Below are 144,179 nucleotides of genomic sequence, written 5' to 3'. Positions count from 1 at the left end.
CTGATCCTTTACCCACTCCCACATGGTCTTAGTCTACCATGCTTTTTGGGAATGAAGAAGTAACATGAACCCAGCCCACTAATCTTCTGCTTCACCACCCTGATGGCCTTTTGCCAGGAGAATGTAGATCTCCGCAGCCAGAACAACCCTGTATTGAGGGTCTACTACCAATGAAAAAGTGGCTGACTTTGTCAGTGGGAGTTAGCACAGACAAACAACCGAGTCATGGTGAAAACAACCCAGGGGACCCGCCGTAGGGTTTCTTGGGAAAGACGCTGTGGAAGTGGGGGGTCTGAGTTCTTTCTTCCAACCACGGTTAGCTCTCAACTGAAGCCACTGAAGCCAGCTGGTGTGGCCAGTCTGTGGAGCTGTCAATACAAACTGTTCACAGCCTTGCCAGAGCCTTCCCAACATCTCTTATGCACACCAACAGTATGTTGGGCCTGCTGGAGCATCTCATTTGCATATGTCCCCGACAAGGCAGATGCCACCACAGGCAGCATAAGCAGACAAGTCTTGTCTTCCCTTTTCAACCGTGACTGAGACAGCCAGAGGTGGCACCTCAACATCCTGCTCCAGCTTAGCTAGGGGCAAGGATACCTGCAGCACCTTAAGAGATGATTTTAGATGATCGAAACTTTCTGCACCATTTGAAAGGCATTGTTTGCCAAACTGGCCAGTCTCCCCGTTATCAAAATGGAAGGTCCCATTGCCCCGCTCAGCTGCAATTTAAATGTAATAGTAATATAGTAATAAACCGGTGATAGAGTGGAGGTGGTTGCTTCTTCTCTTCCTCTACCAGCTTTGCAACAACACAAACCTGACCTAGGGGGTGGTCTTCACCCTCTGAGTCAGAACACATCAATTTCCTCACAATCAGACAAATCCGACATGGGGCCTACCAGATCCAGCACCTCCACCCCTAATAGGGCAGAAGTGGGTCCTGGGTAGTGGATGAGGTTGTCCCTTGCCCCACGGAGGGCCATTGCAAACCATTTCCTGACAGCCACACCCAGGGTATGAAAGGATTCCAAACCACTACCCTTAGCAGCTCAGCCTGCTGTAGCTGCCCAATGAGACTGGGTGTTAACGAGAAAATGTCAGAGGCCTAGCCTCCCTCAATCTAGTTTATGGGTCTTGACTGGCCATGTGTGCATGGCCCAGACCTATGCAATGCACACAGTGATCATGACTATCATCCATTGGCATCCTTATCCCACAGCCCAAACACGTATGGCTCACTGGGCGTGCCATTTTCTCAAAACATATATAACAGAACAAACAACACATAAATATTACATCATATCACGTAAAATAAATGTGTGGCATCTCACCAACGGTATAGACTGCCCTGAAACCAGCCCGGCTGACTGAGCTGTCGGACTTGAAACGGATCCACAGGAAGTTGGTGGACGAGTGAATGGGCGCTGGCAGGGAGCTCCCACAGTACTTCCCTATCAGAGGATCAGTCTCCATTCTGCCATCACGAACCTGGAATGAAAGGGGATAGAAGCAGAGGTAGGAGAAGTGGGTTAAAGGCAGTGTACATTTTGTCAACTAAAACTATGCCAAACAATATTTGTTGACAACCTATTTTTCACGATGAAAACAATACGGAACCTAAATGAAAAGAAACCTTTGAAAATTTGAATTATGACAAAATCTAAAGTAACAAAAAATGTAAGAATAATGTTAAAGATTGACGCATGTAACTGCAGAATCACACACTGTAGCTCTTGATTAGTAAAACTATTTCCTCCACTGCACAAAACTTTCTCTTGTTCAGAAGTTGACTTGTCTGCTTGACGTATTGCACATTCAAGACATCTCGCATTCAGTAACATGATATCTCTGTTATCTGACGTTTCTGGTTCTTGGAAGAAAAAGATTCATGGACTTGCTATTGTAAGAAATTTGTGAATTCTAGGATGGCTGTTAACCATTTCAATCTGACAGTCTTCCTTTTGCAGTACTGGTTCTCCCATGCCTCTCTTCCCTCCCCATTATACAGCCTGGGTCTCCAGCAGAGTGATGTAGGTGTTGGCTTTCAGAAGAGACCGGTGGAACAGTGAGGCAAAGCACTGCTCCTGCCAAAGGAGGAAATGCTGCAGCCAGGCGCAGAACGCTTCATCTCCCACTCAAGCTCTGACTGCAGGTCCAAGGTGGCAGTGACTCCAGATCTGGGGCTGTCCTCAGGAGTGAAGCCAGATCTCGGTCTGTCCTCTGCAGTAAGGCAGGTCCGTTTTTGTTGGGCTGGACTCTGCTGGAGGCCCCACTAGAGTCCGAGCTGAGGGAGTTTCTATTGAACCTGCATGATTTAGTCTAATATCATCGGAATCCAACCTGTTGGCACCAATGACTAGTATTAAGAATAACTATATAGAAAAGACAATCTTCTCTCTGAGGGTCTTATTTACTGACATATAGAGGCATCCGGATTAAACTAAGACGGTTTCAGAACCAGTTAACAAATCCTCACAGACTGCAATGCTGACAGGCCAAGTTTATACACAATTTATTGGCTATAGCTTATACACTTGTAGGAAATATAGTGCCAGCCAAGCCATCATAACGAGTAAACTTTAATTTTAGTGGATCACTGTCAAAATATTTCAACTGTTTTCCTCCAACATCTGCATGATTTATGTTCTCTCTTCTATTGGTTAAAGTTAGGGAAAGAATGTGGTCTTGATGGACTATTGCAAAGTCATTGCTGATGTGAAGCGTGAGCTGGGATGTGTTGCACATCATGTGTAGACTTTTTCAATTTTAAACCAAAGTCAAATTCTTCCCAAACCTTAACCATTGCTTTCAGTGGCATGCATCTGACAACAGGTGGGACACAGGAAAATAACTCAAGTTAGGCTGGAAGAGGCATTGTTAGTGAAGAAAATCACAGATAGAGTTGTGTTTTAAAAACGTAATTCATAAAGCAGATTGTGTCTTCATGTATTTAGCAAGATATGGGGTTGAACTATTTATTAGTTATTCAAGAACATTTTGAGAAATTTACAAGGATGTAATTAATTCTTAAACAAGTCCTACCTCCACATAGTCAAAAGTGCAGCTGCTGTGACTCTCCACGTTCAAGTGAGTGAAGTTGAGGGCCACCTTTTCACCCACTGGCAACCTGATCAAATATATACACTGGCGATTGTGGGCATAGTCGTTGGGCCAGTTGGGTGATATGATGATGCCCTCACTTTCAGTGAAGGTACCACCACAGCCAGGGTCACCTAAGATACAACACATCCCAGGGTAAGGAGCTCCGTAACCAGCACAGCGTATCATATAAAGCAAGATATTGACGCTGCTCTGGATAGGAGGGCCAGATGCTGAAACTATAATTTAAGTATTTAAGGGTACAGTGAAATTAATATTGAATTGTGGGCCTCCAACATCGACACCATCAGGAAAAAGGCACCGCAGAGGTTGTGCTTCCTGCGCCAGCTCAGGAAGTACAACCTGCCTGAGGAGCTGCTGATTTTTTTTTACTCCTCTATCATCCAGTCTGTTCTCTGCTCCTCTATCGCAGTCAGGTTTGGATCGGCCACCAAACAGGACAGGAACAGACTACAACGGACTGTCAGGTCTGCAGAGAGAATCATTGGTTCCAGCTTGTCCTCCATCCTGGACTTGTACACCTCCAGAGTCAGGAAACGGGCAGGAAAGATCACTGCAGACCCTTCACACCCTGGACACAACCTGTTCCAACTCCTCCCCTCTGGTAGGCGCTACAGAGCACTGTACGCCAAAACCATCAGACACAGGAACAGCTTCTTTCCGCTGGCTGTCATACTGCACTATTACCTCCATTTGCACTAATACCTCAAATCCATTGTTATTGCTCTGTATGTTCATATATATATATATATATATACTTGTGGATATATATTTATATTGTACATAGTCCTTAAATGTTTATGCTTACATCTGTTCTACTTTGTTGTCCTTATTTCTATTCTTTTTTGTTTATTTATAATGTCCGTTGTTTATAATGTGTATGTACGTTGAGAGCAACGTAAAAACCGGAGTCAAATTCCTTGTATGCTTATGCATACATGGCCAATAAAGCTGATTCTGATTCTGATTAAAGTGTTTTGCGGCTCGTTTCAGCTTTCCAGCAGAGGACAGTACTGTGCTTTTTCCCTGGGCCTTGAACTTAGTGCTCCCTGTGCCCTCCCTTACTGACAGTCTGCGGTGAAGACTGCAGTCCACCACCACCACATAGTAATAGATCTTATATTTATTTATACTTATATACAAGAGCAACTGTAACGTAATAGTTTTTAAGTGTTTCTGATTCTGAAGACCGCTGAGACATAGAACTTGGTCCTGTCTTGTTATATTGCTCCCAAGGTAAAGAATAATCATAATCTTCCAATAAATGTCATGTGAGACAGTTATGTAATGTGTTAAATGATGACATGGTGTACACACTGTCTTACTTGGTATGCACAGTTTCTTACTTGGTGATGTTGTGTATGTAATGTGGAAGCCTCGGTCAGAGACACTAAAGTCGGAGTGGAAGTGGATCCATGCAGATGGACCAGTGGTCCGCAGAGGGGGGGGTGATGCAGTACTGCAGTACTTCCCCAGAACTGGGTCTTCAGGTAGAAGACCATCCCGAATCTACAATATTTGGCCGCAAAAGACAATAAATGGAGAAAGAATTGCATTAGGGTCGTTGCATGAAGTGGAATCACCAGTGGCATGCAGTGCACACACCTGACAAAATACAAACAACTGTGCCTGTGTTAGGCAACCAGGTAAGCAGTTGTTGGATTTGAGTGATGGAATATGCTTTAAAGAGTGTTGTTGACATTAAAACACAATTTTCAATCAAAGTGGGTTCCTTGGACAGTTGAAGTAAGTTTAAACATGAGTGTTTTGTTCATTGTTTTTACCCAATCCAGCATTTCTCACCTCCAGGAAGTCAAAGTTGCAATCAGGGTGCTGCTCCAGACTGAGAGTCCCGAATGCAAAGGTAATGAGCAGGCTGGGCTCCACTGTCACCGCCCAATAGCAGTCTCGGCTAGGAGGGTAGTTTCCAGGGTAACCAGGTGAGTTAATGTTGCCGTAGTTGGCAGTTAGTTCGCCTCCACACACTAAGATGACAACAGATTGACTTTGACCTTCAAAACTCTTTGTGAGCTGCAACACTAAAACATTTGAGCAGCTTGCTGACATTTGCAGCCCTGCAGTTCTAGATGTACAAATGGGGCTCAGTGGCCGAAGCCAAAGCCACATTACTATAATTACTATAATTACTATCATTGTAGGTTTAGGTTGTACAGTATGCAGAGTAGTTGATATATGTTGTTTTTCTTCTTTGAATTGTCTTGTGTTAGTCACAGTGTTTTGTTTGTCTCATGGTGGTTGTGGTAACCAACCCCCCCGTGACATTATTTGCATGAAACCGGACACCTGGGTCCTGTTTCAGAAAGCAGGTTTAATAAACTCTGAGCCTAAGCCTGGACTCTGAGGTGACTAACCCTGAGATGGGAAACTCGTTTTTCGGTTACAGAAAACGGATCAGAGTTTGTTCACTCTGAGTTTAGCCCGTCAGTGGAAAAAGAAAAAAAGCCATTCTCAATAGAGCACCGCCTCCACAGTCCACCATGCAAACATGTAAATAAAAGGCAGAGCGTCAATAAGTTAACTTAGTATTGTCCATCATTTACCAGACTATGAAGTTGGCAAATCTGCTGCGTATTAAGCTGTGGCCTACATTACATTTTAAATATATACAGTATGTTCAGCTTGAATATGATGGGGACAAAACACAGAAGCCAACTGAAGAAGAAAAATATATTTAAAGATTTAAAAAATATATATCGATCAATAGACATAAGAGACACAATTGTAAACGCACAATCTGAATCATTCATAATGTGTTTGGTCATTTATTCATTCATTAATCAGTGACAGCTGACATCAACTGTGTGCATGGAGTCACAGTGTTTTATATTTATATGAAAAAAAACTCCTACTCGCAAAAAGAAGGCAGAGGTTTCATTCTGAGCTGAGGGTGACTTGACTCTTTGTGATATTTAAACGTGAGGGCAAGAAAAAAAGCCGTTCAACTCATAAAAGCAGTAACTTTAGATTTTCCCTGAGTAACACAATATAATGTCCAACCAGGATTTACATTCTGACAGACCTTTAACACCCGTTTTGATACGGACTGAATGAATGAAGAAATGAAACAGTGTGTCTGTCTCTGTAAGAGGGAGGAGAGAGAGAGAAAATCAGGGTGTGTTTAAGGAAACCTACTAGTGAGCAGGTCAGATTCACAGAGTCGGTTTCCATTGTAACAGATTCACCATGGTAAGAGGAATAAGAAGTGAAGTTTCCCTCATCTCAGGGTTAACTTGCTCAGAGGGTTTCAGGCTTTCTGGAACAGGGCCCTGGTGACCTCTCAACAAGGCATTATATGTCACGTGTGTGAGTTCAGTAAGTTCAAACTTTGAAGGATTACTCATGAACCAAACCAGAGCAGATGAAACACCCCTACCTGGGTCCTGAGACTGCCAAGCAACTGTGAAGCCACCCGCACTGACAGAATGGTCCGAGCGAAACCAGAAATATAGGGAATTGTGGGAGCTGTAGAGCTCCTGTGGGTTATTTTGGCCGCAGTATTTTCCAATCATGTAAGCAGAGGCACTGTCTCCATCATGAATCTGAAGGAAGTCATAGTTGCAGTTGGAGCTGCTCTCCAGATCAAAGAAAGGAAAGGTAATATGCAGAATCTAAAGGAGAGAGAACACAAAAGTCAAAGGCTCTCAGTCAATCTGCCACATTTCAATATAGTCACATCCACTAATGACGATCTCTTTCTTTTTTAGCTTGTTGTTTTGGTATCAGAGCACAGAAGCTGCTCTGCTCTGATCACATGGCTGTACACTGCCTGCCCAGCACACACGGTTTAGTGAACATCCAGCAGCTACACCACAGTCAGCAGTTGGGGAAGACTAAACCAGAACTGCAAGACCCCAATCAGTTATTGATGTAGCTCCCTGATTGTTAGACAGGTAAGCCACCAAATGTATTGTTCACACAAGCCAATGTAGCGCTTCCAGGGCTGTTACTGTGAAAAGGAAAGTGATCTCAGCCGAGCTTACAACACCGTGATCCATGCAGAGGACGTCCTCTGGACCTTACAACTACCTGTCCAGAATGACATGACAAAAAGAAAGTCAAGTGAGAGTAAATGAGAGTAACAGGACTGCAGCTGACCTTGTTAGGTTCAATGCGAATCACCCAGGCACAGCTGACCTGGTGATCATATTCATCATGACCTGGGGTGTTGGGATGACTGAAGGAACCAGCAGGGCCAGTCAGGTAACCTCCACACACTGTCAACACACATACATCGATTTATGCAAACAGATTACAGTGTAGTGAAATTTAACAATAAAGGTCTATTAGAACAGAACAACTGGTTTGTATCCAGTCCCTTAACTCCTTCATGTGTCTCTGCACATCCATTCTACTCTCTTCTTCTTTTCCTTGCCTTTCTCCATCTCCTTATGGCCCATCCCTCCTTACTTCTTCCCTTCACCTCCCGTCCTTTATCTTTCCAGTCCCTCCACATCTTACCTTGCTGTGAGCTCTGGCAGAGTGGGCCAGTCCACTGGGCAGTGCAAGTACATGTGAATCCATTCATGCCGTCGGTGCAGGTTCCTCCATTCTGACATGGGTTGCTTAAGCATTCATTGATATTCTGGTCACAATTTGTTCCGCCCCAGCCAGAGTTGCAATTGCAGATGTATCCAGGAGCCGAGGTGGTGGCCTGTGACAGCAGTAGTGCACTAGTCAGACATCGGGAATTTGTTAAATACAAGAGGTTTCACATTGTTCAGGCCTCTTTTCCAGTTAAAGGCCCACGGTTTTGAAATACCCTGTTGGAGCCATTTTCGTATTGTGTTCATTATGTATACATAAAGTAATATGTGTTCAAGTGTGTCTAATTCGCCTTTTTGTACAGTAGGTTGTACATGCAATACAGGGAAAATACAAATAGGTGAATCAGTAATTACAGAGCAGGTGTGTTGTTTACTGGTTTTATCAGGTACAGGCGTACCTGTATCCATCAGGTGTATCATAAGCCAATTGTTTGGTTGTATATGCAGGTTATTCATTGATATAAGGATCACCGTCAACACTGTGGTTGGACTTGACGGTGTCCAAATAAATACATTGAGTAACGTTATTGCTATACGGACGTTTGGAAACGGTATAGCACCCCCTCAGTGGCTTGTAGTTGTTGTTTTTTTCAAGTCAAGCCTCTCCAACCCTGACATGAAAATAAAGACAAATTAACTGATTTTAAAGCTTTTAATACCAAGGCAAAACTATGGCTCACACTGAGATGCATCGGATTGTATTCTTAATTGTTATCATTCATTGTTGTTTCAATTACTGTTTGTCTATGTTTGTGTTATGCCTGTTTGTCTCTATGCTTATATAGTTGTATATCTTAAAAGCCTAACCAGGGACAAGGACTGCATATTAGCTTATCACATGACAGCTTGTACAAACATGTCTGCGTGTTTTCAGGTCCACCCTTTCAGCCGACAAACTACTAGATGGCGTGTGCATATCAACTCTCATTCGGTAAGGACGGGGATAGACAGCACAGCTTCTCCACTTGGTCTCAGCAGGTTCAGCTCAGTTCTGTCAACGCCTGCTCTCTTTTACAATAAGCTCATCTGACAGCTTACAGTCAGAATAATTACAACCAGGTAAAATAGGATTTGCTATATTGACATTTAAAGGTTAAGACATTTAAGCACAACTCACAAATATAAAGTTATATATTTTAATAGATGAATCCACTTTTGGTGCTGTGGTGAGTTTTTCTGGCAGCAAGAGACTGTATGTAACAGTGTGGCTCATTTTATAGATATTAACAATGAAGCCTTAGGAAGAAGAGGAAGAGGAAGAAGATATATCTGGCTTTGGATATACACACACACACGACTTGTTAGTGGGATACATTTATTTTTGGATTTGGGCATTTCATGGAATTTGTTGACTATAGTAAAATATAGAATATTACCAGCCATATCTTTTAAAATGAGTGATTGCAGATGAAGTTAGATAAATCTTTCTCATAACAGCCACACATCACCCGGTCATATCTGAGCAGCTGAACACACTCACCACACACTGTCCGTTGACGCAGGGGCTGTTGGTCTGACAGATGTTGCTCGCCTGGATGCAACCAGTTGGTCCATAACCACTGCCTGTGTAGCCTGGAGGGCAGGTACATACAGGGAGGCTGGTGCCTGGTGGATGTGGGAGGGCGGAGTGAGGAGAAGAAAGGTGCATGGTCATGTCCCACAGTTATCTCTATTAATATAAGATCCGACCTGAGCGATAATCAAATGTCAGCACAAAGCTGGCGGCTCAAGGGTAAAGTATTTTCAATGCTTTGCAGCACCAAGGTACTGTAGCTGGCACAGCTTGGCCTTTAGATGCTAAAGACTCTGGACATTATTGGGCTGCATACTGGGGTGGTAGTTCCCATTTTTTAAAAATGGTAACCGGAGGATGTGCTCCAATGATCGGAGAGTCAGCCTGCTCAGCCTTCCTTGGAAAGCTTATAGGGTTGCTGAAACGGAGGCTCCGATTGTTGAAACTCAGATCCAGAAGGAGCAATGTGGATTTCGTCCAAGTCATAGAACAGTGGATCAGCTCTTTACTCTTGTTAGGTTACTAGAGGGGTCATGGGAGTTTGCACATCCGGTCTACATATGTATGTGTGGACTTGGAGAAGGAGTATAGGGTACGAGCCTAATACTATAAAGTGTTGAATGCTGCATTCAGCAACATATCATATTAATATTCTAAACTTTAAGCCAACCATGAATAGAATAACTTGGCGACATGTGGTGCTTTTTTTCTGCTGAATTCACAAAATCATATTTTGCTTTACTGTGATCTGCTTTCTGTTAAATGCAGAGTATAGTGACGGTATGAGCCCCTGAAGGTTAGCCAACAATGGCTCTATTGAAAGACTGTTCCACCATTAGTAGCTATGACGATCCACCTCTATTCTCTTCCTCAAAAGTGACATATTGACATAACTTAATTTCATAACCAATATTCACCATTTTTTTACCCGTGCACACACAAAATACATATTTTTGATGTAGCTGTTTTGTTCTTATACAAGGAAAGAATTTAATTAAATTAACATTGGGAAAAGAATTATGATTTTCAGTCTTCTCCATCTTGAGCCAATCTAGAAAACACATGACTTACCTTTTCTGATTCCTGGCTCCCCTCCCTTGAATCCTTGACTGATTCTCTTTTATCAGTTCTACCACAAATAATAGTCCCTAGATGATGAAGACGAAATCATGTATGTTTGTTGTTACCTGGGCTGGAGGAGCAAGTGGCTGATGGGTAACAGCCTCCATTGTTGTTAGCGCAGAGATCGCTCTGGGTACATGTTCTCCCATCCCCCTCGTAGCCTGCACAAATACAAGATAGATTGTGGCACATGTGTGGCGGTCGTTTGATTCCTGAGTGATTCTGAGATTGTAAAAGACACCGTCATTAAAAAGTCTGACTAGAGTACGCTCGTCTTGACTCCTCTATTAGTTCATTAAACGCATTACTTTACCACTGCACAGACAGTCACCAGCAGGGGAGTGACTTCTGGGTTATTGTAGTGGAGGGCGAGACTTTTTTCTCTGTGAAACCCAGACACATTACCCAATGTAGAGCTCCAACAACGTCACACCCAGGGCTTGGTGATATGCTTGAAATGAATATTTTGTTTTCGATATTTTTCCATCAATAAGATGCAGTATTCAGATAATGGTTGTGTCTAAAACCCTTGTCTAAAAATGATGCTATGGTTCCTTATTCAGAAAGGGTTAAGGAAGGAGATGAAAACTTGTGGGCATGTGGCTTAAGGAAGGGATGACTTTGTTAGATGGTGGCAGTAAGTAATAGTTGCATTAGTAGGGGATCACTTCATCATTTAATGTATAATAAACATAGAACAACAACATGTCATTCTTCTTGACCACCAGAGGCATATATGTAAAACTTACAAATCCAGCACATGCATGTTGCCCATAGACCGACAAAGTTATACGTATGACCAGGGAGACACAGGCGCCCTGATAAAGGTTTCTGTGCAAGTTATGTACACTGTTCACATTTACTAGCATTAGCTCTTTATCGGCTACGTCAGAATCCTCATAGCTGATCACTTGGAGTTATTATCCATCCTCTGCACTTCTAAAGAAAGATGAGAAGATACTGTAGGAGACGACTGCTGGGGGTCAGGCCTCTCTATCAAGATGCTTGAGTCACTGAGGTCACATGGGACTTTGTCGGTATAAGGTCTCGACCTCCTGCGCATGATGGATAACCAGATATCACATACCGTCTCTGGAGAGTCACACAGAATTCATAGCACGGTAGTTACACTGGTAACTCCCCTCATACCTGGAGGGCAGGGACCACAGTGGAAGGAGCCCATGGTGTTCAGGCATTGCACCACAGGAGTGGAGGAGCAGCCGCCATTATTCATCAAACATTCGTCCACATCCCGACAGCTGTAGCCGTTGCCTTGCCAACCTGAGACATATTAGAGGGCATTAAAGCAAAACAAAATGTATTCAGATTATAAGACACATTCACATGCACAGCTATAAACACACAGTGGCAATTCACACATTCACACAGTACAAATGTAATGTGGCAAGTCCAACGCATGTATGTAGTTCATCTTCCTGAGAGGCTGTGGCTCAGTGGGGAGTAGCGCTCTTGACGAGACACTGAACCCTTATTTGCTCCGCGGATGCTTCCCAGCAGCCCACTGCTCCCAATAGGATGTAGTTAAATGCAGGGATGGGTTAAATGCAGAGGTCTGCATATGACGATTGTAATAAAGTTATTCTCTGATGCCTCATTATCTGCTCAGTGTTTTTGCTGTTTACATTCCTCCCGATGCAAATAAAAAAATCCAATTTGTTCCTACTCCAACCCTATTTACTAGATTTCACTATGCTTTGCTGAGACTCTGTGTGTGCTTCTGGTTTCAAAGTCACAAAAATCAGATATCGAATTCCAGCACTTTATCCTGTTTCATGTAAAATAGAGGCCAGCATGAGTTGTTACCTGCAGGACAGGCTCCGCAGTAGAAGGATCCCTGAGTGTTGTAGCAGGGAACAGCGGGGTTGCTGGAGCAGGGTTTGTTGGGTAGGTTACACTCATTAACATCAGACACACAGGACGGGTTCCCAGCTGGAGCGTCCCAGCCACTCTCACAAATGCACTGATATTTAGGCTGTTAGTAGTAGAAAAAAGTCACAGTGTGAAAACTCTGTCATTTAAAATCATATCTACAGCAAAACACAACAACAAGATGAAATAATACTTAATTATCATATAAGAACAGTGGTTCACAACTATGGTGGAATGACACAGATGCTGTGTTTTTATACCTTGAAATAATTATGGCCACTTTTTGTATACATTATTATCAAATGATGCTGTGGATTGAAAACCTTTAAACTATTGGCATCGTTGGGCAGGCAACTTGGGAAGTGTAGTGAACTATGCTACTGGCTATTCTATATTCAATGAAGCTTCACTACAGTGTAACTACCCCCCGGAGGTACATATACTGTATGTATCTCGACCCTCTGGATGTCACCGTTGTAGGAAGTGCTTCTGTCGGCTGCACATACACGTCTGTGCATCGCTGTGTCACTTACTGACCCTGAGCAGTTTACTTTCAGACCGTAGCAGAGAGCTCTGCTGCGCTTGAGCTTAAGGAAATGTAGCTTGTGTGGACGGTATCTCAATACTTGATCAATAAAAGAGTTAATCTACTGAAAAGCTTTTTGATTCAGAAAACAGTGATGCTGCCGCCACGCTACTGAGAAATGTGGTTCAACTGCTCAACACTGACTATGGAGCCTCCATGGAGCATGCAGAGAGAACTGTCACGACAAACCATCACTTGTTGCTAATAAAGCTGTAAAACTGTTCAGATTAATATAAAGCAAGGAATCTCTGTCTATCTGTCTTGGTGTCTGCCCGTCTGTCTGTCTTTGTGTCTGTCTGTGTGACTGTCTCTCTCTCTCTCTGTCTGTATGTCTCTCTGTCTGTGTCTCTGTCTGTCTGTTCTTCACATATCATAAGAACAGCTCATCTGGCCCCCTGGAGTCCTTTGTTGAATTTGGTGCAATTTGTACACATGACACGTTAAATATTAATAAACTTCGTTGCGCGGCTCAAGCACTTCAACCAGATTTTGAAATCCTTTTTTTCCCCACAACGGAGTATGGCCTCATGTCTGCAGCAATAAAGACCCCAATAGATGTTGTAATAGCTTTAGCCTGGTCTGATTCTGCCACAAACGGTTTCTGAAATGTTGATACGTTTTTATTGTTGTTGTTTTTGTTGTTGTGCCTTGGCCCCCATCACGGTTCACACCATGGGCTTACTGAGTGCAAAGCAACGTTTTAAGACACCACATAGTGGCTCTCACATCTTCAAAAACAGGGCCTTTTGTTTATTTTTGGGGCACAATGAGTTAGAATGGTAAATTAATTCATATTGAAACATCATACTAATCTATAGCTGTTTGGGGCCCTCTTAGTTTGGAGCCCAAGGTCCAGGTCGTCTACCTTTCCTAACGGTAGAGTCTGCCACTGGTGCTTCTTCCTGAGTGTATCTCTCTGGTGTTTGTGACCGTGAGGAGCTGTGACTTGGGTGTGACTCAACATGTCATGTCAGCGATGTTGCGAAGGAGCAGAGGAAGAGCATTTTTGAGTGTGAAGCTGTTTTTATGAGCGGTTCGCCAGAACTGCACTAGACTTGTTAAGTGACTGGTTACCTGTCCAGCTATAACCCGGTCTGCATCAATACATGTGCCATGTACACACAGGTCCTGTCCCACATTCCTGCAGTCATCATAACGCACCGTACAGTGAGACCCCGACCATTCTGGAGAACAGGTACAACTGCACACAAACAGAAATAATATTAAAATACCATAAAGGTAACTGTTTAGCAGTACATTGCTCTAAAAAACAACATAAAGCATTTGGAATAAAGGACATTTTTGAGGCTAGAAAATACAATATACGATACAGTACATACTAGGTTATACATATGTTGTGACAAAGTGTGTGGCAACTTTTGACAAAATGTATGATAAAGTTAAAAATGTGTATTTCATCAACTAGGCCAAACTAGTTGTGGACCCAGGCCTAATATCTGCTCCCCCAACCAGAGTTCTGCCCCAGGCCACACACACACACACACACACAAACATAACTGCACTCCAGACAGAAATGTGCCATCTAGCATGTGACTGATCAGCGGACATAAAACTCTCAACTGCCCTCTGGTTGGCTGATCTGGTGGAACAAAACTCTGTAAGGCAGTTGGTCTGCATCATTTGCGACAGCTCTTGCGGTACCACACCGTCAAGCAGTTTGTCTAGGAAAGGCCAGTTGGCTAATGGAAATGTGCACCGTTTCAGTTGTTCAGGGCAACTTTGTTTGGAGGTGAAGCACAGCTTCATCCTTCCTTTGTTTTGGAGTGTCTGGGTGTTATGCATGCTAGTGTGCTACATTTGGATTACATTACAACAGCCCATCAGTAGAGTATTATAGGAAGCTTAAGACATACCTGAATGACCCAGGGCTGTTGACACAGGTTGCTCCATTCTGGCAACTCTGAAATGTTCCAGAATACACCTGACATTCATTCACATCTGTTGCACAGTTAAGACCCTGACACACGCACACACACACACACACACACACACACACACACACACACACACACACACACACACAGCAAGAGAGGAAGAAATGGGAGAAACACCTGGTTCAGAATCAGCCAAAAATATCAGCCATAGATGAGACCAAACTGTAATGATTGTGTCATCATTGAACGGGAATAGAACCAACCAAAGTGAAAAAACGTCATACAGGTATACACAAACTACCATTTTAAGACAATTGTAGGAATATGCATGCTGCAGGGACAGATATTTGTTATCTTCAGCACTGGATTTCAACTTAGCAAAGCGGGTAACCTGTACCAAGTCCTGACAGCCTCAGACTCCCTTCATGTTGTTTGTATGATTAAATGCTAAGCTATTCGGAAATGTGCTACTAAAGCTTAATACCAACTGAAATGGACGTGGGTCCCACTCATTGCCTGACGTTAATGCACTTTCTCGAAGAATTCTGAGTGATATTCATAATTCTTTGGTATTGTGCTTTATCTATTGATTTCGATTTTTGTATTTGTATTTTTTGTGTATGTATTTTGACTGACTGTAAGAATATATGATTTTTTAGAAATACAGTATTGATCATCTGGGTGCAACTGACCATGGGGATTGTCTGGAAGTCTTTAAGGAAACCAAGTTGGCCTTTGCTAATATACCTGTGACCAGTGGGATATGTTTCAAGTTTAGTCTAGTTTTTAGAATATTTGTATTTTAGTTGATGTTGTGCTGACGTGGTGCCTATCTTGAGATAAGCATTAAATCTAATTACAATAAAGGGGGAAACCCTGAGACACAGCAAACCTGAAGCCAAATAGTATTACAGTAGTAATAGTATAGTAGGTTTCTGAGGTTTTTCGACAAAATAGTATTTAGTCTGCTGTGAGGATTTGGGATTTCAAGCAGAACTAGTTTCACTAATACCAATAGTAATAACCAATCCCATAATGTAACAGACAGTATATAACTCACGGCCCAGTTGCTGGGACACAGACAGTAGTATGAGTTGAGTAAGTTCAGACATGTTGCTCCATTCTGACAGGGATTGCTGGTGCAAGACAACTTTTGGACTGTCTGGAGGAGAAAAGAGCAGAAGAAAGGCAACGTGACATGTATGGTACAGTCTTGAGTTTGAGCCTTTACAACAAACAGTTTGACTTAAATATCTTACCGATTCAAGCGCATTCACTTTATTCTGGAGTGTTGACACCTGGAAAACAAGGAAAGCGCCATAAGAGATATGTTGTATAGCATATTTACAGTGCATTCAAGACAAGAAAGACAGATAAATTCTAAAGCGTTTTTATTGTAAATCCCATCCATGTTGCAGCCTTTGAGCCAGGTTGTAAAAGGCAACTGGTATTGTTAAATGTGATTTCCATCTGTATGTCATTGATTTCATGAAACAAACAATAGCTCATTGCATAAGAACAAGCTTTAATGTCCTACCTTGGTATCAAGCTGGTTTAGTCTGTTGGTAATTTCAGGGGAAACTCCACCTCCGTTTGCCTTAATGTTGTTAATATCTTCTTTGTTGGTTTTGATCTGAAATCAGACAGTTACAGACATTTCAGTTACGAAAGCCGAAGACAAAATAGTTCCTGAAAAAATCCTCCATGTAAATTAATGAAATTGGTTCAGTGGGCTGGTTGACTGTTCTAAAACAAAGTGTGAATTATTCTGTAGAAAATAATTCCCATGAATGCAAGATTTGTATTATTTCAGCAAGTCTGGATTTGTATGTGTCCTCAGCAGTGAAGCAGATTTGGGTCTGTTCGTGATAGGCGTTTCTGGTGAACCTGCATGATGTCATCTGATTTTGCACAAAATCCAACCTGATGGCACCGATGACAAGATTCAGCTTCTCTGTCAAGGACTGACTGAGTGCAGTTCACTTTTGCTGCTGGATGCTGGATATACTCAAGTCACATTCAAACTCTTTTTCACTCCCCTGGAGTCAACCAGCAATGATCGGTTCTCAACAACGTTGCAAGCAACACCTTCATAGGGCCAAGAAATCGGCCTGCTCTGAACAGGCACATCCAAACAACATGTTTCATTTGTTTTAAATGCTTTGTGAAGAGGCTGATATGGTGGATAGATGATCAAGCACAGGACTTTCTCCAAGGAAACTGCAGTCTGTGTCCCATGTAGAACCAAAAGTAATGTACTTATTTTAACCCAAAACCTTTACTAAATCGAGCCAAGTTGTTTTGTTGCCGAATCCTAAAAGTAATTTAGAATGCAGTGTCAAAATGCCATGAAACCTATTTTTATTTCAGAAACGATGTATCCGTGGTTTGCAGAAACATACAATGCATGAGACTGTGCTGCCTCATTGGAAATGACCATACTATGCATTTCAGCATAGAACCTGCTCATCATACTGACTCAGAACCTGCTCATCATGACTCAGAACCTGCTCATCATACTGACTCATTAGACCAGGGCAAAGCCTGTGCCAATGTTATTTTTCCCTTCATCTCCATCAAGAGGAAGACCTTTCAAGCTAAACCCAGACAACAAACAGAATTGTTGAGAACAGATGAGGACATGATCATTGGCTCTGTAGTGGACAGCGCAGCTATCGGCCAGTACTAATGTCAAGTGAGCAAGAACTACAGTGGGACAGCAGAGTTTGAGAATGACACCTGGATTTACTGTGTGGGAACTATTATTGTATTACTGTCACGTATAAACATCTGCCCGTTTTATGCTAACCTTATGATAACACTTGATAACCATGGTAACTGTACACATCAATGAAGGCCACAGTTTTAGCCTTGACATCATTAAAAACAACAAAATCAAACAGATACACACAAAAAAAAAAAAAAAAAAAAAAATAAATATATATATATATATATATATATATATGATATTTTTATAATAATAATCAAATGACAATGTGAAAGGGGTCACTGATAGTAATGAACCTTTACGCAGCTTTGCAGAGAAACAAACACCGGACTTTCGTCAAGGAGACGAGTGTTTGTGTCCCATGCGAAACTAAACGTTCACATTTCCTCACATGAGTATTAGTGTCGTTAGTCACATGACTCGTTTGTCACACGCTAGTCACGTGAATCGTTAGTCAGTCGCGTTAACGTCAACCACACTTTTGTCCTAAACCTACAAAATGCTTTGTTGCTTCAATGAACTTCTTGTGACGGAAGATTATTTTGAAAAGACACTATGCATGTAAGGTGTAGAAACTAACGTCTGTGACATGTCTAGAACGGACACTAGCGAGGGTAGCGAGAGCGTCATAGTTTGAAGCACTGACCAAGCATCGGTATTTGATGATTTGGGAGTGACAATGTGTTCTTTTATACATATCATTTTATTTTATAATTTTATGTAACCTTTCAATTTGTGTTTGTCTTATTTTGAACTCTCTCAGTGTAGTCACCTATCCATCAAATGTCCTTACGGTGCCTTCCAATAGAAAGGCAACTTATGCAGACCAAAATATGCAGCCGGACTGATATAGCTGATTTGTTTTTAAATCGTGATGTTTGAAACATTTCAACAGTGAATACCAACTGCTTCAAATGTGCTTCATTCATCTCTTGCCCATCAAACCCACATCTGTCAGCATTTTTCAATTAGTCAGATACAATGGATGCATGAACATGGCTTAATACATTTGATTAAAATATTGAGTCTGTGTCTGTACGTGACTGCTTTAATGCTGTAAAGTTCTAATGATGTCTCCACCAACTCTAACGCACCTGGCCCCTGATCTTTGGTCTTGTCCAAACTGCTGAGTCTGCTTCCTAACTTGATAATCATTCATAGCCTCATATGAGGAACAGTGGGCTTTCAGTTGTGTAAACATTGATAAGAAGTTGTAATGACACAAATATTCCGACTGGTTCGGATAAGCTAATACGTTTTCTGTTGTGATGTTGGTGAAGTGCTGGCAGTACAAATAAAGCCAAACCTCGTTGATTAGTGCAGGAGCACCAAAATACCTAAACATGCCAAGATGAGCAGAACATTTTAGAACTGGAGTTAGCAGCGATAAAGGCAGACAGGGTAGGTATACTCGGTTGCTTTTGTATGTACAGGGGCTTTTACACAGTTAAAGATATTCCTTATCTGTTTTTCTTATTGTGAAGTTATTCTTGGGCTGGTGGGATGGGAACATCAAACTTGAGTTTCACTTACAGTAAAAGGAGTCATTTACAGTTGTTTAATAAAATAAAACACCTATAATCAAGATAAAGAGATATATATATTTGCCGGTTTATTTGACGGTTGCCCCGTCGCTCAGAGGTCCCTGCGGCCGATCGACCCGGTCACATCTTTTTTCTGTCCTGGCCCCACAGTGGTGCAATTAACTCCCCACTGACGTCAGGACAGCAGAGTCGCTGCACATCTTTCGCCACAGGCTGAAAACTCACCTCTTCAAGAAGTACTACCCTGAGCCTTCCACTTAGCACTTATGACTTCTGGTGACTAGTAGTTCTCTTGAATACCTATGTTGAATACACTTATTGTAAGTCGCTTTGGATAAAAGCGTCTGCTAAATGACTGTAATGTAATGTAATATATTTCATCTAATAAATATTACGACATAGCACCCCCCCCCCCCCCCCCCCACACACACACACACACACGCACAAATGAACACTGTTGCTAACTTACACACAGTATACGTTTTGTCGAGCTTCACAGCATTTAAAAAGATATTCAGGGTTACACCCACAGCGAGCAGACATGAGAGGGGCTGAGTCACAGACAGACCCGACAATTTAAAACACCCAGATGGGGCATCAAAAACTAATTGAAGCTTAGATGATATGGTCATTTAATTTGATGTGACTTTAGCAATTATGTGCTACTGGTATCTATGCTATAGTATAAAACCACAACAGCAGAGGTACAACTTATTTTTCTCCAGAGGGGCAGCTGTTGCTTGGCAGCTGTAGCCCGGCCTTGTGCCCGTCCCTGTAGGACTATTATATTCTGTCACATGACGTGTGCATGATTTTTAGTAAAGGAAAAAGTCTGAACTTACCTGACTCAGAAGCTGGGTGAGGTCCTCATTATCCACTTTAACCCGGCCTGATGCTGACGTCTGGAAGCGGATGTCTTTACTGTCCCCGGTTGTGAAGACAAGGTGACCATCATCTGACAGCATACGAGGCCTACGGGGTCAAAGCACCATTTCCGTCAACAGACTGTGTGCTGATAGATTTAGTACACAGCAGTTGTATTTAGGTCAACCACAGTTACGACCATAGAATAGGTTTAAGGTACACAAATACAATTCCATCAGGAATCCCACTTTGAACCTCATAGTATTCAGAGAATGTGTCATTGTTCCTGAAGGTCTGGTGTAAGGGCAGCGGGATAATATCTTGCCGTGGTACCTGCTTGTGTGTGGTCCTTTTGTTGGTCAGAACTACATTTATATATTTTTTATATACTATTTGATATATTTTGACCAGATGGTGAAACAGAAAACAAATCAACTACAAAACTTGTGAGTGATAGAGTTTAGTATTAGTAAAGTTTAATCTGTGGTCTGGCTTCACTTCAATGATATTGAGATGCATCAGATCAGTCCGATCAAATAACTGATTAACAATGAGGGGGCGTGTCGGCCGTTAAATCACTTCCGTGAAGGCTGCTCTTGAGTGTCTTCACTCTTGGCTCCTCAGAGATCTCTCCTCGCTCCTCCATCCTCTCCCCTCAGCGCGGAAGTAAAAGCGGCCGTCAAGATGGCGGAGCAGAACAACTTCCGGTTCAAGCGAGGAAATTCGGATCAGAGACTTGGCCTCGTCTTGCTCCAGTGTTCTATTGTAACCCGGGGCAATATTCTGATTGATAGTGGGACTGTCACGCTCGTGACTGTGTCAGTTGGAAGACACTGAGTTGCTGCTGTGTTAGCCGCTATAGCCGCTCTGGACGCCTTCCCTTTTCAATTGCATGCACACGTTTGAATGATTGTTCTTTTTTGATTAAGCCTATAGTGGTAAATAGAAATCTAATTTCAATGCTGCTGTTTTGTGTGTGTGTCTGAACACAAAGGGGTTTTTAAGACTGAGTTAAGTTAGTGAGTTTTATTGCATGTTTTCCGTTTTTTTTGTGTGTGTGTTATAGCAGGGCATTTTTTTAAGGTTCCTTGTTAAAATAATAATTCTGGATATAACTTATTTGACAAATTGGCTTGCTTGCTAGCTGCTCTACCCAAAGTTCAAGTATATTCTTAATAGGGCTACGTTCCAGTTATACTATGATCAATGTGAGCCCTGCAAAAAGTGGGACCAGAATTCCAACCTGAACTTTGGGAGTGAGTGAGATTTTGATCATTAAATGAAATCTGCTCTGTAGGGACCATGTACAGCAGAACATTGACACACTAATCGATATTTAAGACTGCTTCTTTCAAAAAACCTTATTCTCTGCATAATTTGAAATCCCTAAAATAAATATAATTTTCTATATCAACCAGCTGTTTGTCTATGACAGAACAATATGTCTGCTGAGTAATGCTGGTGGAGGCCATCGTTTCTAATTCATCAATGTAAGACATTCTTGTTTGATATAAAGCCCAACTCACTGGTCATTGCCAACGCTCCTCTTGTTTGGTTTCGGTGCTGTGTCCCTCGGCTCTCCCTGTAGTCCCACCAGGAGGAAAATGAGCATGAAGAACAGCCATGAGAGTCGCAGTGTCCAAGCCATTGAGAGGAGATATGTCGCCTGAACAACTCCAAACTACTATACTGGGGTTTGATGTGCTGCCACACTCTAATGCTCATGCAAAGACTTTGACCTGACAGTACAACCATAAAGAACGTCTCAATTGACCAAAGCTGGTTAACTTTGTTATTGAGTGAGAATATCCCTCACATGATTGTAGGTCGATGAGTAACCTGCTGCGTGTGACTTTGTCAAAACGGGAGTGTCAATGTACAGATGAATATAATCCCAAATTAGCCTCATAAAATGTGTTTACCATATTTATGACAGACGCAAGTTGTAATCGGACAATTTTCAACATGTAATTTATGATAAATTACAATCAAAATTGGTTGTCATCAGTATTGATTTGGAAATGTATCCTTTTTTTTGTCAACTGCAAAATGTTCCATAATACTATTGTTAGTGTTTAGTTGTGCTTATTTAGGCTTCACCGCTCGTAGTCCAACATAATAATCCTGACCAGTTTTACACAACGCAAAAAGTGCTTTTTATGCACTTACATGTTTTATTATTGTTATAAACCTCACTCAAGTAAAAATCCTTCAACATTTTCAGTCTTTTATGATGTCCTATCATCCGCTTATTTCCTTACATGACATCTTTTAACACACAGTCATACACACACACACACACACACACACACACACACACACACTGGATGTCCTGTGTAATTTCCTGAAATCATGTGAGACAGCGAATAAAGATAAGAACTTTTTTTATGGTGGACACAAGGCCCGGCAGTAAAGGAGTCTGGTGGTGATGAAGGAAGTTGCTGCAATCCGATGATGATGAGGAGCATGACTGTGATGCTGACTGGAGAGACTGGGGTGGAGGAGGGTCACATCTGATTGTGCTGCAATGACAACCGACAGCAGCAGAAAAGAGAACATTTTAAAAGTTTGACAGCAACGATGTGATTGGCTTAAGGAAACCTGGTTGCTTAACTTAATTAAGGTAAATGCCCAGAATCAGCTAAGTCACAGGGAGAGAGAGACTGAAAGATTATGAATGAAAAGGAGTGTAAAGAGTCTTCCTGACTGAACTTCTGCTCAAACTTTATTTAAAGACGGCTGTCAAAAGATCGGCTCCTTCAGTCCGTGTCTATGAGTGTGCGAGACTAGAAAGGCGTTGTACATGTACAAGTGCATTTACCATTTACCAAATACCAGATCATGAAAAGAGAAATCTTTCTAATAAATTAAGTTTATTGTGGTTCTTTTGTTGTTCAGACCAGATGGCGGATCAGAAAACAAATAATATATAAAACTAAAACAACAACTTAGAACAACTTCCGGTTCAGGTGGGGATCGAGAAGCAAGGAATTATCCAATAAAAAGGGTTTAAATAAACTCTATCACTCTCAAGTTTTATATTTGATTTGTTTTCTGATTCACCATCTGGTTCAAATATATCCTAATTGTAGGTCTGAACAACAAAAGGACCACAGACAACCATTTGTCTTTTCATGATCTGATATTTCCTACATTAACTTTTATTATGGATACAATTAAAGTCAGAGAGAGAGTCTGTCTGTCAGCAAGAAACACTTTTTGCATAATTTATGCTAATTTCCATTCAGTCACATGAGGCTGATCATTTCTGAGCATCGGGTTCGATAAAAGTTAGATTCTCCCCGAAACATTCCATCTAATACTTTCCAGGGTTAAAAAAACACCAGAATCATATTTACGGTTATTGAATAATGAATTCACAATCAGAATTTCAATACAGCGTTCACATTAAACGCGAGGCAAAATTTTGCGTTTACTTGTTTACACCACCATTCGTGGTGATTCGCGCTAGACGCGCTGCAGAGGAAGAGTAGCTTATCTCCATTAAAGCCGTCTTATCTGGTTCATAACATCATCCAGAGCAGCTCCGTGGATTTCATCGAGCTGTATTCACTGTGGCTAGCAAGCCACACGTCGGCAGTTTACTACAGCTGTATGAACACAAAATAAACAGATTTTGCTGTGATTTAACTGCAATAAACGGACAAAAAGGGACTCCGAAATAACTACGTAATGATGCCGAAGACGACAAGCAATTAACTTTAAAATTTTTCTCAATGAAGCTAGGCTATGCTAACATTGTAGCAGCTCCATCAACACTCAACGTAACGTCGTCTCGGCGTAAATACGGCAGTGTCTTTTTCGTTGTTTGTAAAATATGGTTTATACACATACATTTATTCACATAGTTTCGTCCGGTCTCTACTAATATGAGGTATTGAATTCGTGTATTAGGTGTTATTCGCGTTACTCCCGTCTATTCGCGTCTGTGCATTGACTTTGTATGTAATCTACTCGTGCAAACAATTGGGCTTTAGAGCTAGGGTGAGGAGTTCACACATCCTGAGGGAGCTCGGAGTAGAGCCGCTGCTCCTTTGCGTCGAAAGGGGCCAGCAGAGGTGGTCCGGGCATCTGATCAGGATGCCTCCTGGACGCCTACCTTTAGAGGTTTTCAGGGCACGTCCAACATGTAAGAAGGGTAGACCCAGAACACGCTAGAGAGATTATAAATCTCATCCAGCCTGGGAACACCTCTGGGTTTCCTGCTGCCTGCTGCCCCGCCACCCTGCCCCAGATAAGCCGTACATAATGGATGGATTTTACAGTTTACTTTCGGCATTCTCACAGGACACGAGGCAGGGAAAGTCAAAATAAAACCGAAGGAAGAACTAAACAAAACCCAAAACCGTGACACTAGGTTTGTTTGCACTCAAAAAATGTTAAATAAATAGCTCGAGAAGACTTTCAATGAAGAAGCCCCACGTCTGCCTGCCGCATCATTTTTCCTGTTTTTCAGGCACACACCTCTGTTCTCAGGCTCTTTCAAACTGAGACCTGTAACACTGTCATGTTGTATAATACCATTTAAGGATGATCACAGCTTCATGAAACTTTACTGACAATAGAGGGGTTTCTGAGCAGTTTCCAGAACAGAGGCGCTCGTCATCCAATTGCCGAAAAAGTTCTTGCAGGAATCTCCATGTGAAAGGTTTTAGATACCAAATCACAGCGTGAGTTATTGTATGTAGTTCCTCAAAATCTTGGTGTGTTAACATCGTATTTTGGAGAAGTAAAAAAATGACTTTATAGAGTGACTTTGTTGTTGTAAAGATTACTGTTGCTGCTCTAGAAACAATATATTTAATTATATCTAAATTATAAATTACTTCCAATCCTGTTCTGAATTTCTTTGGTTTTAAAATTCTATACATGTTTTTAAAATAAATGATTTAGTCATGAAAAAGAGCAGAGTATTGACAAGAGTAGCTCCTAGTAGTAATACAATCCTAAAGATAACTAACCCATACCTGAAGGCCACCGTAGTTCTCCAACATGCTTGGAAAAGGAGGGCTGAGCTGAAGGTCATGTTGTTGCTTGTTATCAGCAACCTCACCACTAGATGCCACTAAAATCTCACACACTGTTCCTTTTGGCTAGTAAATCATCAATGATGTCACTGCAAAACTGGTGCGCTTTGTTGTTAACTAAAGTGAAAGTAGTTCTACATAAACAGTACAGTACGGATTTTGTTATTATTTCTTAACTATTAAGCTATTGTCTGAATCTGACCACATATAATGTTCAGTTTGTTGCCCAAAAGTTTTACCAAAAGGTTTTTTTCAAATCAATCGAGTTATTTCTATCAGACATGTCAGAAATACCAGTGACAATTAAGGTGTGTGTGAACATTAAACAACCACACAATTTGCATGATGATATAAATATAGACACAAAACAAATGGATGTTACTGCGACAGGAAGAGACACAGCGTTAGGGAAAAACAATACAAAACATTGACAAGAGCAACATGAAGTCATTACACATTTAAACTGATTTTACCCTCTATTGTAAGCTATCGAATGACTTGTGAAAAGGACTAAACTTCAGTGGAAAAGTATTAAACCAACAACTGATTTTTTCCTACTAATTAAGGACCTCTAGTTCTTTTTGCTGGAGGGAATGTAGTGTCCTCTGACCACACGCAAGCAGGAAGTGATAAAAGAGGAGCAGGAAGAGATGGACGGTATCAACAACACATATCCTCATATTTCCTTGTAGAGCTACAGAGTCTACCAGAGTGTCATTTGCATGTCCCTGCTTTACTCAGGCATGTTTGCAGGAGCTGAATGAGAACTGCTGTCTGCTGCTTCACACGCTCCTCACTACTGATCAGCTCAGCTGCTGCTGTCGATGTACAACCAAAAGTTATCCGGGTCATTCCAGTTACACAGGTAATAAGCATTCATGACTCTGCTTTTCTGGTGTTGTTGTGCATCTGTTGCTCCTCATATGAGCTGTGATCCCCAACACTCCAGTTTCTTTCCATGGCGTCTGAAGGGAGCTCGGGCCAAAAGGACCAATCTGGTTGCATCCAGGGTCCACTGGAACCAAATGGACCCTCCTGAGTTGATCACAGCTCAGGACCAGGAGGCTCACGGTAGGGAAGCTATGAACATGTTCATGTCAGCCCACAATACATACTGAAATCAAATCCCATTTACTGCGAATCATCTTATTGCAATTATTTTCAAAAGTTTGCTTCTGTGTTTAGAAAAATAAAAACTTTTTAGAGACTTTGAACTTGCTTGAGTCAACATCAGTGAACATCAGGTCGGCTGTTATTGTTGCACAGTGAAGCAGTTTTAAAAACACACTTACACAGTGTGGATTAAACTGTGTTCAAGTTTTTGTTGTTAGGTAGCTTCATTTTAGTGTAGGTATGCTTCAGGAAATGTGATGTGCTTTGGAAAAACAGGTGCTTTGGAGACAGTGGAGTAAAACATCAAAAGCCATTGCTGTTTATACAAATAGTCCTTTTATAAATGAAAGCATCAAATTAGGATGATGATGAGGGAGAGTTTCAACCTGCCCTGCACCGGCCAAGTTATGTTCTTAACAATGACAAAACATGACATAGCATCTGTACTTCTCGTCTATCGTCATGGTAAATTGGACTCAACAAAGTCACAGATCTGGGGTCACAGTGACATCACTTTAAAGACGGGTTAAAAAAAACACAAGCAGTCAGGTGATCCGACACCTCAGCATTATTAATAGGTTGTAATAAATGAGCAGGCTGGTGGTGTATTGGTAGGGCTCTCTATTCAATTTACACACATTTTAATTTGTAGAGTTTACATCCACATACATCTTCGATTAATTGACTACATTTACATTTTTCATTTAATATCTTCATTGTTCATATAGACAAGGTATTGTCTCATATATTATTTGTAAATGACCAAAATTATCCAGTAAAAGATCATCATTTTAAATTGAGGCACCAAGATGACAAATCTGTCATTGACATGACAGGATTTTTTCTTTCTTTGTGAGGACCCTGGCTGAGACCAGGAGGCTCAGAGGACATGTTGTTGTTGTTCAGTGGTCAGCTCTCAGTGGAGGCTTCCTACTTCTGTCACTTTTAGTGTTTGCTATCAGAGCTTATTGTCACCGGCTTTATTATAATTTGATGCATCATGTCAACTACAGGAAATTGGAGCCAGGACAGCGTCAGGAAATGGCTCACCACCACTGTCACTGAGTGAGTATCAGTGAGATGAACCCTTGACTGTGAATCTACCCGACTTCTCTGTGTCAACATTACACTACAACTGAAAGAAAATCCATGAAAATAAGCTTTTTCTAGGTTTACAAATAAAGGTGCTGTGGTTTGAATAAAGCCTGATTCATTCTGAAAGTAATATATGACATATAACAAAACCAGTGTCATCCTTCAATGGATCAGTCATTCATTTGTGCCTTAAATAACAAGTTATAAAGTAACTAATTCAATTCATGGTACCAGGTACTGAAGTCAGAACATATAGAAATAATGACTATAGATTTGGCCCTTATGATCTGTATTAGTTTGTCAAATATTGACTAAATGGAAGAATGTTTGAGGCGTTAGGTTTCGGTTGTACTGTGTCTTCCTCTGACTTGTCTTTCAATGAACTGATCGTTTACACTCGCTGTTATGTGCTATATTTGAAAGATACCGTAGAAATATTTGGGTGGTACAATCCAGACACCATACCATATGTTTATAGAGGATATTGCACAGCATTGATACTATCACAATATATTGCCCACATTTGTGTCCCTCCTTCTAAGAAAATGTGACCTGTGTTTGCAGAGAGGATGCAAAGCGGGAGCCGGCGTGTAAAGCTGCAGGTACTTCCAATGGAAATCTCTCTGTGTCTGCGTCCCTGTAGAGAGCTGTCTGTCTTTACTCGGTCAGCTTCATACTGTGTGAATCAGTGGTGCCGGATGGTAAGTAAAGCCTTTTTTTAAAGTCATTTCTGCAGTGGTCTAGTGAGCTCTCACGTGAGTGGAAGGAGGTGAATGGTTCTAGTTCAGTTGTGAAAATGAACGTTAAAGCTGCATGTGTCACAGAAGTTACCAGAGAGTCAGAGACTAATGCAGACGTACAGTAGCTGCTGTGCAGTGAAATACACAGTTGCATAACAGGCTGGCTCATAGAATATCTTCCTGCTGCTTTAGTGTTTTTTTATCAAATCCAAATTAAACAGTTATTTATTCAGATCAGTTGATACAGTTCATCATCATTGTTAAAATGTGTTTACTTTCACATTTCCTTTCGTGATGCTGAATTTAAAATCTTCTTTCTGAATAAAATCAAAAGCCACACTTTGATGAATTTAAACCTTGTTGTTGAGCGGTGTGTGTGTTATCTAACCCTACACCCAGCCCTGAGGCCAGCCCATTCAAACAGCATGCAAATGGTGGTTGAGAAAACCATGGGAATGGCAAATTGCTCCTCATGCCTCTGCCTGCTCCTCCCCCTCACCTGCAACATAATGCATCATTTATACTTGAGAGCACCTCCTGAAAAATGTGACAATGCACCGACAGCACTCATGACCTCACTGTCAGTGGAAATGTTGCTATGCTGTAAAACTATTGCTGTACAATCTTGGATTGAATCTACAATGATTCTCAGCATGGCTAAACGCTACTGCTTCCTGGCTATGGTCTAGGGCAGGGGTCACTAATAAGCGGACCGCAGTCCGGATCCGGACCCACACGTATAACTGATGGATAATTGAGAATTATACATTTTGGCGGAACCTGCATGGCTTTCGCTGTGGAACCCCAGATATTAGTCTGGCTTTGTTGGAATAGCAACCGATAACACAAACAAACCATTTTTTAACAATTTGTATGCAATATCATTGAAACCATATTTATGCTGTCTCTTTGTAAGGCATTGCTAGGCCTATGTACTTTTATTGTTTGTGTCTGCCTTTTTATGTATTTGTCTCTATGGACCCTGAGTCTGAAATAAAGTCTATCTATCTATCTATCTATCTATGCAGCTATTTTTCAATACAGTTTGGCCTGGACTCTAAGCGCCATGTTTGGAGGAAACCAGGTCCCGCTCATTAGCACAATGTTTGGAGCTCTGCTCTTTTGCTGGGCCAATTAGAGAGTTTGATCAACAGCGCACAAAACTGCATGCATCCATGTCTCATGCAGTCGAGCCTCCAGAGCAAGTCACAATGACTAACCATCATGCAATGCACTCAGCAAGACAGCAATCAAAATTGTGCCATTTTCCGTTGTTCTGGCTCATCTCAAACAGGCCTAAAGACTTATAACAACAACCCACATCAGCCTTCTCCTTCTTGCAAACACACACCAGGAAAAGCACACTTAGCTGCTGAGCTGCTGCACATTAAACAGCATGGAAACTTACCTGCGATGTCACTACCCTCAATACCGGTAACTATACTACAAACACTACTTTGTTTCATTTGTCTCTCATTACCTACAGTGTAACACCAGCACTTTGACAGCCTGCCAGCTGCTGTCAATCAAACACAGACACGGACACGCCCCTTCAGCCGGCTGAGACAAAAAGGAGTATTTCGCCTTTTTAAATAATAAAACAAATACTAAAAATAAATTTTAAATGCATATGCTTGACAACCAAAAGGGACGAATAAATGTGATTTCAGTTAGACCAAAAACATTTTATGGAAATCCATCAAATAGTAGAACTATTTCAGCTTGGCTATTCATCGAGCCACAGTCTTAGCATGGCTAAAATTGCAATAACCCAGTGGTGTTTTTAGGTGCAAAGAAATGGTGGGGTGATCTGTTGGCTGAATGAATTAGGCTTATTGCGGACTTCATAAGGCTGAGGTGGTTCAGGTTTACGTGGATCAACACTTTTTTTACACAGAGTGCGGGAAGGATAAGCATTGTTTTTGTATGAGGTTTCTACAGTTAATATAGCTGAACTGGAAACCAGGAGTGTTCATTTCACAGCCAAGGTTATAGAAGATGATTGATTGTATGTCCTATCCCAGAGTAAATGTCATGAACTGTAAAGGACGCCAACATTGAAAACCTTTGTGTGTACCTCAACAGCAGCTTCATGGAAGACAGTTGCTTTATCAGCAAATGCTGATGGTTTGAGATAAAATATCCAAATTTGTCTAAGACTTGTGGATAGGACCAGACCGTCTAGAGCATGTGTATTCAATTGACTGTCAAATCACACTCTCAAAAGATATGTGCTTTGTCTCGTAGTGGCGCTTCACATTACCGCTTTTAATAATCGTCACAGTCTCTGAACACATGGTTTTAAACTGCCTGTGGGAAGAATGGAGATAAGAGTCTGTCCATTCTTGGTTAAAGGCTCTGGTCTCGTTGTCCACTTTTCTCTTTTTGGAGAACGCCATGTGAAATAACTTCTGACTCCACCCTTAACCCAATAGAGATAGCTGTTAGAGCTGTTTGGTTTGTAAGCTGATTGTCTGGTTTCATCTCAATTCATAGGCGAGGTGAGGCCCACAGCAATAGCTCTTAGAGCGCTGTGGCTATACTCATAGAATCTAGAGTTATGGTACGTAACTATTGTTATAGCCCCATCTCCCTCACTCCCTCTCTGTCTCTCTCAGCTAACCTCTGAAGATGAAATATACATGACTTTATCTTAATAAAAATAACTCAACTGTTACCATGTTGTGAGGTACACAAGTGTTTCTGTCGGTAATAGTATTGTCTGGTTCTTATGTTGCTGTCTCCTGTGTTCCCTGCAGAGCCTCGGAGGAGGAACTCCGGCAGTGACGATGACTTGGCCTTGGGTGTAGAAGGTAAACAGCCTCCTATTCTGGACTTTTAAGGTGCCATCCTCAGCAGGGAGTTTTCCAGTATTATGTGTTGCAACTTTAAGGGCACAAGAGTGCAGGGCACACTAACGTGATATAAACAGCAATATGCTGCATTGCACTCTAAAAATATGAAGAGGTAGGCTACAAAAAGCTGATTAAATATGATTTCAATAAGTGCTTTACTCACTTATTGTGATAATTGATGTGATGTTACGTGTATATGTATACGATAAAAGAAATGTAATCAATATTCAAAACAATGAATCACACAAACAGGCACTAAAAGTTGTCAACCAAACTGCAGCAGCCAGCAGGAATAATATCAACATGCTAAGAAGTAGAAAAGATGTAAAAGATGCATCTCGATGCGGACATGGACAAGTCTGCATTGATACAATGACAGAACATAACTAGGAGTTTGTTTTCATTTCAGCTCAGTGGGAGTCTTTAGCTCGTTTTGTTGTCATTTATTGTCGCTTAGAGTTTCTCACCTCTCTCTCTCCTCTCTGTTGGTGTTTCACTGAGGGAGGAGCAGTTCACAGACACTCTGTGTGCACAAAGCAGAGAGACGGCATTCAATCAACCGGCAGTCTGATAGCTTGTTGCTCTCGTTACCAATATTAGCTGCTCTGTTTCAACAATGTTAGGCTAAACAAAAAACATGCATGCAGGCTAAAATTCAACTGTGGTATTGTTCTGTCGGGATACCTGTTCTTTCTTCCAACGCGTCAAGTAAGGTGGCTTGGTCAATGCTCAGCTTTTAGCTTATGTATGCAACAAACCCACCGGTGGCATTACAGGCAGATCAACTGACGTAGTATAAAGTGTGAGACAGTCCACACAGGATGGGAGGGGGGCAGGTGGATGGGTCAAACAAACACAGGACTTTCATCCAGGAGACCGCTGTTTGTGTCCTGTGCCAAAAGCAAAGTTGATCAGTCATTAGTGTCGTAGTCAAGTGATTGTTACCTAAACCTAACTTCCGGTAAAGAAAAAACCCCACAGCACCAGGGATCACATAGGACTCCAACCTTTACAGAACGTTTACTGATCCTGGAGGGAGTTGGGATGGTCGGGGATCAGATCCCTTTCTTCTGCTGACTGACTTTGAGTTCCAACTGCAGTAATTCATTAATTTATCATCCAGGTCATTATCATTGTTTTCTTGTACAATAGCTGAGGGCTTGAGGTGTGTGGGAGAGGATAACGAGCTGTTTGTATCATCTATCCATCCATTGTCTTCCGCTTATCCGGGATCGGGTCACGGTGGCAACAGGCCAGGCAGGCTGACCCAGACTTCCCTCTCCCCCGCAACATGTTCCAGCTCATTCTGGGGGATCCCGAGGCGTTCCCAGGCCAGCCGGGAGATGTAATCCCTCCAGCGTGTTCTGGGTCTTCCCCGGGGTCTCTACCAGGGCGTGCCCGGAAAACCTCCAGTGGGAGGCGTCCAGGAGGCATCCTAATTAGATGCCCGAACCACCTCAGCTGACTCCTTTCGACACAAAGGAGTAGCGGCTCAACTCCAAATTCCCTCCTGATGTCCGAACTCAGTACCCTATCTCTAAGGCTGAGCCCAGCCACCTTACGGAGGAAACTCACTTCGGCCGCTTGTAGCCGCAACCTCGTTCTTTCGGTCACGACCCAGAGTTCGTGACCATAGGTGAGGGTCGGAACGTAGACCGAGCGGTAAATTCTCCGGTCACAACTGTTTGTATCAGTGTAGTTGTATTGCATGTTATGTCATGTAATGAGGTTTTTGTACGCATCTGCGTCCCGGGCGAGTTTGACACAAACCCAATTCAAAAAATATTCTCGATGCATTACATCGAGGGTGCTAATTGCAGGATCTAATCCAGTCCACAGTGCACAATAATTGTGGTGTGGCAAATTATGGCATGAAAGCAGAGAAAATTGTGTATAGGATTATAAAGATGGTTTTTATATTTGAAAACATTATATCAACTGATTGCATCAAACACACAAAGGCAACATGTATTTATTCATGCTTAACAAATAAACACTTTTGACCAAAATATTTTAGTATTTCTCAATTCTCAGTGACTTCAAGAACAACGAGTTTAAGTTATACAGAAAAATAAAAATGCTGCCTGTTACTCTACATAAATATAATTGGTAGGCTCTCTGTTACAAAGATACATTGTACACAAAATTAGCACAGGACTTTCATTCAACAAACATTTATTTGAACCCAAACACGATCTTTCTTAAACAGGTTGTGCACCGCAGGGGCTTGCACAGGCACACTGTATGCTAGACATTTCGTAGGTCGCACAAAAATGAACAAAAACTTTTCATAAGATATTATACCAGCCGTTGCATGAGGATACATTGACTAGGCAAATGAACAATAAATGGGAGTCTGAACTTGTTACATCATTCAAATGTTTGACCTTCACTGTACAGAAGTATGTGCAGAGGTTGACACTAGAAAGCTGTTTTCTCTGCGCTCACTTCAAATCTCAGTCGAAGGCGTGTACCTACAAGCATAAGTTGTGACATCACAACAGGTTTGGAGCCAATCATGGTCCATGGTTACAGAAATGTGATGTGGAAATTTAAAGCCCCAGGCTCACATAAACTAAAGATGGATTTTTCAGTGAATTGTCCAGTAGTTAAAGTGTTCACATCATAGATATATCTTAGATTCAGAGTCATAGATTTTGAATTTTAACAATGAGGGAGAATGAGTCAATGTCATTTTAGTCATTTTCATTTAATTTAACTTTAATTTAAAAAAAAAACATCAGGTCTTTGAGGTGGATCTATAAGTAAGTCACTTTCCAGATGACATTTAACCAAAAATAAAAATGTAGGTGATGCAACAAGAAAATACACACAGGAATATGTAAAGGTTTCATTCCACTGTGGAAAGAAGTAGAAACCTCCTCTGAAAACATGGTCTGGGCTGCTTTCAATTGCAAAGCAAATGAATAGTTTCCAATTTCAAGATCCAATTCAACCTGTTAGGGATCAGTTGACATAAATACCCTTGTGTCCTCTACTGTCATCGGGTGTCTGTCAAAGCAAATGACACGGCACTTCAAAAGATCAGAGCCCTGTGGACCACAACACCACTGTCACCACCCTGGAGTTTCTTTTTTTTCTTTACCTTTTAAAGGTAACTGTTAAATGTCTCACAGTAATGCCTGCAGGTTAACTGGATGTTGGAGTATTTGTTTTGGGACAAAAATGATGTGTGCATGTGAGAAACACAGGGTATGGCACTGCAGAAAGAGAAAGACTACTTTCTTCTTGACACCATGCCAATGTCAAATGGAGTCCTCGTCTGAGAGGGGGAGGCAGAGGCAACTGCCAAAACCCAAACACCCACTGGAGGAAAAAGAAGAGAGGGAGGGAGAGGGAGGGAGAGGGAGACTTTCCTAACATAGCTCAAGGAGCCTTGACACCAAACCTGAACAGGATGCACCGACTTTCAACGAGCAGAAAATGAAGGAGACGTTTCCCTTTGTTCTGTCTTCCTCCTTTTCTAATGTTTCTCTCTCTGCTTGTGTCACGTATGGCCTCACATGCCCTGTTTGCTTTCCCGTCCAGATAACATGACTTGTCTCTCCTGCAGCGTCTTTATATGGTAGCCAGAGGGTGAGGACGGTCCAGGAGTTTCTGCGGTAAGGACGCCTCTCTTCTTCTTGTTCTCATCTCCTGTCAGATGTACAGAACCTTCAGCCAGTCGTGTAGACTGAAGCACAGTGCTAGTGCAACTGTTAGATATTCTCTGTTTGGAATGGAATTGCGTGTGGATATTTTGAAACTAGTGTTTGAAAGTAAAAATGAGCTAACTTCAGTAGTTTAAAGCTTCTGTCAGTTTAAATCAAGGTGTAAATGTTAATAATATTGAATCAAATTGGAAGACATTTCATTTTGAGGTCAGAGTTATTCAAGATTGGTGTTGCAGTTTGCAGCACAGTTCTAGTTGCATTTAAAATGTAAGTTTTTAAACATTTTAAACTGCCCTTTGAACAGGATGAATTTGAATAGACGGCGGTGTTTTAGAGGCCTGTGATACTTGTGACTTCCCCTCGATCCAACCTACTGTATATGTTTTGTGAAGATTATAAGCACGTCAATTAAATGTTGGATCAACAAATCTGCAGTATCCCTAATCTCACTTTAATGCTTTATTGGTGGTTGGAACAATCCGACAACACAGAGTTACAGGGTTTAAGTCATATTCACCTTCCAACACAAATAAGGTTGCAAGTAGGGATGCCCCCGAAACTCGGTACTAAACGGGAACCGGTTATTAATTAGTAAATGCCCAGAGTATTGATCAGGTCCGGAGTTACCGGTTATTTTGACAATACTTTAGAAGTTCCGGAGTGAGATGTCCTCGTCTCAAACCTCCTCTCTCTGTCTCTTTCTCTTTGTGCTTTACTCTGACACACACACACACACACACACACACACACACACAGATCGACTCCATCCAAATGCCATACGGAGTTTGACCATAAGAACAGGCTAATCAATGAAAGCTGATTAGTCCATTATTTAGCTTTTTGTATTGCTGCTTAAGGCAGACAAGGAAGACATGGCAGTGTTCTCGCAAACCACAGTGGATGGAGAATATTGGTGTATATTTGAGGCTCACCATCATGTTCAGACGGCTCTCTGTCTGCTCACTGTCTGTCTTGTGTTTATGGGCAGGTTGAGTGTTCATTATGAGCAAAGAGAGCTGGGCTTGGCTGGCTCTGATCCTTATGTTATCATGGTAGCTCAAGTAGCGTGTGCATCAAGTTTGGTTGCATGTAACCTCGGTCCTGTATCTGCTAAGAGTTTACCACCTCTATTGTTAATTACTTGTCAAAGTCATTTATAGAGTTTGCATGCAGAGTTTCAAACAGCCCCTTTTTTGAGATCGTGAGAGACTTTGAGAGGCAGATGAACAGAACAACACAACACAAAAGCTATGTTTCAGTCCAGTGATTAAAAGGGTTTCTAGAATGAAACGAATCATTAAGATAAACACATATTACTTTGCATTTACATACCTGCATAGAGGCTTTACCACTCATCTGGTAACACAAGCACCTTCATGTTGAGAAGACCTGATAAGCTTGTGCAAAATAGGCAAAGTGATTAGAAGACATTTCAATAGCTGTTCCTGTCATGTGTTATAGATAAGCGCTTCACTTTTTTTTAAATCATCTTCCTGATTACATTTGTTTGAATAAATACATGTTCTGTGGTTGATTAAACACTAGAAGGTCACGAGGTACCACTGCAGCGTGTCTTTGACTGCCAGCAGTTGAGTCAGGCTGTGACAGCAGCCTCTGGACCTGAACACATAGACGCATAACTACAAGTCATCATTTACCAGGCAAATAAGCCTCACCTCCTCCTATGCACAGCCGAGTTTGCATAGAAAGCGAAGAGGAAAGTTATTGCAATGCTTGACAGCAGTTCAGAAAATATGAATCAGCTAAGAGCAGAGGGATATAAAGGATCAAGGACAGGTAACACAGGGTTCTGATCAACAAAGACCTAGATCACAATGTGAGTACACAACAGCTGTTATTCCCTTTATATTCTGTATGTATTGAAGATCAATCTCATGTTAAATCTCACAATGTTGGAATTTGACTAATTCAGATGTCTTTGTTCTTGTACATGGAGGTTGTATTAGTTCAAATAGGCTATAATATGTAAGGTAATTGATTATCAAACAATAACCCACAACTTAGCATGTCTTTGTGATTAACTTTGTATATCTGTTCTCATTGTCAACAAATCCCATGAAAAGACAAAGGCTGTGGTCGAATAGTCTTTTTTGTTAAGGACGTTTCCTAACGGAGTGAAATGTCCCTGAAGTATCTGAGCAGGTGAAATCCTCTGAATGCTAAAGAAAGGTGCTTCAATGCTTCCTTTCTAATCTCCTTTAGCATTTAAAGCGATGCAACATTTGTCAGTTCATGAAACAAACAAAATGCCTGTATTGCATAGATTTACAACTATTTAATATATTGATTGTCATGTTGATAAATATGAGTGGACAGAGACCCATCGTGTTTCAATTTATTTTCATTTAAATAATTATGTATTTATTTCAAACATGTAACATTTAAGTACAACTAAAACAAGAATAACAAATAAAATGAACAGAAAATATAGCAAACTGTCAATAAAGAAATTCTCATAAACAACATAAATGATCAACATGAATAATTATTGCATGTTTAGAAAGGAGTATTAATAAAAACACGCATATACCTATTCTCAATAACTCAAACAATTAACTCAATATTTATTAAATTGTAGTCTATAGTCCTTTTTAATTTCTATTTCAACCTCGGTAATGAAGTAATATTTTTCTTTTTTTGATGCAGTCTTACAGCAGAAAAAGAGGACAGTTCAACAAGAAGCATTATTTAAATAAAGCAAGACAGGCCTATAATAAACCATTCAACAGTAAACTATATATAACTGAACGGTTGAATTCACAATTTGCAGATATTGATAATAAATGTGTTATCAGTGTTGGTGTGTGCGGACTACTGGGAGCAGTGTTGATTGTAAAGTGTGACAGCAGCAGAAGGAATGACCTGCAGTGAAAGTGCAGTGGGATTCTCTGAGCACCCTTGTTGTCTTTTCCTAAATCCTCTCTCCTTCACATCTTTTCTTGACCTCATGATGTTTTCCATCGAGGTCAAGTCCATTTGTTCCAACTGAAAACATCAATGTTTAAAAACGCCTCACAAATATATAGTTTTACTGTGACTCCAACGTTACTCAAACGGAAGTAAATTACGTATTTGTTGACTGTTTTCAGTGGAGGATTATTCCACATTTGGTGTTCTAGTAAGTATTCGTGGCAGCAGGATGGTGTATGTGGGACCAACAAAATAAACTACAACCATGTGTACCATGTGTTTGTTCATGGTGATGAACAGTGTGGCTCATTGATGGGTTTTTACTGAAGCTCTATGGCACAGAGGAAGAAGATATATCAGCCTTTGCATATATGACTAGTAAGTGGCATTAATTGATTGTTGGTTTAGGTCTGCACATGGGATTTGTTAAATAAATAAATAGGATGTCATGTGTAAATGTCAGTTTACAAATTTGAATTAATGATGCAAGTAACGATAAACTGGCCCCTCCACCTTGTGCACTTCGGCCATCTGACACTGCGATAGGATTTCCTGTGTGTAGTGTGTGCCGCAGAAAATGACGAATTTCAATCTGTACCACAGCCTGTGTATACTATCAGATTCAGATTCAACTGTACTATCATTGCACAGAGTAAAAGTACAACGAAATGCAGTTTTAGAGGTAACCAGGGATGGGGGCTATCACCGTGGTGCAGAGTTTAGTAAGAAGAAGCTGTTCCTGAGCCTGCAGGTCCTGGAACGGAGAGTCCTTTAGTGCCTCCCAGAGGGGAGGAGGGCAAACAGTCTATGGGCGGGGTGTGAGGTGTCCCTGACGATGCTGCGCGCCCTCCGCAGGCAGCACTTGAGGGGGACGGTCTCGATGGCAGGAAGTGGACTACCGGTGATGTAGTGCTTTGTAGTGCAGTGCTTTCCGGTCTGAGACAGAGCAGTTGCCATACCAAACTGTGATGCAGCTTGTGAGGATGCTCTCGATGGTGCAGCGGTAGAAGTTCACCAGGATCAGAGGAGATGTGGATTTTCTTCAGTCTCCTGAGGAAGAAGAGATGCTGATGTGCCTTTTTGACCAGGGTTGAGGTGTTGAGGGTCCAAGAGAGGTCCGCTGAGATGTGGACACCCAGAAACCTAAAGCTGGTGACACGCTCAACCTCCATTGATATGGATGGTTGTGTGTGCAGCCTTTAGTCTTTCTGAAGTCCACAATAAGCTCCTTGGTCTTTTTGGTGTTGAGGGCCAGGTTGTTGTTGGCGCACCACGCCGCCAGGTGCCGGACCTCCTCCCTGTACGCCGACTCATCGTTGTTGATGAGGCCCACCACAGTTGTGCCGTCTGCAAACTTGATAATGGTATTGGAACCATGTACAGGCGTGCAGTCATAGATGAACAGGGCGTAGAGGAGAAGACTCAGCACACAGCCCAGTGTTCAGGGTGAGGGTAGAGGAGGTGTGATTGCCTAGCCTAACATACTGGGGTCTGTTGGTTAGGAAATCAAGTATCCAGCTGCAGAGGAAGGTGTTGATGCCAAGGTCACCTAGTTTGGTGATCAGTTTGGAGGGGGTGATGGTGTTGAACTGAAATCGATGAACAGCATTCTCACATAGGTGTTGTTGTCCAGGTGGGAGAGGGCAGAGTGAAGTGCTGTGGAGATGGCGTCCTCTGTACACCTGTTCTGGCGGTAGGCGAATTGAAGGGGTTCCACTGTGGGTGGTAGGCAGGTTTTGAGATGAGCCAGGACCAGCATCTCGAAGCACTTCATGATGATGGGGGTGAGTGCAACAGGGCGGAAGTCGTTTAGGCTCGCTGCAGTGGAGTGTTTTGGCACTGGCACGATTGAGGTGGTTTTGAAGCATGTGGGTACAGCTGCTTGGGCCAGTGACAGGTTGAAGATGTCAGTCAGGACCTCAGTCAGCTGCCCAGCACAGGCCCTGACCACGCATGCGGGGATGCTATTAGGGCCAGCAGCCTTACATGCATTAATCTTGCTCAGCACAGCACACGCGTCGGTGGGGGTGAGTGTGAGGGGCTGGTGGTCTGCAGCTCATTATATGTTGCTGTACATCATGTGTGTATCATATCATGAGTATTTCGTTTAAATCCGATAATCTTTGTCACATAAGGCCAACTTCCTGTTGTTAGTAGGTGGCGCTGTGACTAGCTCTATATGGACCTGCAGATGTCTTCAGGCCTGGGCTCTTATCCAGCATGTGAAATTTGGTGCAGATTTGACAAGGTAAAGTCAAGTTACAACAGCTTTCTGTGTCATGGCGAAGCATGCAAATTGAAGAACTTGCCATAGCAACTCTGTTACATTAAACACAAAACATTCACAACTTGGCAAGACGAAGGTCTAATGATTCTGTTGACCAAACCTGAAGTAGATGTGTTGAATCCTCCAGGAGCAGTTTTTAAAAAAGAAAACTATTCCTATAAAGTGCCTAAAATGGTGTATTGTCACATGACCTGTGACATCATCATTTGATGTACCGAATAATCCTTTGCAATCTAGAGTCACATTAGTTGGAGGGTTATACCAACCAAATCTGAAACAAATCTGATAAACCCTCTTGGAGGAGTTAGAAAACGTTTACGTAAAAAAACGCACCAAATTCAAAATGGCTCACCTCGGTTGGACGAGGTAATGAAAGCCAATAGGAAATATGTCCAAAATCACGAGAGCTATGTGGGTACCACATTTGGTGAATACCAGAGCAACTATGTTCCAACTAAGGCCTTCCACACAGTAGGGGGCGCAATGAAGCCCGCTAAACATGTATGAACCCAAGCACTGTCTATTCTCACAATGTGTTAGAAAAGGGAAATAAATGCACAAAATCAAACATGGCTGACTTAAGAATTTTTAAATGTGTTGAAGATGAGTGCAATGATCCCACCAAATTGTATGAATATCAACAGAACTTTATCCCAGCTTTGGCCCCTGCCCAAGCCCAGTTCCTGTTGTGTGCCAATTTACGTGGGTTTTGAAGCCAAGCCCCTCAAAAATGTGCAGGAGAAAAATAGTAATCACCTCAAAAGCCATAGTTTTTTGTGGCTAACCGTGCTCAGGCCCTAACAATTTGAAAATCGTGTGTGACTGGAACCATAAACTCTTTGCTGTGTACACCAACAGGTGGAGCAGGTCAAGTCCAGCTCTCAGCAGGTGGAGCAGCTTCAGCTCAGCAACTTCAGGTCCCTCTAGACCACACAGGTTAGACACTGCCTCACACACACACACACACAGACACAAATGTTTGTTCGTGCAAATTAGAGACACATATTCAGTTCTGAGTAAGGCTCCATTTGCCCTTTGTTGGCAGTGTGATGGACATACTCAACCTGTGGAATGATGACCCAGAGGAGGTTCTCTTGGACCTGGGCTTTGGCTGTGACGAACCTGACCTTTCTGGACGTATACCGGCCCGATTCATTAATCATCAGTCTCAGGCGAGAGGAATAAACCTCCAGGTGTTTCTGGAAGCCCAGAAGAACCGGCTCGACCTGGAGAACCCAGATGTCAGCAGTAAGTCTAAGTTTTCGTTGGTACACTGACCAGCAACTGATGCATGTATGTTTAATTGTATCATGGCATCTTAATACTGGCATCATGCCCTCTGTTTATCTGTTTTTGTTCTGCAAAATATTGGAACCTGGCTGCATTGAGTTTCTCCCATTCATTCACAAGAGCATTAGTGATCTCTGATCGGTGATGAGGTCTGGCTCACGGTTGGTGTTCCAGTTCACTCAAAGGTGTTGGATGGTGTTGAGGTCAGAGCTCTGTTTAGGCTAGCCAAGTTCTTCCACACCAAACAGGGGAATCTATTTGTTTATGGAGCGTCTTTGAGCATGGGGGCCCTATCATGTTAATACAACAAAATATTTGTTTACACTAATTTGGATGAACAGGTTCTCTAAGCGTTAAGATTTCCCTTCATTGGAACTAATGAAGGGAATAACTTTTCCAAACCAGGAAAAAACAGACCTGGACCAAACATACACTCAAGTCTGTTGTGCCATGTATAAGCACAAAGGTCCCAGCACACACAATGGATCCCAGATAAACTGAACTGGTTATGTATTGAGTCAAACACAACTTGCACATCTTCCTCGTTATTTCTTATCAAATGATGAGCAACTGACACTTTCATAGTTGGCTGTGGATATAGTCAGTTAGGGATAATGTGGCTGTAATATCCTCATTTTATATCCAAATTAACTTGAATGTGCAAGTCACACATAGAAAACAGCAATTAAACGTATAACAGATTAAGTAATCTATCCATCCAGCTGTAAAATCTTATCCTATTCAGGGTCGTGGGGGGCTGGAGCTGATCCCAGCTGACATAGGCAGTGATGGGCTGTTAGGGCCAGCAAACCCTTCTCTGCTGGCCTGAACAGAATCACAAAGTTATAGCTATTTTATAATTAAATAATTTTTCACAAATACACTACATGTATTATTTTTTTTCCCATTAGCTTTTTTTATTGCACAGCTCCTGTCTTCCTCAGTTGCTCTGCTTCCAGCCTGCAGCGCTGCTTCCAGTGCAGCTTGTTTTAAGTAGAGCTTTTATCCAATCAGATTTCACCCCTATGTCTCTGGGTAAGAAGAGAGGCCCGGTGCCCTAGGTAGACTTTGCAGATTAAAGTATATGGAGACAATATTGTTGATTGCCATAGTCTTCAACCAATCAGATCTTTACTTTGACATGTTGGGCGTATTCTTTGACGTGCCAGAGCTACCGAGGTAGCCTACAAGTACATCAGCATTAACGTGCAGCTCAGCATTAACGTGCAGCTCAGCATTAACGTGCAGCTCAGCATTAACGTGCAGCTCAGCATTAACGTGCGCCGTGATTGGTCAGTGGGCTAGCGTGACTGTTGTGAAGCTGAAGCTAACTAGCCGAACTTTGTAGTAGTAGTAAGAGTTCAGGTCGAAAGATATGTAAGAAGTTATGACATTGACATGACATTCACACATGACATACACTATTATTATTCAAACGTATTGTTCGGTTCGTAAGCCTCGTACCGAACAGTTTAATACGAATACCTGTATTGTTACACCCCTAGAAACACATAATAACTGTAGCGAAATATAAAGCGAAATATATATAGTTGTCATTTATATGAGAAGGGAGATGTACTAAACAGATATGGTTTTAGTTTTACAACATTCATTTATTCTCTTTTAATCAGTTTGCAGGTATTTTTTCTTTTACTGATTTTAATATCAGTGGTCTGTCTTTCCTTCAGTCTGTGTTAACTCTAATGAATGTATTGATTACAGTACTGGCACTAGGAAGCATACTTCACCCATCAGAGGCTGCATAGGGTCTGCTTGATAACCCACATTTATTTAAATAATGTGATGCAGTGCTGATAGATTTTGGACATTCTGTCAGTGACATTAGATGTTGGAAGGAAATCCTGGTTTTAGAAATATTAGATGTGGTCCAGAGACTGGTGTCAGTGAGTGTTTTGTTCCAAGACTATTAACAGATCTGCTTATTGTACTTGTGTCCTTGTCTTTTGTTTTCTCCTGTCTCCTTCAGATCGTTTTAGACAGCTCGAGGTTCTCCAGCAAGTAACTACAGCGTTCTCCTCCTTGGTGAGGTCTTCCTCCCCATCACCTCTCAGAGCACCTCTGGGGAAAGCCCTGTCTCCTGAGGCCCAGGAGAGGAGGAGGCGCATGGGCATCCTGTTCAGAAGAGCATCAAAGAAGTCCCTCAGCCAAATCCACAAACATAAAACCCAGGACTTAACCACACCTGCCGCCACATATTCTCCCTGTGCTGCACCTGAGTCACTGCAACCTCCATTCAACCTTGGAGACAAAAAAGTCCCCTCAAAAAGAGTCAAACCTGGACTTCTGGAGACTGGGTGTCTGAGTCCTCTGGCAGAGGAGAAAGGAGCTGGTCCAGACCCTCAGCCCCAGCCTAACGTGGCCCCTTTTGTAGCCCATGAGGGAGCACTCAGTCACCGGCCCCTGACAGAAGGTCACCCCCTGACAGCCAACACTTTTTTACTGCAAAAGAAGAGCCTAGGGCAGGCCAGGGAATCATTTGAAATTGAAGAGGCAAGTCAAACTGCAACAGTTCTCAAAGTTCATCAAAGGCAACACAAACACTATTATATCGGGGTGGTTTGTCGGTAGGACATAAGGCCCATGCACATGTGGGTATCACTCTAGTAGTAATAAAAGCAATGAAGTAATGTTTAAGTCTAGCTTTGGAATACTAAACCCTCACTGCCTGTAGAATGGAACGCATTTGTTCTTACTCCCTCAAGGAGAACAGAGGCATGTGTCTTCAGTGATTTGCAATTATATATATATAACAACTTCATATTGACTCACGTTTTGCAACATATACTAGCCACACTTATTTTTTTAACAATGATAGACTTAAATGTTTTTAATTTGTTTTACCTCCATGACAATAAAGCGTCATGTAAATTATTTCAGTAAGTTGTAGGAAAGCTGTAAAAGTCATGTGCTGTTTACTTTGTTGACATGCAAATACTTTTAACTGCGGTATAAGAACATCACACTACTTCCTGCATTAGAACATGTTGTCCTCTAAAAGAATAAAACAGTACTGAACATGTTAGTTGCATATTATTGCAGTTACTAGGAGATAGGTTTGACATGATGAATTAACGACAACCCCCAAATGATGAAAGGTTTGAATGAATCAAAACATTTCTGTATCAACACTGAAGATTAGATCTTCACTAAGATAGGATTTGTTGCAGAGCATTTGCAGTTGGCTTGCATTAGATAGTAATATACAATGATCTGGTAACTCAGGTGTGTGTTCTACTATTTTCTCTGCTTTAGTTATATTACTATTAATGTTGTCTTATTGCTTATATTATTCCAGATCCACAGTTTTGATGAAAGTTGTGTCACGGGGAGCTACACAGGAGGAGCAGAACATTTAGGTGGGTCATTAAGCATATATCATTATTATATTATAATACAGTTTTCACGTTTTCTCTCTCTCGCTCGCTTTCTATCATCGCTTTAAAGCACAAGCAAACATTTCCATCTCAAAACTGTGTGAGAATTGAATGAAACGTATACAACACATGCTTTGAAGAGTTTTTGATATGCAATCAATCAGCAAATAAATATGTAAATCATTTGCATACAGTTTCAACATCATGGAAAAATCTAGCGTGATGCAGAAATGCAAAGTCATTCGAGGCTTTGGTCATTTTCATATTGGAATCATGCATGTGATGGTTTTGTGTCTGGAAAAGATGTTAGGGAGGTGAGTTTTACCAGTCAGACATTTTCCAGTCAGACATGTCAACCTTAATGATGTCATGATTTTTCAAAAGCAGTACTAATGTGTGATAGAAGAAGAACTGTCTACAGTGTAATGTACATTATAAAGTAGGACATTATTGGCATTAGGAGCCATCCTAAGGCTGACAAAAGACACACTCAAATGTAGCTTTTTAAGACCTCCTGTTTCTAAAGCATTTAAAAACAAATTGGTTGTCTTGGTAAAATCCTCACACGTGTTAATGGTGCTTTTATCAGTGAACTATTTGTGACAGTCACTTCTGAAAAGGTCTGTGTGACGTATGAGTGGATATCCTCTCATATGCCTCTTGGAAAGAGAGAATACAACCTCGTAACCAAAAATACTCGACTGTTGCTTTAAGACGATCACAAAATGGATGGTAAGCTATGATTATAATGCACTGTCTCTCCTTTCATTTGTTTTCGCTTTCCTACCTTGTGTGTGAGCAGCGCAGGGAGTAATACGGAGCAACAGCTGCCAGTCAGACAGCAGTGGTTTTTTAGAGGAGCCCTTCATCCCCCCTCTTTTTAAGCACGCCTCACCAGGAGCTGATCTCATCAAGGTCTTACTAATGCACACTCACAAGCTCCCGACATGCAATGCTAAATCACTGTACCATTTAAATCTCCCGTACTAACTTATGAGATGTATAATATAACAGTTTATGTAACTGCCTGTGTTCTCTGTTTGGTTGTAGGCTCTGTCCGGCCTGTCAGGAGGGAGCACTGACATACAGAGCAATGAGAGGCCAGCCTGCCCCTCTCCTTCTTCCCCTCATACCCCTGCATCTCCCCTGCTCTCCTCATCTCTGACCTCTTCTTCTGTTAACAAATCTCTCCTTGTCTCACCCGGTCCTTCACCAAAGCATTCAGTAGTCTTTAGCCCTTCCCCATCTCCTGTCTTGTTGTGTCTCCCAAAATCTGACCGGCACATTTCAGAGACGGAGACACCACCAGATCAGGATCAGTCTCCACCTGCTTCACTCTCTGCATTGGTGTGTGAGTACCTTCCTCCTTGCTCTTCCTCAACCGAGTTACAGAGCGTAACTCACTCTCAAGATGTCACTCTCCGTTCTCCTTTTGTCTTTACCACTCTCTCCCCTACATCTTTCCCCATGCAACCAGAGGAGATTAAAACTGAGGACAAGGATACTCCGTCCCCTCACCTCTCTGCTCTAATCCATGACTCTGAAGGCACAGCATGCTCTACCTATTCAAGTGTCCCTCCTCCTGCCTCATCTCCTTTTCCCTCTCCAAATTTGGATCGTCTGTTTTCTCTGTCAATTGCTACGTCTTCTACACAGTCTGACTCTTCCTCTGGGAGTCCAGGGAACTCTCAGTCAGAACAGAGTAAAGTGGCTTCGCACAGAAATTCCCTGTGTGCTTTTTTTGGCTTATCATCTCTGCTTCCCTCTTCCCCATCTGCCCCTCCTGATTTTCATTGTCCAGCCTCTTTAGCTTCCCCCCTACTAAACGAGTCCCTCTCACAGAATCCAGAAAACAATCATAAAGATTACCTTCTCCAAGTCTCAGATGGAATATGCCTCTCTGATTCATCTATCAATCCACACAAGGATGGGGAAGAAACACCCTCCTCTCTCTCCTTTCACGCCTCAGCTTCATCCTCTCTCGTGCTGGTGTCCTCTGAGTTTGAGGAGCACTGTCCCACACTGCCCTGCCTTCCTCCGAACCCTTCCTTTCCAGTTTGTCAGTCTGCTTTGCCACCACTCTCACACAATTTAGAGGGTCTGATAGATCCAGCTGCTGGAGGAATTTCTGACCTGTCAGAGCAGTCCATTTGCCAACATGATGATATCACAGACCCTGCTCCGACCCCTCCTGTCCAAGATATTATTCATGTTAAGATGAATCACCTCTCCTTGGACTTTAAATATGCCACTCAGAGGAATCAAAAGGGAGCAGCAGCGGGTGAGCGACATAGTGACACTGTGCAGACTCAAAAGACTGTTTATATCTCAGATACAGAGAGTTCTGCAGACCTGTCAGAAGGTTGTAGATTAGTCTCTGAGGAAATATGTAATCAAACAGAAATAGATCCGCAGCTCCTGTCCTGTAGTCTGCCTGACGAGCTTTCAACTGGAACCCAACCGGAACAGTGTCAAAGGGAAGTTAATGGCTCAGAAAATGAATCACTCAGAAGTTCTTTAGTTTCACATGATGATGTGCCTGAGGCAGACAGTGGAACTGAAGTGGAACCAAAGGTTCTAATCAAGGTTGAGAGCTTAGATCGGGTATTCCAAACCTCAGTGGATGACTCGGAAAGTGAAACTGGAGACGTGGATGCGTTTTTGCAGCAGCTTGATACTGAAGGGCGAGCCTATTGGGCAGAACCTATCCAGGTTTCCAATCCAAGCCCTGTGCTTGAAGAGTCAGTTAGCATTGAAACCTCAGACGGATCTCCTGGGAATTCTCAGTTACCTAGAGGCCCAGCTGTTCTAGACTCATTGCCATCCACAGGTAGAGCTATGCTTTTGTCTCCATCATCCTCAACAACAATGGACACTGACCAGATGTCAGGAAATACAACTGGCTCCTCAGATACAGATACACCCTCCTCCTTGACCCTAGCTCCATTCCCATCCCCCTCCGCAACCCCAGATATCAAGACATCAAGCCGCTCTGTTTCTGTCCAGATGTCTTCATCTCTATCTTCTCATATCGTCCAGAGGAGGGATGTTCCCTATATAACTGACTCAAAACGCACCCTTCTGCCTAGTGTTCTCCCTTTGGACACTTCCACCCCTTTCCGTGCTGTCCAGTCATGGACAGACCTGCAGATTCAACGAAACCCTCTCACCAAGACGTTAAATGGGGCTCTTCATACTGCCCCAAAGGATGTAACATTATCCACTGGTGCCACAGAAACAACACAAGGACCTACGCTGAACTCCTCTTTGTCTCCATCTTTTCCTATGCTGTCTAATGACTGGCAGTCACATCACTGTCTTCCTGAGAAGACTAAACATCAACGCACTCTGTCAGTCTCTGCGGATAAAGGGTTGTGGCTTGATGAGGAGGAAGAGGTGGATGGGAATGAGGAGGAAGAGGTGGATGGGAATGGAAATGAAGAAGAGGGTAAGCTTTGGAAGGAGGATCAGACAGCCACCATGGCATGCTGCTGCTCCTGTGACCATCAGTGTACCTGCCTCACTCAGAAGAGATACAACATTCCTGTGAGTAATACCACACTCTCTATGGTGTGTCCTTTTTTTACTTTATGCATTCAGTCGAAAGCATTGATAGCTTCCCACTGTGTCATGTTACAGTTGTGATTCGGTTCAGTCATGGGTCTGTCAGGTTTCAGAGTCCCCTGGAAGCGTTTTAGAAGTGGAGACTCATTTATAATATAGTTTAAGGTTGTTTCGCCATCATCATTGTGCAAAATTATTGACACTTGAAACCCCCTGAAAGTCTCAACAGCAAACATTTTGGAGGTCTCTGGAAAAACCTTGCAATCACTTGCAATTGTCACTAAAAAAGCATGTTCTGCAGTGAATACTGCGGAACATAGTAAGCTGAACTATGAATACAAAACATTTATTCACAAATATGAATACAGAAACTATTGTTGTGGTGTTTCTTCTTCTATTGCCATTGGAAACCTGGTTGTTTCTGGTAAGGTGTTCTTCCATGAGTGATGCTGTTGCAAATTGTCAGCAATGCAAATGTTGTGTGGATCAGAAAACCTAACATTACCCAGTACAATCTAAAAAAAACATCATGGTTACATCAATTAGAAATAGGGACTCAGTACGCTATGACTAAATTGCGATAGACCTGCTGTGCATAATGTGAAAAGTTAGTAACTGCAAAGTTATTTGCTTGTCGGAGAGAACTAACTAAACATGAATTCAGACTTTTTACAAATCGGCATCATTACGTAGTTATTTCGGAGTCCCTTTTTGTCGGTTTATTGCCGTTAAATCACATCCAAATCAGTTTATTTTGTGTTCATACAGCTGTGGTAAACCAGCCGACGTGTGGCTTGCTAGACACAGTGAATACAGCTCGATAAAATCCACAGAGCTCCTCCAGACTATGTTATGAACCCAGACATGACGGCGTTTAGTTTTCCGTGATATCTGGGACTTCCACAACAGGTACTAAGCAGAAATACAGGTTATTTTTTCCATGGCTGATGGCGGACAGTTGAACGGCTTCCAGGGCGATAAGCCACGCCCCCTCTCTGGCGCGTCCAGCGCGATTCCCGCGAATGAACAAAAATAGTCCCCGGCAAGACCGGCAGCGCAAATGACGCGATTAACGCATTAAATCTGTATGACCTGTGACAGGCCATACAGATTTAGCAACGTTACGTTGCTTGATATTAAATAAAAGTCCTCAGTATTCTTCCAAAAGGTCTTCCTCTGTAATGTTCCATTAGCTCAATGTGTTGTTCTATCCACCGCGCTTCTCCACCCATAACCAAACCCCAGAAACGTTGATATTGTACGTCTGTAATGCCAGATTGGGCCCAGATTTGGCAGCCATCAATGGGCCAGAACCTGTTTCAGTGCTGGCTGCCGATTAACCTGGCTGCCATATCTCAGCCAGAATAGGCCCGCGTCTGTAATGCCAGATTGGGCCCAGATTTGGCAGCCATCAATGGGCCAGAACCTGTTTCAGTGCTGGCTGCCGATTAACCTGGCTGCCATGTCTCAGCCAGAATAGGCCCGCGTTCATAATGCCAGATTGGGCCCAGATTTGGCAGCCATCAACGGGCCAGAACCTGTTTCAGTGCTGGCTGCCGATTAACCCGGCTGCCATGTCTCAGCCAGAATAGGCCCGCGTTCATAATGCCAGATTGGGCCCAGATTTGGCAGCCATCAACGGGCCAGAACCTGTTTCAGTGCTGGCTGCCGATTAACCCGGCTGCCATGTCTCAGCCAGAATAGGCCTGCGTCTGTAATGCCAGATTCGGCCCAGATTTGGCAGCCATCAACGGGCCAGAACCTGTTTCAGTGCTGGCTGCCGATTAACCCGGCTGCCATGTCTCAGCCAGAATAGGCCCATGTCTGTAACAGCCAAATCTGGGCCAGATATGGCAAAAATGAAATGGGCCAAAGCTGGCTCACATTTGGCCGCATCGAGCCGGAACACAGCCGAGTCAGCCGACACTCAGCCGCAATACGGCCGAGTCCGCTGGCTACCTGGGTAATGCTGACTTACGGAAAGGGTTCATAAAGGGCTCAAAATGTCTGCGAGAGAGCCCTCAAACCCGATGATTTGACAGTGGGACAGCCCTAAACCCTCACAGACTTCACGGGAGCCTCAAAGTGAGTGTGGAGATTGGGATTGGGCCATAAACTCTGCTTGGTTCTTGATTTAACCCTTTCCATTCTTGCTGTTTGATAATAACATTCAATACTTTGCAATTCAATAAGTAATTTGAAATTATTCACAGCAATCTTCTACATGGGGTTGGATTCAGTCTGGCCTTGCACTGTTTCTTTCTTTCTCACTTTTATTGTTTATTCCTGTAAAATGTCATATAATGTGTACATTTAAATTATTGCAGGCAGACACAAATGTGTGAGAAAAATACATTTTTAATTAGTGGTAAGAATGCCATTTCATCTAGGTTGAACACTGTTGTGTACACATTGTTTTAATTTAGTTTGCAAGTATTACTAATTTGATACTTTAATGTATCAAATTAGTAATACTTTTAATTATCGAGGACAACCAGCAGATGTCGCCATTTCACACCAATATGTGTCCGTCCATTGTAGAAGAAGAACAGCAGGAGAAGAGTGTGTAACTCAAAGTTGGCACATTACACTACAGTCATTTAGCAGATGCTTTTATCCAAAGTGACTTAAAATTCAGATTATATCACACTGTAGGCACAGCTACAGGAGCAATTTTGCACCTTCATTTAAACATTTGTTTCAACGATATTTAAGGTGAGATTTGAATTTAAAAGAGCACACATTGTTCAAGATTGGTATGCTTCTTAGTGAAGGCTAGAGATATACTTTGAGTCATTTGTTTGGTAGAAAACTATTGAATTTGAGGTTATTAGCATTAGCCTAACAAGCTAACCGGTTGGTTAACATGAATGTGATGTGTACAAGCATATTTCACTTAATTTCAGTAGTATTGTTTAGTTTGGAATAATACAATTTTCGGCGAAGAACAGCAAGAGAAGGGGGTGTAATGCAGAGCAGGCACCCTCATTAAAAACATTAGTTTTAACTATATTCAAGGTGTCTGCTGCCCTTATTTGGTGTGCCCCGCCATCATATACTGACAGGACGGCAACAAATTAAATTGTAAATTCTGAATGACGGAACACGAATACAATGCTTTCCTGCAGTACAGAGAGGAGTTATTTTGAAACTAATAATGGTTTGTTGAGGAAAAAAATAAACAAGGTAATCTGAAAAGTCTCTGTTACATGATATTTTACCCTGAAGAAGGCCTTCTCTCATAAGCTGAGGTCTCTGTACACAAGGTTTTTAACTCCCACCTCCAGAAAAAATGTTTGTGCACGTGAGGGGAGGCTAGGGACATTGGAATCCAAGTGGGCTATGTTCAAAGCCTGTATTGTAGAAGCAGCTGCTAGGAGCTGTGGTCAGAGGGTCATGGGTGCCTGTCGTGGCGGCAACGTAAGAATACGCTGGTGGACACCAACGGTGAAGGAGGCCGTCAAGCTGAAGAAAGCAGAGGTAGCTGAGGCAGGCTAAAAGCTGTACAAGATTCGCCCTGAGATGCTGAAGGGTCTGGACACAGCTGTTTGGGTTGGCATGTATTTTCAGGCGGTCGGGACAGTGCCCAGGAAGTGGCAGACGAGGGGGGGAGGGGGTTCCCATTTAAAAAAAGGAGGACCAGAGAGTGTGCTCAAATTATCGAGGTACTCCAGGGTGCTGAAAAGGAGGCTCTGACCGGTCGAACCTTAGATCCAGGCGGAGCAATGCGGATTTTGTCCTGGCAGTGGAACAGTGGACCAGCTCTTTACCCTTGAAGGTCTGTTGGAGGGGTAATGGAGGTTTGCCCATCCAGTCTACATGTGTTTTGTGGACTGCAGAGCCTGCTGCCCCGGATAAGCAGAAGATGATGGATGGACATTGGAGTTGGGTATTTTTTAGCTTTATCAAGCTTAAACAGTAGCTTCATTCAGGAACAGTCTGTTTTTAAATTGTAATCTATGGCGTTGCCATTGTAGCGACCTTTCTCCGCTGTATCTTTAGTGTCTGCCTCCGCCTCTTTTCAAATGTTTACTCCATAGACCAAGGAGACATCGTCATTTTTGTCAAGCTGTTGATGTGTTTGATCAGAGATTCTGTCCTTTCAGCAGTGGAGGTATTCTGATCCTTTACTAATACCACACTGTGACAATAGTCCACTACAAGTAAAAGTTGTGCATTCAAAACTTAACATGAGTAAAAATATACAATCAGCTAGATGTAGTAAAAGTAGTTAAAGTTATGATAATATAAGTTAAGCTATGAAGTACAGATTGCATTTTATACAGGACCACTCAACTCTCCTCAGAATGAGCCGTGGTTCAGGGCAGAGCAGACAGGTGCTAGCTGTTCACACCAAAAGAAAGAAAATACAGAATCATAGAGCCGAATTTATGTTATAGTCAGATTGCACCCTGCAATAGCATAGGAACCCATTGAAATGAAATCTGGTTACTATCTGGTTATTACATCATCTCACTACTTGTTATGAATACAAATTATAACACTCAATAATAATTGCAGAGTCATTTTTATTTCCTGGGATCTTCTCTAGCACCGTAACATAAACTATTAATATTTAGATTTAACTTTAAAAGATTGAATGCAATTACTGAGACTGATGGCAGCAACAACATAATGTAATATTACATCAATATTATACTCTATTAAGTAAAAAAATGTCATCCTTTGCTCGTTGTCTCCTTTATTATATTATGATTTGGAAAATGACGCAAGCAGGATAATACTGACTGAACCTTTAAAATAAAACAATAGCGTTAAACTTGTTCTTAAAACAAAACCTGTACTTAATGGCTTTCAGGCACAGCATGACGTCTCTACACACACCGCCATCATATGGACACTGGAACACTAAACATCAAACCCAGTATTCTCTGTTTTATTTTATTTTTAATGCACAATCAAAAAGGCAAAGTCATATTCAAGAGAACCCAGAGTTCTAAACAATGGCAACTCAAAAATAACACCAGTAATGTCCTGTAACTACTTACCTGGATATCCTGGCTGTCCATTGTAATATCAAGAAGATTAATGGAGGTGTGGGAGATTTCCTGGTCATGAGCAGTACAACACTTTGCTAATTTTAACAGTTTTCTCACCTACAACTCAACTACACATCTTTAAACTTTCCTAATGTCAAATTTGGCCACAGGCATAACATGGGGCTGGGGGGCTAATGTCCCCTATTTTTCAACAAACACGGTAATGATGCACCTCTCTGGCAGTAGGTCGGGACATGCAACCCTTATATTTCATGGTTGGATTTTAACACTGAAAGTTTCCTCTCTCTTTCTCTCTCTGTTCAGACCAGTGAAGACCAAATTCAATATATCATTACAAATTTACACATTGTAGAGATTATGTACATTCAGTAATAAATTTCACTTTGCTGGGATGCTTTAATCACACTGACCCCGGTCACACACACACACACACACTGCTGGTCATTGTCCGATGCTCCAACTGCGCTACAAGTGGAATATTGATGATACACTGCTTGTAATGAATGTTGCAGTTGCTATACAAATGAACAATAAACCCATCAGCCGTAAACTGTTTCTTCTCACTATTGATCTTGATTATATTACGAGTGAGCTATGACGTGTCCGTCTTCCAATGAGTCACCATGTTTGCGCTTTAATATAAACAGTGTATTGTCATGTTACCATAGTTCTTGAGATGAAGGCCTCTCAAAGCCAGGATCATATTACCATATCAATGTCTTATTTGCATGTGGATCTTGTGGAGCACTCTGAGATTTGGTGCACGGAATCACCAGATCCTGTTCTGACCCAAGGGACAATGAGACCCGTACCTGACCACCTGAGAGGTATGAATGGTTTTTAATGTTGCAACAGATCAGAACCCTTTCAGTGCTTTAAAAGTGAACAGTATTATTACTCCAGTATTTTCAAATCAATTCTTTGACTCGTACTGGATTGATGTCGTCCTGCTGCATGGGGCGGAGGTAGAGCGGGTCATCCACTAACAGGAAGATTGGTGGTTTGAGCCCTGGCTCCTCCAGTCCGCATTTTGAGGTGTCCCTTGGCACGATTCTGATCCCCACATCGCTCCAAATGAATGAGCCATCGTTGAGTGAATGAGCACTAGGCCGCATTCACACCAAATCAATACAAGCTCTTTCTGTCACAAACTGCACAGAAGAGACAGAAAACCTAGAGAGAGAAGGAGGTCAGGATTTTTATTTTTTCGACAAGCCTTTTACTGCTAAATTACTTGAGCTTGTTGCTGGTTACTTTTAACTATATATTTTCCTTTATTCTCTTTTTATTGATATAGGAAAATATCCACAAAATATGTTTTCATTTCTTATACAGTTCTCTTTTTAAAATAACATAATAATTAACAATGAGAAATATATATGTACATATTTATATATTCCCTGCTGCGTGGTTTGATTTATCACACAATTTTGGTGGTCGTATCATCCAAATTATGATTTAACATCCAGAAGCACATCTGTAACAGATTATTTGTAATCCACCCCACGGGTGACAACTGTCAACTGAGTCGTATCTGTAGCATCAGCACTCTCATTTCAAGCAAGCAAATATCTACAATGTCTTGATCGGTGGGTAGCACTACTTACTGCTAAGACTGACGTTTATAAATGCTTCCCCTATTTCTGGGCACTCTATGTCCCAAAAATCACTGCTCAGGAAATGATTGGAGCGGCTTTCTCTTCTGCCAACATGAAACTGGCTTAAACTGCAGCATCACTCTGAAACACGCCTTGCTGTGTCTCTTTAATTGTGACACTTCCCTCTGCTCCCCAATTGTTTTGGTGTTTTGTCATCCTTATATGATATTCCTCCCCCACAAACAACATACACTCTCCCATATCTCTTGTAATCTGGCTCAGTTAGCTGGCTAGAAGTGAGTGAGTGAGTGATCATTTTGTCATAAAACACAGTTTTTTAACAGGTAACCATAGCAACGTCTTGCACAAAACATTTTGCTACATTACCAGATGATGGTCATTTATTTACCCATAAAACTTGAATAATCCTTATTATACAATTAATTTGAATCACAAAGAAATGTCTACTTAGTAAAGCTATATGTAGTTGTTTTAGTACTGTCAAATTAAGTTTTTTTTAATAAGATATTGTAAAAAAAAAAGAAATAGTTGTGACACATTAAATGTCACATCTATGACATTTACAGATTTATTACATTATTTTATGAGCTGCTAGTAAATTGACACAGTTTTGGTCGTATTTTTACTTACATTTTTCTACTATTTAACAAAACATAAAACAATTAAAATAACATCAACTGTTAAATAAATGTACAGAAAAAAGTTTTTGAAAGCTTTTATTTTCTTACAGTGCAGATCTAGACTATGATAATTGTTTTGTTGTATTTTTGGATATAACTAAGCCTAAATCATCCAGAATTTCCATATTTTCCATTAAATGGTGTTTGAAAGGTAACTCTTTAACTTGTTCTCCACAGTACTCTCTGGATGAGTTGGAGGAGATGATGCTGTGTCTGCAGCAGTTTTGCTCTGTACTCAGCAACATGGAGGAGCAGCTCTCTGAAGACCAGGCAACGGTTTACAGCGCTCTTTCTGACCAGGACAGGTACTCTGTTTGGACCTTGACATTAAGGTTATTAACATGATGACTGTAGTCTAATGTATATTTGGCTGTAGTTTACACTCCGTCAACAATGAGCTTCAGTATATGAGGCTGTCTGGCCCTGACATGTACAAAGAATCTCTGTGAAATTCAGTGGCTGGCCGTGCATTTTATACCTGGGCCTTCAGTGCTGTCCTTCTACAGTTGAACCAACTCCTAATAACCTCATTATGACGCCACAGCTACGGGTTATTATTTGTTTCTAGGGGTGTAACAATACACGTATTCGTATTAAACCGTTCGGTACGAGGCTTACGAACCAAACAATACGTTTGAATAATACTAGTGCATTTGAAAAATGCAGAAGCTTAAATTGTGGGAAATATAATGTTCTTTCGGTGGAGCCACTGCACTCAACCTGGCAACCCACCCAACGTACTGTCTGACACGCCCACCACGGAAGAAAAACATTTCTGGGAGTGTTCTGGGAGGCTATGCTAAACTAGCTTAGCAGGAAAATAACATCAGCACTGTTGTGGAATATTTCTTATGACTAGTCGGGAGAAGAAAGTGAAGGTTTTCAATCAATATGAAGTAAAACAGAGTTTTGATGAACGATCAAGGTTTGTAAAGTCAATTTATTTGCTTGCAAGCAAAGAGAACAGTCTCACAGACACATTGCAGTGATCTGGAAGAGTGATCTACGCAACAGTCAGAATGCATGGACATTTATGCTCAGACAGCTTCCTGTTATCTGCTTAGCTAACAAGAATACACAAAGAACACAATAAAAGGCAGGTCATCCTTCGAGCCTTAGTATACTTCATTTAAGACAGTCAGGAAGATGCTTTATCTCCTGTTTACAAATCCCTTTGTTCACAGTTTGCCTTACAATAAACAGTTTAAACTCACAGCAGATGCTTCCTTTGAAGCCACTGTGACATTGTTAAAATGACCATTGCAGAGACAGAACAGACATTTTTTACCCTCACACATCATATGTGCATGCAAAGGTTTACGCCTTTACAACTTCAGATAACGCGTCTGCAAAGGAAGTAAAAGTATTTCAAACAGAGGATCTCTGTTACCCAAGGCCTCTCTGTGTCTCTGTCTTACGAAGAAGAAAGAAACAGTGCACAATGATAACAGATAACAAGACACCTGGATACTAAACTAATTAAAGTCATCTACTGAAACTACAGTTTGGTGTCTGCTCTTTTAGGACTTACATTCTTTAAACCTTCACATATGAGACTATGACATATTTTCCCATTACAGCACACAAGCTACAAACTCTCCTCGCCGTGTTTAGCTGTTCCCTACAGATTCAAACAGGGCTAAAGTAATCGCCACACAATCCCCATTTCTCCAGACCATAATTCTTGCTTTGTAAAAGAAAAGAAAACCCCAAACAGAGAATCAAATGTCCGACCCTAACCCCGCGCATGACGGGGTCATGAGTCAAAATCAATGTAACTAACACAATGACAAGAACAAACTCACAAGAACCAGTCACATATATTTATGTGACAACAAAGCATGAGAAATCAATCCAGCAACACTGCGGTGCTAAAACACGTATTCCGCCGCACACTGAAGAGCACGAGCCATTCAAATATTATTCACATCAGGGGGAACAATATTAACCATCAATCACAATCACACCGCACGTTATTGCTGAGCTGCACGTTAATGCTGACGTACTTGTAGGCCATCTAGTCAGCTCTGACATGTCAAAGAATACGCCCAACATGTCAAACTAAAGATCTGATTGGTTGAACACTATGACAATCAACAATATCGTCCCCATTTACTTAAACTGCAAAGGCTTCCTAGCGGGCCTCGGGTTCTCTTCTTAACTAGAGACATAGGGGTGACATCTGATTGGATAAAAGCTCTATTTAAAACAAGCTGCACTGGAAGCAGCGCTGCAGGCTGGAAGCAGAGCAACAGATGAAGACAGTAGCTGTGCGGTCATTTCATATAGGCTGAACAGAAATATCTCATCTGTTGTTGACTTGTCTTTTATCTGTTAGATAAATATATGTAGTTGTTTTAATACCGTCAAATGAAGTACTTTTACAATTAGATATTGTAAAAAATCAATGCAATAAATATATTACATTTACAGTTTTTATTACTTAATAGTATTAGCTGTAAGTAAATTGACAGTTTTTGCTGTACATCTTCTACAATTCAACAAAGAATAAAACAATTCAAATAACATTAACTGTTCAATAAATGTACAGAAAAAAGTGTTTGAAAGCTTTCATTTTCTTACAGTGCAGATGTAGACCATGATCATGTTTTTGTTGTATTTCTGAACTCATTAAGTCTTTCATTGTACAACTTCTACCGGGCAAGTGGTAAAAATGAAAAACTCTCCTGAAGTGACAACAAACTTCTTACCACATATTGCCAGTAACCAGACTACATCTACTCCTTCTCAATCAAGTCTCCATGATGCATTTAACAAAAAGGCTACGGCCCTTTGATGCTGTTGCATCACTTACATTTAATGAATGTCTAAAATGAGGAGCATGCCATGGTAGAATCATGAAATTGGAAGCGAAGGACTCTGATGGGACGAAAGGAGGTGGACTTTACCTACATCAATGATGCTTGGTGCTCAAACATAGTCAAATCTGATGGACAATGTCCTGATGTTGGATTGTTAATGTTAAGATGTCGGCCATATTGCCCAGAGAATTGTTTTGTTGCTGCTGCTTGTACTTGTCCTGTAGCCAATTCAAAAAAACGCACTACTCTTGTAGTTTGTTTATTTGTATGTTTTTCTTCTTCAGCAAATGGGCGACAACTGCATTTCGTTGTGCATCCCTATGTTGCATAATGACAATAAATTATCCTTGAATCCCTGAAAATCATTAAAGGGGCGTAGGTGGTGCATAAAGAGATTTTATCAGAAAATGTTTAGATTTACAACAAAGCAATTGAGGTTGCTTGTCAATTTTATTAGCTAAAGAAACATCCAGCAGACAGAATGCGGCCCTGCTGGACAGTTTAGCCTGGTTGATGTGAAATGCTCAGGAAAGTAGTAGCATCACTGCACTCTTCCACATACTGTACACCTATGAGCCAATCCCAACCTTCTTTTTTGGAGTGTTTTAATTTTGTATCTGAGGAGGTTCTTACAATTCTTAATCACTCAATGCAATGAGACGTTTTCCCCACAGCATTCAAGACTGCACTTCAATGACCAGTATCCACGGACCAATCTCCAATCTTCCAGTTACTATTTTAGAGAAACTGGTGTACATTCAATTAAGTAATTTGATTAACTAAAACAATGAGCTGGAAATGTTTCAATCTGGCTTTGGGGCTAATCATAGCGCTTCTATGCCACGTTCTCTTCCTGTTAAAGTTGACATTTACCGATCGTAAGGAGGAAAATTCCCTTAACTTCCGAGGAATCCCCGCTGCCATACAGAGAAATTATCGCCGCGCAGCTTGAAGCTCCAGATCCCGAATTTATCAAAGAAATTCGAAGAACCACATTGACCGCTACAAAGTCATCTCAGAGTAAGAGGCTTGTGTCTGGGCAGAGATAGGTCATAGTGTGTTTGTTTCCTTGTTTTGTTTTGTCCTAAGTTTACTGTAATGTTGACGTGTTATTGTATATTTGTTTTATGGACCGCCGAGTTCCGTTAGTGCTGTTTAGAAATGACTGTTGTATTCCATGCTGCTGTAATAGTGGTGTCTTAGATCAGTCACCGCGAGTGAGGTTGGTAACTAACTTTATCATTTCAAACACCAGTGCCGCGACTGCTGAATCTGACTTTGCCAGTCGTGTTTCTGTGTGATAAAGTAACAGTTTCTGTATTTTACTGCGACGGTGAGAATCTGCCATGTTTTGAGTGTTCCTTTTTTTCTGTTTAAAAGGAACCCACACACACATATATAGGTTTTGCTACTCATCTCAGACACATGCGGCCTCTATCGTGGCCCTGCCACGATTTTTGTAGTTTTGACTAGAGTGATCATGTAGGAGACTACATCAGCCATTTTGGTAGTCCTATCTATCTTCCGCTATTTTAGTGGCCATTTTGATAATTTTCCCTCAAACGCCATTTTGTAGTCTCTCGTGGTGAAGTCCGAGACTACATCCGCCATTTTGGTAGTTTTCTCGCTTCTCCCCCTACACACACACACTCTTTCTCTCTCTCTCAGCACAGATTATTTGTTGATTTTGGAGAGCAGGCTCGTAATTGTACAGTAGTTGTTGTTAGGTTTATATTATTTGACCTGATCAGTGTTATTGGAATTTAATAAACTTATACTTTAAGAGCAAATTTCTGTGATTACTTTGTGCATGTGTATTATTATAATAGCTGGATATCGTGGCCTGTGCTCATACTCAACACCTTCACTTTTCACTCTGAATGTGGAATAGTACTTTGCTATTGACATTGTGAGTAAAGACCAATTTTGAGACTTAATTTGTAGTTTGGTTGGTCCCTGATCTCAGGGTGCTGCCCCGTTATGATTAACATTTGTTAATAATCTTATTGACAATAATAATTTTATCAATGTCAATAATTTTGTTTTCATATTTTCTGATAACCAAACACGCTCCTGTCAGATCCCAACATTAATGACTCAGGACCAATTGGTTCCCCATTAAAATGTATTTTAGATATTAATGTCTGGTTATCACAAAACGTTTTACAGCTCAACCAGGATACAACTGATATTTTAGTCAGGTTCTGAAGCTCAGACAGTGAAGCTGGTCACAAAATGAAATTCCCTTGGACATATCCAATCATATCCAAGACTGGTGTAGTCTTTTAGCCCGATCTGAGCTTTAATGCTCATTTGGGGTATGTCACCAAATCTGAATTTGTGTCACTCAGAGAGAGAGATTGATGCATGAGCCGCTGGAACAGTCTGCCTGAGGATCGGAGAGCTGCTAGAAGTGTTAAAACTTAAAACCTACCTAATCAGTCAGGCCTTTGATTAAGTTTTATTGTTTTTGTGTTGATCATTTATTTTATTGTAATTGAGTTATTGTAGTTTTATTATTCCAGTTTTTATTTCACACTGTTTTACTACTTCTACTGTTATAGCTTTTAATTATATTAATTGATCTATATAATTTTATTGTCTCACGTGGATCGGTCTGAAATTGTTAACTTTTTTAAGTTTTATCTTTTGCTTTATCTGTTGTTTTCACGTCCACGCTTTGGCCTGTCAATCATCAGTAAAGTGCTTTGAACTGAACGAACCTGTATGAAAGGTGCTATACAAATAACGTTTGATTGATTGATAGATTGACAACTTATACTTATTTATTTTAACCCAAAACTTCTTCCAAAACCTAAACAGGTGGTTTTGCAATCTATTGGTTTTATGTACATGGAAACCAATTGTCTGTTCTTTTTTTGTCCCTCAGGACGAAAATAATTCCAATGAAAAGTCTATTAGGATAATTGTTTGTGGTGGACATACAAATTAAATACATCCACGTGACTAAGCAACATTTAAAGCAAGTGACATGGTATTTATTATCAAAATAGACCACTTATGGTGGGAGGGAGGGGAGGAGGATTGGTCCAACAAACAGGACTTTCAACCACGAGACTGCTGTGGTGGTTTTATGGTAAATGGACTGTACTTGTACATCGCTTTTCTAGTCTTCTGACCACTCAAAGTGTTTTCACACTACATGTCATCATTCACCCATTCACACTCATTCATACACTGATGACAGGAGCTACCATGCATGGTGCAACCTGCCCATCAGGACTAACTAGCATCCAAACCACCGATCCTCTGATTGAAGAACGACTCTACCATTGAGACACATTAACACAGTTGTAGTTTTGTTGCCTAAACCTAACTTTCATTTCAACATAATTCAAGCGACACTAAAAATGCAGAAAATGTGTGTCCCTGTAGACGAAACCAATCAATTGCATCTTATGACTATTTCACTAACTACCGTGAGACTGTGTTGAATTGACACATGCAAAACTGATGCTAGAGGGGTACGTGGGTCCTAGTTTGAAGCGTAGGGTCTCTGACCAAGCTGCTGCATTTGACAATTAGGGGAGAGAACGTGTTGACACTTTTTTTTGCTGATCTCTGCTGTGAACAATAATATACACCGTCTGTACTTTTAGATATGAATTCTAAAATGTGCAATTCATCCTTTAAAGTTAGTGTTTATAAAGTGAACTTTGATCAAGAGCCAGTCTGTTCCACCAACCACTTTTACTGAACTGAAGTCTGTTGCCATCATAACACTTCATCATTCTCTTGAAATGTATTTGCAATAAGCAAGATGTTTTATTAAAAGAAAATCCTGAAAGCAAACAATACCTCGGTGTGTGTGTGTGTGTGTGTGTGTGTGTGTGTGTGTGTGTGTGTGTGTGTGTGTGTGTGTGTGTGTTTGTAGGGAGACGGTTCGGGACGTAGAGGAACTGAGGCGAGCAGTGAAACAGGAGGCTGGGGAGCTGGAGATGCAGTTGAATGAACTGGCCGATCACTATGATGACAACTTGAAAATGGTAACATACCTGTCGCACTGCACACTCATACCTGTCCGCTGAAAGAGCAGTGTTTCCTGTCCATGGATTTATTAGTGGCGGCACATAATCAGTTGCGTGGTCGTTTGGAACGGGCAATTGTTGGGCCCGGAAGTGCTGCTTGCAGCGTTGTCAAGAAATATGCATAGCTCTTTGAGCAAAACTGAACTGTAGGGTTAGGGATGTGCAGAGAACCGAACTGCCAAGTCAATGCAAAAATTCTGAAAAGTATTGTATAGGACTGTCAGGGCATCCCGGGCACAGTAGTAAATGTGGTTGGGATGCAGAAAACTCACTGATTCTATTTATTCCTGATAATGCTACATTGTAAACAACAAATCTGTATTGAAGTTGGCAGTAGGGGAGCTGTAAGCTAACTTTAAAAGAGATTGAAGGAGATGTTTTCACAGCAATATGAACAAAAAACTGTATGCAAACAGTAATAACAGAGTGTATGTTGATGTTTTTCACCATGGAATCTAAATGGTACTGAGAAAACTCCTCACAGTACAAAATGCACTGATGATAACTGATTGTTCCTGTAAACTATATGGGTTAAAAATGTAGTTAAATGCTATAAATGATCAGTTATAGTATTATTATTGTGATACTACAGCAATGGTACCTTGAGGCAACAATGTTCAATACACCCAACAATTCAAAATATGTGATATTTTATTACCAAAAGTACAAACTGAAAACATCACTTTTTTTTCTGTCCCACATCCGTAAAGTGGTATTTGTTTTTACTATGGATGAGTTTACTTTGTGTACTCTGATTATATTTCTTTTGTTTTTGAGTAGAAGATGCACAGACTGTTGGATGAGCAGTCTCTGCTCTGCTCTCAACTCAAATTCTTTCTACATGGATCGGGGCCCACATCGTCGAGCCCCGCCCCCAACAGGACAGTAGCCACTCAGTGCTGTCTGCTGCCCTGGATCCATCCAGCTGAAGAGCAGCATGGCCCCGCCTTCTCCTGGAGCACCTGGAATGTGGACTCCCTCAGCCAGCCACCTGCTGGATCAAAGTGCATCTGTGAGGGCCCAGGCTGTTCTCCCACTAAGGCGGAAAAGCTGGACATGATTGGTTTCCTCCAGAGAGTAAGAACATGCTGTAGGGAAGCACGTAGAGAGTGAGGAATCGTCTACTGTTGCCTGCTGCATTTAAGACTTAAGTGGTCTGAAGTTTATTCAACCTAAAACTTTCATTTTTAATTTTATATTATTTTGTAAATTGGTGCCCTCTCACAGGTTTTCCCACTATGCCTCAGCGTGTCAGTGTGCATTGTATGAGGCTGTAGGCAGTCAGTGTATTTACTGAGCTATTAACATATACCCACTATAATCAAATTGTCCCATCTGCCTGGTAAATATGCAATCCTATCACGGCATGTGACAGTGCTATACACAATAACCACAGCAGACTTACAAACTGTGAAAATGACACTGTATACTACGGAATGGCAGTTAAAATATGCAGGCGAACTACAAAAATGTCTTGTGGTGAGTGCAGTATCTGCAGAATATCATGCTAGATGGCAGCTACTGTTACAGTTTATATATAATTGATACACTCGACATATCATTTTACATGAGATCTAATGTATTTGAAATCATTCTACTTTCTAAATGTTGTGTGTCCTGTTTTGCAGTTGAAGGAGTCTTTGCATCATTCTGTGAACACAGACTCATAGGAATAAAAGGTGAGTTTTTACATTAATCATTTATCATTGTTACAGTCTACTCTGGATTTTGAGGTCAATTATTTTCTTCATAAAGGAATGCCGGATAACTAAACAAACATGACAAAGAGCTTTGTAGTCTACGTATATCTGACACAGGGGAGGACTACAGTATTATGTAAGCACTGATTAGGTTCACAACTGACACTTTGCTTATGCACAAAGACAGAGAGAAGCATATGCAAGAATGATTTTGTTTGTCTGTTAGAATTATAAAAGTGTTGGTACACATGGCACTGTGTTATGAATTTCATTTATTGTGACACTGGGTGGAGAATGTAAATCTTAAGTCAACATGTGTTTCGTAGTATCATGAGAAATCCACACAGCTCACCCTGACTACTCTTGACATCACTAATTGGTTTGTGGACTCCGGTTTTGAAGCCCAGAGTTCGGCATTTTGTCCGTCTCCATCTTTGTTTTTGTCAAAACACGTCTTGGTGAGTCTTCCACTGTTCCAACAATCAAAAGTTAAAATAAAGATGTTTCCCCCGCTGTCTCTCTCTGCTGTCCGGTTAGCTACTGAGCAGCTGCCCTGATGCAGCGACTCGTTGGCAGCTCTCAGGGTTGCCGTCTGATTTAATGTATGTCTGTGTGTGCCTAAGATATATAGTTAATACAAATTTAAATTTAAGCAAGTCCACATTTTGACAATTGACTCACTCTTCAAAAAATGTAACTGGAAACCGGATGAAGGTGGAAATGTTATTGTCAATGAATCGCATTGCCAACCACTTTACTCTCCATTGTGGCAGAGAGTGAAATGAGAGTCGAAGACAATATTTGGCTTCATCAGTACACTAACAGGTTAAACCTGTATAAAGGTAATAACTTGCCCTTTAAACTTAATGAGTCCGTACTCATCCATGAAACAGTAAAACGTAACGATTTTCAATTCAGAAGCAATGAGTGTCTCAGTGGGAATCCAAAGAGGTCCTTTAATTGAAAAAATGAATTGCTGGCCAGCAAAACTAAACAAAACTGTATATGTATACTATACATATACTGTATATATATGTAATACTTGACTTGGCATCTAACAACATGGTAAATGGTAAATGGACTGTACTTGTATTGTGCTTTTCTATTTTTCCGACCACTCAAAGCACTTTAACACTACTCTGATGGGCTACCATGCAAGGTGGCACCTGCCCATCAGGACTAATCATTAATACCCATTCACACCCCGCAGGAACAGCCTACAGGGGCCATTTGGGGTAAAGTGTCTTGCCCAAGGACACATCAACATAGACGAGAACAACTGAAATATAACCCTGAACATGATCTCTGTCACCATATGTGTCCATGTCTCTTCTATACAACCTATATCGTTTGACTTTAGGACTTTAGACAGGACCCTCTGAAGACTGACTTTTAGTTTGAATTGAACCATAGTCAAAGTCTGTCTTTGTGAAACCGGGACCAAGGGACACTTTTATTGTCTGGTCCCAGCATTCATTCTGTAATAATTCAAATTTAACATGCTTGTTGTCTGATTTGTGTGCTCTCTGCAAACCTCGTCCATCAAAGATCCTGAAAGAGAAGAAGGATCACTCTGGTTTAAAACCAACAAAGTTCAATAGAGATGTTTAAAGCTGCAACCTACCTAAGCATAAAGCAATGGAACCTCAAACCCCAGTTCACACTCAAAATGTCAAATGCTAGAGTTACTTATAATTATTGTATTAGTATATCAATGAAGCTGGACTTTATTTTCCTTTGTATTATGCACTATTATGTTTTTTCAACTCTTATATCATTCTGTGTTTCAGGTGTGACACTACATCTGACTCATGAGAACCTGAAGTGGCCTGAAGTCTTCCATTCACTGAATAATATCACTTATCTTGTCACATTAAGTTTTGGTATAAATGTTTATAAATATAATATATATATATAAATATAAAAAGTGTCTTTTTTTGTAAAAGAAAAAGTATCATATTTATAAAAATAAAAAGGTTATAATGCCCCTTGTTAAGCACTCTGTGATGTATGTCTGTGAAAACTATGTATTTAAATTGTCCTCAGCCCAGTCTTCTTTAAATAATGGTGGTATTGTACATTTCTGCAAACAACAGATACAATCAATGTGGATTTTGCATTCGTTAGGATTAATTGATGTAGTAGAAACACAGAGGAAGTGATGTACAAGTACAACAAGCAATAAAGTCCACTAAGGGTGGGTGGGTAGGTGGGTGGGGGTATGGGTCAAACACAGGGCTTTAACCGAGGAGACGGCTGTTCATGTCCCATGTGAAACCTAAAGTAAACATTGTATTTACGCTTGTCAAGTAACGTTATGTTTCTGCTAGCGTGATACAAAGCTGCCATGGAACGTATTTATGAAACGTGTTTTTGGTTCAGAAACGTCAACATACATCGTATCTAACATACAATGTCAACAGTTTTTCTGGTTGATAATTCTCGGACCTAAAATAAATGAATGGACATAGAATAGGCTGTGTTTGATGCTTATTCACAAGGTAGATTAATATAAATGTAAGATGAGCTAGTGAAGATGTTATTATACACTAGGCCTCTGTTCAGTGAGTGCACAAAGCAACATATGAATAATACCACTACAATAAAAACGTTTGTGTATGTTCATGTACTCTCTGAGTCTTTGTTTCATTATCTAAAACACATTGAATCTGTCGTGCTGCTGAGGACCACAGCACACACGTCAGAGCAGGAAGCAACAATTACCAGAGTGCATCCCTCATCGAGACTTCAAAAGGCTGTGATTTGATTGGAGCATCACCGCAGAGCTTATATAACCTGCTGTAGAAAGAACATGGGCAGAAACAATGTGTCGCTCCTGTTCACTTCCATGGACACACCCACTTCCCATTCAATGTCAATGTTTTTGATATTTCTTTACATTAAATGTCAAACAAATATGAGGAAAATGAACTCTATCTCCTCTGTTGTTACTGGAAAAGACCTAATGAGACAAAGAGGGTGTAGTGGACTTTACCTGGATTCATATTTGTTCTTGCTTGCAAAAAGCCCGAGGTTTTACACCTGGAGCACCATGTGGGTTTTGATAGCTGCTTTTAATTATTTTGAGTGTAAGGGTGCTTGCATTTTGTTGGCATCAACAAGGGCTGTGACGTGATCGCTTGTTCTAGTTTCTTTTTCATACAAAGTATCGATAGATCATTTAATGGCATTCCACCTCTGTCACCAAAACCGTTTCTAGATCAGACATCACAAAGTGCTTCTCAATCAGCAGCAAAAGCAACATCTAACATACAGACACCAAGGCTGTGTTGCACCATACGGGCACGGAGAAGGACCTCTGTTTTATTCAATTCAATTCAATTCAATTTATTTTGTATAGCCCAAAATCACAAATTTGCCTCAGAGGGCTTTACAATCTGTACACATGTGACATCCTCTGTCCCAGAACCCTCGCATCAGAACAGGAAAAACTCCCCAAAAAAACATTTAACAGGTAGAAAAGAGGGAGAGACCTGTGGGAGAGCAACAGAGGAGGATCCCTCTCCCAGGATGGACAGAAGTGTGATAGATGTAATGTGTACAGAATGAAAAACATAACAGAGTTACAACACATTCAATGCATATGATAGAACCACGGCAGGAGGCAAGACCATGATCCAGGTATAACCAGGATCCACGGAAACCTGCCAGGTGAGAAAGCACAGAGACTCCGGTGAAGAAGCAAAGTCAGTAATGTGTGTTAATGGTATCGGTAATATAAATAGTAATGTGAGTAATAATAAAAGTGATATTAGCAGTGGGAGTCAGCAGGGCCATGGTAGGAGGCTGGACCAGGGTCCAGATAAAACCACGATCATGGAACCTGTGAGGCGAGAAAGCACAAAGACTCCGGGGAACAAGCAAAGTTAGTAATGTGCATTAATGGGACATGAATTCATACAGAAAGAGATGAAGAAGAGGAGAGAGGAGCTCAGTGTATCCTAGGAAGTCCCCCGGTAGTCTAAGCCTATACCAGCTTTTATCTGCATTAAGCTTTCTTTTTAAGTTTCGTTATGTTTTGAGGGCTGAAATAGATATGTTAGATCAAATAATATCCTGTTTTATCTACTCAAAAGGGACTCACGTCCAAAGCAAAAGAATATCAATGAGTTTGTTGTATATTCTAAAGGAAGCTGTATGTTGAGCCTTGAATAACCTCAGTCTGTTCATGTCAGGCCTCATATTGTGAGTGTGTGTGTGTGTGAGGGGGGGGCTGACGCTCCTCCTACGAGCTTTATAACCCAGAGTCACTGCTGCAGGCTGTCTGTGCGACGCTGCTGAGCCTGAGGTAAGAACACCCCTTTGATTCTTTATTGGTCAGGGCTGCTCTCTTTTCTCTTCATTTTATTTGGATTCTTCTTTTTAACTCAAGCTCTCTCTGTGTTTCTTTCATTTTTCTTTGCTTCTCTTATTTATTTGACACCATTTTTTTTGTAAATCTTCTTGTTTCCTGCGGTTGCAGCATGTACCATGTTTGCTGTTATTCTTGTCCATTTGGAAAATCGCACAAGATTGCCTCTACTAACTTGACAAAATGTTAAAACGTGTGTTATATTTGGACATGTTAAAGGTTTACAAAGCAATAACGGGTGGAGATGGAGGTGGTGGAGTGCTGATGTTTAAATGATCAAAGCTTGTGTCTAAAAGCACCCACACACAGCCCTGAAGTGCTTTATCCTTTGTTGGTGTCATAAGGTCCACTAATGAATAATGGATTGTGTGTGTGTGTGTGTGTGTGTGTGTGTGTGTGTGTGTGTGTGTGTGTTATGTGATCTGTGCAGAAAGCCCAGAGGGCCTCAGAGATGACGACAGGGTGTGTGAGGTCGACCCTGGAGCCTGAACATGGACTGATGACACAGAAGAGCAAACACTGTAAGAACAGTAAGTCTCTTTCACATAGTAATAATACAAGGTTTCAATTCAAACACAGATAATGAAAACCTACTAAATAGTAAAAAAAATATAGAATGATCAAATAATGGAATTATTTCTTTCCCCCAATTTTCAATTAAGAAATACCCAGACTGTTTTGAGTTTACATAGACTTTCACCTGGATGTAATCTCCCTAGGGAAGAGTTTACTGTAACAGATCCTATCATTGTACTGTACACCATGTCAAAATGAAAGCTCCAATTTTTGGAGTGACGTAGAGACGCCATATATACGTCTCTGGTACGTCTCTGTCAATCACATTAAACACACCCTAAAGCAGGGGTATTCAATTAACATTCACCAAGGTCCATTTAGAGAGAATTTCCTCACACAAAGGTCCGGAACAACACAATAATATCTAACTTGCTAAGATTTAATCCCATATATATTGAATTAGCCAACAGTTGTATTAACGTCTGTATGCAGTCAATAACTGACTGTCAAATCAAATAAAGAAAGTTCAATTGAATAATGTCTCTTTTCAAATTGAACTGGGTGAATTATAATACATACATACATATACATACTCTAATAATATATAAATGATCTTCTCTCATTTCAATTGAAATAAGTACTGGATTAAAAAATAAAATACTTAAAAATGTGCTTCCTAATAAAATAAAGTACTTCATTTTAGAAAAATGAACTGAACTGAATTGTCCTTTAAACTTTAAACTTAGTTCGTTCAAGTGATGTCACCCAAAAAAGCCACAATATTATATTCTTATCTTCTAAAAAGAGAAATCTGTGTGCAGGGACTTTATCTGTGGTTAATAAACCACTTGTTTCAGCTCTATTCCTCTCTGTTAACGTCATTGTTGGTCAGTGAATTACTGTGTGATGATTCTGATCATGTTTAGTGGGTACCTTTGCTAAAAATAGTTGTGCTCTATCATGTAGCGGCGCTACACATTACCGCTTTGAATTATCGCCACGGTCTCTGAACATACGAGACATCCTGGTTTTAAACTGCCCGCGGGAACAATTAACCGATAAGAGTCTGATCTCTCTGACCACATTTCTCTTTTTAGAGAACACCATGTCAAATAACTTCTCTGACTACTCAGTTTCTCTCCCGTCTCTCCCGTGTGTGTGAATCTCACTCCAGCCGGAAAGTTTATCAAAATACACCTATTTGATTGGCTGAGCAGCATCACATGATGTGATTTACAACGCATGTAATTGGTCGGTGTGTTTCTTGAACCGCTGAACGAGTGACGTAAAGGCTAGAAAAGCTGCATCGGTAAAAATTGAAGTGCTTCGTCAAGATAAAAATAATTCTCAATTACCTATCAGTTTTAGGACCAGGGTCCAGATAAGTCGTCTGGGTCCGGGTCCGGACCGCGGTCCGCCTATTAATGACCCCCGCCCTAAAGCATCCCCTGCTTTATGGTCTATTTGACTCTAAATGGACCATCATTTACTAAATGAACATCATGCTGTATTGAAGAAGACTTGAAACTAGAGATCGAGACCATAAACTCATGTTTACAATGTTTACTGAGGTAATAAATCAAGAGAGAAGTAGAGTCATTTTCTCATAGACTTCTATACAACCAGACTTCTTTTTGCAACCAGTGGAGGCGCCTCCTGCTGGTCAGAAGAGAGAATGTAAGTTTTACGACACTTCTGCATGGGCTTCACTCAGCAGAACCGGCGGTTGCTGTCTGGGTTAGAGTTAAGGCTGTCATCTGATTCAAATTGTTATGCCCTGAAATCCTGCACACTGAATCTGATGGTTATGAGACAAAACTTAACTAATAATTACACCAAACAACACCTGCCGAGCAGAACTGGGACGGTTCCCATTGCAATTATACATTCAGAAACGGGCAATGACATTTTGGACAGATCTAAATAGAAACCCAAAAGACACACACTCCTTTCAAGCACTAAAAGCCCAAAAACTGAACCCAGAAAATAGTCCCCTCAGTCTGCTGATGGGGAAGCTAACTAACCAGGATCCCATCAGCACTGATTCAGAACAACACAAGAGAATAAAATAAATTATGGATTAGTCCAAAGATCTATATTTAGAACATTGGAGAAATTAAACAAAAGGCCAAAGTAGACTAAATGGTTGTGTGACTCTAAACGCAGAATATCTGCACTGTGTCAGAGAAACAGAGACTGATCCTGACCAGGCTCAGTGACCACCAACCGGCAGTAGAGATAGGAAGACACAGACAGACATGACTGCCCAGAGACCAGCAGGTATGTGGGAGGTAGAGACAGAGATGCACTTCACAAGAGATTTCCACTTTGGGGAAACAACAAAGAAAATATGAAACCTCCTCATGTTAAGCTCAGAGGAGAAACTGTCAGTTCTTCTCGGTGAAGCGACAGATGAATATGTATCTGCCTGCCACAGCCTGAGGGACGCACAGTCACTATATTAAACTGTATACAATTGTAGTGTGCTGTGTTGTATTATATTGGGCTGTATCAGTATAACCTGCATATGACGCGTTTGTTATGTGTATCTTTATTCATGCCATAAAGCTACAATTAAATTGAATTGATATTCTGACAATTCATCATCTCTTCATAGTTCCAGATAACATTCTGCTCTATTTTGGTTTTTAGTTTCTTCTTTCCAATGTTCTAAATAGTTTTTGATTGTGTTTGAGTTGAGTGTTTAGTTTGACTCTGATCAGAGCAATGGGCTGGAAGACACTAACAAATGTTTTAACACACATCTTAATAGGAATTAAAAAGTTAAAATATATAAAATGTTTTCCTAATTGCATTTAGAGCTCTTAAAGGTTTTTCTTTAAGTCCATTCACAGCCGTGTTGGAACTCCCTGATGCTGTTATGTTGTACCGAGGTAGCCATAACTCATACTATTTTCAACGGTTAGTTATGGTAAACTGGTATTTGTTCTCCTGACATCTGGGGTGTTTTTGAAAAAACAATGACGTTGGTGTTCTTCATATTTACTGTCAGAACGGTTCTACCATGTCCAGCTGTTGTTGTAGTCCTTGTTCATTCTCATTCTCATTCTCATTCTCTCTCTCTCTCTCTCTCTCTCTCTCTCTCTCTCTCTCTCTCTCTCTCTTGTTGAACCAGAAGGAAGGGAACATTTTGAATGCTTTTTGGAGTATAAGTGATTGACACAATGTAAGGTTATATTGAACCATGCAACTTTTTGGACCAAAAGAACTTGGTGTGCAAAGGCCTGACCTTCTAAAAAGCATAAGAGAACATCTGTGTTTTAGATTTAAAAAAACAGAAATTGCAGCGTAGGAATTCAGACATCATCTGAACAGACGTATGAATAAATGCTTCCAGATATTTGCATCATGTTTCATCTCCATGGAACACGAATATTTAAGGTCTTTTCTTTGTACACGTCTGTCTCTTCTATGGAGACGGATATGGTGAAGTTGGTTGACAATGTAAGCGTTTTGTCTGACTGTGTGACAGACAAGGAGGGCCTAGTGGACAGGAAGTCAGAGATGAAGGATGATGAAGAGGACAAGGAGGCTCTCTGCACAGAGAATCAGGAGGCAGAGCAGAAGAAGAAACCTCGCAGAAAAGACACGCCCGTCCTCCATTCTCCTCCACATATACCAGGTCAGCACCGACACAACCAAACACAGTTAGGCTGAAGGCTTGACTGAGATTTTATTAAATGATGGACTGGAAGTTCGATGTATAAATGTTCATGTTGTAAGGCCCACAAAATCAATACGCTATGTGCATTTAAGAATGCTACGCCTAATTTGTGATCATTCTAACAGGAGTCTGTGCTGTCTTTTGAAGCTGTGAGTCTACAACATTACATATTGAAATATATTTTCTGTACTTATCTCTGCATTCCAAACCCCACATGACCATTACAAAAACAGATTTATTTGGGTGTTTTCTGATGAGTCACCACAAAAGTGAAGCTGTAATTGGGTTTGGGGTACAAATAAGTACTTCACCTTGGGTATGGTGATAGGACAAACAACCGTAGGTCACAGTTGAGTAAGGAAGTGGCAACAGACAGTTTGGGTAACCATTTTACCCTTCATGTTTGTTTTCTTTTTCAAATCAGTTGAACTAACCTGATGATTTGCTCCTGGGTCTCGGCCTGTCACACTTTACCCGATTGCGATTCACTTTGTGGCCAGATCTAAGAAAATAAAACTCAGAATGTAGGAAATTGTAGTTTTATTCAACTTGTATGCTGTCCTCAGATATCGCCTGTCCAACCAAACAACATGCCCAGCATGAACTGCTTCTTGGTTTAAAGCTGACCACCTGTGTTTCCCCTCTCTTTAGGAGTGAGATTGCTGAAAGCGGAGAAGCAGATGGTCCACTTAGAGGATGAGGAGAAAGATGTGAAGGATTAAAGCTTTTATTTCACTTTTATTGTGTCAATGAATGTTCACAGTCTCATTAAATGTTGTTTTGTCCAAACATTTCATTTTCTCCGGACACACACATGGTAAATGCATTTATCTAGTGCTTTTCCAGTCTTTCCAGCCACTCAGTGCTTTAGATCACAAGGCAGCATTCACACACATTCATACACATATTCATACACACATTCATACACATATTCATACACACATTCATACACAGGTGGCAGAAGCTGCCATACAAGGTGCCTCCTGCTCTCTATGAAAAGTGTCTTGAAATAACTTCTGTAGTCTATAGTTGGGTTTGGAGTTTGTAAAAAGTGACTTATATGATAGTGTTGCCCATACGTTGCTGTTTAATCCGTTATCTTTGGTGGGAAGAGTAAAAGCATGATTTACTTTTCCCTCCTCTTTTGTGTCTTTAATGAGAATAAAGTCATAATATTTCAAGAGAAAATCAACCCTATAAAACAAAATCACTTCTGATCAGGTGTAATTCTCACCATTGTGTGGCTTATTGTCCAGATGAATGTTAACTTCACTTCCTTGAATAAAGTGGCTACATCCACTTTGTCATAAACAATCAAACCAGCAGTTCGATCCCCTGGAGCTCAGACGAGAGGCCGGCCTGTCTGCTACGGACACTGACGATGATGAAGTGATCATCATCGGTTGTAGAAATCCAACATCAAATAGCGTTAAAGAATGACACAACAGAGCGTCAATAGTTTGCTTTTCTCTTCTAATACTATGCATATATATATATATCGTTCCTCATCCTAAAGGTTCTGTGTGTAAAATCTCTGCAGTGAACACAACTGAGCTGGAGACATCACAGTGGACACACACTCTGTCGTCTCCAGTCACCTCACAGATAGGCCAGAAGACAATGTCCACGCTAGTCTGAGCTTAAAGAAAGGCATCAGTAACTCAAATAACCACATATTACAACGGAGGTATGCAGAAGAGCATCTCTGAACGCACATGTTAAACCTTGAAGTAGATGGGCTATAGCTGTAGAACACCACACCAGGTGCCAATTCTGTCACCTAACAACAGAAAACTGAGGCTACAATTGGCTTGGGTTCTCAAAAATTGGACAACAGAAGCTGGGAAAAACTTTGCCTTGTCTGATGAGTCTTGATTTCTGCTGCAACATTCAGATGGTAGGGTCAGAATTTGTCATAAACAACATGTTAGCACGGATCCATCCTACTCATTCATCATATTTGTTGGCACACTCTGTGTACCTCAGTACCTAGTGAGGATCATTGCACAGCAATCCCTTGATACAATGAGGATGTATTCATGTTTTAATGTCATTTATGCCAAATTCTGACCCCATTGCTTATCCAGGGCCTGGTCACTGGGGTAGCAGGCTCATCAGGCTAATCACGGTATTCCAGATGTTCCTCTCCCCAGCAACGTTGTCAAGCTGTTGTTGGTGAACCCCGACACATTCCAAGGCCAGAAGAGATGTATAATCTCTCTGTTTGGGCCAGTGACTCACTCCCAAACAGGACGCTATCCACCATTTACCTGTTAACCATGGCCTCAGACTTGGATGAACTGACTCTCATCCCAAACTACATAGCTGCAAACCACACAGTGCGTGCTTAAAGGTCACGGTCTGATAAAGCCAACAGAACCACCTCATCTGCAAAGAGCAGGACACATTTTACAATCCTCTGTCATCCAATTTTGGAGAACCCAAGCCAATTGTAGCCTCAGTTTCCTGTTGTTCGGTGACAGGAGTGGCACCTGGTGTGGTCTTCTGCTGCTGTAGCCCATCTACTTCAAAGTTGAATGTGTTGTGCATTCAGAGATGCTCTTCTGCATACCTTGGTTTTAATAAATGGTTATTCAGTGTGGCTTTGTGCCAAAGCACACTGACTGTAATCCTGCGGGCTTAATAATAATAATAACTTGAAAAAATGCGCAAGAAATTTTGACAGTGTGGCTTCTACTGCCCGAAGACGTCGCAATATATAGCTACACACGATACTACCGGTAGTATCGTTGAGGTTCGATTGATATATCGCTTTTCTCTTTTCTGCATTTTAGATTCATACTCTTGGATTGAATCTTGTATTCGTGATGGACAGTCCACAAATGGCTCCCGTCATTTCTGTACTGGACATATACATCTTTGTTTGAGAAGCCTTTGGAAATGATGGCCAGAGCTTCTTTTATCAAAGATATTTAGTTCTCAGCACTCTTTGTAAAGATTTCTTAAAGTGAAATTATGTTTATATTCTATAACAGGTTAAATGTTGTTCTTGTTGTTTTCTTAATCGTTGTACAAAAGAGGTACTATGATGTATTATATAACTAATTATTATCATCGTAATCAATAAGTAAATCAATCATTATTCTCTTTTACATAACTGAGATTCTGGTCAAACTAATAGATTATGAGGATGAAGTGAATGTGTTCATGAAATCATTGAACAAGAGTCATTTAACAGACTTTACTGATGGGATGTGAACAAACTGAAGGTTTACATGATGAATAAAGTATTTCTTGACTCAAGAATGAACAAAGTCTTTTCTTCTTGTCTTATTTACAGGGTTTCATACAAAGCTGATGAAGAAAATGTGAAACTAATATGAGAGTATAACTGAGTCAGTTTTCCTCCTGAAACACCACAAAGTACAGAGTTCATGTTTATCACTTTTTATGACTTATTTCGACATAATCAATTGTTCGAGCATGTTATGTGTGAAAACAAAACAAAACAGTCGCACCAGCAAAGGAAGAGAGCGACTCCATGTGAAGGTGAGCTTTGATAGCAGGAACCACACGGGGCCTTTTGCTCATGAAGCTTGAGACCCGTATCCTGCAAGACAAAGAGCCAGCGAGACAGAAGATACATGTACATCTAAGGAAAGGAGGAGACATTCAGCAGCTGCTCATGATGAGTTCAGGTTATGTCTGATTGTCAACATGAGTTCCTTTATAATCAGGACATTTACCTCTACAGTATTTACCAAATCTCTAGAAACTGGAATATTACCAAATGAGCAGAAAGTAGCACCTTTGGGTAAATGTGAAGTCCATTCAACAACTACCTCCCTCTTTCTGTCCCTCCATGTTTCTCAAAGATGTTGGTAAAGTTGGTTTACAATAAAATGCAGGAGTGGAACTTCCTGTATTACCAGCAGTATGGATTCTGAAAAAAAAGGTTTGACATCATTGTCTGTGCTTCAAAATTGTTGCAAAAAACAAACAATGTGCTTTATGAATATTTCCTATTTGACTCTGTTAATCAAACCAATTTACAAAATGGTTCCAATTAAAAAAAACATCTCTCAATGTCAAAAAATCACATTCGCTTTAGTCTTTAGTAAATAAGTGATTTAGCCACAGGTCTCATCCACAGGTTTCCTTTGAGTCCTGATTGATGAAACTCTAAGCTTGAAGAGTCATATTCTGTCTATTTTCAATAAAACATCTAAATCAACATCGTTGGCAAGTTTCAAAGTTTGCTTCACCAAAAGTGTTCAACAACTTTCTATGAAGCTTAATTGATCCTTACCTCAGTTCCTGCTATATGTTTTGGGGAGCCACTTATCCCACTCAACTTTATAAGCTTTATGTTTCTACAAAGAAGCAAAGTGAAGTGTGAACAATAAAAATCAGTTTGACTCATTTAAGAAAACTCATGTCTGACTTTAAGAGAAATAATATTTATTTTAAGAAACAGACGATTACATGACTAAATGAGGAAACCTAAAATACTAACAACTGAACATGTGCAACAGTTAAAATGGTCTTTGCAACTGAAAACAGTGAGCAGCAACATGAACACATCACTCTACTCTGTTGTCAGCAGGTTTAATGTGCCGCTCTTTAAAACACAAATACATTTCACTACTTGTTTAGTTTTGGTAGACTAAATGAATTATCAGTGAATTATTATGTATTCATGTAAATGTTTAACTGATTACAAGAATCATAATGACTTGTTTTAGGAAACAAAATCTTTAAGTAACATATTTCATACCTAAACATACATCTGATGGAAACTTAAAACTTTAAAAAAGTGTTAAATGTAAAGTTTTAATCCCTGAGCCTCAACTCTTGATGCATATATCGAAGATGAACAGATTTTTGATCACGTGCATAGTTTATTGTTTAGTGTGACGTCAGATTTAGTGATCAAGAGTTTGTGTTGTGAATGTGAAATGTGCTCAGCATTCAGATGATATGGATCTCCATGTTTACTTGTGAACAATCATCATCATCTTCTTGTCTGCTCTTGTGAAGATGACTGTATGATTGTTGAGTTGGTCTTATAGGGGTTAAAAATATTATGCATTTATAATTAACTTTAAATTCAGCGTTAATCACCTTAAATTTAAATCTATGTACATTTACAACAGCTGACAAAGTAGTATTAACAGCGTTCATGATGTGAAGAACAGACAGAAGCCAAAGAAAACCTCTACTGACTTCTTTCTGCCGTTGAGCTTCGGGCTTTCTGCAGTCGGTCCGGAAGTGACGCTGCTCTTCTTCTTCTCTTGTTTCAGGATCCTACATCTATTCTTCCGGATGAGTTTCGTCCTAAAACGGTGTTTCTTTTTGGTTAGAGGTTGACGCTCTCTCTCTGCAGAGTAAACCACTTCTAGTGGGTCAGAAGTGATCATTGAGAGACATTATTTTTATATAAATCCATGCATTGTTTTTTAGGAAAATCCTCCTCATTCCTGTCCACCAGTTTATGGTTGCTGGAGATTCATGTTGTTCCTGAGGAGTTTTCTCAGTCGTCACTCAACCAGTGAGTGACTCAGCTTTTACAACAGGTGGAATATTATAACATCAACAACAAATGGAAAATGTGCAGATTATATCAGGTCCAGTCATGACGTCATGAAATGTATAAATGTGAATCTTGAAACGCTGCTTTGCATCAGGATCATATCCTGAAACTCAACTCTTTTGTGACAAGTGTTTAAAAGTTTATCATTAAATATGAGAGAAAGGTATTATACGACAATTTAGATGTTTCATATTAGTTTAATTTGATAACTTTTTTGTCAGCCAGATGTTTTTAAGCAGTAAAAGAAAACTGAACAGAATTAGTCTTTTGATGGCTTCATGTTTGTCTATAACTCTTCCTCTGAGGAGACAAGAAATATTTAACAACTAAAGAAATGAAATGTTTTCAAACATGGAGCAGGTTTTAACCGAGGCTCTGTTTGTAAACGAGGAAACAAAGTTCACATTCACAGCGCTGCTCCTCTTCCTGGAATGAAGCACAGCTTGATAACCCCTCCTTCTTCCTCCTGCTCTCAAACACAGCCGGCTCCACTCTGTCCACATATCTCCTTGTTCCCTCCCCTTCAGATCTACAGTTTTAAAGATGGGTGTAACCAACATGGTGGTGAAGCGATAGAGCTGACAGCCTCCATTCACTGAACAAACACATGTTGTTCAGATCAGAAGTCAAAGCAGAGTCGCTTCTAGTGAAGCGAAACTCAGACAGTCGTTGTCACTGAGAGGTGAAATGGCGCAGAAAGGAGTTCAGCTGGATCGAGAAGCCTTCTCTTGTTCCATCTGTCTGGATCTACTGAAGGATCCAGTGGCTATTCCCTGTGGACACAGCTACTGCATGAACTGTATTAAAAGCTTCTGGGATGAAGAGGATGTGAAGAAAGTCCACAGCTGCCCTCAGTGTAGGCAGACCTTCACACCGAGGCCTGTCCTGCTGAAAAACACCATGTTAGCAGTTTTAGTGGAGGAGCTGAAGAAGGCTGGACTGCAAGCTGCTCCTGCTGATCACTGCTATGCTGGACCTGAATATGTGTCCTGTGATGTCTGCACTGGGAGGAAACGGAAAGCCCTCAAGTCCTGTCTGCAGTGTGTGATCTCTTATTGTGAGAAACACCTCCAGCTTCATTATGAATCCCCTGCCTTTGAGAAACACAAGCTGGTGGACCCCTCCAAGAAGCTCCAGGAGAACATCTGCTCTCGTCACGATGAGGTGATGAAGATTTTCTGCCGTACTGATCAGCAGTGTATCTGTTATCTCTGCTTAATGGGTGAACACAAAGGCCACGACACAGTCACAGCTGCAGCTGAAAGGACTGAGAGGCAGAGAGAGCTGGAGGTGAGTCGACTAAACATCCAGCAGAGAATCCAGGACAGAGAGAAAGACGTGAAGCTGCTTCAACAGGAGGTGGAGGCCGTCAATCGCTCTGCCGACGAAGCGGTGAAGGACAGCGAGAAGATCTTCACCGAGCTGATCCGTCTCATGGAGAAAAGAAGCTCCGATGTGAAGCAGCAGGTCAGATCCCAGCAGAAAAGTGAAGTGAGTCGAGTCACAGAGCTTCAGGAGAAGCTGGAGCAGGAGATCTCTGAGCTGAAGAGGAAAGACGCTGAGCTGAAGCTGCTCTCACACACAGAGGATCACAACCAGTTTCTACACAACTACCCCTCACTGTCACCACTCAGAGAACCTACAGACTCGTCCGGCATCGATATCCGTCCTCTGAGCTACTTTGAGGACGTGACGGCGGCTGTGTCAGAAGTCAGAGATAAACTACAGGACGTTCTGAGAGAGAAGTGGACAAATGTCTCACTGGCAGTGACTGAAGTGGACGTTTTACTGTCGCCTTCACACGCAGAGCCCAAGACCAGAGCTGGATTCTTAAGATATTCAAGTGGAATCACACTGGATCCAAATACAGCATGCACATATCTGTTATTATCTGAGGGGAACAGAAAAGCAACAGCTATAAGAGAAGAACAGTCTTATTCTAGTCACCCAGACAGATTCACTTCATGGTGTCAGGTCCTGAGTAGAGAGAGTCTGACTGGACGTTGTTACTGGGAGGTGGAGTGGAGAGGAGAAGGAGTTCATGTAGCAGTCGCATACAAGAATATCAGCAGAACAGGGAGCTATAAAGAATGTGAATTTGGATTGAATGACAAATCTTGGGTGTTACAATGTGTCAAAAACAGTTTTACATTTTTGTACAACAATATCCAAACTCCCGTCTCAGGTCCTCAGTCCTCCAGAGTAGGAGTGTACCTGGATCACAGAGCAGGTATTCTGTCTTTCTACAGCGTCTCTGAAACCATGACTCTCCTCCACAGAGTCCAGACCACATTCACTCAGCCTCTCTATGCTGGACTTGTGATGTATGACTATGCAAACACTGCTGAGTTCTGTAAACTAAAATAGTCAGAAGTGATTTAAGGAACAGCAAATTAATTTTTGTGTAATCCTGAAACTCACTTTGTCTCCATCATTGTCGCTTCATTGCTAATGTTTCTTCAGCTGTCAATCAAACATTGTGGGCGGTACTTTGACATCTTCTCATTATTGTTGTGTAAATGTTTGAGTTTCTTTTGGTGGAGCTCCTTCCTGTGTCTGTTTAGCCATGGAGGCTATCACTGCTCATGATGATCTTTGTTGACCTGAACTGATATTTCTCTTCATGAAAATGTAAACTGCTCTGAGGTTTAAATGTTTGATAAATATTAGTATTGATGTATTTGTTAGTTGTTGTTTCTCTTCCACTGCATGGCTCTTAAAGAGAGAAATCACCAGAGCTTCTTTTATCAAAGAGATTTAGTTCTCAGCACTCTTTGTAAAGATTTCTTTAAGTGAAATTATGTTTATTTTCTATAACAGATTAAATGTTCTTGTTGTTTTCTTAATCGTTATACAAAAGAGGTACTATGATGTATTATATAACTAACTAGAAAATTTCACAAGAAATTTTGACAGTGTGGCTTCTACTGCCCGAAGACGTCGCAATATATAGCTACACACGCTGATGTTACCGGTAGTATCGTTGAGGTTCGATTGAGATATCGCTTTTCTCTTTTCTGCATTTTAGATTCATACTCTTCGTGATGGACAATCCACAAATGGCTCCCGTCATTTCTGTACTGGACATGTACATCTTTGTTTGAGAAGCCTTTGTAAATTATGAATATGTCTCCTCTCCCCCTCTCTCACCCACCCAGTCCCACCCTTTCAAAATAAAAGCCCCATAGAGTAACTGTATCTTAACATGAAGCTCAGAATGAGGTTCGTATTTCCAAAGGCTTCTCAAGCAAATGTTTATATCTCAAATACAGAAATGATGGGAGCGTTAGCTCCCATCATTTCCGGTGACCGGTGGTGTGTGAGAGAGGAAGAGGCCTTTCACTCTTCCAGAACTTGACTGAAAGTGAAATGAAAAAAAGAACATAGTAGAAAGTTAGCACTTTTCAACGTTTCAGCATCATTTTCGAAATGATCTCCGTCCAGCAAGCCTGAACACAAATATCACGTGACTATTAAAGTACACTGGGCATGCGGGTGGGTGCCGGTGTAAACAGGAAGTAGATTGGTTGCTTAGTTAAAAAAATACGACAGAGTAATAAAGTAGTCTTTAATAATGAAAGGTTGTGTTTGATAATTAAAATCTTCCTATAAACTCAAACAGACACATTTTGTGAGAAGTTTTAGAAATTTTATTTTAGACTATTTTCAGACTTAGTTACAGCGCTGCGGGTCTTGCTCTATCTCTCTCACACATAAAATTTATTTTAAATTCAACACTTACACATAAAGGTTTACTAGATTATGGGTCCATAAATGTGGTCAACACACATCTCTCACTCGTTTCCTCGGTTTCGTTGTTGTCTGTTCTCAGTCGTAGCTCTGCTGGTGGCTGAAGTCTCTGCCCTACTGGTGAGCAATTCATGTTTTGTTCCTTTATAGTTTATGTGTGTGGACTTCACAATAGTTGTGCAGAACAAAATAAACATTAATAAGAAAAGGAAAGTCCTCCGTTTTGTGTCCCCAAAGCTGCTAACCGTGACTTCAGATGTCCGCTCCGTAGGGCTGATAACGCCGCCCACTAATCGCTCCAATAACAGCTGCTTCCTCTGCAGAAATGAGTTTAACTTTAACGGGACAACAGCTGCTGCTAAAGACAACAAGGTCAGCAACGCCTGTAATCAGTTGTCCATGTTGAATTAACCTGGTAGTCGATCGATAATCAAGGCTGTTGTTTGTGATTTTCCGGGAAAGGGTAAGAACCAATCAAGTAGCGAACGCGGTTGTCTACGTCATCGTTTCTAAACGTATGCGTTTACGAGCGTCCAAATGAAGAGGTAACCCCGGAGTTTTCAAACTTATGCGTCCTCGAGAGCGTTTCCAAACGTATCTGTTTTGTGTGCTCTGAAACTCCGACGTAGTGTGGACGCTCAGTGTAAACGCAACAAAACATATGTTGCCATGGTGAATCGTTGAACTAAAGCTCCATTGATGGCTTTTTTTATTCACCATAGAAACCCAGAAACCCTTTTTATTGTCATATACATATACACATACACGAAATTTGACTTCTGCATTTGACCCATCCCTGTATATAGGGAGCAGTGGGCTGCCAATGATAGGCGCCCGGGGAGCCGGGGGTTCAGTGTCTTGCTCAGGGACACTACGACACGTGACACGTCCCAGTCGAGGATCACGAGCTTAACTCAAAGATAACAAACTGATCAGCTGTTCTGGAACCGAAACGTTTATTCAGAGTTCAGGGTTAGTTAACCTACACATTACCAACTGAAATTGAAATATACCAGTTGACTGATATAGGTTCTATATTCAGCAAAGACATTTTGAATTCTTCAGTATTTGCAGTGTTTAAACTATAACACTAACCGCTTCAATCCACAGACAAAAGCACACAAAACTGCCAATTCTTTATAGGTCTCGCTGGTAACATTGTGATGAAGTTATATTGACAAGATCCTTTGAGATCGGTAAAAATATTTGTAGATACAATTCAGCAGTGCCTTGTCAGCCTTAAATATGAAAAATAGGCAGACACACAATGAGAATCATACAGAATAGGAAAAGCAGTGGAAGCAAAGGGAAAGCCTATAGCCAAATAAGTCATACAGTATAATCCTAAACATTTCATCAATAGATATTTAAATAATTAAACCAAAAATACAATTAAAAAATTATGCAAAAATTTTGCAAAAAGTCATAGTTCAAGAAGTGATTTAAAAGGAGTTGGCAGTGATAAAGGGGAGAGACTTCACCTAAACAGGGGAGAGATAATGCAGCAACAGTTACTGATACATGATTGAAATGAAGCAGAAGATCAGCTGGAATACAAGGCTGCAACAGTCAAATATCAACAAAGACGTATTATCATGTGATAGTATCTTATGATGTGACATCACGCTGATGTGATGTGAGGACTTTATACTAAGAGGTCACTTTCGGCGACGCAGGGAGATGCGATGCAGTCTCCTAGCTTTCCCCCTGGCATCAATGGGCCGCATCTCAGTGACCTTTGACCTGACCGTCCGGTAGGACCCGGCAGAGTAGATGGGTCTTTTGCAGTATTGGATCAGAGTGCAGTCAGGTTGAGGGCCTGCAGAGACAATATAATTGAAGTTAGATTCTATGGCAACAGCGGCGCATCTACATCAGAATCAGAATCAGCTTTATTGGCATTGGACTCCGGTTTACACATTGCCGGTTTACATGCCGGTAGCTCTACGACTTTTGCTACATTTTTGTCTTAGTTTGTTGTTTTGTTTTAAACATAAGATAAGATAGAACTTCATTAATCCCGAAAGAAATTCTTCTGCCAGAGTTTGATCACAAATTACAACAGAATAACAAAAAAAATAGAATAAAAATATAAACATGAACAATAAAATAACAAATATTAAGTGTAAAGTAAGTTAAGTAATACTGACACCAGTGCATAATAGAGACTACAATAGAAAAGTCATATGGAGCATGACTTATATTGTCAGTGATATTGAAAAGAAGTATGAAAATATATTGCATAGTATAATAAAAATAATATTGAACATTAAATTGAAATGAAATTATGCACGATGTTGAAAGACGTAATATTGCACATGATGTGGTTATTATTGTTGTAAGTGTCTAATGATTGAGCTGTCCTTCCTGCAGAAGGGGAGGAGTTATATAGTTTGATGGCCACAGGTAGAAAAGACTTCCTGTGGCGTTCTGTGGAGCCGAGGTGGTCTCAGTCTACGCTGGAGGTGCTCTGACGTGACTTCAGTGGGACGTGCAGGGGATGAGAGGCATTGTCCAGAATACTGAATATTTTCCAGACTCCAGTTCCACTCCCAGGACAGAACCAGCTGACAGAATACATTCATCAACATCGGAAAAGGAAGCGTGGGGACTGAATTAAGTGCAGCAAACTTTGAGACAATCACAGCCGACATTTGCCATTGCAAATTGGCTACAACTACATTTCATTGTTCAACACTGTGTTGCATAATGACAATAAATGATCCTTGAATCCTTGAAGCAGTGTAGTCTTTGAGCTGTGTCTGTGTGTGCATGTATCACATTTCATTCTAACTGTGAGAACTTCTTGCAACTTGTGCAACTCTCTAAAAATCAACAAAATCTACAAAGTCAGCATTATGCACCAAACACTAGGCATCTCGGATGGTTCACATAGCCATTGTTTTTTTTTTAAAGCCATGTAAATGCAACCAAGGAGCATTAGAGACAGATTATATTTTGACTGTTCATCAACTGTTTTTTTGGTTTAGCAGTCCTGGTGAGTTACTGGTTTGCTTTATTTCTATTTTTCCCCCCCAATACCCATTCATTGTCTACTTGTCCACCAGATGCCCCAGGCTTTTCCACTTTATGTCTTCTGTCCAGCAGCAACTCCTTCTCCTCCAGTCCCAGTCACGTGACCTTCCCCACCCACCTGCTCACCTGTTTCTACTTTCCTTCCTGCAGAATCAAACCAGTGCTTCTCCATTCATTCCCTGTTGGATCGTTGCTTTGTTACTTGATGCCATTGCTTTTGAGCCTCCGACCTGGTACCTGTACCTGTCTGTCTGTCTGCCAGCACCTTTCCCCCGCTCCATTCCCGTTTCCTGTGGACCCTCACTTAACCTGTCCAGACTTGCTACCCATGCCAGTAAGCCTTTGTATTTTCATAAATCAGTTTCTTTATTTTGCAAATTCTGCACCTGTCCACCACAATTACTGTATATTATATACATATATATAAATCATTTTATATTTGGTGTGTGTTATATTTGAAACATATATTTAAACACTTTCTCTATTTTCCGATTAGATTCTCATTATGTACTTTCTCTTTATACATATTTAATGAACATTGTTGGAAGGAGCCTGAGATCCTTTATTGCCAACAGTCCCTGTAGTTGTTGTGCATATTACAATAAAATGAAAATGTAAATAGTCAAAATCGGACTTCCGTAAAAGTAACAACTAACTATATTTGTAAAGAGTACCAGTATCAGTATTCGCCACTGAAAAATAGTAAAGGGGAAACGGTCGAGTAACATTTTAAGCGTACCTGAGCACAGTACTACTAAGGTGTATGTACTTAGTTACTTTTATACTGTGTAATTGTTCTCACAGTGAGGAAGCTGTCGGGATGCTTACCATTCTGCCGCTGCCGCTGTTGCTTCTTTGTGTGGCCCTCAGGCTTCTTCTTGTCTGTGTTATTTGGGCTTGATCCTGCAGGTCCCCCTGTAATATTGTCTCCTGCCTCCTCTTTGGACTTTTGAACCTCCTGCATCCTGTTCTCCACCTCCACCTGTCCCTCCACATCTGTCTTCATCTCCTGTCCTGAATTGGGACTCTTCGACTGTTTCTCCTCTTCTGTGTTCTCCTCCTGCTGGCCACCCTCCTCTGCCTCCTTCTTGACCTTTTCCTCCAGTTCTACCGGAACACACACACACACACACACACACACACACACACACACACACACACACACACACACACACACACACACACACACACACACACACACACACACACACACACACACACACACACACACACACCTCTATAATGTTGCTTCATTTGACATCACTACACTCAGAAGAAGTTAGGATGTGCTGAGCCACGGAGAGAACGTGTCAAAGCTGCTGCTTATGTTTGTCATGCTTGTCGGTCGAGGGCTCATTCACATGAAGAGAAGAAGTTAAATGCTGGTCTTAGTAACAAACAGACTGGACCTGTATTTGTCCCTTTTAATTACACACTATCAATCTATCATACAACATTATTTCTCGTGACACTGTGGTTAGCTGCAGGTCACATGATGTCTTCTCAGAGCTAATACGCTTGGAGCTGGTTCTCAGATCTCTATTTGAAATTCTAGATCCCAGATTGGAAGGAGCCATGTCAAGAGTGAGAGATGGTGAGTGGTGAGTGTGGCTATACCTTTGGTTGCCTGGGCCTTCCATGTCTCCCTGTTGTGATGAATCTCTTCGTTCCATGTGATCTTGAAGCTCTTGAAGTCCACCAGGTTCAGAGGGCAGCTGATCTCTGAACCTGTACTCTTCACACTAGACAGCTTTCCATCACTGCCACTGATACTGTTGACACTGTGGACAGTGTAGAGATGCATGTGCACACACAAACACATACACACACGTCCTTTCAGTCATGTTGAGAGTTATAAAGCTAGTGCCTCTCGTTGGAGTGAGCGCCACCTTTCATATCAGATAGATAGATAGATAGTTACTTTATTAATCCCGAAAGGGGACATTTTTTTGCTACAGCAGCATTTATAGATACAGGTAAAGCAATACAAATAACACAATATATACAATAAAATAGAATAATATTAAACTAACTAACTAAAGAATAGTACAAAGATTTAACCAAACAAACAAACAACAACAGTGTAGTGGTGTTATAGTTGTGTGAATGATCTGGCCAGAGGTGATTTATTGTAAAGTCTTATTGCAGTGGACAGGAATGTTCTCCTGCATCTGTCCTTGTGACAGCGGAGCTGGATGAGTCTGTCTACACTTAAAAGTAATAATAATTACTTGTTAACATGTAAAGATATGTAAATATTGTTGCTAGCTTGTTGAGATGATAATGCAGCCGTGATATTCGATCAGACGTTGAATTCAGTGATGCTTTTGAATCCCGGCCGCAAACGACAAACCATATAAATTTAAATGTCAGTTTTTGACCTAACTGTAGTGACTTTTAACAAAATATCTGACAATATCTATAAGCCACTGAGGGGCGAATGGGAGAACTTGTTCGGATGCGTGTTATAGGCTAAAAACAAACCACTCTTAACAAGTTGTTGGATTCCTGTCCCACACAACTGATTCTTATCACCAGGCAGTTACCTACATGCACTTCTATATGTGCCACCCTGTGTTCAGTGCCAGAACTGCATGTATACAATCACCTTGTGCTTTTACAAAGATAAACTAAAACATACAAAAACATTATGCTTTTTATCATTTATTTTTTTATTATTTTTGGACAGTAGTTTAGGTTATCAAGTTTACGTTCGCACCAGCATATATGGTGTCCACAGTTTTTCAAAGTTAGGTAACTTTGTACAATTTGGGAGAGTGTACACATAAACAAAAAAAAAAAAAAAAACATCAGACAGGGGGACTTGAGAGAGAATGTGATAGAGGTCGATGATGCTTGCTAAGCTAAATCAACGTTACAGGGTCATTCATTCACTATTCCACAAAATCTGTTTGTAATGGTTTTACGTATCTCACCCACTTGTCCCAGAGTTGAATAAACCTGTTTCTCTGAAGGCGAAGGGAAAAAGTGATCCTTTCCATAACATAGATGTTGTTTACTATATCTATCCACTCCTGTATCGTGGGGGGCTCAGGAAGCAACCAGCGTCTTGTGAGTGCTTTTTTACAAGCCGTTATTAAAATGCCAAACAGGTATTCATCTGGACGCCCTGTTTGGAAATCAAATTTTCCTAAGAATAATGTGGAAAATTGCAGGGGCAGGTCAGTGTTAAGTATGCTTTTTAATGTTTTATGAAACTCTGCCCAAAAAGGTTGTATCACTGGACACTCCCAGATTACATGCCAGTGATTTGCTTCCTGAGCCCCACATCGTCTCCAACATGTAGCATCTCCTCCAGCGAAGCGCGCCTTCTGCTTCGGTGTGATAAAGAAACGATAACACACTTCCACGCAAATTCCCGCCACACGTGAGAATTGGTGCATTTCCATTGAAATTTACACACATCTAACCAGTCCTCGTTTGATATTGAGAGGTTACCTTCTCTTTCCCATTTTTCTTTAACATATCCTACATTGTGCGACTTTATTGTCATAAGGCCTTTGTAGGATCTAGAGATAATTCCCTTATTTGAATCATTTTGGTAGACACCGAGAAATATTCTCAATATTGGGTCATCGATGTCCGTTGTATTTCTAATGTTATGTTCAAAATGGTTGCGTATCTGGAGGTATCTATAGAAATCCGATTTTTCAAGAAAATATTTTTTCCTCAGGTGTTCAAAGTCCTTTAGTTGTCCCTTTTCTGTCAGAGAATAGAATGTTGTTATACCTTTTGGGATCCAGGATTTTAATCTATGGTCCATTTCATTTGGTTTGAATCCCGGATCATAGGCACACCATTGAAGTATTTGTAGTTTTTGATCTAGTTTATATTTTCCTTTTATCACGTTCCAGATTTTTAAATGGAATTTGATCCATGGATTTTGTAAATTGTCTATAAGTTTTCCCAAGTTTTTATGGCCAATACTGCATGAATAACTCATTCATAATAGAGAGTTCAATATCTTTCCGCCCGGCACAATAAGCTGGGGTACACATGTTAATTAAAGGTTTAATCTGGACAGCATAGAAGTAATCCTTAAAATTGGGTAGACCCATTCCTCCTTCCTCTTTTGTGAGTTGTAGAGTTTTAAATTGAATCCTTGATTTTTTCCCTTGCCAAATAAATCTTGAAAGGATTGATTATTAAGGAATGAAAATTGATTTTTAATGTATTAACACATAGGAACTATGTTTACGTCCTATGTTGTGCAGGGATAAATTTTTTGAGGGAATTTCCTCAAAGAGGAAGCGGCATACGTTTTTATATTCCGCTTAAAGACTTTAGTTTAAGTTAAAAGTTGCTTTGCCCGTTTTAGAAGATTTAATGGCGTTCAAGTGGATTGATTCCCTCTGCGCTGTATGTTTATTAATTTTTCATGTTTCGTGTCTACAGCTTGAGTGTGATGCAAATGCAAGTTTATTTTGTATATTCTCATCTATTTTGAACAGTTCGACGTTGAATTTGATGACAGTGATGTTGACTGATGTGCAATTAAGACAAATAAATCCATCAGTAACAGAAGAACCACGGTTGTGTATTTCCTAGAGTGAGTGATATACAGTTCATCTTTCAAACTATCGTTTTGTATTCTACATATATTTATAAAATGTAAATTGTTTAATTAAAAAGACTAAATTGTATATATCACCTCAACGTTAATTCTAAATCTAGTTCATGTAGAGAGCCGGTCTTGTTGTTTACTCATCTCACAGCCCCACACTGACATATAGTGTCAAAATTATACCTGGGTATTTGATGAGTTTTTTTGTGTCATAGATCTTTTTATGTTTTTTGACTACGGATTATGAATGTCTGTCAGGAAAAAAGAAACTAGACGACAGACTACATTCATGTTAAAGCAATCCACAAGTGTTTTTGACATGTTGCAGTCCCATGCAACACCCTATAAACTAATACTACAGTATGAACTATATACTAATCTTGTGGCAGTAAGAATGTTAAAGGTGTTAGTCCCACCCTAACAGGTACAACAACATTAACAGTGAAGTGAGAAGACCATCTGTATGCTCACTCACAGTCCGGCCCAGATAGGTGATATCACCTGTGTGGGTGGACTCTGGGTGAGCAGGACCTTTAATAATTGAACGGGCTTACTCTAAGTCCAGCCCGTCTTGTCCAAGCAGGAGAAGATTGATATTGTTATTAGAGTGGCGGGGCATGTTAATATGAAACCACATATTTAGATGGTATGACACTGTGTATAATCAATAACACACTTCCATAACATTGTGATTGAGTTTCATCAGAGAAACATGTACGCTATACGTGTCAGGAGGTATTTTCCACACTACAGGATAATGTCAGTATTAGCTAACAACATAAGTCTCAGGAATGTCATGCAGAACATGAGGGTCTTTTGTGTGTCACCTAGAGCGTCTGAAGCCAGCCGATCCAGAGCAAGATGCCTCCTCAATAAGCGGTGTCATAATCTTCTCGATCATTTCCGTCAACACTGTAAATGTTGGCTCCACGATGAAGTCAATGAATCCTGCAGGAAAAGGTAGACATGCCCAATTAAAATTCACTTTACCTTCTGCTTGTTCTTGCTAATACCAGGACATCTTTAGATATTGAAAGACTTTGTTGGTAATTTGAGATGAGGGCAAAACCACCTGAGTTAGGGTCAGATGGTTCATATGTATAATATAATCAATATAACAGTATTTCATACAGTGTAGTTTGGAGGCAAATATGGGCACAATTAAAGGAGAGAATTTCAATGAGCCTGAGTCCTATCCAGTCTATCAAAAAAGAAAAGAATGGCCCAAGCCCGACCCCAATCAACTCAGTGTTGGGTCCCGATTGGCTTGCAGACCTATTTTCTAAACAGTGTGACCAACTTGCCGGATTTCTCGCTGAATTTAGCAACTCGAGTAACATCGACCCTCGAGTAACATTGACGCTATGGCTCTGAAACTTACTCTGAATCGGAACTTTTCCAACTGCAAGAAAATGGTGTACTGTATTATAAGTATAGTATATTGCTTTCATGACAATCAAAAGTTTTGTGGAGTTTTTCTGCCTTTACAACAATCAATCAATCAGTTAAGATCTATTTTTATAGCACCATTCACAAACCTCTATTGTCACAGAACACTTCACAGATTACAAACAAAGAAACCAACATTTTGCCCGATATTCAATACTTAATGTAAACAAATATACGGTACAGATGTGCATATGAAGTCATGTGGCAACTTTTAGCAACTTTTTGGAGCTACTGCTAGCTACTTCCATTGGAATAAAGTTGCCAACATTGCTTCTAAACCAAAAACTTCAAACCACACATGTTCCAGAAGGAATCTAGTCCAAACATCAGCAGAGGTACATGAGGACTTTTCTGTTTTTTTTTTGCACCCGTCAACAGAAAAAGTGCTGTGCTTTGCTTGAGACATGTTACCAGGTCGCCGACATTAAGGAAATCACTTTGGTGGACAGTTTGTTGTTTGGGTTTGGTGGGTCCTAAATGACCCTCAGGAAACTGCTCCAGTGATGTGCTGGATGTGAGCTGCCCTCTGCAGCGCTTTACAGCCCATGCTGGTGCAGCTGCCTTACCAGGTGACAAAACAACATTTCAGGAGGCTCTCTGTAGTGTCCCTGAAAATTTGGGGCCTCAGGCTAAATGATTGGGGGGTCAGTCCCACCCCCCTTTCTTGTAATCCACAATGACCTCCTTGGTCTTGGCGACATTCAGGGAGAAGTGGTTGTCCTGGCATCACTGGTCGCACCACCATTGGGATCACCACAGGTAGCTCAGATTAAATGAAGGCTTGTTTTTCACTTAGGTGCTTGTCTGTTAAAAACCTGCCTTTTCCTTCCTCCACTCAGCAATCAGATCTTCAGATCCAGATCTACTAATCCCTGGATTGACCTCGAAGCCCTGAGCAGTTTCTACCGCTCTTCCTCACCTAAGGTGACAGACTAATCTTTAGTTTCACCAGTTTCTTCGTCCACTATATAAACATTATAACTTAAGCAGAGCTCAAATTAATGAATACACACCACACACCAGGTTTTGGTTGCATGATTGTTATGGTCATGACCCCCAATCCACAAAACGGAACAAAATGGCAGATCAAATCTCGAGACACAGTAAAACAACGGTTTTCATAACAGAGAAGATAGTCCGCTGGACAGGACCGTTCGTGAAAATACTAAAGAACAAACACAATGACCCCTGACGACTACGTATGAATTAACTGGATTTGTGGTGTCATTTGTAGACCTTACCAATCTGAGACTGTGCCACCATGGTGGATTTGCGGTCACAGAGAGGGGAGAAAGGTAGACCCAGCTCTGCTTCTTTATCACCCTGAAAACAAATGTAGCATCACAAGGTACTGTCAGTACAGGGACACTTGGGCAGGTTCACTTACACATAATCTCATCATCTTCGTTTACTTATTTATCCTTTCTTTCTTACATCAGTCTTGTCTACGTCTTGTCTACGCATATTTTTTTTGACTTATAGAGACACCTTAGTGTGTTATTATGGAGAGTCCCAAAATAGCAACAGTAATTACATATAGATTTTCGAATCACTGTTCTCGCTGAAGACAAATATGAGTAGCTTGTATCAATGTTTGAGATGTATAGCACAAAAAAACCACCAGACGAATGTTGTAGCAAATATGTTAATATACTCTCGTTGTGCAGTTACTATATGTTATATTTCTTAAGATCTACCAAAATGCAAAAACTAGAAAGGAAAGACTGGGAGAGCTGCTCAATGTGGGCGGAGTCGAGCTACGCGGAGACTGCAAATCAGGCCAGTTTTGCCTATGAAATACATATTGATGATGTCTGATGTCAGAAACATTTTATTAACACCCAGAGCACTCATCTGGTTGTGGTATAAATGCTCCCCCCCCCCCCCCCCTTTTAATGTAATCCTTTAATTTGTGATTTATCGTATATCACAAATTAAAGCCAGGTCATCGATTAAAAGTGAGCCAGTGTTGTGATAATAGGAAGCCTGAGTAACGTTGAAACACAGTTTGCTTGCTAACCCACTAATATTGCTTCATTAATAGTAAAGCAAGAAGTAGGTGGCATGTTTTTAGGGCATTACCTGTCTGAAGAACTCCTCCAGAAGGGATGTAGTCCAGCGATGATGGAGGTCCCAGTGTTTGGCAGGGTGGCTGATGTCAGCAGTGTGCAGCAGCAGGGATAAGGCCTTTGGTTTGTCAATCCTGCAAGTACAGTTCAGTCAGTCAAGGACACAACATGCTGCTGTGCAACTGCTAAAGACAAGTACTTGCTTGAGTGGCTCATGTACATTATGAAAATATTTGTGTCTTGTTATATTAACAGTGACTGTAACTCGAAAGACCTTTATTTGTTTGAGACAATATTCAGTAAGTTTGTTTATGACATATCTGACATTTAAAAACAGCGCTGTGGTACCGGTAAGAACAGACAACGTGCACCTTGTGTGTATTTGAGCGGATGTATGTTTCTTGTTTTGTACCTAGGTGTGCAACGACTGCTCAATTCATCTATTTTTTCAAAGTCCTGACATTGTTAAGTGCACTAAAAAGCAGGCATTATATGGTGCTCAAGCAGCTAGTGCCTGTGTAAATGGACTGTACTTGTATAGTGCTTTTCTAGTCTTCCGAACACAACATATCATCATTCACCCATTCATATACACCTGCCCATCAGAACTCTAACATTCATACACACCGCAGGCTGTAGGCACAGCTACGGGAGCAATTATGTTAAGACACTTAACCCCAAGGACGACCCTGTACCACTAAGCCACAGTCGCCCGTGGTAGACCCTTTTACTGCTGGGTCAAATCCAACCTGTGGCTCTTTACTGCATGTTATCTCCCCTTCCTATCCATCCCTCTGCCCTTTACGTTCAACAATAGTCTTACAAATGTTAGCATTTCTATATTCACATTTGGCTGATTCAATACTGTATACAACATGGGAAAAAAATAAGCATATGACGTTGGACTACCTAAAAAGTGTTTATTTTTACAGTGTATTAAGCCTGTACTGAATGGATCCAGGCTTCGAAACTTCATTCATAACATTGACATTCATATTCTTATAATTCATGACTTACAGAAACTTTGCATGCAATAGACTACATTCAATATCTCTCACACACACGGCGCTCCTCGTCTCTGCAATTTCCTCAGTGCAAATGTCACTCCTAAAGATGAACGTTTGGATTTATTACAGAATATACAGATTTGCATTTCCATTAGGCTCCCAGGGAAGTTCAGCTCTCTGTACTTTTGTAGTTTCTTACTGAAAATCTGTTGTTTAAAGTTTAGTTTCTGCAGTGGCGGGCCGTGTATTTTATACCTGGGCCTTCAGTGCTGTCCTACTACAGTTGAACCACCTCCTAAAAACCTCATTATGATGCCAGCATGGCGGGATGCTTCGTCATTAACGGACAATGCATATACTCAAAATCAATGTAATTAACACAATGACAAGAACCAGTCACATGTATTTATATGACAACAAAGCAGGTAGAATAACATAAAACCCAAATAACATGATTCAACAGGCCTCTGCACAATCCAGCAAAGCTGCGGCGCTAAAACACACAATCCACCACACACTCAAGAGCACCATTTAAATATTATTCACATCAGAGGGAACAATATTAACCATATCATAAAAACGACACGATAGAAACATTAACACAGTAGTAACGCTACTGCAGATGTAAAACAACAAAAACACCACTTACCAAAGCTGCTGTTCACTATTTAAAGACAAAGTCCATCCTCCTTTCTTTGTTTACAAAGAGTTCAATGACACGGTTGTACAGTACATGGGTTCAGTTCCAGCAAGAGGTCCTTCTCAATTCATGGACGCCAGTGATGACAGTCAAGCCTCCCCAGTTGTATTTTTTGAATACGTTTTAATGTGTTTGAGGGCTGAAAATGTCTGCTCAACAGAGGCAGCAGATATTGGGATTGTCACCGCCAAACATGGCAAAACGCTAAAAATGTAATGTCACGTAAAAACTTCTTACATCTCTTTAAACTTTAACTCTTACTAATACAACGTTCTGCTAGCTAGTTTCACAACAGTCATGCTAGCCCACTGACCAATCAAGCTGCACATTAATGCTGACATACTTGTAGGCCAGCTAGAAGCTCTGACATGTCAAAGAATACGCCCAACATGTCAAACTAAAGATCTGATTGGTTGAAGACTATGACAATCAACACTATCGTCCCCATTTACTTAACCTGCAATGGGATTCCATGGTAATTCTGAAGGCCTCCGGGCAGATTTATTTTAACCTAGAGACAACATAGGGGCGAAATCTGATTGGATAAAAGCTCTACTTAAAACAAGCTGCGCTGGAAGCAGAGCAACTGAGGAAGACAGTAACTATGCAATAAGATAATAAGCTAATGGGAAAAAATATACATGTATGCATTTACAATACATGTGTATTTATGAAATAATTAAATTATAAAATAGCTATAACTTTGGGATTCTGTTACAATTACAGCTCTATAGGAGTCGTGTTAAGTTGCTGCTGGTGAAAACTCAACATTTCCTAATACCATAAGCTTTCAAATAACAAAATAACGGGGGAGTTTTGTTGTAAAGAATATAGGAAATTAAATGTGTTTATCCACCATTTTACAGCCGCTCCTTTGACCACTTCACGCCGGTATTCCAGCTGTTTTAACACTGACAACAGTGATACAAGTTCACTCAGCTCCACGAAAAGCCTACAGGTAGATGTGATGAGCAACATTATAAACTTCATGTTGTAATGCGATTCTGATCCGGTGTGTGGAAATCTTGCTGTTTTAGTCAGTGGGGATATGGGAATTATAAAGGAATACATTAACGGAAATTGATGACTTTTGGAAACAGGGTTGACTCCACGCTAAGTTCCTCTATGTTACATTAAAATGGTTATTGTGCTTTATGAGGAGCAGTAATGCAAGGCTCAGCTTTCACTCGCTCACATCACTGTGTTCACTCACTGTACTGGTGCAGTCTGGACTGCTCACATGTGCTATCTGGTGGTCGCTGGTGCACACTGCAACTCGTGCTTGAATTAACTGGATAAATCAAAAGTCCCCCCTCCCTCTCTGCCACCACAGGGCAGCTTCACCGGTGAAACCAGCAAATTCTGTAGGCACTGGTAAAGCATGGACCACTGCGACCTGTTAGCAAGATCCAATAACATCAATGTATACATTTTTTGTTATATGTTTTTCATGGATCAGCTGTTTCGCAAAAAAAAACTACACCATTATCATTGATGAAAAATGGGCAATCCAAACAATCTGTGCAAAGCCTCTAACTTTATATAACTTACTAGGCAGGTGAGTCCAAAAGTCAGTAACCGACAACCAGCAGACAAAAGACAGGACTATAAATACACAAGAAACTAGTTAGACAACAAGACACAGGTGGGCAGACACAAGGGCAGCCTGAACTCTGATTGAAGAGCAATGCTGATGAGACTAATACAACACAGGTGATCACAGAAAAAAAGGAGGGAAAACCACAAAGACAGGAAGTCAAAATACCACAGGACACAAGAGGCAGGGAATTTCAAAAATAAAACAGGAAACAAACTAAATCAAGACCAAGATCGTGACACCCATCTACTGAGCATCAGTAAAATTGATGAGAAGATGTACCTGTAAAGAGTGAAAAAGGATATTAAAAGTCAATACCCTCCCAGTCACAACCTGTTCACCCTGCTGCCGTAATTATCAAAAATGTTTAAAATGATTAGGCACCGATGAAGCTGTGAGTGTTTGGGGTGGTTTAAGACTGGATCTGTAAAACTCTTACATCCACCCGCCACATATAATATAGCTTGTGTATGTTTTTTTCTCATATAGCAAAATGGGACTACAAACGGCCTTTCACAACCCTGTTGTACAATGACTATAAATAACCTTGCAACTTGTAACACCGACAGCCGTCCCTTCAGGCCTCCTGCCAAAGCCACTCTCATCCCAAAATTACAAGTAGAGGTTAAAGCACTGATATAGTAATTATTAGTGGTATCAATAATAGATTATATGTAAACAAATAGCCAAGGCAAAATTAGTAGGGGCCAAAGAATCATTTTTATCAGGCAAGTACAATGTTCACTCAGCTAGTGGACAAAGTCAGTGCAAGTTAAATCAGGTTGTATTCAGCTAAAACAACACCACGACCAAGAAATTCACAAGTTACAACAGAACACATTTTCACTCAAGTGATATCTGAAATTATTATAATGGTGGTATCCCAACTTTGCGTCCTGATTTGATAGTGTCAGCATCAGCATTGTGAAGGACATGAGGCCCGTTTATGACTTGAGTGAATCCACTACTCACGCCTCAGGTTGCTGCAGGACGCTTTTCATGCCTTTGATCTGCTGGAAGTGGCAGGACATGTCTGTGGCCAACACCATCTCCACTACCAGTGCCCGCAGTTCTCTGAAAGAGTGAACGACAGTAACATACTGTATATCAAAAACTATTGGATGTATTGTTCATGTTCCCTTTAAAATGAATCATAAATAAAGCTTGAGGAAAGTTTAATCACAGAAGACTGTCCGAGATGTATTCATCTCGTTACTGTCAAATTTGAAAACCCTTCTCTGTTCCTGACAGCAATTCAGTGCTAGATCGATGCAACCCTCCTCCAAACCATTAAACTCCAGGTTAGCCCCCAAGGTACCCAGTTTTTGCAAAATACTTAAAGTATCATTTAATTCTCCTTTTCTCTAAAATTCCAATTTGTTTCTTCCTGTTTCCTCCATTTAAGTACCAGTAGGAAGCATTAAGTATTTAACATGTACTGATTCCTACAGTGTAAATTGAGGGTTGTATTGTATAGTGTTACCAACATTTCTCATGCTGATCAAAGAGCAGGAATTATTATATAGCTGTGAGAATGATGCCATGTTAAGCTCAGCTGTCTCCTCTTACCTCCAGTCATCTTTGGAGAGATTAGAAAGGATGTTCATTTCATCATCGTGCTGTAGAAGGCGATATGCAGCACTGACGTGGTGGTTCTCCAGAACAGCTCGGTCATTGTACAACATGGCTGTGTCTGACCTGCAAATCCCACACAGCTACTTACAAAGTGTTTTGGATTAAAATGGAAACAATAATAATCATCATCATCACCATCATGATAATAACAATATCAATGTATGAGGCAAAGCTAATTATTTTAAAATTGAAAGAATTAACAATAGAATAATTAGCAGCTTTTTATTATTTACCCTTTACATGTCTCTTCATATTCTAATCATGGAAACTTATTGTAAACTGTCCTCAATGTCCTCAGTGACTGCAGTGATTGAAATGCTGAATGATGCTGAGTGGGAATTACCTGGTCTGGGTATGGAAGTTATTGGTGGTCCCTGTATGTTCATAGTCATGGATGGCAGCTGCAAAAATGATGGCAAAGATCTCCAACTCAGTTAGCCAGTGCTGAGGGAGAGACAGACAGACAGACAAACACAGAGGAATGTGAGAAAAAGATAAAGATCAAATTCACAAGAAGAGGTAAAAACAGACGCTTGCTTAACGTTGGGCTGTACTCCTGCCTGAACAGAAACGTCACAGAGGGCTCTGTGCTACCGGGCGAGGTGGGGCTTTTACTCCGACACAATATCTGACTGAGATCTGTTTCTTCTGACTGACTGAGTGAAGGGTGAGAGGCAACTGGTGCTCGTAAAGAGTAGGAAGACCTCTTTTAACACTCTCTCTCTTTGGCTGTACCAAATAGTTTAGGAAACTATCACAACAGACCAACTTCCCTCTCTCTCTCACAGCAAGCCATGTGTCCTCGTCTCAGTAATTGTCTCAGTCTTGCTTTACTGCACTGCTTCACTGAACGGTCTTTCTTTCTGTTGTTCTTTCTTTGCTGTAACAACCCCACATTGTACCCAATAAAAGTCACAACAAACCAAAGTCCCTTAAACCTCCAGTTTGTCATGCAGCCTTCCATTCATTTATAGCCCAAACTGAGACAACTCTAGAGACATCGCCATTACATCATTATTATTGGCTCAAACTTGACCTATCATCAATCAAGTATCATTTATACCGCCCCGATTGGGTTTTGAGTCATGAAACGCTCTATCTGCTGATCGACTTGTAAGATTGACTGAAAATCAGCATTCACTTCTGAAGTGCATTGCATTTTGCTTTAACCCAACCCAAGACTTACCACCATGCCAGTCTTGAGGAGCAGGTAATGCATGGTCTGTGTGACGTCAGCAGCATGCATCAGGTTGTGATAGGGATTCTTGTGTTTGCTGTAGCCCACCTCCAACGAGTCCACGAAAGATATGAGGGCAGAAATAGGGACCTTCAACAGAGGAAAAATGAACAATGAGGTACCCTGACAAATACTGCAGTATTAATGTGAGTTAACCACGGTCACATCCCCTTGAAGAATAACTCCAGGCTATTCTCAATTTTGTAGGCCAAAACTATGTATTTATTCGCAAACTTGAATTTCCAATTCAGACTCGTCTTCTCAAGCTCACAAAAGGTGCAATACAACAACAGGTCTTCTTCAAAATGTTATTTTATTACTTCAAACATATTTGACCTTTCCTCAGTTCATAAAGTGAGACTTGTAAAAAAGTACTCCACCTATTTAGCATTGCATATAACCAGAAGTGCACGTAACTGGAACGCAGGTATGCATGCGGAATACAAATCACTAATGCGTAGCGTCAATTGTTTCAGAACAATGTAAAGACATGGTAGACAATGTAAAGACAAATGGTAGTGACAGTGCTCACAGTGCAAACAACAGTGAAAGTGCTGAAAGAGCTAAGAGTGTTTGTCTGGATGGTGTTAGCTGTAACCGGTGTATGAGAGCAGTGCAGAGCGGCAGCCGTGAGCCACCAGTGGGGCACGCTCACATGCACTAAAGGTGAAGGTAGACATCACTTCACTATATCTTTACATCGACAGTAGCTGTTTGCTGCTATATTAATGTGCAGAGTGCTCTTTTAACCTTTCCCGAAAATGACCATTTGAAAACTTAATGCAGAATTTTGTTTGTCAAGACTTAAGGGCATAAATGTTTTCCTGGTAGTTTTGAATAACTGTTCACCTTTTGTCATCATGGAAAATTATTGAATTTATTCGGGATGCAAAGTCTAGCCTGTCAGGATATGAAGTCCATAGTTTACAAGAAACAGACCACAGTTAGCCTTAGTGTGCTTTGTGCGGAGACAGTACTTAACTGCTGCATCTGCAACGAAAAACACAGTCATGTGCAGCGCTACTTTGGAGGTGATATGATGGAGTTGAGGATGGGATGTTGAACAGTAACATTAACCGCATACAGCTTCATCAGCTCCCTCAGCTGTAGCTTCTACATAGTTAATTTTATGATTATTAACTTCCACAGTAATCAGCATAAAGATTTCAATAGTAAGAAACAACATGTGGTAGTATTTATTGTTGTAAAGCAGCTGATCTGTCTTGTGAATACCAACAGCTAAGAATGGCTAACGTTAACGTTAGCTAGCACTAGCATCGTATTTTATAAAACCTACAATTTGATAAGGCATACTTGGTGATATCTTTACTATCTTTATTTTCGTGTAATGCACATAACATGCCCATCAACTCATGGGTTTATAAGACACCAAAAGTACCACACATTTAATTAAGTTTCATTCAATCACAAAATTACAGGTTACATCACCACTCTGTCTTACAATATTCTGCCTTCTCTGCCAGGTCTGGCAAATAAAATCGAACCCTAACCCTACCGGTCTCTAATGGTAATGTTCCTGAGCGTAACTGTGCACATTGGTATCGTTGTCTTTTGTTTAAGTCATTCACATAAAGTTCTGCACTATAGTTATTCTTTATGAGACAATAAGTTTGTAACTTTTGTTTACACCATACGTATATCAACAGACCATTTTTCTCTATGCATGAGAAATATGTGGTGTAACGGTAATGTTGGTTTGTGATAATGTTTTAGGAGATACTGCAGGTAATGAAGGGACAGATTCACCTGTCTGCAGCATTTGTAGAATCAGAGCTAGAAGAGAGTACATTTACTCTTAAATCTAGCATTAGCTGGACATGTTTTAGCAAACTGATCAAACTTAAAATCCACTTAAAATATTAGAAACAGCTCTCAGTGTAATGCATTCAGCTCCAACACTAACTATGAACTCAATGATGAACATAAAATTAACATAAACACGTCTCACGTCAACTAAAACTGAACAATTTGAAAAAGTTCTGTAAAGGTAGATTTCATGGGTAGTTTTCAGCAGTTTTGTATGGGTTGTCTTTTTTTACAATTACATTTTCTTTTTTTTACTTTTTTAACAGTTTGTTTTGGTTGAGGAAGAGGTCAAAGGAAAACTTCAGGTGCTTCTGCCGGGGAGAGGGAATATTTTATAGCTGCTGTTTCAGCCCAGCAGCTGAATCTTTCAATATAAAGAATAAAAACAAAAACAAATCATAGGCTGCTATTGCAATTTTATAGAAAATCCGTTTTTGACAGAACTCAATATATGATTTCTTTCTCTCTCAATCTGCTTCCCTGTCTCCTCTCTGTCTCGGCTGGACTTCCTGAATAAATTCAATAATCCTCCATGATGACAGAAGGTGGACTTCCATTAATAATCACATGGTGGACTTCCATGTGATTAATAGGGCATTCCAGCTTTTCAAAAAAAACTAACTTACTGCTGCCAGTGGTAGCACGTGTGACTAATGTTGCACACACCTGCTCTAGTTCATAACATTTTTTTACATTTGCTGTCATACTTCCAAAAGCTAATTTTTTACTTGCAGATTTTAACCGAGCAGAGTGATGGAGCACTACATTGGAAACAAGGTTAGAGTTCAGTGCACACATGTGAGCTACGTACTCCAAACGTAGAGATACCTTCACAGAATGAAGACTTTGCTGACCTCATGTTTTGTACATTCATTGTGCAAAAGATCAAACCATTCCTCTGCAACCTTATGTATCAATACAAATGATTACCATCCAGTTTCCCCCTGATACATTTGAACCAGGTATTAGCAAATGTCTGGAAATAAAATAATACACATATGATCACACTAACACATTCTCAGCCCAATGTGTCCAACATTCCCCCCCCCCCAAGGAGCACTGGCTGTTGGACGTGTTGGGAGGAAGGGTTGGTGCACACACAATCACATATCTGAAGGATCTGATAGAGGCAATGGAAGTTTGTTGGCATACCTTGAAACGATTGATCAAGTCATATCTGGTGAACAGCTCATAGAAGACAAATTTCAGAGCGTGGTCTCCACTAGCATCGTTCAGTGCAAACACATCGAAGGACCACATGTCCACATGCTAGAACAGACACACAGAAAGAAGTTTCATTAGCACATGAATGTCTATATACCCTTTCATCGGTTACTTGCTATGGTTTCTTTCTTTTTTTAAGGTATCATAGATAAGAAACAGTAAAAAATACCCCTTACAATTAAGTCTAGATGTTTTCATACCAATAGAGAATTTAACAACTTGGAACATGATAGCAGTGTGTGTGAAGTTTTTTGTTCTTCCTCGGAGATTATTGTTATCCTGCACCTGCAAAAATATATGGATGTGTGTGTGGGCCTCCTAATTGTTAGTTCTTCATGAATAAAAAATATTTAAGACGACACAGACATTTTTTTATTTTTAAATGCAACAGATACCAATCAGGTGACGGTTTCTAATAAATTGCGTTCCCTTTATTAGAGCGTTGCTGTGAGACGGTTACTCTTTAACCTGGTTCATCCACTTCCCCCCTCCAAGGCTTTATTATAGAGCTTTCGTCACCACTTTTGGAATAAAATGACAGTCAATATATAAACCAGCATGCCGCCCTACTTTGTCCACTCACTAGCTAGTGACAACCTGTTTATGGCGGTAGGGAGTGGCACCAGTCAGTGCAACATGAGCCGCTTTATGTGATGACAGGAGCTACCATACAAGGGGCCACCTGCTCATCGGGACTATCTACTCCTTCATACTTATTCATGTTCGGTGTTAAGTGTCTTGCCCAAGGACACATTGACATGGACTAGCGGAGCCGGGATCGAACCGCTGATCCTCTGATTGTAGGACGACCCTGCTCTACCATTGTGGATAAAATAGCATTTCTTTTTACAATTAACACTTGAAATTATAAAACCACTTGCAAATAACAAGGTAGTACAAAATGTAAACCATACTTTGGTGTTTAATTTTTACCTTTAAACTTAAGATTACATTAAACTTGTTTTTTTTTCTTTTTACAAAATTTACCAAAACACTGGCAGCGAAGATCATCTTGGGAAGAAATCATACCCTCTAAACTAAAAAGGCAATCTGGTTCTTTTTTTCTTTGTCAACATTAACCCTGTTCTCACCAAATTTGTAACAAGTGGCTCGAAGGAAACTGCAAGACTAAGTTAGAGCTACAGGGAGGTAGATAGTGTTGGCAGACCATGGATGAAGGGCGGTTACCTCCTCAGTTTTAGCTAGCATTAGAAAGCTAGTGTCTTGCTCTCTGTGTGCAGCAGTCAACAAGCAAGTTGACGTGGTTTTTAACAGCATCCTTGTCAGCTACCGCAAAATGAAAAAGTTAGGTCCAGTAATAGCAGATGGGGTAGTTATTATAGTAAAAGAAAATGTATGGACGCTGGTTTACTACCATTTTATTCAGAAAGCCCTAAAGAAAGCAAAGGAAGTACATAATGAAGCCTTGGAGGACCCGCCCGTCCAGAACGTTCTAACAGGTAATGCAAACACACCCACAACAAGGCAGGCGTCATTTCCTTGGCCAACACTACAACTGGCATTCTATTGGTTGGATAATTTTGACCAAAAATCTGAGCAGGTGAGAAATCCGTGAGCAAACATTTCACAAGCACAGAGAAGCAGTAGAGTGTGAGGAGAAGGGCTGAAGCTGGAGCGCAGGAAGTCTGTGCAAGCAACAACATGTCTGGGTGCAAGCGTAGTTTGAGCCGAAATCACAGCACAAACTGGGACTATTTGAGTGTGAGGACAGGGATTAAAGGCAGACCATCACAAAAACTGAAGTGAAATCAGTGAGTCATGCTCTCAAATTGAAAGAACACACTCTTGAATACAGATATGAAAAAAAAATCCATATCAGCCATCCATTCTAGAGCCTCATTCAGCCCTCCACCTGACAATTAAATAATGGATTGATTTTAAAACTCAGCATTTGCTTGGCAAACCTATGTACTAAACACATTTTGAAAATGCAGGAATGCATTTTCCTATCATAGATGAATCTATTACAAGCTTTCCACTGTACACAAATGACCATACAAACATACATTAATACCTTGAGAACAGTGATGACATCTTGAGGGTAACTAAGACCGGCCATGTTGGAGGTTCGTCTGTACATCCTGTCACAGAGATACAACACACACATAGACACATTCCACAACACAGTGTCAAAACAAGCTTACACTGACCAGTATGGTCAGAATTACAACTTCTTTCTGATCTGTTTTCTTCAAACAAATGATTTCTTATCCCTTAAATGTGCAAAACTGGTTTGGAATTGGGACATATACAATTTATAAAATAATACAATTCACTATCTCCTCTCTCCAGTTTCTACATTAGCAATAGGTTATAAAGTTAGCAGTGAGTCTTGTCAGCATAACTTAGTAATAAAACTACACAGGCCTCTCTCTCTCTCTGGAGCAAATACAGCCAGTGCATCACATGTTCTGACTGTTTCTGTATGAATGTCTATTTCATCATATGGCAGTCATATTTGTGTTTGACCAGGAAATTTAGGAAAAAAATCTAGGTTCCTCTTGAGCGTCATAGTCTCCTCCAAATAAACTTCTGTCTTCTCAAGAAGTTAGGTTAAAGAAAATAGTGTTGTTGACGTTAACTTGACTGACTGACTAACAACTGACATGCCGAAATAAATTAAAATGTTTGTTTCACAAAATTTGAATATCTATTTTTCCGCATTATGTCCATGACTGCGTGTCCATGTGTGTGTGTATGTGTCTTCTTGTTGACTTATTCCTCTTCCATTTAATTTTCAATCAATGACAGTGACGTTGTGTTTTTGCTTGTGGTGCAGACAGCCGATATACTGCTGTATATTCATTTTATAATCTGTTTTTTTTTTTATTACTCAAATATATAATCACATTCAGAACATTCGTTGATATCACACACTTCCTACTACGTCAGATGCTCAGACTGTGTGATAACGACACAGATGGGTTTACATTGGAGTTAGTCAAAAGCCTGGTGCGTCAAATGTAGACCCTGAAGGGGGCCTCGCTCGGAATCAGCTGCCATGGTGCACTGACCAAGCGTCACTATTTGACAAGCTGGAAGTGAGAACAGGTTGAACCCCACTGCTTTACTCTGTTTTGATAGCATTGGCATCCGAAGCCTGAACTAGCTTAAATGAAGTCAGAGCGATTAGTAGGGATGCCTTTAATCAGAAGACCAAGTGACCCAAAGCGTTATTAGGCAACATGAAAAAAAAGGAAAGTTCATGTCCTACAGGAATTACTAGGTCACAAATGTGTGACTGTTTCACAAACTGCCGTGAGGCTGTGTTCCGCCCCCACATGCTATATATGAAAATACACATTAATTGCACAGGCGCGGGACATCCTAAAACATCGTAAATAACTAGACGGCCATGTGTGGGATTCACCGGTATCACTGCTGGCACTGACCGATAGCTGCAAGCGATCACTCAGAGTAGTCGACAATGTTTGTCACAACACCATTTCTCTTCCTGGTTGGTGAGGATAATGCAGTTTTTTTGATTGTTACCAGTAATGAGTCAGATTTCTGTTATTGCATTTCAGTATTGATGGCAAACTGAATTTGATCGTAAAAGACTGTGGATGGAACCCTATCATATATACGAGAGTGCACTTTTTATACTAACCTAAATTCTTATATCATTGAATAAGTACACGGGAGGTAAATGGGGAAAACCTTCAAACATTTTTTATAAAAGATGATGACTAAATCAGTATTAAGGGCCTAAAATCCCAGATGACTGTTACATCACGAAACAAGCCAAACCTCTCCACAAAGATGCCAGCCTGCACTGCATGGACGATGCTGCGGAAGCGTAGCTTGTCTTCGTTATGCCGCCGCATCAGAACCCTCTGCCGGGTAAAAGTGGAAGCCAGCCAGTCCCGAACCTCTGATGGCACCGAGTCTGACTGGATGTCATTCAGCGCGTCCTCTGGATCCACCAGCCGCCTGCAGGGAGAGACACATTCACAAACAACTAAAGGTCGTGAAAAAATGATCATTTCACTTGCACTTTCTCTCCACAGTTGTTGATTGATGATTTAACTTCATCAGCAAAGTAGACGGATATAAGTAAAAAATGTTGATTTAGCTACCTGGAAACCGTACTGAGCTAAGCTACCAGTTACTCACTACTTTAAATGAAGCTTCACACTGAAACTACCCCCAGAGATATGTAGCAAGCTAAGGAACAGCAACATGGTGAGTCATTTAACGACATCAAAGCTGTCTTTTACATTGAAGTCACGTCAGTGCCATTAATATGAAAAATATATTATAATAAAAATATACACATAGGCTTAATATAATCATTTTATAGTAGGATTAATAATAGAAATTATAATGTATATTGTCACTCATTTCTAACATCCATGGACAATCATGCACATTACTACTATATCAATATCCACCTGCCTGTCACTGATGTACAGTGTACTACAGCGCATAACAGATTAATATAATCTGTAAATATAATCAGAGTGCTCTGCTGAGCTTCAGAATGCTTAAGAAAATGTAGCTTGTGTGGACGGTATCTCAATACTTGATCAATAAAAGAGTTTTGTGTGTTTAAACTGCAACTGACAAATGCTATTCCCCATAGTGTTACCATCATTGTGCTTTTACTCTACTACAGCTACAGTTTGAAGGTTTTCCACAGAACAGCGGCCTATGATAGATAATTCATTACAGATTAGAAAATTTCCAATGCTATATAAAATTGTAATAAAAAATAGCTTATGATTATTCATCAGCATTATTAATCCAATATTATAAGAGTGAATAAATACAATACTACACTTTGGATACTTTAAGTACGTATAATTCTTCTACCACTGCTCAGAAGTCTATAACTAATCATGACAGGCCTTTTAAAATCCCTTCTTTGTCAAACAAAAAATGACCTTTTTGTATAGCACAGTACATGTTTAAGGATTATTTGATAAAAGCAGAACTGAGCTGAAATCTCCTTGCCTGGTTTCCTCTATGCATAGGGATTCTAAGACTGAGGCGGCGTGCTCCAGGTTTTTCTTCAGGTCCACCACAGAAGCCTCACCCCTCTGCAGCTGCTTTACAAGACAGCGCAACCTGCAACACATAGCGTCACACCAGTATCAGCATCATCACTTCATTTAAACAATCCCAAACGCTTGATTTCAGGGGGAGAGAGAAATATACCCCCCCGTCCCCCATGATTATTATTATTATTGCTCCCGTAGCTGTGCCTACGGTGTAGAAATGTGATAGACTCTGAATTGTAAGTCGCTTTGGATAAAAGCGTCTGCTAAATGACTGTAATGTAATGTGAAAAAAAAAATGATGACCTTTGACCTTTGATCCATAATGTAAAGATCTTAACACCTCATCTTACAATACCTCTCATTATAATCTGTTTGACCATTACATATACTGCTGAAAACACTGTCGTGTCTCTATTTCAAAGAATGAGAGAGATGCTATAGGAGCCACGGTTGTTAACCATTACATCTGTCCTTTAACATGGAACTGATTCCTCTGAACTCATCTCTAAAATCTCTATGCTGAGGCCACTTCCCACACATGATTTGGGATTGATTAGCTCACACTTGGCAAGACAATATGTGCACCTTGAGAGAAACTCAATGTCAGTATGTTGGCAATGTTAATGTCAAAGCAGCAGTGTCACAGTTCATTTCACCACAAAGAAAAATACAGAACTCTTTGAGAACTCCATTCCATGCCGGATGTAGTCTGACTCACTGGATGCAGACTGTGGGTAGAAGTCGGTCTTAAGCCACATTCTCCTCCCCTTCCATTCTCAAAAGAATATAGAACACATAATACGGTCTTATTATGTACAATACACCTGTATTCTGATGTTGAACTATAAATCAAACCTACGCTCTTAAGTATCTGCAATAGGACTGATCCAAGCCCGTGAATGAAGTATAAATTCAGCTTAAAGACTGTTTTCTTGTGTGGTATCAGACTCACGTCAACATTTGAAGTTCAAGGGGACAAATTGTGTGTAGGTGAGCGTCATGACAATGTATTCTTTTTTTTATATTCAAAACTTTGGTATGCATTTAACAGAGACTACAGATTTTATAAATAAGACAACTTTGTGGCTAACATTTTTAGCTTTGCTAGCGTCAAGGCTCTAGGAACGGTAATGTCAGGCGGTCTGTACACTTAAACTTAATCTTTATTACAATCGTCATTTTTACATTACATACATGAAATTTGACCTCTGCATTTTACCCATCCTAAGCATTTTTAGGATCAGTGGGCTGCTGTGAAGCGCCCGGGGTGCAAATTGGGGTTCAATGTCTTGCTCAAGGACACTTCGGCACGCAAACTGTAGGAGCAAGGGATCGAACCACCAACCTTGTGGTTGTACCCCGCCCTGTTCTCAACAATTGGATAGAAAGCCATGAAAGTTGGTTTAGACATCCATTGTCTGCAGAGGATGAGTTTGACATTGTCACCTGCAAATCGAATAGTAAGTTCTATAACATTCTTAAAATGTAAATGTTAGCATTCTGACATGCTAAACTGAGATTTTGAACATGGTAAACAATCACATGTTAGCATTGTCATTGTGAGCATTCTGAGATTAGCATTCAGCTCAAAGCACTGCTGTGCTCCACAGAGCTGCTAGCATGGCTGTAGCTCTGTTGTTTCTACCCACGAGGTGTAAAGTTTGTTTATACCCTTGTGTGGCATCGTACCACCAGCCTTCGTAGATGGCGAGCTACGAGCACGCACTAAGGCATTTATGCTCAACGCGCTGTTTGTTGCCTTATCCTAGATGCCAGAGGGCGTACAAACAAAATGTACTGTGAAAAATTATAAAGACAACAAGTATAACCGACCGAACGCCATAAACCAACATGCATTATAATTATGTGAAGGTTGGTTGCAAAATATTCACCCAAATGTAGATTTGGAGACGTCCTGTTTCTGTTTCAAATATACCAAACCTTAAGTAAAGAACACCATCTTTTCAGCAACAGCACCAAGCAAAGCTCCTCTTTCACATTTCACTTCATCACAACTTCATAGGGCATGTGGATGATACATTTACATAGCACATGTCAAAAATGACAAGGAAAACCAAAGGCCAGTTTATGTCTGTCACTTTGTTTCTGTATGTGTGTGTGTGTGTGTGTGTGTGAGAGTGACCTGATCGCAGTCTTCTCCATGGCATCGGGGGCATCAGGGATCGGCAGCTCATCAGCCAGGATCTCTTCGGCGCTCCGCGGGTCAATCAAAATTCCTTTGTGTTCACTGATGCCAACGCCAGCTGTTACGGCGGTGCATAGTGCATTCTGCGACCGTGAGCCTGAACAATTTTCATAAAGAAACTTTGCTTGCATTTCCATGTGTGTACAACATCAATGCTTCCATTCAATCAACCACAAAAGCAGTGGTTACAATCATCCATAGAACAGAGAGAAGAGGAAGCGCTTCAATAGACTGACAGATACGTAGCTGCAGGAGGTGGACTGGAGGGAACACAGTAAAAGCTGCTCTCATACAGCCACGAGTCAGAGAATAAGATCTGTCAACTACGACGGAGGATTAGGGCCACTGTTGGAAAAAACATACAAATCTGAGAGTCGGAGAATGAACTCAGAATATTGCGAGAAGCAAGTTGTAATATTTCAAGAATGAAGTCATAATAGGTAATAATAGGTAACGTTTTCTGACTGTCCATAGGCCAGCTTTTTATAGTCTACAGTTATTTGACTGTTTGGACTTCAGCATCTGTCCTCTGACTGCTGGCTCAGTGTCCCCTCGCTTTTACACAGCTTTGCGAGGGACAGATTCATGTCTGATCCGAAACACAATGGCCCCTCATGTGTAGACGAAACCTACGCCCTTGCTTCAACCGCACCATCACATCATATCCGTCTCTATTACACACATCACAATAACAACTTGAAATAGAGAAAGGGTGAACTTTGGTAAACTCACGAGCCAAGCGGGCCACTGGATAGCGGTTGCTCTGCCCCGCCTCATTGGCAACTGAAAAGAAAAGAATTAGAATTGCTTTCACTTTACATTCTCATTTGTAATTTAAGTCAGACGTTAAAGGCCTCAACAGCCACGGTTCAGCATCACTTCTCTTGTCTGATCAGACATCTTCTCGGGACTGTGCTAGAGTTACAGACTGTTTGTTTGACACCTGGTGCACGTGTTACCGCGGAGTAACCTTCACCTTTATAATTCTCATTAGTACATTCAGTTTAGTGACCTCATGTTCATTCCCAGGATAGCTCTACCCAACATCAACCTGTGCAGAGGTTTAATCACAAACAGTAACCAGAAATCCTATATTTTAAATGTATTGTTCACCCAGTTATGTCAGTATCCTTGCTTGTCTGTGATACTTAGCACGAAGGATACCATATGGCCAACCAAGTCAGTTTAATTTTAATCAACTACAGAATGAAAAGACAAGAAAAAAAAGAACAAAATAATTAATAAGTTCAAGAAAATAAGTCAGCATGAGCTTTATCAGGAAAAATAAAGAATAATGTATGGCACAGGACAGGGGTCGGCAACCTTTACTATCCAAAGAGCCATTTTGCTCTATTTTCCACGAAATAAAATTCGTCTGGAGCTATTTGATCAAAGCTATTTGATATCACAGCTTATAAAGTTTTGTATATAGTTGTATTATATATACAAAAACTATAGTTTGTTGTATTTATGAAATTATAGAACAAGAATAAAGACAATTCTTGACATTTTATTGCTATTTTACCTGTTAGAACAATATCAAACATATGAAGAGGCGAAAAAAAACTTGCTCGGTTGAGAAATCGCTCTTTTTCGCTCATCTCCAGCGTGATACTTTTCAGCAAACGCTGTGTGTTTGTTCTGGAAGTGTTTTTCAACATTACATTTTTTGCACATATCAAGCATACAGGTAAGCCAGCATCGTTGGCAGTGAAAGCAAATGAATACACACAGAATTAAACTCTCTATTTACCTCTGTGACTTTTCTTTTTTTGGATTTATCCATTGATAGTTTACAGAGGGCGGGGGTCTGCAAATCATGATTAGCCACCTGCAGGGAAAGGCGCTTGACAGCGACGTAATAGGATGTGTAGCACATTTTAGTTGACAAAATATTAAAACATTTTTATTTAAGGTCAGGTATTACTGACCTTGTTGCCTTTACTAGCAGCTGTTGTTCAGTTAAAGTCTGCATTATTATGGAGGAAGCAGCTGTTATTGCAGCGTGTCCAGCGGCGTTATCAGACCTACGGAGCGGCCGTCTGAAGTCACGTTAGCGGCTTTGAGCAACCAATCTACTTCCTGTTTACACCGGCACCCACCCGCATGCCCAGTGTACGTGAATAGTCACGTGATATTCTATTTCAGACGTTTAAGTCTGGACGGAGATCATTTAGAAAACGATGCTGAAACGCCGTGTGAACGGAGATCGTTTAAAACGAAAACGCATTAGTGTGGATGTAGACTCAGGGAGCCGCAACAGAGGGGCTGAAGAGCCGCAGGTTTCCCAGGAGGACACCTGACCTTCCCCCACCCAGAATGAGCAAAGGATTACTATAGATAGATAGATAGATAGATATAAACTTTATTTATCCCCAGGGGGAAATTAGTTTGTAGCAGCAGCAATTTACAGAGTAAAATATAACTTATGGAATGCACAATATATACAGTACAATAAAATAACAAAGCAGATATTGAATTTGAAGGAATAGATTAATAAAAAAATAAGATAAATAGAATAAAAAATTGAAATGCACAGTATGTACCATGAATAGAGTGGTATTAACTAGTAACTAAACAACCTGGGCAGTAGAGCAAGGATCACCAACAACAAGCAACAACCGTGTAGCGTTGTTGTAGTCATGTGAAGGACGATGATCTGGCCCGAGGTGTTTTATTATAAAGTCTTATTGCAGAGGGCAGGAATGTTTTTCTGTATCTGTCCTTGTGACAGCGGAGCTGGATTAGTCTGTTGGAGAAAGTGCTCCTCTGTCCCTGCAGTAGGTGGTGGAGAGGGTGATCCGGGTTATCCAATATGGATAATAGTTTCTTCAGTGTCCTCCTCTCCACCACCTCTTACAGATTGTCTTGTTTACAGCCAATGATGGAGCCGGCCTTCTTAACCAGTTTGTTAAGTCTGTTGGTGTCTCCGGCTCCAATGCTGCTCCCCCAGCAGACTACAGTGAAGTACAGTGCACTGGCCACAACAGACTGGTAGAACATCTCCAACATCTTGCTGCACACATTGAAGGATCGAAGTTTCCTCAAGAAATAGTCGACTCATCCCCTTCTTGTACACAGCGTTGATGTTGGTCTTCCAGTTCAGTCTGCTGTCGATGGAGACACCCAGGTATTTGTACTCCTCTATGTGTGTGTGTGTGCGTGTGTGTGTGTGTGTGTGTGTGTGTGTGTGTGTGTGTGTGTGTGTGTGTGTGTGAGAAAGTGATGGGGGAGGGGAGTACAGCTGTAATCAGGCAGTGAAGGAGGAAATCAAGACCAGCCACTTCATTAGTGATAATGACTCCCTGAGCTCCGCACCCTAACAACTGACAACACACCAGTCAAAATGATGTCACAGTCACTTCCCAATCTCTTCTGGTTCCCATAGAAATAGCAGTCAGTAAACACAGACACACTGTAAAATGGCAAAAGAGCCGCTCTGGTCTTGATGGGCTTGTCAGTGAAGGCAAACCTGGATGGCATCAAAAGTTCTGTTGCACGTGGCAGGTTGCTTTTTCATTCATTTGAGATCTATTTTTACCCACAGACCTATTAAAACCTAGACTCTATCAGACAAGTCTTACTGTAGCCCAGACTTCCAACCATCTTTAGAGTTGCCCTTGGTAGGTAGGCTGGTATGAGGGCCTGCTTTGTAGTTCAGTCCTCTATGGGGCTCAGAGTTGGAGCGGGTCGTCTACCAATCCGAAAACAGGCGGTTCGAAGATCCATCCATGCCGATATGTCCTGGGGCAATTGCTGTGCCATCGGTGTATAAATGGGTGTGAATGTGAATGAGTTGAAAGGTCTAATGCAGTGGTTCTTAACCTTATTGGAGGTACTGAACCCTGCGAGCTTCATCAGTGCATTCACCGAACCCTTCGTAATTGGAAAAATAAAATATGATTTCTTCAAAACATAGGTATATATTTTATTAGTGCACAAAATGAACCATGCATCAGTTGCACACAAAATCACTGTGTGCAAAGAACAAAACCAACAAAACATGAATTTCACACAAAAACATAACTCAGTGAATATTTACTGCAAATCAATGTGACTTTTGCTGTTGCCTTTCAGATACAAGTTCAGAAATGCGCGGCTTCACCTTGGCAAGTGCCACTCTCATATCATTTTCGCAGCAAAGTCTGTTCCTTTTCTTAGTTTTCATGTCCACCATCCTCGAAAAGGATTGCTCACAAAGATACGTTGTAACAAACGGTGTGAGTATCTCAAGGGCTTTCTTGGCAATACGAGGGTATGGTACGATTTGGTGACACCAAAACGTTGAGAGCGATATTTTCCGTAGTCGCACAACTGCGTCTGAATGACGGCCGCTTCCAGCGTCATTCGCGCAGCCCGGTGGAAATTCGCGTCATTCGCAACCATTCGCGTCTGTGCATTGACTTTACATGTAAACTACCTCTGCGGTCAAGTGAGCCGCCGCTTTAAAAATTAATGACCGTCTATTCCTTAAGGTGCGTTCACACCGAGCGCCCCGTTCGGTGTGAACGCAGCATAAGTTTTAGCTTTCTCCGTGCTTTTTGGGCTACCCAAGCCACCGTAGGGCTATCCAAGCCACCGTACCGTTATGCTGCGTTCACACCGAAGAGACAGATAATCAGGATCCTCGGCCTCCTCTTAGTTCTCATAATAGCATTTGCAAGATTTCACCGCGCCCAAAGGAAAACAACCAATCAGAGCCTGGAGTCTCTAACACAGCTGTCAATCACTGCTCGTGAACCTCGCCAACTCTGATCAAACCATCAAACTAGGCAACGCTGGTCAAAATACTGTATTGCCTATTTCAGATACATATTTTAATTACCGATTAGCTGTAAAATGAGAAAATGTGTGACCCACCGCCATGTAGGAAACAGTCAAGCCAGGTAGATTGGTAGTTTTCCTTTGGGCGTGGTGGAAACTTGTAAATGCCATTAGGAGCACTAACAGAGGTTTTACATAGATTATCTGTCTCTTGTACTACTGTCAGGATATAATGACACTTTGTTTTCATAAAAGTTACTAACTGTTGCTTTAAAGCTGTCAGTACAGAAACATATTTTCTATTTGTTTGTTTCTCTTGAAGCACACGCTACATACAGACGGGTGAGCAGCTACAATTCAAATATAATAAACGTTAAGTAAAGAACACCATCTGTTCAGCAACAGCACCAAGCAAAGCCCCCCTGTCTCTCTCACACACACACACACACACACACACACACGCATCATACACACTGAAACAAAGAGTGTCTTACCGATGGTGAAGCTGAAGCCATCAATGCTGAAAGTAGCACTCCGACACTTTTTAAATCCCTGTTTTTTAGACATTGGTTCTGTCATGGTGGCTCCTGATGTGCACTCCGTCCGTCAGTGGGTGAGGGGGGGGGGGGCTGTTCCCTCTGTAACCCTGGCAGTGCTTGAAGTCCCACTGGAGGCTGGAGTTGCTGTGGAGCTTTCAGCAATCGTGTTTAGGGTGAATGCTGGCCTCCTCCTCCTCCTCCTCCCTGCTCTGCATCCCTCAAGGCCAGTGTGATCCTGCAAGAGCACTCACAACAGCAGCTCTCACTCCGTCTCTCTTCTGTGTCTCTCTAACCTCCATCATTCACAGCTGACTCAGCAGCAGATATGTGCCTCTTTCTCCTCAGTTGTGTACCACTTCTATGATAAAGTCTCTTCCTCCCGCACAACCTCCTTGTTCACATAATTGTATCATATAGGCTATGTATTGTAACATGTGTATCTATACATAGTGTCCGATGTCAAAATTGTGTAAATCCCTCAATCCCCAAAATATTTCCTCAGCCTAAAACACACACGCACACACACACACACGCACGCACACACACACACACACGCACACACACACACACACACACACACACACACACACACACACACACACATCCTTCTAGGAACACCTTCATGGAGACTTGGCAGGAATTTAGCTATTAGTGAGGTCTTTCTTTCTGAGTACCACTGTACACACATCAGGTTGAACTTATTTTGGGGGAACCACAAACACCTTTAACTGTCATGGTGACTGCTGTGGTACCATAATGCAGCATGATATCTGCTGGAGCTTGGCAATTTGTTTAAAAATGTAGTTCCTTTCAAGTAATTGTACATTTTGTAGTTTATCAATTTTAGAGTACTGATAAAGTTTTTGTTGTGAATATTATCTCCCTAAATCCTGCACACTGGACCTTGATCGCTTTAAACTTTCATCTTGCGAGCTGTGATTAAATTCTTAATGTAGGAATTTACAGTGAGGTTGGATGAGATAAGGAGAGAGGAACAAAGACAAACACTGAACGGTATCTAAATGTGTTGTCCTTACAAAACTCTACAAAGGATATGATTTGAACATGTTATGACATGGAAAGCATAACAGGTGTCATTGAATGATCACTTCAACGTTTGTTCATGAGTGCTGTGATTCGATTCTTGATTTTTTTGGCTGACCAATTTCAGTTTTGAGAGCTACTGTTCCAGTTCAGTTTCCAGTCGCTCTTCCCCAGAACACGGCAGGAAGTGATGAAGGACATCATGTACTTCTCCACAGCGAGGATCTCCTCCGTCTCCCACATCCTTCTCTGGAATGGTTGGCGACATGTATAACAAATAACACAATGACATTTTTCTGTTTTTATTCTGTAGTGCTATGGAAATGTTCTTTGAGGATCAAAAGTCAATACACACGTTCAAACGGCATTAAAGTATTCGACAAAGGGTGACCGGAGAGACTGCGTGTCGGGTTTTTCCTGTCAGTATACAACTCTTTGAACTGCGCCTCAGCCTGTAGAAACAACGTGGAGAGCATCAGGACGAGCCCACACACGGCATGAGGGTGGGGGGGGGGGGGAGTACCAGTCTTTCGATACAGTGGTCATATCCTGTTAAAGTAATTCATTAATTAAAGCTGATAAGTACAGTGATAAGCAGTTAAAACGATGTTCCTCACACTTACTGAGTGGGCAGGTCTAGGCTATCGACTATTGCCATTATTTATGTTATTGGCGAGCTCCTCTTTTAAAAACACTTATCAAACTGTACGTCATAGCTTTTTGATTTGTGAATATATATATAGTATACAGTGAAAACATTGCCAGAAGAATGAAATGTTTACTTACATGTGTAAATTAATAAAATAATTATTCAACTACAACAAGAATGGTCTTTAAGTTATTTGAGCGTTATCTTTCATCATAATAATTGTCCAAAATTATGTAAAATTGTATTGTTTTAGGTCAAAAGCCCTCTGAAATCCCAGTGAAAACCCTGTGGATGTAGGTAGTACAGAGTGTGGTAGAGGAACGGAGCATGTTATGTTATGTAACAAGACGAATTAATACTTGGAAGATCTGTCTGGACACAAAGAGGCTGACAGATCTGTTTTAAAGACAAGTTCCCGACTACATGATCAATAATTAAATGTAAAGCAGTTCTACGGACTCTATTTGGACGAAACAAGCATTAGGTAATGTGTGCATGGACTGTGTGGATGTTTCCAGGCACACCTATTTTTGTTTATAGACAAATGTGCCAAAGGGCTGGATAAAGGTGATGACTCATTGTCTTCTCATAGTTGTGAAACAGCCGTGTCATCCAGTGTGGATCGCGATAAATCCTTCTCCAAAAGGAGAAACTTCTTCTCCAGAGAATATTGTTATTCATACTGCACCACAAAGCTGCAGCCAAAGGCAGATGGTGTGTAAATGATATACAATGTTGAAGTTTGTGTCTGTGAGACAATGAAAGTCTGACCATGAAAATTACATTACAGTCATTTAGCAGACGCTTCTATCCAAAGCGACGTACAGTTCAGATTCTATCACACAGATTCTATCACACCTAGCATTTTGGGGTTAAGTGTCTTGCTCAAGGACACATCAACATGCGACTCGCGGAGCCGGAGATCGAACCGCCGACCCTCTGATTGAAGGACGGCCCTGTTCTCCACCTTGCCACGGTCGCCCTTTTCTTCTTCTGCAACATAGTAATATAGATAATAAATCTATAAAATATGAATTACTAGCACCTGCTGACTCTGTTAAAAGATAGAGAATAGAATCAATACTAATTGCATTTCTTCATCAGTCCAACAGTATTTAAGCAATAATTATCATTCCATTGACCTATCCTGTTTCATTTGTATTCATCACTCAGTCACATTTGTCTTTGCTTCTTTGACTCTTGAGCTGCTGTAACAGTATGTATCTAGTTTCTATCTTTCTATATTGTATTCTTCAGCTTACTGAAGTGTATATGCTCATACTTTCATCAAGCATACAGTCAGTATGTCAGGATCCCTGTCAGACCAGACACCTCCCATGGCCACACAGCTGCAGCTACTTCAGCTAATCACCTCCTGCAGGCTGACACACCAGACTCAGGTCCCACTAACGATTCCCCTGGCAATATATAAACTCTGGTCCTGCAGTCTGGGGTTGTGAGGTCGTACCGTCTTCAACCCACTTCAACCCCGTATCACCTTCTGCCTCGAGCACCTGCCTCTGGTGTCCGTCGGTCCGGGAATCCCCCGTGCCCTCCTTGTGTTAACGGACTACACACCGCCGCTCTGCCCTCCATTGCGTTACGGACTACACACCGCCGCTCTGCCAGCCCTCCGGTGTCGAGCCACGGGACTCACACCGTCGATCTGCCTACTCTCTGGTGTCGGACCACGGGCTCCACACCTTCCTGTCTTCTCTTTATTCAGGCTAAATAAAACCTGTTTATATCAACTTCTGTCTCCTGTGGTCTTGCGATTGGGTCCTAACCCGTGAACTCCCGTGACACAGTATTTACTTGTATAGGGTGGGACTTGTGAAAAAGTGGAGGAATGTTTTTGAACATTGTTAATAAGAATTCACAATGGGCCTGTAATATAGACTATGAAGCTTTTAGGATATTTCTTGCAGCTGTTAAAGTGAACTTATGAATTTTTATGAAACAATTTCAGAACTTGTCCTTTTCTCGTGCAGACACAAAGGGATGTGATCATACGCAACAAAACAAAAGTTTAAATGCCAATTTAACACGCCAGAATTATCCATACATTTACTGTAGATATGAAATAGTACAGTTTATGTCTGTGTTTACCCATGAGTGAAGGACATGGTCTGTTCAGAGCTGACAGGGAGGAAGAGTTCTGCTCTGCTTCATTATTCCTTCTTCCAGTTTCTAAGAGAGAAATGAGATGGGGTGGGACATTTCGTCTTTTGTTGAGACTCAACTGCCGAGTGTTGAGAAACCAAACAGAAATGAAGCTGCATGCTCGCTTAGGTGTATCGGGTGAAACAGGCTTAATGACTCTTTATTTATACTTCCTAATCATTTTTTGCTCAAGTAGGGGGTTTTGTTTCAAAGAAGTTGACACACTGTACATAACCTTTGGTGTGGAAATGTAATATGATTTACGAATTAAAAGCCCATGCCCCCTTGGGCTTGAACTGGACCCAACTGGACATGCTGCCAGTGGTGGAGACTACAGTAGTAGTTACAGCAGAAGTAGTACTAGTGGAGGCACAGACAGAGGCAAAGAGTGGTGTGTGCCTCCTCTCTTTATTAAATCTTTCTCTGAAGTAAATTGAATTTAGGCTGTTTCCTTTTCAGGAAAGCACATGACCATCCTGTGATGTTATGTCTGCCAGTCAGCTGAACTGTTGTCAGTGTGAGCATATAATCCCGGCTGAACTTCGCAGAGTCAGTTTGGAGTGAAATGCATCCAGTACCTTGGTTCGTGTTAGTGCTCCTGGCAGTTGGTGCCTCTGAGTTTTGCTGTGCTGGACCTCTCCATGCCCAGTGCAAAGTCGAATGGTATGCTATATATCTCTATTGTTGTATTTTGTTTTCATAGCAAAACCACTTAATATTGCATAACTCAAAAATCTCAAGTATCTCTAACAGAGAATGATTTATATAGCATTTGCAAATTGATGATTATTTATTGAATGTCCTCCAGTATTTTATGGCTAGAATGACTTTGACCCACTGTATTGAGAATGACTTTGTACTCCACTTTGTATGGGTGTGGATTGAAGCAATGCTTTCTCTACCAGGTAGTTCAGCTTACATTTAGGGAAAAAACTTTTTTTTCCATACATTGTTCAATTTTGTGACTATTTTGCTTTCATAGCATGTCTTCTTTCAGACTAGTGGAAAGAAAACATCCAAAATACACATTTATGTCTTTATTTTACTACTTTGTCCATTTAAGTCTGTAGCTTTCTCCTAAATTCACCAAAAGTTAGCATCACTACTCATCAGGAATGCCTTATAATACAATACAAATGCTGCCCTGTTCTGAAATGTGAGTATTTGATGAGAGTGTATCAGAGGTGTTGATTCAGGTTCGAGTGAACGATTCTGTTATGCATCATTCCATCAGTGTGGATGTGTGTGTGTGCTCATTGTTCCACTTTTCCGATGTGGTTTTACTGTATTTGGCACATCGCATCATTACATAACACATCAATGATTCATCATATACAGTATAGAGGCAAAACCTGTCTTTTTACTGTCAGCATTTTACTTGGTATTGAGATAATTCACAGAGAATTGTTAAATGATTGCCATCACTGTAGCAACTTACCACGATCAACTTGTATTGAATTTAATACTTGCATTATTACAACTGTGATGGGCTGGACAAAATACCAGCGAGGCAGGAACAAGAAAAGCCCAGCATGAGCCTGTAGTGGTCATCACACTCCAAACACAAAGAGACTATTGTTTCATGCTGCTATCCCTTGGGTGGGGCATAATGTGATTAAAAAGCCAGAGCACTTTATGGCAATCTGCCCATCAGATGTTGATATTAGCTGCGTGCAACTGGAAGCTGTGGCCTGCTAAAGGCTCTTGAGGCCATGTGTGGACCACGAGTATTGCCTGTAAATCTCATCTCATGACGCACAAAGCACTAGTATCTTGTAAGTTATCACTTACTAAAGCACTTAAATGGATCAAAGGAAAACTGTTACACTGTAATCACGCTAGAGATCATCTCCTCTCTGACACCTTCCCAACACAAACAGAATGTGGATGGGATTTGCTATTGTAGGTATTTGATAGTATTATATAGTTGTTGACAAATGTTCTTTCATTTCTATATCAAATATTTAGACATTTCTGAATTTTCCAGTCAAAACCACTATGTACTGTATGTATTTGGGGATATTTTAGGAAATAACATGATTAGCATATTAGCTGTGATTACTTTAACACAATGATGCAATATCATTTTGCAGCTTTTCTTGAATTTAAAAAACATAGAGAGATTATGTAGTGCACAAAAAAAGAAGGTACTGTTGTCACTAAAACATTGCTGTCATATAAGCGGTTATATTAAGTCAGCCTTTCAAAGCCTTCCCAATAAGGACGACAGAGAGCTGTCATAAAGCCTAAGAACAACACCTATAGGTCATGTCCACTAGATGGTGCCATTTAATTTACAATGTGTCATTTCAAGACAACCAGAGTACTCACATGGACATAAACACACTTTTAGCGACTGTACTGAAATGTTTTTCTCATGCAGGTACTTTGGGATACCATGTCGAGTGGTTTATGAATCCCTGGTTTCACAGATCAACAAGTGGAGAACCATGGCTGGCTGCACCATGGGAGGACAGAAGTGCCTGTACAAGGTGTGTGTGTGTGTGTGTGTGTGTGTGTGTAGTAGCATGGCTCTACGGATGACAACAATGGTCCCGAGCTTTGGTCTTGACTGAAACAAGTCAAAACTATTGGATGGATTGCCACAAACGTTTTGTACAGACAATCATGTTGCCTATAGAGAGTCAATCCTAATGACTATGGCGATCCACTGACTTTTCCTGTGGTGCCACCACAAGGTTGACATTTGTGGTTCAGCCTGAAATATCCTAACAAACATAGATGGATCGTCATGGAATTTGCTCAATATATTCAAGTTCACTACGGGATGAATTCTATAGTCTTTGATGATACTTTTACTTTTACTCAAATGCCATGAGCAGGTAGTGCATTAGAAATATTACTCCACTTTGAAATGCTACTGCTTTATCATACTTTCTGCTATAGACTTTATTCAATTAAAGTCAGCTTTTTGATGTATTTTAAAGCATCCTGCATTCAAAATCGAAAGTATATATAGTCATACCCAAAACATGTTAATATTGCAGCTGGTTATGATGTGGCAAATTTGTAATACTGGGCAGCTTAATCTACAATTATATATCATAATTTATTAGTTGATTCAGATTAAGAATACAAAATATATATACATATACATATAAATATATTAGTTTATTGTTATTAAATCTTTATTTTACCTTTATTTATCTAGAAAGATGAGCCAAGACAGCAGCAAAAGGGTATCTCAAACGAGATGCACACAACTATTTAATACATATAAAACTAACTATTAAACTAAACTATTTCAAACAACAAACACGCAAAAGTTCAAGAAGCATAAAACAAAACACAGTATCAACTAAAGTCATATCCCCAGGAAGACAGACAGGGGGACTCAGATCTAGCTTTGGAAGCAGTTACACCCTTCACTAAGTTTTTCAAAGCTAAATGGGATCAACCTACCTCGCTGTAAGTCGATCTGCAGGCAGTTCGAGACAGTACAACGGTGTCAGTTGAGCGCAAACAATAATTTATAGTTTGGGGGGGAGAGATACCCACTAAGAAAAGAGGAGAGCAGGCCAAATGACAAAATGTGCCAGTGAGTGAGTCTGCCAAGACCAATGAGGGCCACTGAAAGCATCCTCTATGCCACTCTGGCATAAAGGATGCAATGGTGGGTGAGAGCTTTGCCGCCTGTGACAAACCTCAGAGTGCTGTGGTGCACCGTATCCAGAGACATGCATATACAACAGATCACAAAAGTCAAGTGGTAAAATGTGTAAATAACTAAAGCTGTCAAATATATGTAGTGGAGTAAAAAGTACAATATTTCCCTCTGAGATGTTGTGGAGTAGTATAAAGTATAAAGCAGTATATAATGGAAACACACATCCCAGACCGTCCTTTACAACATGACATGTAAATGACATGACAACTTTAAAATTAAAATGATGCGGTCAAACCTGCTTAATTTCCACTTTATGTTCATACCACCACCTGCTGGATGTTGGGTTGTCTAGGTTGGCAGTTGTCACATTGGACACACAGCCTTGCCTTCTCTTTCCTGCTCAAAGAAGAAATATATTTTAGATGCCTGATTGTCATGGTTGGCTCGCAGAAATTGTTAACAATAAGTACACTACAATCCTGTTTTCTCTTCATCATGCTAATGTCATGTCACCAACATGTTGAAATGTGGCTACTTTTTACAAATTATATAATTTACAGTGTGAGGGAGCGAAAGGAGTTCAGGACCTTCAAAGGCCACATCCTGTATTATTACAACATGAAAACACACACTCTTAATAATGACTATGCATCACAATATTTCATAGATTTCGATATGTAGCTTAATCCGCTTCCCCACCAGTTTTCGGGGAGGATAGTCATGTCCCCGAGCAGACAGGCTAATTGGGGATGGAGTGCTATTTTAGCTTTTACACTAATAAGACGTGTAAAAGATACAATTGTAGCCAAATCATGAGTAATCTCATTTTACTCATTTAAAGTAACAAGGAACACAGAATGTGTAAAAGAAGTGACAGAACAACAGTGATTGACACAAAGCTAGCTCTGGCTAGTACACAAACATTAAAGGGCCAACATTACGTATATATATATCTGACCTTTGTAGTTGTAGAAACCTATAGTTTGAAGCCCTTCTCCTTTTAAGTTGCTACGATACGGCACATTGCTTATTAAATAATGGGACTAATGTGGTTGACCGTCAGCGACCTCGTGAAAACATGTGACACCATGCCTGTGACTGGGCCGGCTGACTCGAAATGCCGAAGTGAGTGTGCATATGAATTGTTAGAGACACACACATACACTTAGGACTTGCACCTTTTCAGGCTTTTCTCTACTTATTAATACCGTCAAAGACTTGCTTTAAAGGTTCATTCCTCCCAACTGCGTTCTGTCCAAATCACTCCAACAGTTTTAAAGGTTTTCTACAGCCAAATACTATTTTCTGTCTATCAAATAAATACATTTAGACTTCCCCCTTTGACAGTATAATAGTTTAGCTTCCAGCTTTTCCAGCTATGGATTTAAGCTGTTAGTTTCTTTATGTAATGTTGTCGGCTTTCAACTCCAGTTTTACAATTCAGTTTTTCAGGAGTACAGTGCAATGAATTTGCTCCTTAATAGTTCTATATGTTCAGCAATGCTTTGCCAATCATTTCAGCTGTCAGCATTCACATTCACGCAGGAAAGGCATTTTCTAGGTATATATTGAAATGGGTTAATTTTTGTATTTTCAATAGAGGAATGCTGGTTGAGAAGTTTAACCAAAAACAAAGAAAAGATCATATAAAAATGTATTTATCATTTTATAAAATGAACAAAGTTTTATGTCCCTGGCTTTTAATCAAATACAATGTATTCTCTCTGCAGCTGCAGTCTGCCTCTGTCCACTTTATAGCAGCCAAACACACCACTCCCTTTCAGAGGTATGTGGACGATATCAACTTCCGGCTGGTCTCCTATCACTTCTTCACTAGCTGTCACGTTTCGGTAGGTTTTCACTCCAAACTAACCACTTTCTCTTCCCTTCATTCACCATCTTCTCCATCTCAACCTCTTACTGTAAAGTTGTTCCTTTCATGGTGTCTGTCCCTATTCCTGCGTCCGCCTCCTTCTCTTGAGTCTGATTCTGTGCAGCCTTGTCTTTTTTTAACACATAAAGCTGTAACTGTCTGTAGGCCATGTCCATCTCTGAGACCTGGTATGCCATTAAAGACCACGGCACCAACTACTGCAACATCTACAACCTCATAGAAGGTAAGATCAGACAAGAGTATGGTGATGAAACAACGGACAGCTGACACAGAAGTATTAGTATTATGCTTGAAAGAAATAAAATCAGAGTCACAAATGTACTGAGTGAGCTCGTTTAACGTTGTTTGGGAGATGTTCCTCATGTCAGATTACTCTATAAAAACCACTTCCTCCTTGTGGTGCAACCAACAAGAGCCAAAGACAAAGAAAAACTTATACAACCACAATAACTGTCCGACCAGCTGTCTCCTTATATTTTGAACTCGTATCTGTACCAACTGCATGGACAAATAAATGAATGTCATGCAAAATGCTTTAGATGCATGCAAGCACGTATTCATCAATGAAATGAGGAAACGTCGAAGGAAATGTACCTGGAAATTCACTAGACAGAAGAAACATTTACATCAAATTCAAGCAGACATCAATCAATGTAAACATAGATCAGGCTGATGATATGATTATTCTTATTTATATGTAGTAAATACGCATTCCAGTTTTCACTGATCTGATATTCGGGGCTAGACTCAAAACCACAGAAATACAATAGGAGTACCGTGGTCATTTCACTAGTACAAAATAATTATCATTTATTTACAATTTTGTTTCTATACTCGTTCGGGATTAATCCTCGATAAACTGCCTCGGCGACAGCGATTACTGTAACCATAGTAACTGCCTGCATGCGCACAGGAAAGAGGAGAGCCAGACGTGTTACACATTCCATATATGAAAAGAGCTTTACACAATATTAGCAGCATTGAAACATACAGTATGATGCACAGTTCAGTATTGTCTTCCTCTGTGGACAGATGCTCCTCATACCTGTGTCTCCTTTGTTGAACAGGAAGTGGTCTAACTGAAGCCAGAGGTTACAATGAGGTCACCAGTGACTTCCTGTGTACCCAACGATCCTCTGCTAACTGCACCGTCTACTGACTGGATATTTAGGATCACCAAAGACCATCAAAGTATATCAACAGTAATCTATTACAGTGTAGACGTTTTGATGCTGCTGGTTACTGTTGCATTTGCAAGGAATAAATACATAATGAATACATTGAAATATTATTCAGTATTGTGATTGAATGTCTTTTACACACTGATCATACAAGTTCATTCAAGCTAAAGGACCACCTTAAACCTATTCCAACTATGACATGAAATCTGCTGATAGAGATGATGAGAGGCATTCAGTCTTATGATGGGCCCTTACAATACCTTATGATTTCATGAAATTGACTCAGATATAAGGAATAGTAATGAACCAGCAGTGGATTATGCAGCAGGTACCTGTCATAGAATGTAGTGTTTAAAAGACAAATCTCTCAAGCAACTAGGAGGAACTGTCACTTTGTGTTGATTTTGGCGATCCCTGTGGACAAAGATGGTGTTTCTTGTTTCCGAGCACCACAGTCCCTTTAGAAAACCTCTCATTGTACTGCAGCAAAGTCTGACAGTCAACCCCGCTCAGTCCTGGCTCTGGTTCTCCTGTGCCTCCCCTCCCTCCATGTACAGTGTGGCGAAGCTTTGCTCCTTGCCGCGGAGCTCTCCTCCTTCCGCTGGAGCTCCAACTGCTGGTCGAAGACTGCATCTTGTTGCTGATGAGACATCAGCATTAAATTGAGACTGTTTCATTACCAGTTAAATGTTCCTCACAGTAACTTTAACTCTCATTTAAAATAAATTGTGATTCTCCATAACATCCTCAACAGCATCCATTATTATATCAGTGAATATCAAACTTCCTGGTTCATGACCACCAACTCACCATGTATTATTTGTATGTATTATGTCCGTCTACTCACAGCCACATAAAGACACCAACATCATCTGGGTTTGAAGTCAGCAGGTGAAAGTTTGATGATGTCTTCTGTCTTTCGTGTTTATTCTGGACCCTTGGTCAAAACATGAGCGAAAAAGAAAACAGCGCGCGCCAACAGAGAGCCACTTGGTGTGAATATAGCCGTGGATACCGCTCAGAGGTGAGTCGCAGTCTGACGAGGGGCATCATTCTTTTTGACACCTAAACCAGTTTTCGCTCTTCAAAATGATGGTGGAGTGAGGAGAGCGGAGGGAGCCACCAGGAGAAAATACACCCTTAGCTGCATGTGGATTGCAGGGCAGCTTTTATTAAGGGAGCAATATGCTCAGCTGGGCTTTGCCATCCATCACCAAGACCTACCCCCCCCTCCCCACCCTCACACTGTGGCTGGAGCACGTGGACTCCAGTGTGTCTTTTTTTCAGGGCTGAGGAACTAACTGGCAGGCACCTGAAACATCCTAGTCAACCAGCACTGTATCGTGCACAATAATGTCTGAAGGCCATAATTACATGATGCACAATGGAAATACACATTTTATCCTGGATTTCTGTACATTTAAATCAATTTAGCAAACAAAAAAATTATGATGGAAATGATTTCCTATAATAATGGAGATAATAACATCAACAACAATCCTACATAAGCTGAAGGACAGGTTGTGTCTTAAAACTCAATCGGACTTCTAAAGGGCAGCAAACACTCCTTAAGCAGCTACTTTGTCAGAAATGCAACAGCAGAGCATTGGGTGTATCTGTGTATAGTGTAGCCAAACAAACGTACGTTGGTTTAATAAAGAAGTCGTAGTAGTAAGTAGTTAGCCTTTTTCTAGCACAAGTCATTTTACTCAACAACAGGACACAGTAAACGGGAGTTGGTTGTTAGTGTGGCTTTGATATGGCTGTAGGAGAATGAATAGTAAACAGTGAGGCTGATATGCATGAGATATCACTACACTACATTATATGCTACATCGTGTTTTGTGTATCCCACATAGACTCTAACGTGGGCATAGCGTGCTCTGCCACTGAGAAATGGAAATTAGAACATGTTTTCTGCCATTTTGAAATTGAAATCCAGAGTTGCTGTGTGATTGACCTCTGTTGCCTTGTTTCATTGAATGTCCCTATTTAATGCTCATTTCTGCCATACTATCTGCCAACAATGTTAAAGGGTGTTTTTCAAGCTGGATCATTTTAATTTTATTTCTGAAATTGGTCCAGTGCTGAGGGAGAACACTACAGACAGCAGAAGTTTTCCTTCAGTGCTTTCTGACAAAAAGGGTTTATTTGAACCCAAACCATGATCTGTTCCGAAACCATACAGAGTAGGTTTGTTGCCTAAACCTAAGGGGATTCCTGGCAGAAGGCAAATTTCTCATGTGCAGACTGCTGTAGTCAACAGCCGCTCATGGGCTGCAATGTACTCCTATTGTGGCAAGATGGCCCCGTTATTTACGAATCTGTCAGTGGCAAAAACAAGCGTGTTTATCGTATGTAAATGGTGTTGTTCCTGTGGCTGCTGTGACCCTCCAACCACAGAGGAAGAACACTGGAAAGAGTAATTTATTTGTCATTTTTATAAACAAGCTCTATTTTGATGCTTTTTAATGTACATGGTGCCTTATATCCATTTAAAGTACATGTCTTAATCATTGACAAATACAAAAATGTTTAGGAATTGCAATGTTAAAAGTATTAGTAGTTGTTAGTAATAGTAGTAGTAGTATTGAATTAAAAAATATCCAGTTAAAACGGTATTGCCTAGAGTTGGAAACAGTTATTAAATGTATTTAAACTAACAGTGGTGGAATGTAACTAATTACATTTACTCAATTACTGTACGTAAGTAGGCTACAATTTTGAAGTACTTGTTCTTGAGTATTTCTATTTGATGTTTCTTTCTACTTCTACTCCATTGCATCTCAGAAGTAAATATTATACTTTTTACTCAACTACATTTATCTAAGAGCTTTAGTTTCTTTACTGATTCAGATTACTAAAACAAAATGTAATCAACTACTGTGATAAATGATGATTTATAGTTCAATGCTATCCAACGTGAGCTTTGTAAAATCAAATCAAACGTCACCTTCTCTTTTGGAAAAAATACAAAAAACATCAATAGAGTCCAGGTTGAAAAAAAAACTGCAGTTACACTTTAACACAAGTACAATAACTAACATTTATTTTTACAAAAAAACACTTGAAATAATGAAGGCATTTTCAAATGACAAGGTAGTACAAATTCTAAATGTTTCGTCTCGTCTGGCCTTGGAACGCCTCAGGGTTTCCCAGGAAGAGCTGGAAAGCTTTGCTGGGCAGAGGGACATCTAGAATAGTCTACTAAGCCCCCGCGGATAAGCGGAAGATGATGGATGGATGGATGGATGGATGGATGGATGGTTTGATGGATGGATGGATAGATGGATGGATGGATGGATCATTCAGGGAATGGTCAATTCACTGAAGCAGGGAACTGTGAGACACACCCAGAGTGAAGATGACTGGGTGGCATTTCACCAGCCTTGTCCTTCAAAGTGACTTACTAACACCCCATCTATGAAACCACTTACAGATGTAGAAGTCTCCTGCATACTGCTAAAGACAATAATGTATCTTAGTTCCACTCATTTCCCTAAGAAGTGATGTTACTTTAAAAGAAAGTGGTGTTTTAATACTTTAAACAGAGATTTGTGTCTCATAACTTACTCTGCTCATCAGACTTGCATCGGGAGAGGGCAGTAGTAGGTCTGACTTCAAAATAGCTTCGGCTCTCAGAGATCATTTTTAATTGACAGTTTTCTGACTGGTTGACACGTTTTATCTGCCCCTTCTGTGTCCGTGTGTGAATGCCTTTCACTCCACCCCAATCTGTCCAATTTGAGGGCTACTTTGCATGTGACAAGCATTACTGCGCATGCCAATATTGTTTATTCAAGAATAAAATACATACTGTTTTAAATTGTTAGTGTTGTTGCTGCATGTGTTGTTGTTCACAACAGGAATGAGGACAAAGAACCGCCCAGAAAATACAAACCTATCCACACAAACACAGTCTCCACCTCCTCCCTTTTTCTTGCTCTTTCTCTTTCTTTCCATCTCTCTGCCTCACTCTCCACTTTCCTCTCTGTCTCTCTTTAGTTCAAAGGCTGCCAAATCCTTCCCAAACCAATTAAAGTGTATGTAAGGTCCTCAGGGGGCCCCTGCGGTGACAGTACAGGGTACGGAGTGGCAAGGGGTCTGAAGAGGCAATCACAGTCTGCAGTATTCAACAATATCAGAGAGGAACAACAACAGCAGGCCATAAATCAGCCCTGGAACAGTGAATGGACATTGACTTGTTTGATATGGGACGACAAGAATAGTTGCAGGTTAAAGGAGAGGACACACATATACAAAATCACAGAAGAGCGGGGGCCCCAACAAATGTACACAAGTATGCATGTTCCCAAAATCACTGGGATGAGTTGGCAATCTCACACAATCTTTTACATCTATCTTTCTAAAACGTTCAAAATAGACAGGCTGGTTGGTTTTCATAGTTGCAAAGTGGGTAACGTGCGATTTTCTTTAAATGCTATCCTCACCTCAATGTTCCACAATGTAACAAATAACTCTACTGGATAATACAATAGGTTTCTTTCCTGCCAGTTTGGTGATAGCAAATAGCTCTAAAGACCAATTACTCAGCGGTCGCTCATCTGAGTTTAAAGTGTTCCACAGTGGTGGACTGAACTCCCCACTGATGTCAGGACTGCAGAGGCACTGCCCATCTCCTGCTGCAGGCTGACAACCACCTTTTCAGATTACATTTCATCATATATGTAAAGCAAACTGTTACAATTACAATTATAATTAATATATATTCCAGCATATGTGCACCATTGCACTACTGTATCATTGTATACAATTTACAGAAACAGCCTGTTTATAGACCAGGGCTGGGTGATGGTAAAATGATCAAATTCACTGTCTTTTGATAATTTAGAGTGAAACAATTATTTATTACACATGCATGATGAGATGAAAAGTGACAAAGTATAGTAAAGGGGAAAGTGATGGATCAGGATTTTCCCCCTGGAGTCCAGACTCTGGTGATGAAAGGCGTTGCTGAAGATCCGATGATGGGATGAGGAGCAGGACTGGGCACCGGATATGATGACGATATGAAATGATGCAGGTGAATGGGGAGGTGGAGGGTGGCATCGCTTCATACTGCAATGACAACTAACAGAAGCAAAGAGGAGAACACTTTTCAAATCTGACAGCAACAAAGGGATTGGTTTCATGAGATCATGGCAAAATCTGGTTGCTTAACTTAAGAGTGAACGCTCACTATCAGCTGATTGAGTAGAAGCCGCAGAGACAGAGAGAAGGAGAGATTTGTGAATGAATGAGAGTGTAAAGAGTGTCTTCCTAAATGAACTTCTGCTAAGCTTCATATAGCTGGAAATATATATTTTTCTCTATAAGTTCACTTGAAACTGTTATGTTAGTTTTCAACTAAAGTATTAAATAAAATTTGAAAATATTCAGTAGTATTCAATTGTCAGGAGAAAAAACTGCAACAACAAAAACAAGCTTTACCATGTGATCATTTCATGTAGACTATTTAATGAATTTAGCAGAAAACATGCGACAGTGTGATATATATCATTATCGAAATATGAATGATCTATATCGCCATAGAAGATTTCGGCCATATCGCCCAGCCCTATTATAGACATCCATTATGCTACTGTGATATTTATCAAACATATACAATATACACTATATATATATATATATATCTATAGCAGGGGTGGGGGGGGGGGGGGGGGAATTGATACAGCATAGTATTACAATATTTTGCGTGACAAAATTGTATCAAGACAAGTATCAATCTTTTATTATATAAAACTATCAATAAACTATTGTAATCGGGAATTACGTGACTAACTGATTTGGCCATAACTAAGGTTATATAAGTCACGGTTTCATAACCAAAAGAATTGAAGAAGCTATGATATCTACGGTGTCTTCATTCCTGTATTGAGAAACTATGTTTGTGTGTGCGGTGAAATCTCCTCTCACACGAGTCACACAACACGTGTGGGTACACCGGTTTGTTTTGCGTGTTGGAGAGAGTCGTGTCAATCACCTGAAGCACTGCTGAAAACATTTCAGAGGGAACCAACACTCCAGCCTTACACCCACCAAAAAGAGCCTCAACTCAGCAATGTGAGAGCATTTTGGATATAGAAATGACCAGGGAGTCAGAATCAGAATCAGAACCATTTATTGCCAAGGTATGTTGCACATACAAGGAATTTGACATGACGGGTTGTGCATAACATTAAACAATCAACAACAATCAACACAGTGCAAAAAGTAGAAACATATTAAAATGTACAGTCAAATATAAAATAAAGTCAAATATAAAATAAAGTGCATAAACGAACAGATAACAGGACTATAAACAAGTGAAATGTACAGTAGGTGTAATGTAAAGTGTTGAGTGTATTTAAATAAGAAACATAGAAGGGATGTGCAGGGGAGTAGGAACATTTTCCTGAGGATGACAGTCAGTGGGGGACCCGCACTTTGTTGATGAGCCCAACTGAAGACGGGAAAAAACTGTTCATGTGGCGTGAGGTCTTGGTCCTGATGGACCGCAGCCTCCTGCCAGATGGAAGTGACACGAACAGTTGGTGTCCAGGGTGAGAGGGGTCGGCTACAATCTTTCTTGCTCGCTTCAGGGTCCTTGACGCAAACAAGTCCTGGAGGGACGGCAGATTGCAGCCAATCACCCTTTCAGCAGAGTGAATGATGCGCTGCAGTCTGCCCTTGTCCTTGGCAGTGGCTGCAGCGTACCAGACCGTGATGGAGAAGCAGAGGATGGACTCAACGATGGCTGTGTAGAAGTGCACCATCATTGTCTTTGGCAGGTTGAATTTCTTCAGCTGCCTCAGGAAGTACATCCTCTGCTGAGCCCTCTTGGTGATGGAGCTGATGTTAAGCTCCCACTTAAGGTCCTGGGTTATGATGGAGCCCAGGAAGCGTAAGGACTTCACAGCGTCGACCGGGGAGTCACACAGGGTGATAGGGGCAGGTATGGCTGCATTTTTCTCGAAATCCACAACCATCTCCACCGTTTTTAGAGCGTTGAGCTCTAAGTTGTTCAGACCGCACCAGGTCACCAGATGGTCAATCTCCCACCTGTAGGCGGACTCATCCCCACCAGAGATGAGACCAATGAGGGTTGTGTCATCTGCAAACTTCAGGAGCTTGACGGACTGGTGACTGGAGGTGCAGCTGTTGGTGTACAGGGAGAAGAGCAGAGGGGAAAGAACGCAGCCTTGGGGGGAACAGGTGCCGATGGTCCGGGAGGCTGAAACGTGTTTTCCCAGCTTCACGTGCTGCTTGTTTGGTCTTGAAGCAACAAACCCAATGACAAATGGCCACAGCTTTACATCTGGGAACATTTCCCTACGTACAATACCTAACCATAACTGTGAGGAAGTTATGATACACAAGAGCAATTGTTGAATTTAACTGGCAAAGAACAGTTATTTTGAAGGTGTGGACTTATAGCCTGTTCAATCAGCATATATCAAACAAAAGTGAAATTGAATTTCTGTCCATTATTCAGAAGTCCTTTAGCGGCTGTAAGTATTGGAGCTGGATCCAGCAGGCTCTCTGCAGCACTCCTCTGATCCATCACTCAACCCTCAACAAGCTCATTAATCTTGACAGAACATGAGCTCAGCCAAGGAGGGCAGGAAGTGAGGGATGAGGTTCCATTTTCACCCAGTGACTGCCTCTGTGTTCACAGTAGCATGCTGGATGCCATTAGTGTTTGTGTGTGTTCCTGAGTGACAGTAGCGCTGTACTGAGAAGACTGAATACTGTCATTTCTTCTGTTTGGGAATGATGATGATTGTGTATGCATGTGTCCACATTTCCACTAGTGCATACATGCTGTGACAGTGTGTGTGCGTGTGTGTGAGTGTGCATCTCTGTGTCTGTCCGTTTATCTCTCTGTTCACGGATAATCTTGCAGACTGCTAGACCTATCAGACTGAAATTATTTGTGCTCATTTATGACTGTATGCTTAATGACCTCACTTGGTTGCAGTGATTCACACTTTTTGAAAACATATTTTATTGACAACGTACTTTATTGGCAATTGTATATCTTCATTGACTGCTCACTACTCTTAACTGGCTGGTAGGGCCTGCAAGTGATCAACAACTGCTTCAGTTTGGACTCTTGTCCACTCTTCTGCTATGGATTACAAATTGTTCCTCTCTTGATTTGCACACCAAGATAAGACATTTACGTGTATTTATGTATGAATGTAGGAACAATCGCTTAGCAGACTGAACCAAGCGTTAATTAAAACAGAGGACGTCTTCGAATGTCAGTAGGAAGAGAGCTAGTAGAGCCGCTCGGAACTATTGACAGTTGTTGTTTTTTGTCATTTTATTTTGCTCGTTCAATGGTCTGTCTCAGAAGAATGAGAATTAAAGTTATTATAACAAACTAGAGTTGGTTAGAACAGGGGGAGACTAACCAAGCGAGGTTTGGTGAGTCTTCTTTTGTTTCTGTAGAGTTTGAATGACGTGTGTTTTACAATCAGTTAAAACAAGGCTGTTAAACTAGTCTCAGTTCAGTGAAAGAAAGAAACTTGAAGCCTTCAAGTTGAAGGTGAACAGGTGTATAGTTGTATTTTTCTAGTATAGGTAATAGGTGTAAGAATGTGAGGTTAATAACCAGACAACTGCATGTGATACAATCTCACACAGCAATTGCGAGTTGAAAAGCCTCCTCTATATACAGCATATAGGAGTCAATGAACACAGCTAATAGCTAACGGAACTTAACACAGGTCTTTCTACTAGGAAGCATGAAGCGTAACACCGTGAACTACAGTTTAGCTACTGCAGTCAGCTGGATATTAAAATGAGAGTACCTGTTGCGTGACATGTGCGAGTGGAAAAATATAAATAGCGGTAGAATTGTTCATCTTAATTACAATATAAAATGTTTGCCCTCAGGAATGGCATCCAGGGTTTGTCATATATAAAGTTATGGTAAATAAGGTTCAGGAACAAAGACCATACTTCTACCACCCACTAATTTGATTACCCGTGACTTGTTAATTCCACCACCAGTGCCTCATCAACTTAATACATGTGTCTAACCCCTTTGTCTCCCACTTGTCTCAGTTCTCACGACCGTTTGTTCAGACTGACACGCTTAAACCCTTTTTTCAATGAATCTAATAATTTAGATTGCTTACCATTATGGACTACGAGTTGGTTCTCACCCCCTCAGACTATGATCTCTTTGACGATCTGTCTTTGGTCTCAGAATCTCCTCGACCCCCTCCATAGTCGCCTCCACACCCACGTCAGCCACCGCTGCTGCATTCTGCCATCCACGTCCCTCGGAAACAACATCCTCAATCACTCTTCATTGAGTTGCTTTGGCCACACACCACCTGCACCAAATCCACATAGAGGCCATAGGGAGAAAGCCGCTCTTCCAGACAACTAGTGTCTAGATGCTTAAACCGCAGCTGCACTATGGCCAGCTCACAGCCCCAGGATCAGGCTCCTTCCTGTTCAACTAACATCACTGACTAGACAGTCACCCGCCTTCAGTGTGCCAACAAGGAGAGGAATATCCCATTCCATGGGACTGACAACAAAGCCAGGCTTTTCCAACTCTTCACGGCATCCACTTCCACCACTCCGGCCAGCCGCTCGCTTTCAGGTTCTCTACCCAGCGCCACCTGCTCGCAGCCAGCTGATGACCTCACAACCTCTTTCATTTCATCCCTATGTCCGCAGACTGCACATCTGACCCCCGAACACGCATCACTTTATCCTAGCATTCTTTCTTATTCCCTTTATTTAGCTGTTTCAAATGTAGCCCCTCTGTCTCCGCCTATTCCTACCTCTCCTCCATTCTCTTTTGCAGCAACCACTACCAATACTGCCGTTCATACTGCCACAGCTACAACGAGCCAAGGTGTTTGCCCTGTTCAATTCCTGATCTCCTCCCTCCTCAATATCACATTTTACAGAGCCCCCTGCCACAGGTTTTCTCGCTGCCCCCATTATTAACCCCACGACCACCAGTCAATTCACTTTGGCCTCCATCAATCCCCACATTCGTCCCCTTCCAGCCATACGACCATCCCCCATCCCACCTTCCCTTGGGCTGAAAATACTAGCAGATAATAACATCAACTTTGCTCAGCTTGCATCACCACCAGTCCTAGGGAGCTGTCAACACCCCATGGTGCAGCCTAGCTTGGGTACCCCTTGCTAACCCTTACCGTTGGCTGAAAATACTAGCAGATAATTACATCACAGTTCTTCCCTGGCTTGCAACCTGTGCAGGGTTCCTTCCCACCCAGTCACCCACTGTGTCATCACCGCCCTATACCCCTGTCCTTTCGCCTAACCTGCTCATGCTCCTTCTGTGTTTTCAATGCTTGGTTCCACCATGCCTCATCCTCCCAACATATCCCAATCCCCTACCCACCTATCAGTCAACATGCTGACATCAGCCTATCGTCCACTTGCCCCCATAACCCCACCAAACATGGTCTCTGACTATGCTATTACCTCAAAACACCCATAACCAGAAACACCTTCAAGTCCCCCCTTAAAACCTCTTTAGCACGACGCCCCCAAATTTGGGGGCTCTCGGGCTCAGAACCCCTCAAACTCACATGCGGAAAATAGCATGATTGTTAGCCAGTAGTGTGGACACGGCCACTTTTTTTTCCCGATGAACCAGCAACTTGTGGACAACAACATCATATAAGTCACTTATTATAAACTCCAAAGACAACTATAGGCTACTCATATAAGCACAAGTATATCGTGGCATAAAAGCACCAAATCCGGGCCAGAAATCGGCGCTATGAGTACAGTAAATCAATGTTTGTACCCTCATGCTAACAGCTACCCAGTCATACAAAGCATGTAATAGCATTAGCACACGTGGCGGAACACGTAACTAACTTCTGTTTTACGATCCGTAGAAGCACTAAACCGTTGTGTGTGATCAAACGTACCTTCATGCTGAACTTCGCCGAAACAAATCGTGGGTATGCGCCCAAGTTTTCTCAAAATATGGATAATAACGTCGCGGAATTTCCGTTCCAAAGCTGTAGTCATTGCTGCCAACTGCATACTGTTGACTTCCGACTTGTTTCCAGAATAAGAGCGGTCAAGGGGGCTTGGGCGAGTGGTTAGACTGCCGGCGACCGGAAATTTCCGCCGGGGTACACGCGTCACTTCTGGCAACTTTATTGTATGAAATCTTTTGACGATCACCACCATACTTGGCACGAGTCTTCCTAAACCTGTGACGCGTCTAAGGAGGGGTTGTTTTTGGAAATCGACCGAGGATAGGCTGAGATCCAGCCACACACACACACATGAAATGAGAAAATCCTACAGATGACAGCCAAAACTGGCTCTGATGATGTTATGAATATGAATATGATTCCTATTATCTGTATTTGGATGTATTGAATCATATGAGTGATAAAGAAAGTGAAATATATAGTTATATAGTGTATAAAAGTACAATGTAAGAGCTGCAACAGCTGGTTCGAAAATGATGGCCTCGCCTGACTAAAACCTCTTATTCTTAACTTTATTCCACTTTATTCCACTTTAACCTTTTTTTAATAACTACTGATCAGTTATGCTATGACTTGGGAAAGATTCAGGGAGCTAGCTGCATTATTTCAATAACCTTTTATCACTGAAAGTGCATTTTTCCCAGGCGAGGCTGAATATTTTCACTTTCAGCTGTGTTATGTCTTATTTTCTATATTAACCAGCAACATATTCACAATATGACCAATGTAAACTATGTCACAGGTGTTGTGATCTGATTATATCAACAAATTATTAAAATCGACCTTGTAGTTACAGAGCTATGGTCAGTTTTGTAGGGCTATGCTTTTTCGCTCAGAGACCTCAAAAACGGCTCCGAGAATAAGAGGTTTTAAGCACCCCCCCTGACCGTCACTTCGTCCACTTCCTTATTCACAGTTTCACTTTTGGTTTTCATTCTGGCATCAAAGTCATCCCAACTTCATCATTCACTTACCATAATCTCCAGTCTGCCCTCGCCAAGCATGATTGTGGACATACTTCTGGCTAAAGAAGTAGACTATGGCTTTAAGATATGCCCATTCATGAGCCCCCACTTCCCCATCCACCGCAACAGCCCCATTGGCATCGCCACCAGGAAGTACTCTGGTAAGAAGAGAAACATTATTGATCTCTCCTTTCCCCACTGCTACAGCAAGTATCAACAGCCTCATCGTTAGCCCAGATTTTTCCATGCATTACATTACCATCTCACACCTCATCTGTCTTGCTTGCCATGGCCCCTGATTGGTCAAAGCCGACATCACAAGAGTCTTCAAAGTTTTGCCCATTCACCCAGACTTCTGGAGCTTCTTTGGTGTTTCCTGGATAGATTCAGTCTACTTTGTCGTCCATCTCACTTCCGGGTGTAAGAGCAGCCACAAAATATTCTGTACCAAGAGCCAGCTTCTTTACCTGTTTGCACACCTGAATTTTGCTATCATTCCTCAAGGTCAATCCTTCCTCTCCTACTTACTGTCCCTGTCTATCACCACCGTGTCCCTCCACGATTCCATCATCTTGGACGACTGTGGTGAGACTTCATTTACATGGTAATGTCCTCTCCAGAATAAAGAGAAGGTCGTCAACAGGCTGTATGAAAGACAGCACCCCTACAAAGCAGCCAGCCCAGACTCTGCATCGTCATTACACTTCTTCTATGACGTCCACATAACTCCCGAAGACAATCAACTGTACACTGACGCAGCACCCTAGACCTGATTCAGATGTTACTACAACAGCTGATGGTTAGCCTTCACTTGGCCTTTGGAGCTGTCCTTGCTCTCTCCTTCCTCAGCCCTTTACGAACTGTACCCTATAGTCATCACCGCTCTTCTTTGGGGGCATGAGTGGTCCAAAAAAGTAATTCTCATCCATTTAGACAACCACCCCGCTATCTAAATCATAAATAAGGGTTGCTCACAGTCACTAGAGATCATGAAATTCATCCTCAGACTCAGCCCAACACCTATTCATTAACTGAGTCGCACATGTTCCAGGCTATCAGAACTCCATTGCTGACCCCCTTTCCTGTCTCTAATTTCAGAAACTCAAATCCTTAGCAGCAGATTCGGAGCCCCATCTGACACTGGTCCTTCCGTTTTCATCTTCCATCTTCACCTAAACCCCCTGCTTCTCCACCTGGTCATTGAATCACGTCAAGAAATATTGAATCGTCTTGCTCCCAAAACCTTTTTTTGGATGAACTGTTAGCATCGGTAAGCATTTTTTTTTATTACGGACGTATCACGTTATTTATACTGGACTCCAAATGAGTTGAAAATATGAAATGAATATGTGGGGAACATGTCTTGTTTGTTGCTATGTTATAACTGCTTCTGGTAATCAAAATATGAACAACGTAAACTTTACTTGTAGCTTTGTTACATGGATACTGATCTCTATACCCAACAGTGTAGCTGGTCCCGAGCTAGACAGCTGGGCAGTATTATGTCATAAAATAATATTGTACTTTGTACATGTGTTTACATATGTATGTGTGGCCTGCTGATTTTTCAGGGGACAATACTGTTTAGCTTTAATAATTTTGCCTCTGTCTTTAAGAGTAAATTACAGAAGGACCCTAGTACCCAACAACACACCGTCCACAAACAGTCTCAGACTGTCACAGACTTCTCAAAGGATGGTATCTATTGGCGATCTGTCAGGATCCCTGTCAGACCAGACACCTCCCATGGCCACACAGCTGCAGCTACTTCAGCTAATCACCTCCTGCAGGCTGACACACCAGACTCGGGTCCCACTAACGATTCCCCTGGCAATATATAAACTCTGGTCCTGCAGTCTGGGGTTGTCAGGTCGTACCGTCTTTCACCCGCTTCAACCCCGTTGCATCTTCTGCCTCGAGCGCCTGCCTCCGGTGTCTGTCGGTCCGGGAATCCCCCGTGCCCTCCTTTGTGTTAACGGACTACACACCGCCGCTCTGCCCTCCGTTGTGTTAACGGACGACACACCGCCGCTCTGCCCTCCGTTGTGTTAGCGGACTACACACGCCGTCAAGCTGCCAGCTCTCCGGTGTCGAGCCACGGGACATCACGCCGTCAAGCTGCCAGCCCTCCGGTGTCGGGCCACGGGACTCACACCGTCGATCTGCCTACTCTCTGGTGTCGGACCACGGGCTCCACACCTTCACACACCTTCAAAATAAAACCTGTTTATATCAACTCCTGTCTCCTGTGGTCTTGCTATTGGGTCCTAACCGTGAACTCCCGCGACACGATCAGGTGTCCTGGGGTAGAGTGAGGGATACTCACCTGAGGATCTAAGCTATGTAACACATTAAATGTGTTTTTGTATTTCTTTTTGAGATGTAGTACTTGCTAATATTGTACAGTTGTGAAATACTCGTATGTGGACTGTAGGGAATACAGTGCACGACAGTTTCATAAAAACTCTAGAATTTCATATTTTGGGCTGACATTCATGTAGCCCTTTGACTTTGTGATGATGTTAGAGTATGGAAATATCTACATGTATGTTTTTATTTCCCTTTTATTCTCAGGCAACAGTGTCTTGTGTCAGTGTTGGCACCGAAACTACATCCAGTCAGCCAGATGTTCAGGTTCAGGTTCAGGTTACTGTTGTTTGTACCCGTAGGTAGACTTGGTTTGCAATAGAGGGCGAGGCATCCATCTCAACACACATTACAATCAACACAGACGACAAGACAAACATGATAAAAGTACATAAGGCTACAAATCAGTCAATCAATAAATAAAATAAATAAGTACACAAATGTTTCTATAGCATCTGTGCACTGTTGCTATAATTTGTTCACCTGAGTGATGGCTGCTGGAACAAAGCTGTTTTTATACCACTCTGTTCTACACCGTGGGACTATATACCTCCGTCTAGAAGGAAGAAGCTGAAACTCCCTGTGCAAAGGGTGGGAGTCGTCCTTTAAAATGGAACCAGTTATCCATTGCAACTTATCTGTCCTCTGGAGACCTGGCGTCTCTGTTGTTACAGAAGAATCTGAAATGTTATATGAGTTATCATATATATTTACGTCTTGTATTTTCATACAATATTTAGGAACAGGGATGATGGTGTAGATTTTAAAGTAGGCTTTTGTGTGGCATGTCTCCAGTGAGGTGTTAAAAATGTCAAAATACTGGAGACAGCTGATTAGCACAGTGCTTCGAGGCATAGGGAGAAGCAGAGTCTGGGCCGGCTGCTTTGTAGGGGTGCTGTCTTTCATACAGCCTGTTGACAACCTTCTCTTTAGTCTGGAGAGGACATTACCATGTTGTCTTTCATACAGCCTGTTGACAACCTCTTTATTCTGGAGGGGACATTACCATGCTGTCTTTCATACAGCCTGTTGACAACCTTCTCTTTATTCTGGAGAGGACATTACCATGCTGTGGTCACCTTCCGTGTCGGGTGATGACAGAGGGACAGAGAATGCGACCTCTGCGGAGACGGTGGCAAGTCGCTGCCAGAGACTGGATGCATCCCTAGGTGGCCACAGGAGGGAAAGGCTGAAGAGGAAACTCTCCATGGACTCAGTGGCACAGGAGGATCTGGATATCAAGAGGTGGCTCCGTAGAGGTGGCGTGTAGAAGCCACAGACGCCGCGTTTTTGGAGATAATGGGCCGGTGGTCATCCTCCATGGACCGCCTCAACACCAACATTGAGGTGCTGATGCAGCACATCGTGGGATCACGGCCTATGACCCCACACTCATTGCACAACCAGGCAGCTAGAAGATCCACACAGCCACACTACCAGTCACCTGTGCATTTCCAGCACAACAGCACACCGGCAATGCACAGAGACTACACCCAGCTATGAAAGAGCTACTGCACAGTAGTGCACTTTCAAGCCTTTGTTTTTTTACTTAATTTTTTTACTTAGTTGCACAATGCAAGGTTTGCACATACTTGTTTATGACACTTTATAGTTGTTATTTTTAGTTAGGTTTATTATGTTACTGTTTGTGTGAGTGTTTATTTTCTATTGTATTTTTATTGTATTCTACTGTAATAAAAGGTCCTTTGATACCAAACCTGAGATCTGACTCTTTCCAACACATTCACTGAAGCAGAGATGAATTTAGTTTTTTTTTTTTCACCATTTACACACAATAACCACCAACTAAGATACTCCAATGCTACACGGTTATTATCTCACACACAAAAATACTTTAAAAAATTGACAGCTAAAAATCAAACATCTACAACCTACAAACATGGTGTATGTTTTTTGATCGTAAGTTTAGATAAAGTAAACAATAAAATAAGACTGAATGCACTTTCTTCATAAGACTGAATGCACTTTCTTCATGTTGTAATATGAGGTTTACTGGAGTGCGATCAGCCAGCATGCATCAGATATTCAGGGTTTGTGCTGTATCACTGTACTCTGCAGGCCCCTCTTTTGCACATCAGACTCAAGACAGAGATGAACTTAGGTTAAAAAAAAGCATTTATAAGGAACAAGCAAATACAAGTTTCCAAATACAAGTTTTACTATGTTATGGGTCAAGAAATGTGGTTAGCACACGTCTAACGCGCTTCCCCTCGGTTTCGTTGTTGTCTGCTCTCGTGGCTCTGCTAGGTGGCTGGAAGTCCCTCTCGTACTGCAGAGCAGCATTTATGCATTGTTCGCTTAAAGTTTCTTTGTGAACCGCACAATAGTTGTGGAGCACAAAACAAGCATAGATGACAAAGGGAAGGTCCTCCATGTTTATGTCCATTGCCCTCCTTAAAGTCGAAAATCTTGCCTTCAAACGTCTGAATGAACATTCAATCACCATGCGTGCCTTGCAAAGTGATAGCCCATAATACTGCTCCTGTGGTGTAACTCCGCCATTGGGGTATTCCTTCATGAGATACGGCATCAGGGTCCTGCATCACCGAGCACAAAAACAGGGACAGCATCTTCGCCCTCTATCAATTATTTGGGGCATGGGGGAACTGCTCAATCTTTTAGGTCACAACTAAATTTCGAGTTGGCAAATATACGTGCGTCGTGAACACTTCCCGGCCATTTCACAACAACGTCCATGAAACAGTATTTGTAGTCACACACGGCCTGTACATTCAAAGAATGTTTCCCCTTTCTGTTGATGTAGTCTGTAGCTTTAGCACGTGGTTGTTTCACTTCGATATGTGTACAGTCAATGGCCCCCAAGCATTGTGGCATACCGTGTGTTTGGAAGAAGTAGACCACAAGGTCCCTCACTTCGGGCTCTGTACTCGGTTTTCGGATGTACTTGGGACCCAGGAAGACGGTGATGGCCTTACAGACTTGTCGGATGATGACTGAAACAACTTGTCGAGATAGTCCAAATGCATTAGCGGTTTTCCGGAGTCTGCCCTTGTAAGTACATCCATGGGCGCCCTCATCGTGGATGTTGCTCCCTCCACATGCGGACGTAATATTTCGCTAAGGTTGATCAATGCCGATCTGGACATTCGAAAGTTTTCTCGCCATTCTTCGGGAATCATAACTTCATTGATGAAATTATTCCACTAGGCGCTCGTTCTTCCTGGCCTCACCCAAAACCGGCGCTCCATGTAGGGCTGATAACGCCTATGGACCCGGGAGTTGTCGCTCAGTGCTCGAAGAATAGCTTGCCTCCTCCGCGTGTAGGCAGTAGTAGCATTGTAAAATGCCAAATTTAACTCCATCAGGGAATCAGGGAAGGAGACGTCATGGCTGCTAAGGACCAATCAAGTAGCGAACACGGGTGTGGGCGTCATCTTTTCTAAACACATCCGTTTCCGACCGTCCACACGAAAACGCAACCCCGGAGTTTTCAAACTCCTCCAACCTCGGGAGTGTTTTCAAACTCCTTCGCTTACGGTGCTCTAAAACTCCGGCGTAGTGTGGATGCTCAGTGTAAACGTAGCAAAACATATGTGTTTCCAAACGTAAACAGAGTAGTGTGGACTTGTCATGACATGCTGTCTTTTAAACAGCCTGTTGACGACCTTCTCTTTATTCTGGAGAGGACATTACCATGCTGTCTTTCATACAGCCTGTTGACGACCTTCTCTTTATTCTGGAGAGGACATTAACATGCTGTATTTTAAACAGCCTGATAACGACCCTCTCCAGAATAGAGGGAGTCAACATTGTCTTTCAAAGCTACAGTAAAACTTGTTCAGGTTGTTTGCCAGGCGGAGTTCATTCATGGAGTGGAGGGGCTTCAAGCTTGTAGTTGGTTATCTGTCTGAGACTCCTCCATACAGAAGCAGAGTCACTTGCTGAGTGCTGTTATTGAAGTTTCTCAGAGAATTGTTGTTCAGCGTCTCTCACCGCCATGGTGTTTTTTGACTCTTCAAACATGTCCCTGTCCCCACTCCTAAACGCCTGTTCCTTTTGCAACCGTAGCTATCTGAGTTTAGCTGTGAACCAGGGTTTGTTGTTTCTCAATTGAGTCCAAAAGAAACATATACATTTTTCTCTATGCTGTTCTACAGAAAAGGCATGTTTTGAAGAACAAACCCTTGAGTCTCCTTCCTCTGATAACCCTTTTTAATAAATCCCTATCATTCCTAGTTTGACTGTGTTAAAAAGCTTCTGGATGGTGCTGTCCTGCGTGGCCATCATGAAGGAAGGATGCTAAAAGTTGTCCAAAGTCACCACTGCCTCCTATTTGAGCTGCACCATATTGTTTTCACAGATCCTCTTCATTGTATCCCTCAAGGTTTTCAGATAAGCAGTTTGATACTGCTGGACCCCAGAGACAATACTGTCGACGCTCCCCTGAAACATATAAAAGGTATAAGAGACATCCTGCTTGTCCATCAACAAGATCTTGGTTAACCCTTCTCAAGAGTCCCCTTCTCAAGATCTCATACCAAAACCATCACTGTCATAGAACCACAACGAGTTTATTGTTCAAGGGCCAGAATTACATTAGGTAGCACTCAAAGAGTAATAGTTCAAGTAATGGAAATTGATTCAATCTTTTTCCCTCTGTAGAGTGCAAATACTGGACGACGATAAACAATAATATTGAAGAGCCAGGCACTAAAATGACACCAATTAAAATAACGATCAAGCCATACAAATCCAACCTGTTCGCTAAACTTCACATAAAAACCTGTATGACCAGCAAGTTC

General features: G+C 41.1%; 5 protein-coding genes across 12 annotated transcripts in view; 3 read left to right on the top strand and 2 right to left on the bottom strand.

Annotated features, from left to right (window-relative positions):
* The window catches only part of cubn (cubilin (intrinsic factor-cobalamin receptor)), a 78,697-nt gene extending 57,219 nt beyond the window's left edge, over nucleotides 1–21,478 (bottom strand). The window contains exons 1-18 of the mRNA XM_076087349.1: nucleotides 21,357–21,478; nucleotides 19,809–19,938; nucleotides 16,232–16,327; nucleotides 15,954–15,992; nucleotides 15,755–15,856; nucleotides 14,674–14,777; nucleotides 13,874–14,000; nucleotides 12,148–12,316; nucleotides 11,473–11,604; nucleotides 10,389–10,484; nucleotides 9,172–9,293; nucleotides 7,603–7,795; nucleotides 7,240–7,358; nucleotides 6,518–6,752; nucleotides 4,927–5,108; nucleotides 4,470–4,632; nucleotides 3,046–3,236; nucleotides 1,335–1,491 (exon numbers count right to left, since the gene is read on the bottom strand). Of these exons, the coding sequence (XP_075943464.1) occupies nucleotides 1,335–1,491; nucleotides 3,046–3,236; nucleotides 4,470–4,632; nucleotides 4,927–5,108; nucleotides 6,518–6,752; nucleotides 7,240–7,358; nucleotides 7,603–7,795; nucleotides 9,172–9,293; nucleotides 10,389–10,484; nucleotides 11,473–11,604; nucleotides 12,148–12,316; nucleotides 13,874–14,000; nucleotides 14,674–14,777; nucleotides 15,755–15,856; nucleotides 15,954–15,992; nucleotides 16,232–16,327; nucleotides 19,809–19,938; nucleotides 21,357–21,478 (2,479 nt within the window). The remainder of the gene's footprint in view (nucleotides 1–1,334; nucleotides 1,492–3,045; nucleotides 3,237–4,469; nucleotides 4,633–4,926; nucleotides 5,109–6,517; nucleotides 6,753–7,239; nucleotides 7,359–7,602; nucleotides 7,796–9,171; nucleotides 9,294–10,388; nucleotides 10,485–11,472; nucleotides 11,605–12,147; nucleotides 12,317–13,873; nucleotides 14,001–14,673; nucleotides 14,778–15,754; nucleotides 15,857–15,953; nucleotides 15,993–16,231; nucleotides 16,328–19,808; nucleotides 19,939–21,356) is intronic.
* A 4,101-nt stretch (nucleotides 21,479–25,579) lies between these two features.
* Nucleotides 25,580–66,338, top strand: itprid1 (ITPR interacting domain containing 1). Of its 7 annotated transcripts, none has more exons than XM_076081438.1 (17): nucleotides 25,580–25,743; nucleotides 25,850–25,949; nucleotides 27,005–27,056; nucleotides 27,651–27,688; nucleotides 30,586–30,639; nucleotides 34,256–34,304; nucleotides 40,432–40,509; nucleotides 40,619–40,821; nucleotides 42,851–43,374; nucleotides 44,180–44,240; nucleotides 45,061–45,173; nucleotides 45,309–47,804; nucleotides 55,320–55,447; nucleotides 61,860–61,971; nucleotides 62,794–63,090; nucleotides 63,642–63,692; nucleotides 65,504–66,338. In XM_076081438.1, the coding sequence occupies exons 1-16, from the start codon at nucleotides 25,639–25,641 to the stop codon at nucleotides 63,681–63,683; spliced, it is 4,452 nt and encodes a 1,483-aa protein (XP_075937553.1). In that variant the 5' UTR covers nucleotides 25,580–25,638; the 3' UTR covers nucleotides 63,684–63,692; nucleotides 65,504–66,338. The 7 variants fall into 7 exon arrangements, with proteins under 7 accessions (XP_075937553.1, XP_075936798.1, XP_075938252.1 ...); XM_076080683.1 differs by having other exon boundaries at nucleotides 55,320–55,474; XM_076082137.1 differs by having other exon boundaries at nucleotides 25,828–25,949; nucleotides 55,320–55,474.
* Nucleotides 66,339–70,859: 4,521 nt separating this feature from the next.
* On the top strand, nucleotides 70,860–73,008 carry ppp1r17 (protein phosphatase 1 regulatory subunit 17). Its single transcript, XM_076104098.1, has 3 exons — nucleotides 70,860–70,881; nucleotides 72,095–72,244; nucleotides 72,938–73,008. The coding sequence occupies exons 1-3, from the start codon at nucleotides 70,860–70,862 to the stop codon at nucleotides 73,006–73,008; spliced, it is 243 nt and encodes an 80-aa protein (XP_075960213.1).
* Nucleotides 73,009–78,425: 5,417 nt separating this feature from the next.
* LOC142944950 (tripartite motif-containing protein 16-like) lies at nucleotides 78,426–80,656 on the top strand. Its single transcript, XM_076086605.1, has one exon. The coding sequence runs from the start codon at nucleotides 78,528–78,530 to the stop codon at nucleotides 80,205–80,207; it is 1,680 nt and encodes a 559-aa protein (XP_075942720.1). The 5' UTR covers nucleotides 78,426–78,527; the 3' UTR covers nucleotides 80,208–80,656.
* Nucleotides 80,657–83,248: 2,592 nt separating this feature from the next.
* LOC142931344 (dual specificity calcium/calmodulin-dependent 3',5'-cyclic nucleotide phosphodiesterase 1A-like) lies at nucleotides 83,249–114,529 on the bottom strand. Of its 2 annotated transcripts, XM_076083533.1 has the most exons (18): nucleotides 114,445–114,529; nucleotides 109,919–109,969; nucleotides 109,124–109,283; nucleotides 106,934–107,047; nucleotides 105,728–105,910; nucleotides 103,992–104,058; nucleotides 101,885–102,001; nucleotides 98,855–98,995; nucleotides 98,012–98,112; nucleotides 97,603–97,731; nucleotides 97,006–97,107; nucleotides 92,743–92,863; nucleotides 91,902–91,983; nucleotides 90,039–90,159; nucleotides 86,244–86,407; nucleotides 85,574–85,733; nucleotides 85,455–85,522; nucleotides 83,249–83,409 (listed from the first exon to the last, which is right to left on the bottom strand). In XM_076083533.1, the coding sequence occupies exons 1-18, from the start codon at nucleotides 114,527–114,529 to the stop codon at nucleotides 83,249–83,251; spliced, it is 2,127 nt and encodes a 708-aa protein (XP_075939648.1). The 2 variants fall into 2 exon arrangements, with proteins under 2 accessions (XP_075939648.1, XP_075934791.1); XM_076078676.1 differs by having other exon boundaries at nucleotides 85,455–85,733.
* Between the last annotated feature and the right edge of the window lie 29,650 nt (nucleotides 114,530–144,179).

Source organism: Anarhichas minor, unplaced genomic scaffold, assembly GCF_050575085.1.
Source record: "Anarhichas minor isolate MPS153535 unplaced genomic scaffold, ASM5057508v1 ptg000001l, whole genome shotgun sequence".
NCBI lineage: Eukaryota > Metazoa > Chordata > Actinopteri > Perciformes > Anarhichadidae > Anarhichas > Anarhichas minor.
This window is presented reverse-complemented; position numbering and strand designations above follow the sequence as displayed.

What these genes read in the sequence shown, in the direction of transcription:
- itprid1 (XM_076080683.1), top strand. Translation starts at nt 25,639, where the DNA reads ATGAGAACTGCTGTCTGCTGCTTCACACGCTCCTCACTACTGATCAGC. An exon ending in AATCATTTGAAATTGAAGAG is followed by an intron (nt 43,375 to 44,179) that starts GCAAGTCAAACT and finishes ATATTATTCCAG; the next exon opens with ATCCACAGTTTTGATGAAAG. An exon ending in TGATTGGTTTCCTCCAGAGA is followed by an intron (nt 63,091 to 63,641) that starts GTAAGAACATGC and finishes CCTGTTTTGCAG; the next exon opens with TTGAAGGAGTCTTTGCATCA.
- ppp1r17 (XM_076104098.1), top strand. Translation starts at nt 70,860, where the DNA reads ATGACTGCCCAGAGACCAGCAG. An exon ending in GACTGCCCAGAGACCAGCAG is followed by an intron (nt 70,882 to 72,094) that starts GTATGTGGGAGG and finishes ACTGTGTGACAG; the next exon opens with ACAAGGAGGGCCTAGTGGAC. An exon ending in TTCTCCTCCACATATACCAG is followed by an intron (nt 72,245 to 72,937) that starts GTCAGCACCGAC and finishes CCCTCTCTTTAG; the next exon opens with GAGTGAGATTGCTGAAAGCG.
- LOC142944950 (XM_076086605.1), top strand. Translation starts at nt 78,528, where the DNA reads ATGGCGCAGAAAGGAGTTCAGCTGGATCGAGAAGCCTTCTCTTGTTCC.
- LOC142931344 (XM_076078676.1), bottom strand. Translation starts at nt 114,529, where the DNA reads ATGACAGAACCAATGTCTAAAAAACAGGGATTTAAAAAGTGTCGGAGT. An exon ending in CTCTCCAAAGATGACTGGAG is followed by an intron (nt 97,108 to 97,602) that starts GTAAGAGGAGAC and finishes TCACTCTTTCAG; the next exon opens with AGAACTGCGGGCACTGGTAG. An exon ending in TGGAGGAGTTCTTCAGACAG is followed by an intron (nt 91,984 to 92,742) that starts GTAATGCCCTAA and finishes ATTTGTTTTCAG; the next exon opens with GGTGATAAAGAAGCAGAGCT.